General features: G+C 46.3%; 2 protein-coding genes across 7 annotated transcripts; one reads left to right on the top strand and one right to left on the bottom strand.

Moving 5' to 3' along the window:
* Positions 1 to 1,221: 1,221 nt before the first annotated feature.
* On the bottom strand, positions 1,222 to 38,375 carry LOC144484300 (uncharacterized). Of its 4 annotated transcripts, XM_078202834.1 has the most exons (7): positions 37,116 to 38,375; positions 34,665 to 34,750; positions 34,388 to 34,446; positions 15,316 to 15,542; positions 10,224 to 10,386; positions 5,010 to 5,105; positions 1,222 to 1,286 (listed from the first exon to the last, which is right to left on the bottom strand). In XM_078202834.1, the coding sequence occupies exons 1-4, from the start codon at positions 37,232 to 37,234 to the stop codon at positions 15,465 to 15,467; spliced, it is 342 nt and encodes a 113-aa protein (XP_078058960.1). In that variant the 5' UTR covers positions 37,235 to 38,375; the 3' UTR covers positions 1,222 to 1,286; positions 5,010 to 5,105; positions 10,224 to 10,386; positions 15,316 to 15,464. The 4 variants fall into 4 exon arrangements, with proteins under 4 accessions (XP_078058960.1, XP_078058961.1, XP_078058962.1 ...); XM_078202835.1 differs by lacking the exon at positions 34,665 to 34,750; XM_078202836.1 differs by lacking the exons at positions 1,222 to 1,286; positions 5,010 to 5,105; positions 10,224 to 10,386 and adding an exon at positions 14,413 to 14,538.
* Positions 38,376 to 40,115: 1,740 nt separating this feature from the next.
* Positions 40,116 to 98,996, top strand: LOC144484294 (NACHT, LRR and PYD domains-containing protein 3-like). 3 transcript variants are annotated; one of them, XM_078202821.1, is made up of 13 exons: positions 40,116 to 40,227; positions 44,234 to 44,398; positions 47,668 to 47,763; positions 50,781 to 50,947; positions 53,144 to 53,315; positions 53,402 to 53,467; positions 62,854 to 64,639; positions 70,288 to 70,374; positions 77,955 to 78,125; positions 82,382 to 82,552; positions 86,192 to 86,362; positions 91,636 to 91,803; positions 96,412 to 98,996. In XM_078202821.1, the coding sequence occupies exons 3-13, from the start codon at positions 47,700 to 47,702 to the stop codon at positions 96,497 to 96,499; spliced, it is 3,111 nt and encodes a 1,036-aa protein (XP_078058947.1). In that variant the 5' UTR covers positions 40,116 to 40,227; positions 44,234 to 44,398; positions 47,668 to 47,699; the 3' UTR covers positions 96,500 to 98,996. The 3 variants fall into 3 exon arrangements, with proteins under 3 accessions (XP_078058947.1, XP_078058948.1, XP_078058949.1); XM_078202822.1 differs by lacking the exon at positions 40,116 to 40,227 and adding an exon at positions 40,694 to 40,834; XM_078202823.1 differs by lacking the exon at positions 40,116 to 40,227 and adding an exon at positions 40,705 to 40,790.
* The last annotated feature ends 45,183 nt before the right edge of the window (positions 98,997 to 144,179 follow it).

A 144,179-nucleotide genomic window follows, 5' to 3' on the forward strand; every position in this document is an offset into this window, starting at 1 on the left:
TTAAAAATATCTGTGGAAACTCTCAACATCTGTCTTCAGATTTGTGACGAGCTTTCTACTGAACTCTAAACTTCCCCTCCTTGTTCATCTTTCAGTCATTCTTTACTATTTTTGATAATCTGCCAAATCTTCTGATCTGTCACTCAAATATGTTTTATCTTTAACTTTGATACTGTCTTTGTCTGTTCTAACTAACCACAGAGGGTGGGCCCTCCCCTGCCCCTGGGAATTTTTCATTCTTGTTGAATATATCTAGTCTGTGGATTGTGAAATATTAAACTTATTTCAGTTTCGAATATTAGACTCAGATCCTCCCTCAAAATGAATGCTAAATTCCATCACATTCTGATGGCTGTTATCTCAGGGTGCCTCCACTATCAGGTCATTAATTAATCCTTATTTGTGTACTTTCCCAGGTCTAGTATAGCCTGCTCTCTCGTAGGTGGCAAAACCTGTTGTTCTAATAGACTATCCTGAAAATAGTTATCAATTCCTCACCTAGGCTACCTTTGTCCGTCTGATTTTTGTCTTTATCTAGATTAAAATCCGGAATGATAATCGCCATCTCTTTCTGACAAACTCCTTTATACCTTGTTCCTCCTGTGTGGTTACTGTTTAGGGGCCTGTCAATCCCACAAGAGACTTCTTCCCTTTATCGTTTCTCATAAATTTCTTCCTGGACCGTTTCTCCATCCAGTTTTCCTGAGCTTAGTCCATCCCTCTCTATTGTGTTAACACCATCATTAATTAATAGAGCTAGTCCTCCTCCACCTTTTCCTCACTTCCTGTCCTTCCCAAACATCTTGTATCCTTCAATATTCTGGTACCAATCTATGTCATCCTGCAGCATAAAACGGCTCAGATTATATTCATTTATTTCCATTTTTGTATGAAAAACAATTTAAAAATGAAACAAGAAGCTAAATAACCAAGAAACTGATGCTACTTCACAGTCTCACATTCACTCACTAACTCACTCTACAAAGGTTACAGGAGTAAAACAGGAAATGTTCCCACACCACTTCTCTGATGTAATCTGATGATCGAAGTTGCAGTCCTGATGAGAGATCTCCTTTAGTGAAGGATCAGTGAAGGGGTTTTGACAGCCGGGGTAGAAGGTGTTTGTTGGGATCCTCTTGAAAGGATGAAGTTGGTTTCTGGTCGTTTCTTCAATCGATTAACAGTCAGTTCCTGTGTGGGTTGAGGTTCAGGGAGAGATTCGTCTGCTCCTTGGTTTGTCACCAGAATGGACGGATTCTTCTTGTGGTGTCCTGAGGCTTCAGAGACTGTGGTCAGAAAAGCAGTTTAATGTTTTTCCTGATGTGTTGTGTCTGGATCTCTTCCCTGGCTGTAGTCAGAATGAGTTTAATTGTTTTTACTCAAACCAATAACTAACCTCAAACCAGCAGTGGTTGTGCTCAGATTTCTCCAGAATCTGCTGCTTCGCTCGGGCTGCTGTCACCGACAGTCACAATCCCTTCTCTTTGTGAGGCAGTGACTCAGTTCCCTGACTGGGTTCTGGGATCCACACAGCAGTGTCACCTGATGGTCAGAGGCAGCTTTGTGAACGCAGTGACCTCCTTTCTAACCTAACATTTTGACAGTTTCTCTGTGCAATGTCCACACTGAATAAGATCCATATTCTAACTGATGTGTGCCATGCCTTACATGGCAGCATCCTCTGTAGCTGGCATCAGACCAGCTCTGAAACCCAACCTCCCAGAGTGACCCCCAAACTGATTGGCCGTAACCAGGGGTGATGACCTGTCTCCAGGTGACATCACAAAGCAGCCAGCAGCCAATCACACGGCGGCCTGCAATGATGTCCCCAAGCGGCTGCAGTGGCCAGTTTGAATGGACGGGGAGTTTGTGACCGCTCCCAGCTCCAGGCACTGGACCCTTCAACAATCTCAACACCATCAACAACTCAATGCAGCAAGAGGTCCCTCACCCCTGACATTACTGGGGCTGAGTGATGGTGTGTTTCAGAGGTTGCATCATCTCATTCGCTGTTCCAAAAGGAAGAAAAATAAATGAAAATGGATTGAATTAAATTGAAAATTGAGTACAGCCACACAAAAAGCAGCACTCGTCAGCTTTTGATGGCCTCCCTCACAACGGCGCGTAGAGCTCTTGATAGTTTGCTTTCAGAACAACTCAAAGGCCATAGTGAGGGAGTCCATCAAAAGCTGCTGAGTGCTGCTTTTTGTGTCGCTGTACTCAATTTTCAATATCTAATATCTGTACTATGTTATCGATATAGATAATAATATCTATATTATCCATAGGATAAAAACTGAGATCATAAACCCATAATCATCAAACTAGTAGAACAGGGCATTACTCTGGGGACAATCTCCACAGGCTCCTTTACATCATGACTCATGCCCAAGGTCGTGGAGTTGAGGCCATGGTCTTATCTTTCGATGCTGGAAAGGCCTTTGACCAGGAATCATGGGTGTTCCTATTTCAGACTTCAGACGGCCTGGGGTTTGGGCCCAACTTTGTAAGATGGGTCCAGATCCTTTATTCAATTCCACAGGCCTCTGTCAGAGCGAATGGTCAAATTTCTGAAGTCTTTGGACTCAAGAGGAGGACAAGACAGGATTGTCCTCTGTCCCCCCTTCTGTTCACTATATGCATAGAATCCTGAGCACAAATGGTGAGAGACAGTCAGGACATAAAAGGTGTTCTCGCTGGAGAAGAAGAGCACAAATTGACATATTCTGATGACATCCTGCTATATTTATCAGATCCTACAACATCCATATTCTTTCTGAAAAGAGAATATTATAAAGTTTGGCGATTACTCAGGTTACAAAGTTAATGTTGATAAAACTGAAGAAATGGAAATAACTTCCCTGAAATGAGTTCCCTGCTTTTGGAATCTGTGCCACAATTGATAACTTCCTCTGTAAATTTAGAAACCCTACAGTGCTGAAGGAGGCCATTCGGCCCATTGTGCCGGCACCGACAACAATCCCACCCAGGCCCTATTGCTGTAACCCCACATATTTACCCTGCTAATCCCCCTGACACTAAGGGGCAATTTACCATGGCGAATCAACCTAAACTGCACATCTTTGGACTGTGGGAGGAAACTGGAGCACCCGGAGGAAACCCACACAGACACGGGGATAATTCTCTCTGGACACTCAGTCCAGGTCTAAATAGTGTTTGATATAGCTCAAGCAGAACCTGCCCTGCTCTGGTAGTCTATACATCAGCCAGTAAAGGAAAGTATTCCGTCTGCCAGTCGAAACCACCTTATCGAGCTGTCCTGTTACCCTCAGGAATCACTGGACACTCACTCTGAGATCCCTCTATTCACACACACAGGGAGATCGTATTAGAGAGAGAGGGGGGGATTGTTATGGGGGATTGAAAGGCCCAATGTGTCATATGGTCTCAATCTGATGTCTCTCTGCCTCAGAATTATTAAATACCAGCTCGGAGAGTGTGCATCACCAGAATCTAGATGAGTATACGGCTTGTAGGAAGGGACTAAAGAAGGAAATTAGGAGAGCCAGAAGGGGTCACGAGAAGGCCTTGGCAGGTAGGATTAAGGAAAACCCTAAGGCGTTCTATAAATATGTGAAGAGTAAAAGGATGAGACGTGAGGGAATAGGGCCGATAAAAGGTGAAGGCGGGAAAGTCTGTACGGAACCAGTAGAAATGGCAGAGGTGCTGAATGAGTATTTTGCCTCGGTTTTCACGGAGGAGAAGGACCTGGGTGGATGTACTGCGGGCTTGCGGTGGACTGAAATGATTGAGCATGTGGACTTTAACAAAGAGGTTGTGCTGGAATCTTTGAATGGCATCAAGATAGATAAGTTGCCGGATCCGGATGGGATGTACCCCAGGTTACTGTGGGAGGCGAGGGAAGAGATTGCAGAGCCTCTGGTAATGATCTTTGCATTGTCGATGGAGACGGGAGAGGTGCCGGAGGATTTGAGTATTGCGGATGTGGTTCCTATTTTCAAGAAGGGGACGAGGGATAGCCCAGGAAATTACCGACCGGTGAGTCTAACCTCAGTGGTTGGTAAGCTGATGGAGAAGATCCTGAGGGACAAGACTTATGAGCATTTAGAGAGGTTTAGTATGCTCAAGAATACTCAGCATGGCTTTGTCAAAGGCAGATCATTCCTTCCGAGCCTGGTGGAGTTCTTCAAAAATGTGACTAAACACATTGACGAAGGGAAAGTGGTAGATGTGGTTTATATGGATTTTAGCAAGGCGTTCGATAAGGTCCCCCATGCAAGCCTTCTAGAAAAAGTGAGAGGGTATGGGATCCAAGGGGCTGCTGCCCTGTGGATCCAAAACTGGCTTGCCCAAAGGAAGAAGTCTCACAACACCAGGTTAAAGTCCAACAGGTATGTTTGGTAGCAAACACCATAAGCTTTCGGAGCGCTGCTCCTTTGTCAGACGGAGTGGAAATGTGCTCTGAAACAGTGCACAGAGTGCACTCACACCCCCTACACACCCCCACACACCCCCCTCAGTCTCTCACTCCCCCACACCCCTCCACCCAGTGCCTCACTCCCACCTTCCCCACCCCACCAATCAATGCCTCACTCCCACTCACTGGTCAGTCTATTCGCAGCGAATGTTGGGGAGATCCAGTCCCACTGCAGTTTGCCCCACCCAGAGATGCCTTTGCTTCTTTCTCACACGAGCCTTCAGCACGCTGTTCACTGCACCACCAATCGTGGTTTGTTTCTCCCAATCACAGTCAATAGTGGACAAATCAGCAGCAATGGGAGAGAGAAATTACCTCTGATTGGAAGATCAGCTCCAAGCAGAATCCTGAATTGAAACTCAGCTTCTTAACAACAATTTGGAAACTTTCTCTGGGACCACGTAGAGGAGCTTTGCGGGTCACACGCAGCCCCCTCGGGCCGAACCTTGGATAAACCTGCTCTAGATGGTCACTCTCTCCCACTTTCCACTCAGTCCCTGTTTGAGCTGCAGACAGGATAGAAATTATATTTGTATTTTTGTGATCCTACCTGTGTCCATTCTCATTTTTGATGAAGCTGTTGGATATTCTCCCCTGTTTGAACCTTCAGCCATGATATTGACAGGCCTTGCCTGATTCGGAGACTCTGTAATGAGGATAACATCAATGTCAGGATCAGGTGTAAATATTAAAATCAGAAGCAGGGCGTTGAGATCTTTACTAATACGCAAGATATATTTCAGAATATTACAGTCTCATATATGCTACCGTGATATTAGTGACAGTTGTTTCACAAAGTACCAGTTGCCATCATCACGTCCGTTGAAAAATCCTTTTCCCTTTCAATCCTCTGCCCCATTTCCAGTTTCCACTTTTCTCTCCAAAGTTATTGAACATGTTGTTACCTCCCAAATCCAGCACCATTTTTGCAGGAGCTCCATACAGTTAAGTTTGCACCCTGCCGCTGCTGTTAAAATCACAAATACTATCCTACCCGACTCTGACAAAAGTCAGTGAAGTATCTTCATTCACCCGTCTGCAACCTTTAGCATCCTTGACCATGTTATCCTTCTCCAACTCCTCCCTCGTGTCGTCCAGCTGAGTGGAAATGCATCAAAGGCCCCTGGTTCAATTCTTATCTATTACTTTCCATCCAGAGAATCAGTGACATTGCTTTCTCTTGCCACTCCCACATCATTATCTCTATCATTGGCCCTCTTCTATTCCTCATCAACATGCTGCCCCTCGGTAACCTGGCAGCAGGTTCAACATGCAAACTGCTGATATCCAGCTCCACATTCTCACTGCTCTGAAACTCTGCTTCCTGAATCCTGACTAACTCACACCACGTCCCAGTTCATTCACCTGAGTTTACCAACTCTCACTGTCTCACAGCCTGACAACACCTCAATTTTAAAATGCTCAAACTAGCTGTTCAATCTCTCCATGGCCCCTGTCTTCCTGTTCATGCAGCCTACAGCAGCCCCAGAAGCCAGCGACATCTCTACCTTGCCCAATCTGACAAGTTGTGTATCTTGAGGATAATTTGTCCACAATTCAGGCCAAGTCCTGAGCTCCGAAATTCCCTCCCGAAGCCTCTCGGCTGCTTTACTTTTCCCCCTTCTCAGATTCACCTTAAAAAGATTAACAATCTGACTAAAATTAGTCACCTGCCCAGCAACCCCTTCGAATGTTTTATGTATTTGTTTTCCCACTGAATTGTTCTCTTGTCGAGTGTCTTGGGATGTTTTGCTACGTTAAAGGTGCTATACAAATGCACGTGGCTCCATATTCTCCACTCGTGTGGATGTGTCAGTGTCTGTGTCCCTGTACCTGTATCCCTAATCAAACTCAGCTATTGTCCTCTCCTTTCTCCAATATGGAAATGGAAAAGTGATTCAGACATTTAATTTCTTCAAATTAGAAGTGGAAGTTATTCAACAGCAATAATTTACAACCAAGGTTTAAAACCAGCAATGTAAAATGCAGTTACCCGTTTCACTCTTAATCTCATGCAACAACTCAGATTTCCAGTGTGTCTGACTTTGTGAAAAAAATATCCCAAAGTACAAATTCATTCTCCCTTATGGGTCTCTTCAATTTAACACTAAATTTACAATATCATTCTAGCGAGGCTCTGTAATACACATCTGGTCATCTGAACAGATCCGGGTTTATTCCTCATCAACCCCAATGACCCGGCCTCGCCCACACCGAGCCAGCATCAGTTATTGGGTGAAGCCACAGTGACTTTCAAGAGGGCCGCAGAAATTTCTCAGTGCATGGAAATGGCTGCAATGCAAAAGATATCCAGAAGACCAATGGTGGTGAGCAGGAGGGGGCACTGCATCAAGTAACAAAAGAGGCAGCAAGAAGAAAGGTGAAAGCAATAGAATGTGTCAGGTGTTGAGGGACACACTCTGTGGATCATTGCAAATGCTTTGATGCTGTTTGTCACCACTGCAACAAAAAAGGGGCGTTTAACAAAGAGCTGCAAAGATGCTAAGAGCAAGTCGAAGGCGGAGCAAGGGAATTCAAATTTGAAAAAGCATCAGTCAGCTACACATCCCCTGGAGAGCTCAGAGCACATACAGGAGCAAAGGATTCCATATAATTCCATAAGACTTCAGGTAGTAATGGATAAGGACAAGAGTGGCCCTCGGTTCAATTGGACGCGGGACAAATACATCCAAATTAGACAGGAACAGGGGAATGCGGACTGGGAGCGGCTCTTTGAGGCCAAATCCATGTCTGGCATCTGGGAAGCTTTTAAAGGCCAACTGATTGAAATGCAGGACGGGCCTGACCCGGAAAAATGAAGGATGGAAATGCCAGAATTTGGGAACCATGGATGACAAAGAAAATTGTAAGCTCAGTCAAAAAGAAAAGATACAATAGATCCAGGCAACTAAAAAACTGACAAAGTCCCTGAGGAATGTAGAGAAAATAGGAAGGAACTTAAACGCCAAATTAGGAGGGCTAAAAGGGGCCATAAAACGTTTTTAGCAAACAGGGAGAAGGAGAATCCCAAGACTTTTATGCATGTATTTGGAGCAAGAGGGTAGCCCAAGAAAGAATAGGCCCACTCATGGGCAATAGAGGGAAGTTATGCGTGGAGTCACAGGAAGGCGGTGAGATCCTTCATGAGTACTTTGTATCCATATTCATCAAGGAGATGGGCGTGAAGTATGTTGAGGCCAAGGATAGGTGTGTGAACACTCTAGGGAATGTCAATATATCGAAGGAGGAAGTGGTAGGTATCCTAAATTACATTAAGGTAGACAAGTCCCCGGGGCCAGATGGGATCAACCCCAGTTTACTGTGGGAGGAAAGAAATAGGGGAGTAAAAATATATCTTCACATCCACTTTAACCACAGGCGAGGTTCCAGAGGACTGGAGAATAGCCATTGTTGATCCCTTGTTTCAGAAAGAAAGCAGGCATAATCCAGGAAATCAAGGGTTGGTGAGCCTAACGTCTGTGGTGGAGAAGCGTTTGGTGAGGATCTGTGCACATTTGGAAGAAATTGACTAGCTTATGTCAGGCAGCATGGTTTTGTAGGGGGAAGTCATGTCTCACCAACTTGATTGAGGTTTTTGAAGAGGTGACAAAGATAATTGATGAGGGAAGGGCTGTGGATGTCGTTTATATGGACTGTAGTAAGGTATTTGACAAGATCCCACATGGCAGACTGGTACAACAACCGAAATCACAAGGAATCGGGTGGGCTGGCTGGATGGAAACAGAACTGGCTTGGTGACAGAAGACAGACGGCAGGATGTTACGCTGCGCTCCTCCCAAAACTGTAAAATCCAACCCAAGGTCAACGGACCTTTCCATGGTCCACCCCTCGGCTTTCCGATTCCCATGGTGGGCGGAACGGGAAAATTCACCCCAGGGAACAGCAGGGAAAGGGTATTTTTTCAGAATGGTGACCTGTAGCTCGTAGTGTTCTGCAGGGATCAGTGCTGGGACCTATTTTGTTTGGAGGAAACGTGGGTGGTCTGATTAGTAAGTTTGTGGGTGACACGAAGATTGGCGGAGAGGGTAATAGTGCTGAGTTTACAACAGGATATAGAAAGATTGGAGATTTGGGCACAAATGGCAAATGAAATTTAATCTGGACGAATGCGAGGTAGTGCATTTTGGAGGATCACGTTTGTGTGTGAATTGTCCTGGAAATGGCAGAACCCTTTGGAACATTAAGACACAGAGGGATCTGGGCGTGCAGGCCCACAGTTCCCTAAAAGTGGCAACATAGGTGGCCATAGTTATTGAGAAGACATATGGCCGGGGCATTGAGTACAAGTGTTGGCAAATCATGTTGCAGCTATAAAAAACCTTGGTTAGGCGGCATTTGGAGTATTGCACACAGTTCTGGTCGCCACACTACCAGAAAGATGTGGAAGCTTTGCAGAGCACAAATAAGGTTCAGCAGGCTGTTGCCTGGTCTCAAGGGTGTTGGCTGTGGTGAGAGGTTGAATAAACGAGGATTGTTTTCATTGGACAGCCAGAGGTTCAGTGGAGACCTGATAGAGGTTTAGAAACTTATGAGATGCATCGACATGGTGCAAATTCAGCAGCGTTTTCCCAGGGTGCAAGTGTCAATAAAAGGGTTCAATGTGAGAGAGGGTAAGTTTAAGGGAGATGTGCAGGGGAAGTTTTTCACGCAGATTGGTTGGCACCTGGAACATGCTGCCAGAGGCGGTGGTTGATGCAGGTACATTAGCAACATTTAAGAGGCATCTGGATGGGTTCATGAATGGGGAGGGAATAGAGGGATACAGACCGAGTAGGGGCAGAAGTGTTTTTCAGTTCACTTCGTGCATCATAATTGGCACAGGCTTGGAGCGCCGAAGGGCGTGTTCTTGTGTTGTACTTTTCTTTGCTCGAGGAGCACTCTTACAACATGTTTAATGCGATTGAGGGACATGTGAAACCTATCTATGCAATAGCAGAGGTCGGTGGAAAGCAAACCAAGATGGTGATGGACACGGGAGCCTCTGCATCGGTGATCAGTGAAAGGACCAACAAGACAACTTGGGACTCCAAACAAGCGCCAGCCCTTACTCAGACAGGGATCAAACTGCAGATGTACACCGGAGAGCCCATACCATTGCTTCCCGTGTGAGAAATGGACATTGCACACAACAGAAAAGAAGAACACATGTCCGTGTGGTAAAAGGGAAGGAGCCTTATCTATAGGGCATGGCTGGCTCAGTGAAGTTCTGTCGAACTGGGATGAAATAAAGCACACAAAGGTGACAGAGGATGCCATTCAGAAATATTCTGATGAACTGGGCACATTGCGTGGCTCTATAGTGAAGATATTTGTTGACCCACAGGCTATCCTCCTCGCTTTTTCAAGTACAGGACAGGGCCCTACACCATGAAAGGTAAAGTGGGGGAGGAGTTTGATTCCAAGCCTTTGCAGCCACTCGATGAGTCCATTCAGTTGGGGAGCATCAAATATTCCTGTTATTAAAAATGATGATACTGTGCGTACACGTGATTACCTGGAGGCCTGGAGTTTCTGATTTCAAACGTTCTGGGAACAATAGATAATCTGTTACAAGATTTTCCTCCTGGAGCAGTTCATTTTTATGACATCTAATTACAGGGAAAACTGAGGAGGAACACCTCAGCACCCTGAATCAAGTGTTAGAGTCTTCAGAGGCAGGATTGCGGCCTAACTAATGTTTTATATAGCTGCAACATGATTTCCCACTGTCTACAGGACCGGAATAAATGCAACTTTCTCTCACCTTCCTCTCCAGAAAATATATGGAAGTTCTTTCAATCTCAAGGTCTCTCTCTGGTTGGCACTCTCACAATCCTGTGCTGGTTCACCTCTTAGTCCCGCAGTCCACACTCCTTGCTTACTTCCAGCTGTGGATTTTCTCAATCAATCCAGCATTCACCGGAGATCTGATTAAAGCAGGAATGAAAAAAAAAGTGACAAATAGTGCCAGGTGAACGAGAACGACAATTTTCTCACTCCCAGGTCAGCCCATAAACCAGAACTGAAAGAAAGATTCAATAAGACGGTTGGAAATGTTTCAATTAGAATGACAATTTCCTCAATCCTGGGACAGTCCATCTAGTGAAGCGAACAGGGAATTTCAATAGGAGTGTTGGAAATGTTTAAATTACTGTATTTTCATTGGACACATTAATGAAGGTTACAAAATGTCTCATCAGACTATCCTAATTTTCAATCTGGGGTTTCATAAAATCCCGAGGTTGAAGAAGGGGTTTATTTGACCCATCGAGTCTGCCCCGATGACAATCCCACCCAGACCGTATTCCAGTAACCCCACATATTTACTCTGCTCATCCCCTGACATTCAGGTCAATTTAGCATGGCCAATCAACCTGGCAAGGAAGGTGGAGTCCCAAAAGAAGACCCAGAAGAAGAACCAGGATTCTGTGCAAACAGAAAGAGCATTTAAGACCGATGATCCAGTTCATGTGAGGAACTTCAAGGACGGCAACCATTGGACCCCCAAGATTATAACAGAAAAGACAGGGCTCATGTTGTACAAAGTCCAAGTGCAGGTCAAGATTATCAGGAAGCACCTGAACCATCACCAGAATAGAGAACCTGTGTCAGTACAGGCGACAGTACCAGTCACAGGCATGGCCACTGCCAGCGACGAGCCATAAATGGAGATCGAACACACGCTGGCCCCTCCAAGTGATTTGATTTGTTATTGTCATATGTATTCAGATACAGTGAATAGTATTGTTTCTTGCTCGCTATACAGACAAAGCATATTGTTCATAGAGAATGAAAGGAAAGAGTGCAGAATGTACTGTTACAGACATAGCGAGGGTGTAGAGAAAGATCAACTTAATGCGAGGTCGGTCCATTCAAATGTCTGATGGCAGCAGGGAAGAAGCTGTTTTTGAATCGGTTGGTACATGTCCTCAGACTTTTATATACTTTTCCCAACGGAAGAAGGGGGAAGAGGGAATGTCTGGGGTGCGTCGTGTCCTTTATTATGCTGACTGCTTTGCCGACGCAGTGCGAAGTGTAGACAGTGTCAGTGGCTGGTTTGCGTGATGGGATTGGGCTACATTCACGACTCTTTGCAGTTTATTGCAGTCTTGGACAACGTAGGAGCCATACCAAGCTGTGATACAACCAGAAAGAATGCTTTCTATGGTGCATCGGTAAAGGTTGGTGAGAGTTGTAGCGGGTATGCCAGATTTCCTTAGTCTCCTGCTACGGACTCCGACATGGAAGTGCAGAAGTCCAGTGGCCCTGGTGAAGCGGGGCCTCAAAAGGAACCAGATCGGTGACTTTGCCACACTTTCTCCAGAAGCAAAGGTCCCCCCATCCACTTCACACCCACTGATCTGGTCCGACCTCCAGCTGACCCAAGGCCGGTCACTAAGCAGCAGAAAGGATGCTTGCTGGTGGGGGTGCAGGGAATAAATTGAATTGCGGGGGGAGAGAGGGATGTTATGATGGCCATGGGGAATCATCAATAGATCTCTGCTGGACCTCTTTTCCTCTGAGTATCAGCTCCCCTCGGGAAGGAGCAGCTGGTGGGGGAGGGGGGAGGTGAGGGAAGGGGGCGTTAAAATCAGTTGGCTCCACACAGGCAGCAGTTGTTGACTCAGGGCTTATTTACACTCTACAGCAGTCGAATGGCACTCAACTGCCGCTGTAAATAAATGGGTGTATGGTGATGGAAACTGGCCTTGGTAAGATTACTACACCTTGATATTATTTATTTTCATGGATATTAAAATAGTTTAAAACGCAATCAGCAGGCTCTGATATCTGCACTGGCTTTTTGTGAGAACAAGGTTCAATTTTTCTCACTCTGACATCTTCTTCCTACAATCATTTATCTCATTCCCTTCAAGGATGTCGGGGTCTGTTCTGAACCAGAAAAGATTCAAACCATCCCCTCCCAGTTTAACGCACTGTTTGATCTAACAATTCAATCCTGATGGTACCACAAGTAACCCGCTGTATTACTGAATGGGTATTTGTTTCCTACCCATCAATCTTTCAGAACATGAACAGTGCTTTCTTTCCTTTAACAGGATTTATTATCATTTTAATGAATGGAATTGACAGGATCTTACAGAGTAAGATAAAAAAATGGGGGCAGAATATTAAATTATACCCAATGCGAATTCATCCTCAGAAATATAACCAGTTGAACTAGTCTATCAGCAGCTCAGTCGCTGCACCTCAGGTATTAACCTAACAATTACAGCTCAGCTCCACCTGGAGCCATTGTGGGCGCTTGGAATGGAATTCAAAGCTGAACACACTGAGCTCCAACTAACCTCATTATAGCGACCTGTAAAAACTTATTCAAACTGAATCCAACATATACTGATTTCTGTATCAAGAATCAGTCTCAGCATGACCATCTGTCATTCATTTCCTACTCCATTCAAATCTGTCGCTTTTAAATCCAAAGAGTATTATCTCACATTGTGCCCCAAGAAGGTCCTCCCACAATCTCTTCACTGTCTGTGGAGACCCTGTGCTCCCTGTCCCTGGTTAATCGCATCACCTCTTATTCAAAATGAGAGGGATGGTGGGGAATAGAAACAAGTTGAGCTGTGAGGGTCCCAGTGTTGAATAAACTGTTTCTCAGTTACTGCCTGAGCTCACAGTGAGATAATAGCTACAGCCGCAAAGGATGGATTCACTGCGGGAGCTCACAGTTAGATAATAGCTACAGCCACAAAGGATGGATTCACTGCGGGGAGCTCACAGTGAGATAATAGCTACAGCCGCAAAGGATGGATTCACTGCCTGAGCTCACAGTGAGATAATAGCTACAGCCGCAAAGGGTGGATTCACTGCAGGGAGCTCACAGTTAGATAATAGCTACAGCCGCAAAGGATGGATTCACTGCCTGAGCTCACAGTGAGATAATAGCTACAGCCGCAAAGGGTGGATTCACTGCAGGGAGCTCACAGTTAGATAATAGCTACAGCCGCAAAGGATGGATTCACTGCGGGAGCTCACAGTGAGATAATAGCTACAGCCACAAAGGATGGATTCACTGCGGGAGCTCACAGTTAGATAATAGCTATAGCCGCAAAGGATGGATTCACTGCGGGAGCTCACAGTGAGATAATAGCTACAGCCGCAAAGGATGGATTCACTGCGGGAGCTCACAGTTAGATAATAGCTATAGCCGCAAAGGATGGATTCACTGCGGGAGCTCACAGTTCGATAATAGCTACAGCCGCAAAGGATGGATTCACTGCGGGAGCTCAAAGTGAGATAATAGCTACAGCCGCAAAGGATGGATTCACTGCGGGGAGCTCACAGTTAGATAATAGCTACAGCCGCAAAGGATGGATTCACTGCGGGGAGCTCACAGTTAGATAATAGCTACAGCCTCAAAGGATGGATTCACTGCGGGGAGTGGAGGAGAATAATCTCCCTGGGAGGCGACACATTTAAATGGAAGGAAGAAAGAGATACTTCACAATCAGTTCAGAAACTACATTCCCACTTGACCTCAACCACACCGGCTTTACTGTCACTGTGCAGGTTCTGCCTTTGTCAATTCAATGCAGCCTGGTTATCTCAGTAGAAATCATACTAATCATCTGAGCTGACCCTGTTTATAATACCCGTGTCTGAGTTTCACCCTCTGGTAAAAGTTATGAGATTATTTCGAGGTTTCTATTTATAGGAGAGAGTAACCAATTGAACCAGTTTGACAAGTCTGCACCCAATTCAGCTAGAAACAATGTTTGAGGCTGATTAGAGAGGTTATCATTTCCAATTCAGTCAGTGCAGTGAATTTCTATCTGTAACATTACAAAAAGTCACAGTGTACATCTGATATTTTGACTTTTAACCAAACACTTGAGAGTGCGGTCATTACCCGAGTATTGGTTGGAGCAGGGAAATGCAGACTGTGCAGCTAAACTCTGTATGTTGAGGGCATGATGTGGAGATGCCGGCGTTGGACTGGGGTAAACACTGTAAGACGTCTCACAACACCAGGTTAATGTCCAACAGGTTTATTTGGTAGCACAAGCCACTAGCTTTCGGAGTGCTGCTCTTTCGCCAGGTAAGTTGGAGTTCTGTTTGCAAACAGGGCATATCAAGACACAAACTCAATTTACAAAATAATGATTGGAATGCGAGTTTTTACAGTTAATCAAGTCTTAAAGGTACAGACAATGTGAGTGGAGACAGGGTTAAGCACATATGAAAGAGGTGTGTATTGTCTCCTGCCAGGACAGTTAGTGAGATTTTGCAAGCCCAGGCGAGTCGTGTGGGTTACAGATAGTGTGACATGAACCCAAGATCCCGGTTGAGGCCGTCCTCATGTGTGCGGAACTTGGCTATCAGTTTCTGCTCAGCCACTCTGCGTTGTCGTGTGTCGTGAAGGCTGCCTTGGAGAACGCTTACCTGAAGATCAGAGGTGAATGCCCGTGACCGCTGAAGTGTTCCCCAACAGAAAGAGAACACTCTTGCCTGATAATTGTCGAGCAGTGTTCATTCATCCGTTGTCGTAGCGTTGAGGGCGCCAGAGCTCTAAAATTAATTCCCTGTAATTACAAAAACCCATATCGAGGAAGGTCCAGGGCCCAGCCCGGTCTGAACTGGGATGTGGGAATGCTCTGATTCACCTCATTCCATCCCTCTTAAAAATGAAAATAATGGTGTGGAACAGGAGTGGTCTGATTCTGGGAGCCTCACTGTTAAACAGATCACCTTCATCACTGCTCCAGCTCAGTCACTGTATAAAACCTCATGGAAGGGGAATGGCTACAACAGCCCATGTAAAATAATCTGACTGAGAAAATGGTTTAAAATAAAGAAATACATAAAGTACAGGAGCAGACAAATCTTACCTTGACCTGCAGATTCTCTGCTTCCGTGTGGAGTCTGCTAGTTTTCTCTTTGTAAACTCTTTGCTACCAAACGTAATGTTGTTCCTGGTTTTCTTTCAGCAAATCACAGTTCAGTAATTGGATCTGATCTCTGTAATTTGAGATTTGTATTACATCTCGATGGGTTGAATGGTTCCTGCTGTGCTGAAACGACTCTGTCTCTGTCTCTGTCCTCCGACTGGAAGTTGCTGTTCAGAAAACACATCATTGAGCCAATTTAAAAACTCTTTGAACTGTGAACAAAGTTAGTTACAAACAATTTGTAATTAATTGCTGTCACACAGTGAGTTCAATCGGAGTCATGCCTCCAGAACGAATCACTGGGTTTCAACCTGAAACTGTTTAAAAACTCCATCGATTTTCTTATGTTTAGACTTTCAAACAAAGGGCCAGTGTCAGATGTTTCAATGCAGGATCTGATAACTTTAAAGGTGAACACATTAACTGTTTAACTGCTGAATGGAAGTGGGGCTGCACAGTGAGAAATTTATTTCCCCATGCTCAGTCATATAATGAAACTGGATCTTATTCACTCCAGGCTGCCTGTCGACCCTGCCCCCTGTGTTCACTGACCGACATTGGGATTCAGTCCAGAAATGCCTTGATTTTAAAGTTCTCATTCCCATCTTCAATTTTCTGAACGATTTCATCCCTTCCGATATCTTTAACATTCTCCAACGCTGGAACCATCCAAAGTTTCAGCGTTCTTTCAATTCTGCGTCCCTCATTTCTTTCATCCCTCCATTGTCAGCCGTGCCTTCATCTGCCTGGGTCCAGAGCTCCAGAATTTACTCCCATCTGTCCCTTAGAAATCTTTTACAAATCTGCCTCTTTTATCAAGCTTTTACTCTCCTGTCCAGTAAGGACAGTAAGACAATAAACTTGCCTCATTTTGCTCCAGTGAAGGACTTTGGAATATTTTATAGCATTAAAGGAGCTATAAGAATGCAAATCGCTTTTGTTGAAATCAAAGCAAAATACTGTGAATATTGGAATCTGAACCAAAGGGTGGGATGGGTGGCCCAGTGGTTAGCACCGGTGACTCTCAGTGCGAGAGACCCGGGTTCGATTCCCGGCTTGGATCACTGCGTGTGGACTTTGGACGTTCAACCCTTGTTGACCTGGGTTTCCTCCGTTGCTCCGGTTTCCTCCCACAGTCCGAAAGACGTGCTGCTTAGGTGCATTGGCCACACTAAATTCTCCCTCAGTGTAACCCGAACAGGCGCCAGAGTGTGGCGACTTGGGGATTTTCACAGTAACTTCATTGCAGTGTTAATGTAAGCCTACTTGTGACACGAATAAATAAACATAAACAGAAAACACTGGAAAATCTCAGCAGGTTTGACAGCATCTGTGGAGAGTGAATAGAGCCAACAGCCCTCAGCAGAGCTGACCATGGTCCTTGCGGGCATTCCCCTCGGTGAAATGGAGCTCGTGGCAACAGGCTCTGAACTTTTGCACAAGACAAACACTTCGCTGCTCTCTCCTCGATTTGGGTATCGAGCCCTGACCACCAAAAATAACTTCTTTAATAACTCAGCTTCCCTCTGGAAACTTGACTGACGATATTTTATGGTCTGTCCGGCTGACTGTGAGAAATGGAATCCTAGTATGAGGCCCAAAAAACATTGTTAGTGACCGATTATCCATTAATTCAGTACATTTCCTTCCACATCGGTGTTGCCCTGATTCTGAAAATGATTCCTGGAGCTTCCTTTTGTTTGTGTGCAGAGTTCATTCCTGCTCTGTTCAAGGTCTTGGTGCAAAAACTATCGGCTTCTCTTTCCCATCGGGCATTGCGTGAGAAACTGCTGCCTCCATCCCATAAGGCGATGCGTTATGTGCCAGTTGCAAAGTTAAATTTGGATTAAAGTGTGTCAGGATTTCTGACTTTACTAGTACCTCTTTAGCTTGTACGAAGGCTTTCTCACACACCTCCACCCATTTCCATTTCTGTTTCCTCTTATGACACAAAAAGTTGTGTAAATGTTTAAGAATAGTCGCTAGATTAGTGACAAACCTTTCATGAAAAATACTTTAATAAGCTCAAAGGAGAATTAAGATGATTGATGTTGAGGTGCAGGTGCGTCAGAAATGGCTTTGACTTTTGAAGGCAATTTGTGCAGTCTCTTTGCATCTATAGAAGATTGGAAATCTTCCGTATTTATCTTTCCGTAATCTTAATCCATGATCTTCTAGTCTCTGGAGTGTGGCATCTAGGTTGTGGAGATGTTCTTCCTCATTCTTTCCAGTAACTTAGATATGGCCTATGAAACACTGGACTCTTTCTAATCCGCTTAGAATTTGATCCATGGCACATTGGAACAGCACAGGTGCAGACATGATGCCAAATGGAAGTCTTGTCTATCTGAATAGCCCTTGGTGTGTCACAATCGTCAAATATTGTTGTGAATCTGGATCCACATTCATCTGGAGATAAACACGATTAAGATCAATTTGACTGAAGTGTTGCCTTTAGCCGAACCAGTGAGTAAATCCACCTTTCCATCATACAACATCTGTTAGCTCTGGGATCAGGCATTTCCCGAGAGTGATCATTAACTCTCCACAGCCGGTGTGACACAGACAGCTGCCCAGTGAAATCCAGAGAGTCCCACTGGTCTCCACAACCTGGTTACAGGTGGGATCCTGTTCACTGAGACTCCACACTGGGAAATCCCATTGGTTAAAGATTTACTCCCAGTGCAGGATGAAACCAGACTAATTCCCATGGCAGAGAATATTCTCAAGGGAAATGTGGAGTTTGGTGATCAATGGTGAATTAAATAATCCTTCACTTGGTTTCTAACAGCCTGGCAGGGTTGTACTATGTTAACATTTATATTTGATGTGTTTGATTTGATGGAGTTTTGATATTAAGCTCTGGTAATGTATGAATTATATCTCTGCACTTATACATTATAAGTGGATATGGTTCCTCTGGACAGTGACAATCTCCATGAGATGAGTGCCCTGGTTGAAGCTCTAACTTGAATACAGTGACCAAATTTCTCATTGTGTCAGCAGTTGACCAATGAACACTGTAGGAGGTGAAAGTAGTTACCACTCTTCTACTAATATTAACATCAATGTATAATATTATCATTCGTAAAGGTATCATCAAATAAGGTCATATGGATTGAACTGAAGAACAAGAAAGGGACACTGACAGTTCTGGGAGTATAACATCTACCCCAGACAGTCAAAAGGAAGTCAAAGAGCAAATATGTAGTGACATTGCTGAGAAGAATGTACTCAAGAGGGGGCTGGATAGAGCATTTGGGGCAAATGGGATCAAAGGTTCTGGGGAGAAAGCAGGATGAGGCGATTGAGTTGGACGATCAGCCATGATCGTAGTGAATGGCGGAGCAGCTCAAAGGGCTAAATGGCCTCCTCCTGCTCCTATCTTCTATGTTTCTCTGCATAGAACATAGCACAGGAAACGGCCCTTCAGCCCACGATTTTGTGCTGAACATGATGCCAAATTAAACTAATCCCTTCTGCCTGCCCCTGGTCCGTATAACTCTCTTTTTTGCATATTCATGTGCTTCTCTAAAAGCCTATTAAATTCCCCTATCATATCACCCCTGGCAACGCGTTCCAGACACCAACCACCGCCACCACTGGCACCGCGGTCCAGACACCTACCACCACCACCCCTGGCAACGCGTTTCAGACACCAACCACTGCCACCCCTGGGAACAAGTTCCAGACACCTACCACCACCACCCCTGGCAACGCGTTTCAGACAACTACCACCGCCACCCCTGGCAACGCGTTTCAGACAACTACCACCGCCACCCCTGCCAACGCGTTCCAGACACCAACCACCGCCACCCCTGGCATCGCGGTCCAGACACCTACCACCACCACCCCTGGCACCGCGGTCCAGACACCTACCACCACCACCCCTGGCAACGCGGTCCAGACACCTACCACCACCACCCCTGGCACCGCGGTCCAGACACCTACCACCACCACCCCTGCCAACGCGTTCCAGACACCTACCACTCTGAGTAAAAAATATGCCTCTCACATCTCTGTTGAACAATCCCCCTCTCACGTTAAGTGCAGGCCTCTTAGTAGTAACTCTCGGTAGAAAATCTTCTAGTAAATGTCAACCCTATGATCATTTTATAGATTCCTTTCAGGTCTCCCCTCAGCCTCTGCCACTGCAGAGAAAAGAACCCGAGTTTGTCCATCCTCTCCTTATAGCTCATATCCCCTAATCTAGGCAGCATTCTGGTCAACCTCTTCTGCACCCTCTCCAAAGCCTCCACACCCCTCCTGCAATGTGGCAACCAGAATTGAACACAATACTCGAAGTGCAGCCGAACCGAAGTTTTATGAAGCTGCAACATGACATCCGAACTCTTAAACTCAATGCCCCGACCAATAAAGACAAGCATGCCGTACACTTTCTTTACGACCATATCTACTTGTATAGCCCCTTTCAGGGAGCTATGGACTTGAACCCCAAGATCCCTCTGTCCATCAATGCTATCCAGGGTCCTGCCATTGACTGTATACTTACCCTTAACATTTGACCTTCCAAAGTGCAGCACTTCACACTTGCCCGGATTAAACTCCATCTGCTATCTCTCTGCAAATATCTGCAACTGATCTATATCCCGCTGTATCCTTTGACAACCTTCTATACTATCCACAACTCCACATACCTAGAGTTGTCTGCAAATTTACTGACTCATCCATGTTATCATCCAAGTCATTTATATATATCCCAAAGCAATAGGTCCCAGTGCGTATCCCTGTGGAACATAACTAGTCACGGACCTCCAGCCAGAAAAACACCCTTCTACCACAACTCTGACTTCTTTGGGCAAGTCAATTCGGAATCCAAGTGGCCAAGTCACCGTGGATCCCATGCTTGTAAATCTTTTGGATGAGCCTAACATAAGGGGCCTTGTCAAAAGCCTTACTAAAGTCCATGTAGACTAAATCCACTACTCTACCCTCATCGATCACCTTCATCACCCCTCAAAAAAACCAATCAAGTTAGTAAGACATAACCTGCCCCACACAGGCACATGCTGACTTTCCCGAATAGGCCTGGCCTTTCCAAGTGCAGAAACAAAATGGCAGCGATCAAAGTGGATTTCAACTGTCCCAGAATTAACTGAGATGAATTGAGGTTGGGGGGCAAAGAGCAATCAAAATGCATTTGTCCAACAATATACTCTACACATGAAGTTTACAAAAGTATATTACAAGACTACTCAAAGCTGACAGCACACAAAGTGCAAAACAAATAAGTTTCTCCCAATTCTGTATGTTATTTACTCCATTCACAATCACAGTTAACATTTAGCGTGAACATACGTCAAACGTGTAGCCTGAGGGTTTATTTTGAGTTTTCATTCTCTCGGTGAGGGGTCTTAAAAAGCAGCCTTTTCCCTTTGTGGGAGCTGCCCCAGATTTTACTGTGGCCCCAGTACGTTATCCTGAACCTGGGAATGTGTCAGTCTGCGATTACAGAGCTGGAATTAAAAAGGAACTCGCAAAAGCAAAGAGAGGGCAGGAAACAATAAGGGGGCTGTAAAAAGGAAAGACAAAATATATTTTATAAAGACAAAAAATGCAAACAGATAACTCAGACAAGAATACCAAGCATTAAAAAACAAAATGGTAACTTGTGGATGGAGAGAGACGAAATGCACAGGGTTCTTAATGATCTGTGTGTCTGTTTTCACAAAACAGGGAAGCGAAGCAGACCTCTCAGTTAAAGATGAGGGTTGTGAAATATTGAATGTGTTAAACTTAGTGAGGGATGAAGTGTTGGGATATTCACCATCTTTGAAAGATTTGGATGAAATGCATCCCAGGCTGCCAAGATGAGTAAGGGAATAAAAAGAAGAAGCTTTAACCATCACTTTCCAGTGCTCTTTGGCTGCAGAGTGATGTTGTCAGATTGGGGAACTGCTAATGTTGTACAGTTATTTAAAAAGCAGCAAGGGGTAATTACAGGTCAGTCAGTTTGATCTTGGTGGACAAATTATTCAAAGACCTTCCGACGGTTATTATAAATGCTCCTTTAGAAAGGCATCAATTCGTTAAAGAAAGGTGATGTCTGACTATCCTCACTGGATTTTTTTCAGATTAGAGAGACACTTGTTTGATGCAGTCTACATGGGTTTTAGTGAGGTTTTTCTGACAACTGGTCAGAAAAGTAAAAGCCATTGGATCCAAGGGAAAGAAAGTGGTCATTTGGATCCAAAACTGGCTCAGTGGCTAGAATCAAATTGTAATGGTGGATGGATATTTTTTGTAATTGAATGACTATCCAGTGAGGACTCCGTACTCGGCGCCTTGCTGTTTGTGGCAAATATCAATAATTAGTCCTAAATATAGCAGTGATCGGCACAAGGAAGGTCATCTGCTTATTTCTCCACTCTTCACAGTTCTGAATATTCCTCTGTAGTTACAAAAGAACATAAGAAATAGGAGCAGGAGTAGGCCATCTAGCCCCTCGAGCCTGCCCCGCCATTCAATAAGATCATGGCTGATCTGACGTGGATCAGTACCACTTACCCGCCTGATCCCCATAACCCTTAATTCCCTTACCGCTCAGGAATCCATCCATCCGCGCTTTAAACATATTCAGCGAGGAAGCCTCCACCACCTCAGTGGGCAGAGAATTCCAGAGATTCACCACCCTCTGGGAGAAGAAGTTCCTCCTCAACTCTGTCTTAAACCGACCCCCCTTTATTTTGAGGCTGTGTCCTCTAGTTTTAACTTCCTTACTAAGTGGAAAGAATCTCTCCGCCTCCACCCTATCCAGCCCCCGCATTATCTTATAAGTCTCCATAAGATCCCCCCTCATCCTTCTAAACTCCAACGAGTACAAACCCAATCTCCTCAGCCTCTCCTCATAATCCAAACCCCTCATCTCCGGTATCAACCTGGTGAACCATTTCCAAATTCAACGAGCAATAATCCGAGCGAAAGGCGTGAAGAAGTTTCCTGACTTCCTGTAAACTAAACACAAGTCCTCTTCCTGAAGAGTGCTCCACCCGTAAGCAGCCATTGTACCTCGGGTATCCAGCACTTCCAATATTGCGAACAAACATTTACTGGTCCCATCACCATTGGCCAGGCCTCATAAACCCCACATGGGAGACTTAATTGGGGCTGGAGTGAATTGCAGAAGAAAAACCTTCCTGAGGTTGCAAATGATCCTCCTCCACTGACTTAAATATAGGAGCCATGATTAAGAAGTTTGCAAGTTATATGAAAATTGGTTGAGTCGTTAACAGTGAGACAGAAAGCTTTAGAATGAAGGAAGATGTCTGTGGACTGAACAGCTGGGCAGAAAAGTGTCAAATAAAATTAATCCAGAGTAGTGTGAGGTAATGCATTTAGAAAAGGCAAATAAGCCGATGAAATACACAATAAATGGATGGATTGGGGAAAGAGAGACCAAAGAAACAGAGATATGTTGGATTCCAGGACAAGCTGCATGTACAGAATATTGGTCAAGGCATTAAATGTAAGAAGTTACATTAATCTTATCTTCTGTCTGCAAAAAATCCCTGTCTCTTCATTTCCGTGTAGTGTGTGTCAGTTCTATCCCTGATCCTCTGCATCAATGAGATAGAAATTTCTTGCAACTTGCTGAAATGAAACAAATTGGAAATGTGATTGTATCCCTTTTCAGTGAGGCTCACAGCTTTACCCTCTGTGTGAAAGCTGCTGCCCATCCTCAGCATGGAATTCAATTTAAACATTCCCCACTTACTGCAGAGAAGGGAGCGGCCCCATTCCAGGCATCAAATTCAACCAGTTTGACAACCTGCGGCTAATTCAACTGTCAACAAGTTTCATTCGAAATTTTACTTTCACTCTTCTTGTTCCAGAGATGTTCAGTAAATCAGTCAAATGATAAGAAACAAATTCCAACTGGGACTTCGGAACTTTGAGCAAACATTGATTTCCTGATATTTGTGGTTTCACCCCAGAGCCCAGGAGCCAGTTCCTGGTCAATGAGCTGAGAGAAGGGCTGTTTCTATACATGGAGATTCACCATTTAACTTCCAAACTGAATGATCTCTGAGCAACAATGGCTGCAGCTGCTGGGCAATGAGCACTAACACTCCAGTTACATTTATTATTGTAAACCAGCAACTGAGACACCAGATTCTGGCCCAATGGAGTTATTCAAGAAGATGCTCAGAATTTCACTAACTCAGGATGACAAGTGAAGTGAATCTATGGCAGGTCATCGTCAACTGTCCTTATCGAGGATGACATCTACTCAGGGTAAATGGAGTTAAGATGCAGATTAGGCAACATTTAATTAAATAGAGGAAGAGGCTCAAGGGGCAGAATAATTTCATCCTGTTACTGTATTTAAATGTTGGTTGAATAATGAAGTGTGAAACTTCTGGAGGATTTGCACCTCCCTTTTAATCAGTTGATCTTGGATTGTTTATTTCAGATGGTGCAACATTTTTATTCAGAGAATGATCAGATAATCGGTTTCAAAGGGCAAACTTTAGAAACGATAGTTTAGCAAAAACACTTTCAATGTTCCATCCTGTGCCAGTTATAGAATCAGGCCCCTAAACTTACTGATAGTTTTATTCTGGGTTCAACCAAATCTCTGAACAAAAGATTTGCTATCGAGTGATTTTAAATATACAGATTTGGAAATTACTGATTTATAACCTGATCCAACATGCTGAGGATTCTAGATCGGATCCACGAGGTTAAATATCAATTTTGATGTTAAATTGATAAGAGTAAGACAGGTGAGAGCAGTGTGCACTCTAACACTGCTTCCAACTCTCCATCTCTGTTGGGTGAGGTCCACTGGTTCTCCTGCACCCACTTGGCAGGACAAGACAACAATTCAGGTTGTTGTTTTACTGTGTGTAAATTACAGACAGTGTGGGCCTCCAAATGAAAAGAGAGAATCGAGCCAAAGTTTTGAGTCAAGATGACCCTTCATCTGAACTTGTATTTTAGCTCATTCTTTAAGTTTCCTAACCTACTAGCTGTAATTGAATCAGAATTTGACCGTATTTAATTCCTAGAAATCGGGAACACAGAGGGACTAAGTGAGTTGGTAAAGCTACAGCATAAAAAAACTGGAAATCTATGAATAGGCAGTGTGAGGCCATCCACTTCAGTTCTGAGTATTTTCTCTGTGGGAAGTTGGATGAAAAAGTGATTACCATCTCCAGGTAAAAGACATAAAAGCAAAGAGTTCAGGGAAGGAATTTCAGAGCTGCAGGTCAAAGGGAGTGGAGATACACAGGAGGCCAAACGTGGAGGAATGCTGAGATCTCAGAGGGGAAAAACCATAGACCTATGTGAACAGGAGGTTGAAAATTCTCAGTCTGGAAGAAGACACAGTGCTAAAGAGAAATGAGGCCTCAAAGGGATATGAAATGCAGGATGAGATAGATCTCTTCGGATGACAAACGGAATAATTTTGGCTTATACACTGAGTTGAGAGGAATAAGCGGTGATTGCGCTGAAACATACAAGTATCTGAAAGGGCTGGGCAATGTAGACACTAAGTAATTGTTTTCCACTCGTTCGGAAATTGAAAACAGCAGTGCAGGATCTCAGGATAAGCCGTGGATTGTTTAGAATTGGGGTGAGGAGAAATGTTTTCACTCAGAGGGTTGTGAATCTTTGGAATTCTCTACCCCAGAGAAGGTGGATGATCCAGCACTGAAAATATTCAGGACTGAGATTTCTGATCTCTTATCGAGTGAAGGGATATGAGGAGCAGCTGGGAAAGTGGAGTTGGGGCAGAAGAGCAGCCACGATTATATTCAATGCAGAGCAGGGGCAAGGGGCCATGCAGTCTACAACTGACACTATTTCTGATGTGTTTAAATTAAAAGCCAGACATTTGCCAACTGGGGACCAAGGCAGTAATATACAAATTAACACTTTCAGTTCACTGCCTGGCAGACAGTAAAAGAAGATATTAATGTCCATGGAGAAGTAGTCAGGGTCAAAGCGGCAGTCAAGTTCACACATTTAGCCAATTAGGAATGGCTGGAACAGAAAAGAGAAAGATCTTACAATGGAGCGTGGACAGTCTTAACAACCATCACCTTGTCTGAATCCGCAATCACCAGCTTCCCCTTTCCCAAAATACAAATGAAGAACGTATCCACCCGCTGCTCTCCATTTATTCAATTGCAGCTCCCAGCTTCACTTCCAACTGAAATCCTTCATGATCATTTGTGCTGCAATTTGAAAGGGAGCCCAAAAACAGAGAGACTTGGGAAAAAGGGCAGAGATTTTTAAAGACAACACTGTTTAAAAAGCTGGGAAAAATTCCAAGTGCCGAATTCGCGTAAAAACTGGAGTAATTCCCGCTGGGGTTTATTTTGGTGGGATTTTCAAATCTCCCACACTGTGCGCACTGCAGAATGCACTCGCGTGAATCTCCTTCAAAACCCAGGGCAGAGCCTATTCCAGCCGGAGAGGCCGGTGGCAGAGCACTGAGCGGGTCACTGTGCAGACGCTGCTTTGTCAGAGCAGAGACTGGGGCTGGCGCAGTAATCCACACTGCCAGCCTCCCGATTGCTGTCCAGCCCCGCGACCCCACACACATTACTGACCGTGCGACCCCCCACCCCTCCCCCACACGCCCTGATCACTGGTCTCGCAGACATGTCTGGGCCAGCCATGACCTCTCTACCCCCCACCCAACCTCCCCCACCGGCCTGGAGGGGGACTGGGGGGAGATGCTTGCGGCCCCAAAGACTTCAGTCCCAGGCCCGCTATGCAAATGGTCATCAGTATAATTTATACAGCTCCGCACCGATTTCTGGCACAAAGCTGACTGCGCCAAAAATCTGGCCAGTGACACACGGAGGCCGTGGCACCCAGCGGGAAGCCCGCTACACGGTCTTCGCTTGCGTCTCTCGGCTCACTGCACTGCTCGTGGACTGGGGGAATCACCCCCATAAACTACAAAAGGCGAGAGAAGGTTATGTTTATCATTCACCAGTTCAGCCTCAGCTTCAGCACTGCACCCAATTTGAGGTCTCTGGAAAGAATGTAAAGCAGCATTTCTGGCACAGCTCCAAGAATCAGGATCTTTACCAAATGACTGCAAAGGTTCATGAAGGTGGCTCATCACCACCTTCTTATCGACAATTAGGGATCAGCAACAAATGCCGGTGATGTCCCGATTCCATTGACAGAGAAGAAAAACTTCAGTTTTGTAGACCATGGAGAAACTGGCACTATTCTCCGAGAGCAAAGAATAAAGAGCGTCTGAACAGGGGAGTTCAAAATGAGGAGGCTTTGATAATGAGAAGTGTTTCCACTGACAAAAGGGTCAGAAGCAGATAAGGACAGATTTATGGCGTTCTGTAATTGGTAAAGGAACCAGAAGGGAGATGAGCTATCTTTTAAACAGCAAGTTCTGATCTGGAAAGAACTATCTGAAAAAGTGAGGCCGCAAATAACCTCCCCTCCTGTTCTCCCTCCAACTGCTCTAACTGAGGATTTTAGGGTTTTGAATGGAATTATCAGTTGACAGAAATTTTACTCACTGGTGTGAGAGTCGCCGGGTCCGGATGGGATGTACCCCAGGTTACTGTGGGAGGCGAGGGAAGAGATTGCAGAGCCTCTGGCGACGATCTTTGCGTCGTCGATGGAGACGGGAGAGGTGCCGGAGGATTGGAGGATTGCGGATGTGGTTCCTATTTTCAAGAAGGGGAATAGGGATAGCCCAGGAAATTACTGACCGGTGAGTCTAACCTCAGTAGTTGGTAAGCTGAGGGACAAGATTTATGAGCATTTAGAGAGGTTTAGTATGCTCAAGAATACTCAGCATGGCTTTGTCAAAGGCAGATCGTGCCTTATGAGCCTGATGGAGTTCTTCGAAAATGTGACGAAACACATTGACGAAGGGAAAGCAGTAGATGTGGTTTATATGGATTTTAGCAAGGCGTTCGATAAGGTCCCCCATGCAAGGCTTCTAGAAAAGGTGAGAGGGCATGGGATCCAAAGGGCTGCTGCCCTGTGGATCCAGAACTGGCTTGACCAAAGGAGGCAGAGTGTGTGCATGGATGGGTCTTTTTCTAAATGGAGTTCGGTCACCAGTGGTGTGCCCTAGGAACCTTGCTGTTTGTCACTTTCATAAATGACCTGGATGAGGAAGTGGAGGGATGGGTTGGTAAGTTTGCCGAAGGTTGGTGGGGTTGTGGACAGTCTGGAGGGATGTCAGAAGTTACAAAGGGACATAGATAGGATGCAAGACTGGGCGGAGAAGTGGCAGATGGACTTCAACCCAGATAAATGCGTAGTGGTCCATTTTGGCAGGTCAAATGGGATGAAGGAGTACAATATAAAGGGAAATAGTCTTAGTACTGTAGAGGATCAGAAAGACCTTGGGGTCTGGGTCCATAGGACTCTAAAATCGGCCCCGCAGGTGGAGGAGATGGTTAAGAAGGCGTATGGTGTGCTGGCCTTTATCAATCGAGGGATTGAGTTTAGGAGTCCGGGGATAATGATGCAGCTATATAAGACCCTTGTCAGACCCCACTTGGAGTACTGTGCTCAGTTCTGGTCGCCTCATTGCAGGAAGGATGTGGAAAAGATTGAAAGGGTGCAGAGGCGATTTACAAGGATGTTGCCTGGATTGAGTGGCATGCCTTATGAGGATAGGTTGAGGGAGCTCGGTCTTTTCTCCTTGGAGAGACGTAGGATGAGAGGAGACCTAATAGAGATATATAAGACGTTGAGAGGCACAGATCGTGTGGACTCTCAGAGGCTTTTTCCCAGGGTGGAAATGGCTGCTACGAGAGGACACAAGTTTAAGGTGCTGGGGTGTAGGTACAGGGGAAATGTTAGGGGGAAGTTTTTCACACAGAGGGTGGTGGGCGAGTGGAATCGGCTGCCATCAGTGGTGGTGGAGGCAAACTCTATAGGGTCTTTTAAGAGACTCCTGGATGAGTATATGGGACTTAATAGGATGGAGGGTTATAGGTAGGCCTAAAAGGTAGGGATATGTTCGGCACAACTTGTGGGGCTGAAGGGCCTGTTTTGTGTTGTAGTTTTTCTATGTTTCTATGAGAGCTCAGGACAAGGGGACAAATATCTTATTATCAGAGCCAGGATATTCAGGAGATAAATTTAGGAAACACTTGCTCACACAAAGGGTGGGGGAAGTGTGGAACTCTCTCCCACACATAGCTGCAGATATTAGCTGTTGAATATTCTCCCCGTGTCTCCATGGGTTTCCTCCGGGTGCTCTGGTTTCCTCCAACAGTCCAAAGATGTGCGGGTTAGGTGGATTGGCCGTGCTCAGTTGACCCTAGTGTCAGGGGGTTAACAGGGTAAATATGTGGGTGTTATTGGGGTGGGGCCTGGGTGGGATTGTGGTCGGTGCAGACGTGCTGAGCTGAATGTGCTCCTTCTGCACTGTGGGGATTCTGTGAACAATTTTCACTCTGAGATGGGGATATTTCTGCTGCCAGAAGGTGTGGATCTGAAGCCCAGGCGGCTGGATGGAGTTTGTCTCCCTGATCAACGGGCAGCTCAGGCTGCAGGGACTGAATGTCTGCCTCCTCCTCTTGCTGCTGCCGGAGCTCAGAGCTTGTGCAGCTCCTGGAGCTGGGGGAGGCCATTCGGCCGCTTCAATATGGGACAGCCCACCTTTCAGACAGTTTATCCCTTGTCTGATGTCGGTGAGCTTTGTGTTATTTTTATTGAAGGGTCATTAACAATGTGCAGATTCACACAGACTCTCTCCATGTTACTGGGTCACCAATGTTGCTGATCTTTCCCCTGAGCGGGGACACTCACAATAAGGAAACAGCCTCCTCACCCAGGCCCGGCCCGTTGCTAAGGGAACCTGGCTCAGTCACTGCGCAGGCCCGGCCTGTTGCTAAGGGAACGCGGCTCAGTCACTGCGCAGGCCCGGCCCGTTGCTAAGGGAACGCGGCTCAGTCACTGCGCAGGCCCGGCCTGTTGCTAAGGGAACCTGGCTCAGTCACTGCGCAGGCCCGGCCCGTTGCTAAGGGAACGCGGCTCAGTCACTGCGCAGGCCCGGCCTGTTGCTAAGGGAACCTGGCTCAGTCACTGCGCAGGCCCGGCCCGTTGCTAAGGGAATGCGGTTCAATCACTGCGCAGGCGCAGCCCGTTGCTAAGGGAATGCGGTTCAATCACTGCGGAGGCGCAGCCCATTGCTAAGGGAATGCGGCTCAATCACTGCGCAGGTGCAGCCCGTTGCTAAGGGAATGCGGTTCAATCACTGCGCAGGCCCGGCCCGTTGCTAAGGGAATGCGGCTCAATCACTGCGCAGGCCCGGCCCGTTGCTAAGGGAATGCGGCTCAATCACTGCGCAGGCCCGGCCCGTTGCTAAGGGAATGTGGCTCAGACACTGCGCAGGCTCGAGCCCGCTGAGGTCAGCTCGGCAGGTCACGTGAGGAGCTGTCAATCAATTGCCTATTCAGCATCTTTGTTCAATCATTGACTGAATAAATTCTGTTAACCTGTTGCATCAAACTCACTGTCTGGTGTCTTTTCATCTTGTCCCAGGAACTTAGTTCATCTCAGTGAGTCTCACACAAGCAGCTGGAGGCACTTTGTGCTCTCATGGTTATCCTGTCCACCCAAATAGTCTGAAGATTTCAAAGGTTGGTGTGAGATTCTTGAATTTACCAATGTATGGGAATAACAATAAACATATGGAATTTTAACCATATCTCACCATTGACTTCAATCATGCACACGTACAAACGCATGTACGCACACACGGAGATGGCCCGGAACTTGCACATGTTCACGTGTGATTTCAAGAAGAAATTAGATATAACTTTTGGGGCTAAAGGGATCGCGGGATTAGGGAGGGGAAGGGGAGATCAGGATATTGAATTTGATGATTAGCCATGAGGAAGAGTTCATAGAGTGTATCTGCGATACCTTCCTTGAACAGTATGTAATGGAACCTACAAGGGAGCAAGCTATCCTAGATCTGGACCTGTGTAATGTGACGGGAATAATTAGTGATCTTACAGTTAGGGATCCTCTTGGAAGAAGCGATCACAGTACGGTTGAATTTAAAATACAGATAGAGCGTGAGAAGGTAGAATCCAAAAGCAATGTCTTGTGCTTAAACAAAGGAGACTACAAAGGGATGAGGGAGGAGTTGGCTCAGGGAAACTGGGAGCAAAAACTTTATGGTGGGAAAATTGAGGAACAGTGGAGGACTTTCAAAGCGATCTTTCACGGTGCTCAGCAAAAGTATATATCAGTGATAAGGAAGGACTGTAGAAAAAGACATAATCAGCCATGGATATCGAAGGAAATAAAGGAGGGTATCAAATTGAAAGAAAATGCATACAAAGTGGCAAAGATTAGTGGGAACCTGGAGGATTGGGAAATCTTTAAAGGTCAGCAGAAAGCCACAAAAAAAGCTATAAAGAAAAATAAGATGGATTATGAGAGTAAACTCGCTCAGAATAAAAAAAACAGACAGCAAAAGTTTCTGCAAATATATAAAATGAAAAAGAGTGGCTAAAGTAAAGATTAGTCCTTTAGAGGATGAGACGGGGGATGTAATAACTGGATATGAGAAAATGGCTGAGGCATTGAACAGGTATTTTGCGTCAGTCTTCACAGTGGAAGACACAAATAACATGCCAAGAATTGATGAGTGGAAGGCTATGGCAGGTGAGGACCTCGAAACTATCATTATCATGAAAGAGGTAGTGTTGGGCAAGTTAATGAGGCTAAAGGTAGACAAGTCTCCTGGCCCTGATGGATTGCATCCCAGGGAACTAAAAGAGATGGTGGGGGAAATGCACTGGTGATAATTTACCAAAATTCGCTGGACTCTGGCATGGTTCCCGCAGATTGGAAAACAGCAAATGTGAAGCCACTGTTTAAAAAAGGAGGTAGACAAAAGGCAGGTGACTATAGGCCAGTTAGCTTAACTTCTGGAGTAGAGAAAATGCTTGAAGCTATCATCAAGGAAGAAATAGCGAGACATCTGGATATAAATTGTCCCATTGGTAAGATGCAGCATGGGTTCATGAAGGGAAGGTCATGTTTGACTAATTTGGTGGAATTCTTTGAGAACATTACGTGTGCAGTGGACAATGGGGAACCTGTGGATGTGGTGTATCTGGATTTTCAAAAAGCATTTGGCAAGGCGCCGCACCAAAGACTGCTACACAAGATAAAGGTGCACGGTGTTACGGGTAATGTATTGCATGGATAGAGGATTGGTTAACTAACAGAAAGCAAAGAGTGGGGGTAAATGGGTGTTTTTCTGGTTGCCGATCACTGACTAGTAGTAAGCCGCAGGGACCAGTGTTGGGACTGCAATTGTTTACGATTTACATTGATGATTTGGAGCTGGGGACCAAGTGTAGTGTGCCAAAATTCGCAGATGATACTAAGATGGGTGGCAGAGCAAAGTGCGCAGAGGACGCTGAAAGTCTGCAAAGGGATATAGATAATTTGTGAGTGGACGAGAGTCTGGCAGATGGAGTACAATGTTGGGAAATATGAGAGCATCCATTTTGGTTGGAATGACAGCAAAATGGACTATTATTTAAATAGTAAAAAAATGCAGCATGCTGCTGTGCAGAGGGACCTGGGTGTTCTTGTGCAGGAATCTCAAGGAGTTGATTTGCAGGTGCAGCAGGTATTTAAGAAGGTAAATGGAATTTTGTCCTTCATTGCTAGAGGGATGGAGTTTAAAAACAGCGAGATTATGTTGCAGCTGTATCAGGTGCTGGTGAGGCCACACCTGGAGTACTGTGTAGTTTTGGTCTCCTTACTTGAGAAAGGATATACTGGCACTGGAGGGGGTGCAGAGGAGATTCACTCAGTTGATTCCGGAGTTGAGAGGGTTGGCTTATGAGCAGAGACTGAGTAGACTGGGGCTATACTCATTGGAATTCAGAAGAATGAGGGGAGGTCTTATAGAAACATATAAGATTATGAAGGGAATAGATAAGATAGAAGCAGGGAAATTATTTCCACTGGCAGTAAAACTAAAACTAGGGGGCATAGCCTCAAAATAAGGGGGAGCAGATTTAGGACTGAGTTGAGGAGGAACTTCTTCACACAAAGGGTTGTGAATCTGTGGAATTCCCTGCCCAGTGAAGCAGTTGAGGCTACCTCATTGAATGTTTTTAAGGCAAGGATAGATACATTTTTGAACAGTAAAGGAATTAAGGGTTATGGTGAGCGGTCGGGTAAGTGGAGCTGAGTCCACGAAAAGATCAGCCTTGATCTTATTGAATGGCAGAGCAGGCTCAAGGGACCAGATGGACTACTCCAGAAGTTCTTATGACCAAAATGAATGGTGGAGCAGGCTCGAAGGGCCGAATGGCCTCCTCCTGCTTCTCGTTTCTATGTTTCACACATAACCCCCATGCAGGCAAACATTTACACACTCACACACTCAATTTCTCTCACAAACACAGACACACACACTCGCACATAGGCACACACCCCTCCCATGCACATATACACACACATACACATACTTGCAGAATACACACACACACATACACACACCCAAATACGCCTATGCAGACCACCTCACACCCTGATACACACACACACATACTGATACATACACCAATATACGCACGCAGACACACACACACACACAGACACGCACACAAACAAATACAATCTCCCATTTCATTGTTTCATCAAACAAGGACAGGACAGTTCAGAAAATGCAGTTAGATACAGATGAAAACTCCCATCATATCAGCCTCTCTTTCCCACTCTCCATCCAGCTGGAGTGGGCAAGAGAGAAACAGGGATAGAGAGAGAGTAACAGAGAGAGGGGAGGAAAGGAATGGAGTGAGAGTCACAGAGAGGGAGAGGAAGTGATTGAGATAGAGTGTGTTCGGCAGAGTTCCTGCAATGCTGAGTACAATGGCCTTTGAAGGTACCACACAGAACACAACAAATAGGAGCAGAAGTAGGCCATTCTGCCCCTTGAGGCTGCTCCTCCCATTGATAAGATCATGGCTGATCTGACTGTGGCCTGAACTCTACTTTGCTGCCTGTCTCCCCATAATGCTCAACTCACTCTCTGGGGAAAGTGGTTAGCACTGCTGCTTCACAGCGCCAAGGACCTGGATTTGATTCACAGCTTGGGTCACTGTCTGTGTGGAGTTTGCATGTTCTCCTCATGTCTGCATGGGTTTCCTCCGGGTGCTCCGGTTTCCTCCCATATTCTGGTTCGGTGCATTGATCCGAACAGGCGCCAACTAGAGGAATTTCACAGTAACTTCATTGCAGTGTTAATGTAAGACTGACTTGTGACCAATAAATGAATTTTAACTTTGAATTCTAAACACTAACCACCCCCTGAGAGAACAAATTATTCCTCCTCATCTCCATCTTTAATGGGCGCTGTATGAATTTTAAACTGTGCCCTCCCTGATACTAGATTCCCCCATGTTGGCCCTGTTCTGTGATAATACAGATGTTTAAAGATTATTCAGTAGTTCTTCAAGGGTAGCAGACACAGGGAAAAAAGAAGTGACTCTGTACACAACAGATATATTTCAAGGGGATATATATGAGTGGGCAGTAATCTTCTCTCAGAATCAGACAGATTGTGAGTTCAGCTCAGAGCCTCAAATACTAGGCCCTTAGCATCGATCAGAGACTCCGAACACAGCATGATGGGAGAGGGGACAAAGGAAACTGGTGTTGAATTTGTGAGCCTTGCTTTGTGGAAAGCTTTAGTGCTTGGGGAGAATGTCAACTTTTGAATGTACCTACCATATATTAAGCTGATCTTTCACTACACACTATCGGTAACTGCAACACTATATTCTGCACCCTTTCCTCTCATTCTCCCCTATGTACTCTATGAACGGTATGTTTTGTCTGTATAGCGCACAAGAAACAATACTTTTCACTGCATCCCAATACAAATCAATCAAATCAAATCAAATTAACACGGTGAAGTTTGGACCCCGTGGGGTGACAGTTGTCTGAATATAGATTCTATCTTATTGTAACATTCAGGTACCACGTGTACTGAGCTCACCAGCGTTCTGTCTGTATTGTGTGAATCCAGTCTTGAAATATCCACTAATATTGCTAATTCTGCCAAAACAGAAACAAAAAGAGTGTTTGAATTCTCCGTGATTAGTCCCCTTAATGATAAACAACATGGTGGATGAGAGGGATAGAGAGAGAGAGGAAGAGATACAGAGTAACAGAGAGGTAGGGAGAATGAGAGAGAGCAATGCAGAGAGTAACAGTTGTCTGAATACAGATTCTATCTTATTGTAACATTAAGCTACCACATGTACTGAGCTCACCAGCATTTGCAGAAGCCATTATATAAATACTGTTCTGTCTGTATTGTGTGAATCCAATCTTGAAATTTGCACTCATGTTGCTAATTCTGCCAAGACAGAAACAGAAAGAGTGTTTGAATTCTCTGTGATTAGACTCCTTAACGATAAACAACATAGTGGATGAGAGGGATAGAGAGGGAGAGGGATAGAGAGGGAGAGAGAGAGATGGAGCGATGCAGAGTAACAGAGAGATAGGGAGAGGGAGCAATGCAGAGAGTAACAGTTAGACAGTCAGGAATAGAGATTAATTCAGATGGATAGTGAGTGTCAGGGGAGTCCGAGACGCTCCATAAACAAGGTAAAGATTTGAAAATGGAGGAGTGTTTCTTACCCACTTTTAAAAGACAATCCACACTCACACCAGTCACATTTCACACTCTCTGCTCAGTCCTGTGTTGGGGGGTGTTGAGTGTGGGATCAGTGTTTGCTTTTCTCAAACCGCACTGATATTCCCAACAAGGGCAAGAGGTTTCAGTGTTTGAAAATGTAAACATTTAAAAGCAAAACTAGACTGGATTTGGTTAAATCTCGTGGGATCCAGGATGAGGTGGCCAAATGGATACAAAATTGGTTGATGACAGAAGACAGAAGGTGGTTGTGGAGGGTTGTTCTATTTTCAAACTGGAGGCCTGTGACCAGCGGGGTGCCTCAGGGATCGGTGCTGGGTCCCCTGCTATTTGTAATTTATATTAATAATTTAGATGAGAATTTAGGAGGCATGGTTAGTAATTTTGCAGATGACACCAGGATTTGTGGCATAGTTATCTCGGATTGCAACGGGATCTTGATCATTTGATCGAGTGGGCTGATGAATGGTGGATGGAGTTTAATTTAGATAAACGCAAGATGATGCACTTTGGTAGATCGAACCAGCGCAGGACTTAGTTAGTGGTAGGGCATTGGTGAGAGTTATAGAACAGAGATCTAGGGGTACTGATTCATAGCTCCTTGAAAGTGGAGTCACAGGTGGATAGAGTGGTGAAGAAGGCATTCCACATGCTTGGTTTCATTGGTCAGAATACTGAATGGGATTTGGGCCATCATGTTGAAGTTGTACAAGACATTGGTAAGGCCACACTTGGAATACTGTGTACTGTTCTGGTCACCCTATTATACCAAGGATATTATTAAACTAGGAAGTGTGCAGAAAAGAACTACTGGGATACTGCAGGGTCTTGATGGTTTGAGTTATAAGCAGAGGCTGCAAAGACTGGGACATTTTCTCCTGGAGCATAGGAGGCTTCGGGGTGGTCGAACAGTGGCCTCGCTGGATTCACTCTGTCCTTTCAGATTCAGTCTCACAGGCCTGGCTGTGTTCACTGTGTCCTTTGAGATTCAGTCTCACAAGCCTGGCTGGGATCACTCTATCCTTAGAGATTCAGTGTCACAGGCATTGCTGGGTTCTGTCTGTCGCTTGAGATACAGTCCCACAGGCCTGGCTGGATTCACTCTGTCCTTTAGGATTCAGTGTCACAGGCCTGGCTGGATTCACTCTGTCCTTTAGGATTCAGTGTCACAGGCCTGGCTGGATTCACTCTGTCCTTTAGGATTCAGTGTTACAGGCCTGGCTGGATTCAGTGCCAGGTTCACAGGAGTGCCCGTGTCAATTAGTAGTTCCCTCTAGCTCGATTTGAAGTCCCAACTATCTCAATTTGGAGTGCCCCCTATCTCGATTGCGAGTGACCCTCTAACGATTAGGAGTGTCCCATCTTGATTTGGAGTGTCCCGATCTGCAATAAGGGAGCCTTCTATCTCGATTAGGAATGCCCCCCTGTTTAGATTTGGACCAGTGACTATTTCAGTGAGGTGTGCCCCCCGTCATTTCTGAGTGTCCCCGGTCAATTAGGAACGCTGCCTACCTCGATTAGGTCTGTCCCTCCCTCGATTAGGAGTGTCCCGTATCTCGAACAATGGAGCCTTCTATATCAGTTCGGGGTGCCCCCGATTTAGATTTGGAGCAGCGACTAATTCAATTAGCAGTTCCCCCCCCCATCGCCGTTAGCAGTCCCCCCCCTCCCCGTTAGCAGTGCCCCCCCCGTCGCCATTGGCAGTGCCCCCCCCGTCGCCGTTGGCAGTGCCCCCCCCATCGCCGTTGGCAGTTCCCCCCCCCCCCCCCCACCGTCGCCGTTAGCAGTGCCCCCCTGTCTCGATTGGGAGCACGCCGTATCTCGAATAAGAGAGACTTCTATCCCGATTAGGTGTGCTCCCATTTAGATTTAGAGCAGTGACAGTATCAATTCTGAGTGCCCGCATATCAGCTCGCAGTGCTCCTGTCAATGAGGAGTGCCCAGGTGAATCACAAGTGCCCCCAATTTCGGTTTGGAGTGCCCCCATCTTGATTACATGCGCCCTTATCTCGATTAGAAGGCCATGGACCAAATCCTGAGTGGAATGACAGGAGTCCAGACTTACCTGGATGAGATCTTGCTCATGGATTCGACTATTTTCCCAGTACTTGCAGAATACCTTCGAGGTTGCAGGAGCACGGCCTGCAAATCAAGAGAGAAATATGAGTTCTTCAAGGACTCCATTGAATGTCTGGGTCATGAAATGGATGCACAAAGCCTCAGATGGAGGTCATCATGAAGGCCCCAAGACCAGACAATGTGTCCCAATTCAGGTTGTTTTTGGGTCTAATCAGTTACTATGACAACAAGCTCAATCCGGACCTGGCGGCAGCATTGAAACTGATGCTCCAGTTGCTGGTGAAAGGAGAGCCGTGGAAGTGAACAAAAGGAGGCCTCCCTGGCGGTAAAGCAGGCTTTGAAGAGATTGGAAATGCGAGTTCAATTTAACCCAAAGTTACCGCTGCAGCTTACATGCGAAGCCTCGCCCAATGGGATTGAGGTTGTCCTGTCTAACGTTCTGTCAAACGGAGAGGAAGATCCATAGTATTCGCTTCTAGATCATTGACGAAAGCTGAGGAAAAGTTTGCTCGGGTGGAAAAAGAAGGCGGAGGCATCGTCTTTGCATCAAGAAATTAAAATCTCTGCCATGATGATGTTGTGACTGAGCTCGAAGGGCTGAATTACTGACTCCCTTTCATAATTCCTATATTTTATCTTCCATCCTTGGACCATTCACTGGGATACCGTCCATGGCAGCAGTTTGATTGCAGAGGTGGGTGTTGGTGCTGTCAGTGAGAAACACGGCAATGCGGATGCTCTGTCAAGGCTGCCTTTGCCTGGAGATAAAGATGTTCCCGCTGGAATGTGCAGATAATGCACTTCACACAAGAAGATAAAGTTCCGGTAACCGCTAACCAGTTACGGAAAGCCACCCGGAATGATCCGGTTATGAGGCAGGGAGTGGAACTTGTCCAGAGAGGGAGGATGAGTAGAAAGCACCCGGAGTTACGGCGATAAGTGTGTGGAAGCTGGGAGTTGTCGGTGTTGCTGGATGTTTATTCTGGGCTATGAGAGCCTCATTTCCCCATCATTAAGAGGAAAGGTGCTGGAACGGGAGCACCAAGAGCACCCGGGGGTGCTGCCAATGGAAGAGACAACAAGAAGCTGTTTGTGGTGCTGCCCAAATGGAAGAGAAAGTGGGATGGTGCGAATGCTGCGCTTGGGGACGGAAGGTGCCGCCCTTGCTGCCTCTTGCTGGCTGGGATTGTCCCCAATGGCAGCGAATCCACAGCGAGTCGCTGCTTCATCACAATCTGCCCGACTCCACCCACACTGGCTGTCAATCATTCTGCTGGAGCGACTTCCTATTGGCTGTGTTCAGCTGATGGACAGCAGAATGCACCAATGGAGAATGAGGGTGCAGTGATGGATTGTGCAATGAATCAATGAGGCTTTTGACAAGGTACCACATGGTAGGTTGTTGCACAACCTCCATCATGGGACCCAGGATGAGGTAGTTAAATGGATACAAAATTGGCTTAATGACAGAAGCCAGTGAATGGTTGTCCAGGGTTGTTTTTCAAACTGGAGGCCTGTGACCAGCGGTGTCCTCTGGGATCAGTGCTGGGTCCACTGTTATTTGTCATTTATATTAATGATTTGGATGAGAATATAGGAGGCATGGTTAGTAAGTTTGCAGATGACACCAAGATTGGTCGCAAAGTGGACAGTGAGCGGCACGGTAGCACAGTGGTTCGTGGGCGGCACGGTAGCACAGTGGTTAGCACTGCTGCTTCACAGCTCCAGGGACCTGGGTTCGATTCCCGGCTTGGGTCACTGCCTGTGTGGAGTTCGCACATTCTCCTCGTGTCTGCGTGGGTTTCCTCCGGGTGCTCCGGTTTCCTCCCACAGTCCAAAGATGTGCGGGTTAGGTTGATTGGCCATGATAAAATTGCCCTTAGCGTCCTGGGATGCGTAGGTTAGAGGGATTAATGGGTAAATATATGGGGGTAGGGCCTGGGTGGGATTGTGGTCGGTGCAGACTCGATGGGCCGAATGGCCTCTTTCTGTACTGTAGGGTTTCTAAGATTCTAAGGTTATCTCGGATTGCAACGGGATCTTGATCAATTGGGCCAGTGGGCTGACGAATCGCAGATGGAGTTTAATTTGGACAAATGCGAGGTCATGCATTTTGGTAGATTGATCCAGGGCAGGACTTACTCAGTTAATGGTAGGGTGTTGGGGAGAGTTACAGAACAAAGAGATCTCGGGTACGGGTTCATGGCTCCTTGAAAGTGGAGTCACAGGTGGACAGGGTGGTGAAGAAGGCATTCGGCATGCTTGGTTTCATCGGTCAGAACATTGAATACAGGAGTTGGGACGTCTTGTTAAAGTTGTACAAGACATTGGTAAGGCCCCACTTGGAATACTGTGTACAGTTCTGGTCACCCTATTATAGAAAGGATATTATTAAACTAGAAAGGTACAGAAAAGATTTACTGGGATGCTACCGGGACTTGATGGATTGAGTTCTAAGGAGGAGTTGGATAGACTGGGACTTTTTTCTTTGGAGCGTAGGAGGCTGAGGGGTGATCTTATCGAGGTCTATAAAATAATGAGGGCACAGATCAGCTGGATAGTTCATGTCTTTTCCCAAAGGTCGGGGAGTCTAAACCTTAGAGGGCAGAGGTTGAAGGTGAGAGGGGCAATTATTTCACACAGAGGGTGGTGAGTGTCTGGAACGAGCTGCCACAGGGAGTAGTAGAGGTGGGGACAATGTTGTCTTTTAAAAAGCATTTAGTTAGATGGGTCTAGAGGGATATGGGCCAAATGTGGGCAATTGGGACGAGTTTAGGGGTTTAAAAACAGGGGCAGCCTGGACAAGTTGGGCTGAAGGGCCTGTTTCCCTGCTGTATGTAAATCTGAATGATGACGCAATGAGGTGCCGCCCACTCAGTGACGTGTCTGGAAGCGGCCGTTAAACGATTTCCGCGCGCGGCTGGAGGGGGCGTTCTGACGTCACTGCCGACACAGCACGTGACCTGGATCTGGCCAATCGGCGAGCGGGACAATCAGCCGCCCGCCGCCGTCTCGAGTGCGGAGTTCAGGCGCCGCGCCGTTTCTCACTGCGTGTGCGGGGCTTTCCCAGCGGCTTCACACCGAATCTTTCAATAACGGTAAGGAATTAAATAAGAGAAAAAGTCTCCACTTCAGCGGCGCCGACTCTCGCCGACTGGGATTGTCCCCAGTGGCAGCGAGTCGCTGCTTCATCACAAGCTGCCCGAGTGCGCCCCGCACTGGCTGCCAATCATTCTGCTGGAGCGGCTTCCTATTGGCTGTGTTCATTTGACGGACAGCGGAACGCACCAATGGGGAATGAGGGTGCGGTGAGGTCCCGCCCACTCAGTGAGAGCGGCTCGCGGTCACGTGGCGCGGCCGTTGACGGTTTCTGCGCGCGGCTGGAGAGGGGGGTCTGAAGTCACTGCCCGCTCACAGCACGTGACCGGGAGCTGACCAATCCGCGAGCCGGAAACCAGCCCTCGCCGCCCCGAGTGCGCCTGCGCCAACTTCACTGCGGGAGGGTGCGGCCCGCTTCCTATTGCGCGCAGGCGCACTGCGGTTTTTTCGCTGCGTATCCGGGTATTTCCGGGTTTGTGAATCACGGGGAGGAATTAACGGCCCAGAAAAAGTTTCAACTCCAACAACATTCAGCTTGAGGATTAAAATGGCGGTTTCCTGTGTAAATACAGCCCGTCTTTGTATCATATTAACAGAGCGGGGACGGTCAGTTACATTGTGGGCGGCGCGGTGGCTCAGTGGTTGGTGCTGCGGTCTCACAGCGCCAGGGAGCCGGCTTCAATTCCCGGCCTTGGCTCACTGTCTGTGTGGAGTCTGCACATTCTCCCCGTGTCTGCGGCCCTTTCCTCACACTCTCCAAACATCAGCAGCACAGGGGCACTGGCCAGGCTCAGTTGCTGCTCAGTGTCAGGGGGATTAGCAGGGTCAACACGGGGAGGGGGTCTGGGTGGGATTGTGGGCGGTACAGACTGGATGGACCAAATGGCCTCCTCCTGCACTGCAGCAATTGGATGATTCAATGTTTCAGAGAAAGATCTGTTATTACAATCCAGGCCGTGTCTGTGTAAACACTGCTGCAGCATCTAAATTACTGCAATCAAGCGCTTGTCTGAGTAAACACAGCACCAGATCTCTCTCCATTATTTCAGTCTGGGCCCTGTATGAGCATTTGCAGCACATGAAACTAAATTGTTTTGTGCGGCTGTAAATCAACAAATGCAAGGAAACTGACAGAGGTTGATTGAATACGAGGATACGTGCACATTCACAGTGCAACACGTGTATTGCCACAGCAGCCCCAAATCCCAAACTCTATAGAATCATAGTATCATACAATCCCTCCAGTGCAGAAGGAGGCCATTCGGCCCATCGTGTCTGCACCGACCACAATCCCACCCAGGCCCTACCCCCACATATTTACCCGCTAATCCCTCTAACCTACGCATTTTAGGATTCTAAGGGGCAATTTTTAACCTGGCCAATCAACCTAACCCACACATCTTTGGACTGTGGGAGGAAACCGGAGCACCTGGAGGAAACCCACGCAGACACGAGGAGAACGTGCAAACTCCACACAGACAGTGTGTAACCCGGGGAGGATGGAGTCAGTGAGATCAGACGGTGTGTAATCCGGGGGGGATGGAGTCAGTGAGATCAGACAGTGTGTACCCCAGGCAGGATGGACCGATTAGCGAGAGGCAACATGGTTTTGTGAAGGGGAGGTCATGTCTCACTAACTTCATCGAGTTTTTTGAGGAAGTGACGAAGATGATTGAGGGTAGGGCAGTGGATGTTGTTTATATAGACTTCAGTAAGGCGTTTGACAAGGTCCATCATGGCAGACTGGTGGAGGTGAAGTCGCATGGGATCAGGGGTGAGCTGGCAAGGTGGATACAGAACTGGCTCAGTCAAAGAAGACAGAGGGTAGCAGTGGAAGGGTGTGTTTCTGAATGGAGGCCTGTGACAAATGACGTTCCTCATGGATCAGTGCTTGAACCTTTGCTGTTCGTAACATAGATATATAAATGATTTGGAGGAAAATGTAACTAGATTGATTAGTAAGTTCGTGGACGACAGAAAAGTTGGTGGATTTGCGGATAGCGATGATGACCATCAGAGGATACAGCAGGATATAGATCAGTTGGAGACTTGGGCGGAGAGATGGCAGATAGAGTTTAATCCAGACATATGTGAGGTAATGCATTTTGAAAGGTCTAATACAGATAGAAAATATACAGTAAATGACAGAACCCTTAAGATTATTGATTGGCAGAGGGATCTGGGTGGACAGGTACACAGTTCACTGAAAGTGGCAACGCAGGTGGAGAAGGTAGTCAAGAAGGCATACGGCACGCTTGCCTTCATCGGTTGGGGCATTGAGTTTAAAAATTGGCAAGACATGTTGCAGCTTTATAGAACCTTAGTTAGGCTGCGCTGGGAACATAGTGTTCAATACTGGTCGTCACACTACCAGAAGGATCTGGAGGCTTTGGAGAGGGTACAGAAAGGATGTTCCTGGTATGGGGGGCATTAGCTATGAAGAGAGTTTGGAGAAATTTGGTTTGTTCTCACTGGAACGGCGGAGGTTGAGGGGCGACCTGACAGAAGTCTACAAGATTATGAGGGGCATGGACAGAGTGGATAGTCAGAAGCTGCTTCCCAGGGTGGAAGAGTCAATTATTAGGGAGCACAGGTTTAAGGTGCGAAGGGCAAGACTTAAAGGAGATGCACGAGGCAAGTATTTTTACACGGAGGGTGGTGGGTGTCTGGAACTCACTGCCGGGGGAGGTAGTCGAAGCAGATACGATAGTGAGATTTAAGGGGCATTTGGACAAATACGTAAATAGGATGGGAATAGAGGGATAGGGTCCCTGGAAGGGTTGGGGATTTTAGTTCAGTCAGGCAGCATGGTCAGGCTAAGAGGACCTAAGGGCCTGTTCCTGTGCTGTAATTTTCTTTGATGCAGTCAGACAGATCAGACAGTGTGTAACCCGGGGAGGATGGAGTCAGTGAGATCAGACAGTGTGTAACCCGGGGAGGATGGAGTCAGTGAGATCAGACAGTGTGTAACCCGGGGAGGATGGAGTCAGTGAGATCAGACAGTGTGTAACCCGGGGAGGATGGAGTCAGTGAGATCAGATCGTGTGTAACACGAGGGGGATGGAGTCAGTGAGATCAGACAGTGTGTAACCCGGGGAGGATGGAGTCACTGAGATCAGACAGTGTGTAACCCGGGGAGGATGGAGTCAGTGAGATCAGACAGTGTGTAACCCGGGGAGGATGGAGTCAGTGAGATCAGACAGTGTGTAACCCGGGGAGGATGGAGTCAGTGAGATCAGACAGTGTGTAACCCGGGGAGGATGGAGTCAGTGAGATCAGACAGTGTGTAACCCGGGGAGGATGGAGTCAGTGAGATCAGACAGTGTGTAACCCGGGGAGGATGGAGTCAGTGAGATCAGGCAGTGTGTAACCCGGGGAGGATGGAGTCAGTGAGATCAGGCAGTGTGTAACCCGGGGAGGATGGAGTCAGTGAGATCAGACAGTGTGTAACCCGGGGAGGATGGAGTCAGTGAGATCAGACAGTGTGTAACCCGGGGAGGATGGAGTCAGTGAGATCAGATCGTGTGTAACCCGGGGAGGATGGAGTCAGTGAGATCAGTCAGTGTGTAACCCGGGGAGGATGGAGTCAGTGAGATCAGACAGTGTGTAACCCGGGGAGGATGGAGTCAGTGAGATCAGATCGTGTGTAACCCGGGGAGGATGGAGTCAGTGAGATCAGTCAGTGTGTAACCCGGGGAGGATGGAGTCAGTGAGATCAGACAGTGTGTAACCCGGGGAGGATGGAGTCAGTGAGATCAGACAGTGTGTAACCCGGGGAGGATGGAGTCAGTGAGATCAGACAGTGTGTAACCCGGGGAGGATGGAGTCAGTGAGATCAGATAGTTTATGAACTTTGTTCATATTTCGAATGATAATATCGTAATTGAAACATTTCCAACACTCCTGCTTCCCCTTCAGCATCTTTTGATGTCGGGTATGTGGCTAAATTGTCATTTTGATTCACACTGGCTCTATTTGACTCTCTTTCTCTTTTGGCATAATCAGATCTCCGGGGGTCGCTGGATTAATTGTGAAAATCCACAGTTGCAATTCAGCAGGGATTGTGGCCTGAAGAACTATAAGAGGTGAACCAGCACAGTATTGTGAGAGCGCCAGCCAGAGAGAACCCTTCACATTCAAACAGCTTCCATATATTTTCTGGAGAGGAAGGTAAGAGGAAGTTCCATTTACTCTGGTCCTGTAGCAAGTACAAAAAGATGATAAGGTGAGGTTGGAAATGCTGAGTGAGATATGGAGTGTGTGAGCACCAAGCACCATTATCCAGTGTAAGGCTGTGTGATGTACCATGAAGTTGGAGCAGTTTGTGTCTCGTGAAACACCGTGCCTGAATTTCACAAGCCCCCGACAGTGTCACGCTTTGGTGTTTAAAACACGCAATATTGGAATTGCAGTTTCATTGTTAAACAGAACTGGTTGACTGTTCTGGGTTAATCTTCCTCTGAACTGAACTGAGGGTGTGTTGTGGGAAATTCACCACTTCGGAGTCAGACTTGGAGGTTCAACAAACAGTTTTATACCGACAAAGCTTTGGGAGAAGCGCTGGCACTCCGCAGTACAGGCACTCACCTTCTCAACTACACAATGGTAGTTGAGCATCTTTTATACATTGTTTGATAATAGACAGTGTGGACATTAGCTGATAGCACATCGTTACAAGTTGAGTAGACGGGTATGGACATCGACAGTTAACACATGGTTATACATAGAGTAGATACATATCTGCAGTTATGTCTTCCATCAATGGCTGATCTTGTTATATACATTTATACATTTATGTCCCTCATCAGTGGCTGATCTCGTCATCAAACTCATTGTTCTGGGTCTGCTTTTATCTCAAGTTTAAGGTGCCTCAAGGTCTGACCTGTTTCCTGCAGTAATTTAAACACTAAAGGTTTTAACTCTTTATGTAATGTCTGTGCCCAAAGTCAGTGCCTCTTAATGTCTTTTTCCAGAGTCCATTTTGTGTGCCGGGTAACCATTTTGTCTCCTTTACTTTGATTTCTCTCCAACAGGGTGTGTGATGGTGGTTTTGTTATTTCCGTTTTCAGTTATTTTTGCTGAGCGATTTCCTGTGTTGCCAGGGTAACGATCTGACTGATCTCAGTACCAGAGACAGAGGTGTGGACACCAACCGGTGGAGAGAAAGCAGCTGGGTGGGGGGCCAGGCGAGGGGATCAGTCCGTGTGAGGCAGATTCTGGAGATAGACAGAGGCGATGAGATATGTTAATCAGAAAGGAGAGAGAGTTGTGGCGCACCACCATTGATCTTCTGGATATCTTTTGCATTGCAGCCATTTCGAGGCACTGATAAATTTCTGGGGTCCTCTTGAAAGTCAGTGTGGCTTCACCCAATAACTGATGCTGGCTCGGTGTGGGCGAGGCCGGGTCATTGGGGTTGATGAGGAATAAATCCGGATCTGTTCAGATGACCAGATGTGTATTACAGAGCCTCGCTAGAATGATATTGTAAATTTAATGTTAAATTGAAGAGACCCATGAGGGGGAATGAATGTGTGCTTTGGGATATTGTTTTCACAAAGTCAGACACACTGGAAATCTGAGTTGTTGCATGAGATTAAGAGTGAAACGGGTAACTGCATTTTACATTGCTGGTTTTAAACCTTGGTTGTAAATTATTGCTGTTGATTAACTTCCAATTCTAATTTGAAGAAATTAAATGTCTGAATCACTTTTCCATTTCCATATTGGAGAAAGGAGGGGACATCAGCTGAGTTTGATTAGGGATGATGTGGAGATGCCGGCGTTGGACTGGGGTAAACACAGTAAGAAGTTTAACAACACCAGCTTAAAGTCCAACAGGTTTACTTGGTAGCAAAAGCCACACAAGCTTTAACCTGGTGTTGGACTTTAACCTGGTGTTGTTAAACTTCTTACTTTGATTAGGGATACAGGTATAGGGACACAGACACTGACACACCCACACGAGTGGAGAATATGGAGCCACGTGCATTTGTATAGCACCTTTAACGTGGCAAAACATCCCAAAACACTCAACAAGAGAAAAATTCAGTGGGAAAACAAATAGATAAAACATTCGAAGGGGTAGCTGGGCAGGTGACTAATTTTTGTCAGATTGTTAATCTTTTTAAGGTGAATCTGAGAAGGGGGAAAAGTAAAGCAGCCGAGAGGCTTCGGGAGGGAATTCCGGAGCTCAGGACTTGGCCTGGATTGTGGACAAATTATCCTCAAGATACACAACTTGTCAGATTGGGCAAGGTAGAGATGTTGTTGGCTTCTGGGGCTGCTGTAGGCTGCATGAATAGGAAGTGAGGGGCCATGGAGAGATTGAACAGCTAGTTTGAGCATTTTAAAATTGAGCTGTTGTCAGGCTGTGAGACAGTGAGAGTTGGTGAACTCAGGTGAATGAACTGAGACGTGGTGTGAGTTAGTCAGGATTCAGGAAGCAGAGTTTCAGAGCAGTGAGAATGTAGAGCTGGATATCAGCAGCTTGCATGTTGAACCTGCTGCCAGGTTACCGAGGGGCAGCATGTTGATGAGGAATAGAAGAGGGCCAATGATGGAGATAATGATGTGGGAGTGGCAAGAGAAAGCAATGTCACTGATTCTCTGGATGGAAAGTAATAGATAAGAATTGAACCAGGGGCCTTTGATGCATTTCCACTCAGCTGGACGACAAGAGGGAGGAGTTGGAGAAGGATAACATGGTCAAGGATGCTAAAGGCTGCAGACGGGTGAATGAAGATACTTCACTGACTTTTGTCAGAGTCGGGTAGGATAGTATTTGTGATTTTAACAGCAGCGGCAGGGTGCAAACTTAACTGTATGGAGCTCCTGCAAAAATGGTGCTGGATTTGGGAGGTAACAACATGTTCAATAACTTTGGAGAGAAAAGTGGAAACTGGAAATGGGGCAGAGGATTGAAAGGGAAAAGGATTTTTCAACGGACGTGATGATGGCAACTGGTACTTTGTGAAACAACTGTTACTAATATCACGGTAGCATATATGAGACTGTAATATTCTGAAATATATCTTGCGTAAGGAAGTTAAAACTAGAGGACACAGAATCAAAATAAAGGGGGGTCGGTTTAAGACAGAGTTGAGGAGGAACTTCTTCTCCCAGAGGGTGGTGAATCTCTGGAATTCTCTGCCCACTGAGGTGGTGGAGGCTACCTCGCTGAATATGTTTAAAGCGCAGATGGATGGATTCCTGAGCGGTAAGGGAATTAAGGGTTATGGGGATCAGGCGGGTAAGTGGTACTGATCCACGTCAGATCAGCCATGATCTTATTGAATGGCGGGGCGGGCTCGAGGGGCTAGATGGCCTACTCCTGCTCCTATTTCTTATGTTCTTATGTATTAGTAAAGATCTCAACGCCCTGCTTCTGATTTCAATATTTACACCTGTTCCTGACATTGATGTTATCCTCATTACAGAGTCTCAGAATCAGGCAAGGCCTGTCAATATCATGGCTGAAGGTTCAAACAGGGGAGAATATCCAACAGCTTCATCAAAAATGAGAATGGACACAGGTAGGATCACAAAAATACAAATATAATTTCTATCCTGTCTGCAGCTCAAACAGGGACTGAGTGGAAAGTGGGAGAGAGTGACCATCTAGAGCAGGTTTATCCAAGGTTCGGCCCGAGGGGGCTGCGTGTGACTCGCAAAGCTCCTCTACGTGGTCCTGGAGAAAGTTTCCAAATTGTTGTTAAGAAGCTGAGTTTCAATTTGGGATTCTGCTTGGAGCTGATTCTCCAATCAGAGGTAATTTCTCTCTCCCATTGCTGCTGATTTGTCCACTATTGACTGTGATTGGGAGAAACAAACCACGATTGGTGGTGCAGTGAACAGCGTGCTGAAGGCTCGTGTGAGAAAGAAGCAAAGGCATCTCTGGGTGGGGCAAACTGCAGTGGGACTGGATCTCCCCAACATTCGCTGCGAATAGACTGACCAGTGAGTGGGAGTGAGGCATTGATTGGTGGGGTGGGGAAGGTGGGAGTGAGGCACTGAGTGGAGGGGTGTGGGGGAGTGAGAGACTGAGGGGGGTGTGTCGGGGTGTGTAGGGGGTGGTGAGTGCACTCTGTGCACTGTTTCAGAGCACATTTCCACTCCGTCTGACAAAGGAGCAGCGCTCCGAAAGCTTATGGTATTTGCTACCAAACATACTTGTTGGACTTTAACCTGGTGTTGTGAGACTTCTTCCTTTGGGCAAGCCAGTTTTGGATCCACAGGGCAGCAGCCCCTTGGATCCCATACCCTCTCACTTTTTCTAGAAGGCTTGCATGGGGGACCTTATCGAACGCCTTGCTAAAATCCATATAAACCACATCTACCACTTTCCCTTCGTCAATGTGTTTAGTCACATTTTTGAAGAACTCCACCAGGCTCGGAAGGAATGATCTGCCTTTGACAAAGCCATGCTGAGTATTCTTGAGCATACTAAACCTCTCTAAATGCTCATAAGTCTTGTCCCTCAGGATCTTCTCCATCAGCTTACCAACCACTGAGGTTAGACTCACCGGTCGGTAATTTCCTGGGCTATCCCTCGTCCCCTTCTTGAAAATAGGAACCACATCCGCAATACTCAAATCCTCCGGCACCTCTCCCGTCTCCATCGACAATGCAAAGATCATTGCCAGAGGCTCTGCAATCTCTTCCCTCGCCTCCCACAGTAACCTGGGGTACATCCCATCCGGATCCGGCAACTTATCTATCTTGATGCCATTCAAAGATTCCAGCACAACCTCTTTGTTAAAGTCCGCATGCTCAATCATTTCAGTCCACCGCAAGCCCGCAGTACATCCACCCAGGTCCTTCTCCTCCGTGAAAACCGAGGCAAAATACTCATTCAGCACCTCTGCCATTTCTACTGGTTCCGTACAGACTTTCCCGCCTTCACCTTTTATCGGCCCTATTCCCTCACGTCTCATCCTTTTACTCTTCACATATTTATAGAACGCCTTAGGGTTTTCCTTAATCCTACCTGCCAAGGCCTTCTCGTGACCCCTTCTGGCTCTCCTAATTTCCTTCTTTAGTCCCTTCCTACAAGCCGTATACTCATCTAGATCTGGAGATTGTTTTTGACCAGGGTAATCAAACATCCAGATTTTCTGCACTGTCCTATTTTTGAGCCCTGTATCTCTGGGTTGTCTCCTGCCAGGATGCTCTTTGTCCTGTAATTTTGTGTTTCCAATTCTGCACATGCGCTGTGTGTATTCGCCCAGGCACAGCCTTTCTGGCTCTGACCCATCAAGAAGCAACCTGCCCCAGCAATTACAGGTTTGGTAGCCGCTCCCCTGCCCATTCCAATGCCAGAGGTATTTCCTTACCTCAGGGTTGGTCACCGTGACTTTGACTTGAAACTGAACTGGATTAGCCACATAAAGACAGGAGCAGTCAGATGTGGAGCATTCTTTGGAGAGTAAGTCATCTCCTGTCTCACCAAAGTCTACAATGTACAAGGCACAACTGGAAAATTTGCAATTTGTTTACTGTGGCTCCATGAACACTCGAAGCTCTACATCACCCAGGACAAAGTAGCTCAATTGATTGACACCACCCATCCATCACCTCATTCTCTTTGCCACCGATGCAAGTGATAGCAATATGCATCATTTACAGGGTGCATTTCATCACCTCACCAAGGCTCCTTCAACAACACTTTCCAAACCCGAGACCTCTGCCACCCTAGAAGGACAAGGGCAGCAGATACATGGGGATACCATCATCTGGAAGTTGCCCTTTAATCCACACACCATTCTTACTTGGAACAATATTGCTGCTGCTTCACTTTTCCTGTATAGAAGTCTTGATATTCCCTTCCCAGCAGTACTGTGTATATAGACAGCATGTAAATTGCAGCAGTTCAAGACGGTGTCTCACCAGCTTTCCAAAAACAATTAAGGATAGACAACAAATTCCGGCCTTGCCTGGAACCCTCACACCCAGTGAGCAATTTAAAAAATGTTGATTTTATATTTGAAATTGATGGACTCTTGTTAACCAAGGGCTTAGATAGGATGGACGTAGGGAAGTTGTTTCCATTAACAGGGGAGACTAGGACGCGGGGGCACAGCCTTAGAATAAAAGGGAGTCACTTTAGAACAGAGATGAGGAGAAATTTCTTCAGCCAGAGAGTGGTGGGTCTGTGGAATTCATTGCCACAGAGGGCTGTGGAGGCCGAGACGTTGAGCGTCTTCAAGACAGAAATTGATAAATTCTTGATTTCTCGAGGAATTAAGGGCTATGGGGAGAGAGCGGGTAAATGGAGTTGAAATCAACCATGATTGAATGGTGGAGTGGACTCGATGGGCCGAATGGCCTTACTTCCGCTCCTATGTCTTATGGTCTTATGGTATGGATTTGGGGCAAAGATGATTGTTGTCAGGTCAAATATGCTTTCACTGAATGTTTCTGTGTTCCCAGAAGGTGTTTGATAATGTGGCTCACAGGAGGCTTTAGTTGCTCTCTGTAAAGGGAAGTGTAACAACATGAATAGGAATTCATTGACAGAAATGTGTTTATTTTTCTCCATTTGTGTTTACAGATCCAAACTCCACAATTCCTCAGTTCCTGACAAAGTGTGATGATTACCAACTGTTCAAATTGACAAAACTCTACCGGGACAGACTAGAACAGGCAATGGAAGGAGGAGTGGATGGAGTCAGCTTATCGTTAACATATGAGAGGATTTTCACTGGACAAGAGCATGGGGTAAGAGGGAGGGACCCAGGATAGAACAAAGAACAGTACAGCACAGGAATAGACCCTTCGGCCCTCCAAGCCTGCGCAGACCATGATGCCTGCCTAAACTAAAACCATATGCACTTAGAGTCCGTATCCTTCCATTCCCATCCTATTCATGTTTTCATCCAGATGCCCTTTAAATGCTGCTTTCGTACCTGCTTCCATCACCGCCCCACCCCCTGGGCAGCACATACCAGACATTCACCACCCTCTGCGTTTAAAAAAAAAACTTCCCTCGCACATCTCCTCTGAACATTTCCCCACACACCTTAAAACTATGTCCCCTAGTACTTGACTTTTCGACCTGAGGAAAGAGCATCTGACTATGCACTCTGTCCATGCCACTCATAATCTTGTAAACTTCGATCAGGTCGCTTCTCAACCTCTGTCGTTCCAATGAGTGCAAACCGGGTTCAGAGCTAATACCCTCCAGGCCAGGCAACATCCTGGTAAACCTCTTCTCTACCCTCTCCAAAACATCCACATCCTTCTGGTACTGTGGTGATCAGAATTGTACACAATATTCTAAATGAGGCCTAACTGAGGTTCTGTACAGCTGCAGCATGACCTGTCAATTTCTAAACTCAGTGCCCTGACTGATGAAGACAAGCATGCCGTATGCCTTCTTGACTACGTTGCCACTTTAAGTGATCGGTGGACATGTTCGCCCAGACCTCTCTCCCTCTCAATACTCCTAAGGATTCTACCATTTACTAAATAATTCCGACATGCTGTATCTTCCAAAATGCATTACCTCACATTTGTCCGGAATAAACTCCATCTGCCATTTCTCCACCCAAGTCTCCAACCGGTCTATATTCATAGAATGATTTATAGAATCCCTGCAATACAGAAGGAGGCCATTCGGCCTATCGAGTCTGTACCGACCACAATCCCACCCAGGCCTTATTCCCGTAACCCTATATGTTTACTTTGCTATTCCCCCTGACACTCGGGTCAATTTTAGCATGGCCAATCAACCTAACCCGCACATCGTTGGACTGTGGGAAGAAACCGGAGCACCCGGAGGAAACCCACGCAGACACAGGGAGGAAGTGAAAACTCCACACAGACAGTGACCCAGGCCAGAATCGAACCTGGCTCCCTGGCGCTGTGAGGCAGCAGCAATATTCTATTTTAAATGAGTTAATGAATTTGAAACTTTCCTTTGTAAACTCCAGTCTGAAATTCTCCATTGCTCTGACTCTGCACAGCCACTTCTTCAACATGTTTATCTCTCAACTATCTAACTCATCAATCCTCCTTACTGAGCTTTTATGCCAGAAATAATTTGACAAATAACATTCTGTATCTGACACTTGAGTTAATGAGTAGAAATGATTAAATGATTAGATTTTTCACCATTATTATTGCTTCATTCTCCTGACATAAATCAAGAGTCGATGTTTGGGTTAGTCAAAAGTTAATTCATCAGCTAATTTTCATTTTAGGATTTCCATTCTTCTATTTAAATAACGTAATAATCAGAAGCATCCTATCCTCGCTACCTGAGTTCTGACTTGCCACTGTTTTATTTACATACAGAGAGCAGGAGTGGGCTGTTCCACTCCTCTGTTTAACATCATTGTGGCCGATTTCATAGTGAGTTCAAATCTGCATCTTGCCGATCCCTTATAAACTATCACCCCCTTGTTTACCAAGTGTCCATCTACCTCCGTCTTAGAATTAGTCCATGGCCTTTTCAGGAAGAGAGTTCCAAAGACTTATGACCTCCTCAGAGAAACAAACTACCTCATCACCTCAGGATTTCGGAGTAAATCACAAAGTGATGCAGCAGGAATTGAGAGAAAGAAATGGATCATATTGTCAATCAGTAACCAACCAGATGTCATGTTGGACTCTGAAGGACAGACAACTAATTACATTAAAATACTGCAGATTCTCAGTGATCCCTCACTCTCCTGGAAATATATTTTTGATTCGAGTTTAGTTGATTCTCATTTCTTAATCGTTAATGACTGGAATGAGATGTGAAGTGAATTTTCAGTCCGTGTTTATTATGGATCAGGACCCGGCCCAGTGACTGATTTCTGAGCTGAAAACAACTGGGAAATCCCATCACCGAGCAGATCCTTTCCATCTCATTCTCAGTGTTTATCTTTCACTCTGCGTCTCATTATTCTTCATTACTATTCTTCATAGAAAGTCACTGAGCTCGTGGATAAGGGAAACCGGGCGGACAGTTCCAAACTTCTCCTCAATCTGGTGATGGAAAAAGGATCTCGGGCTCGAAGGGTGATGTGGGAATCCTTTGTGAGAATGCGTCACGGAGTCCCAAAACTGGATAAAATACTGAAAGAAATACAGGAGCTTGGTACGGTAAAATCACACAGCGATTTTAATTTCCCATTTAAACACTGCCGGTGTTACTGATTTGATTTCATGAATTTATTTAAACAGGTTCTGATGCATTCGATGACATGAACATTACACAAGGTTTATCTGAATTGCCCAGTCACCTGAAAGGTAAGGGATGAAATTGAGAATGTAAACCGTTTCACTTCTGAGAATCAGAATGATTAATTACAGCCTTTGTTTAAGAGGTTGTCAAAAACCTGAGAATCAGAAAGTCAAAGGCTGGGGTAACAGGGTTGAACATGATTGGGGTTTGTCATTGATCCTCAACTATGCAGAGATTCAAATTGCAATTCATAGAATTTTTCTTGCATTCTGTTAATACGTTGCCATGGCATCTTTTCACTTAATCAGCTGCTGATTTCTATTATTTCTGATGTCTTATACACTTTACAGAATCTTGCTACACTATGAATCTTATACAAACCTTATGTGTGTGCATGAATGGTCTGGATGGCAATAAAGAGTAGAGCCTTGAGCCAGAAGTTAAGGCTTGTCTACACTGGGGCGGCACGGTGGCAAAGTGGTTAGCACTGCTGCCTCAGAGTGCCAGTGACCTGGGTTCAATCCCGGCCTCGGGTGAATGTCTGTGTGGAGTTTACACGTTCTCCCCGTGTCTATGTGGAACACCTCTGGGTGCTCCGGTTTTCTCTCTCAGTCCGAAGATGCACAGGTTAGCTGGATTGGCCATAGTAAATGTGTGGGGTTACGGGGATAGGGAGGGATACGGAGGCCTTGGTAAGATGCTGAATTGAAGAGTTGGTGCAGACTTGAATGGGCTCCGTCTGCACTGATGGGATTCTATGGATCTATGGAAATCATTCTAAACAAACACAAACTAAAATACTGAGCAGGAAAATCCCAGAAGGTCCATCAAACAAAGATAACAAGGGTTCAAGCATCATGGCGAAAGACATCTTCCACTGGTGCCTCCCAGTCCAAATCCTGCCACTAACAATGACCACACAATCTTCTTGTAGCAGAAATGCCCAGAGTTGATATGGAAAAATGCTGTGTTTAATATTCCCCTCTAATCCCTCAGCTGATTGTTTCCAATCGTGCAGATCACGTTGAACCATTGTTCCTCATATGCACTTCTCTTCCACATGATGCAGTCTCTGTGCCAGACAGGATTCGTCTGGCTCCCTCTTTCGAGTCAGCACAGCTACTCGAAACATCTTACAGAGGCTCATAGTTCTCTGGAGATAACGAAACGCTGAACATCCACTCTATTCCTGCATTTACATAGTTCAAACATGTGTTATCAGGTCTCACACAATTTGATGACTGGAATCATCGATCAGAAGTGATTCTATACTCATTCCGATATTGATTAGACCTCTTTCAATTAGAGTTTGTATCTGTACTTCAAAGTAAATAAACCATGTAGCTGAGCTTCGCAAAGTTGTTCACCATTTTTGTAGCTTTCGTCTGTGACTTTTCCACTCTATGTTGAGTGTGAGGTGATTCACTTTGGAAGGAGTAACAGGATTACAGAGTACTGGGCTAATGGTAAGATACTTGGTAGTGTGGATGAGCAGAGAGATGTGCACACTCTCCAGGTGTGATGTGAGCAGGAAAGTGTGCAGGCAAAATCATGTCATAGAAACATAGAAAGTAGGAGCAGGGGTAGACCATTCGGCCCTGCGAACCTGCTTTACCGTTCATTATGATCATGGTTGAACATTCAACTCATTAGCCTGATCCCATCTTCCCTGCAAATTGTTTGATCCCTTTCGCTCCTGGAGGTATAGATAAGTCTTTCTTGAAAACATACAATGTTTCAGCTTCAAGGTTTTTTGTAGGAGTCAATTTCATAGACTCATGACTCTGCATTTCAGTCCGAAATAGTCTACCCTGTATCCTCAGACTGTGATCCTCATTCTGGAAATCCCCGCCATCGGGTACATACTACCTACTTCTATCCTGTCTAGTCCTATTAGAATTTAGGTTGCTATGAAATCCCTCCGTTATTCTTCCGAACTCCAGTGAATATAATCCTAACTGACTCAATCTTTCCTCATACGTCCTCATACCAGGAATCAACCTGGTATACCTTCTCTGCACCCCGGCGGGGGCGGTGCCAGGTCGGTGGGGGCAGGGCCGGGTCAGCGGGGGTGGGGAACTCCCAGGAATCAGCCTGGTATCCCTTCTCTGCACCCCCTTTATAGCAAGAACAACCTTCCTCAGATAAGGAGTCCAAAACTGCATGTAATATCCAGGTGTAATCTCACCGAGTCCCTGTAGTTGCAACAAGACATCACTGCTCCTGTGCTCGAATCCTCTTGGTATGAAGCCCAACACACCACTTGCCTTTTTACTGCCTTCTGCACCAGCATGTTTACCTTCAGTGACTGGTGTGCGATGACGCCCAGGTCTCGCTGCACATCTCCCTTAATCTATAGCCATTCAGATAGTAATCTTCCTTCCAGTTTTTGCTACCAAAGTGGCTAAGTTCACATTTGTCCACATGATACCACATCTACCTTGCAATTCCCCACTTAATCAGCTTCTCCATCTGACATGGAAGCATCTCTGCATCCTTCACACAGCTCACCCACCTGCCCAGTTTTGTGTAGTCTGCACATTTGGAGATATTAGATTTAGTTCCCTCATCTAAATCATTAATATATATCATGAATAAGTGATGTTGTAGTAATTGGTATCAGCCTTTTAATTGATCACAACTTTATCTTTCAAGTAACTAGACCAAGTCACAGAGTTCTCTTAAACAGCTGTTTTAATCATCTATGTAGCGAAGACTCTGGAAAGTCACGGGTCACAGTCTGTAACTCGCCAGAATACAGAATTCCTAAATACAGAAGCAATTATAGCCTCAAATTCAATTCTAGGTAATTAGCATATACCAATCATATTTTAGGAGTTACCTCAATCCACTCAGTTATTGATTAAGCTCACATCATTCAGAGATTAAAACCAATCACAGTCCCCTTAAACTACTGGTTTTGGTGCTTATCTGTGAAAACGTTTAGAAGAACTTTTTTTTCATAGCAGCTTGTGTGACATTAATCCTTTCAGTGGTGTCCCAGCACCGATCCGTGCGGTATCCCACTAGTCAGTCTGCTATTTGGAAAAAGACCCAGTTATTGCTACTCTGTTTCCTCCCTGCCAGCTTATTTCCTGTCCATCTCAATACACTGCTCCCAAATCAATGCGTTGAATTTTACAGGCTCATCTCTTACCTGGGACCGTGTCAAAAGCCTTCTGAAAGTCCAAATAAATCACAACCATTTACTCACCTTCGTCACCTCTGCTAGTTGCTTCCTGGAAAAAATTCAAGTAGATTTGCCCGAGCAAGACTTCCACTTCATATATCCATGCTGACTGTCCAATCCTGCCACTGTTTTCAAGTGCTATTAATGAACTATAGCACTTTCCCCACTACCAATAGAATGTTCCAGAAAACTATTCCGTATACACTCCAGGAACTCCTACTCGACGTTATTGTGTCTGATTTCACTTGGCCAGTCTATATGCAGATTAAAATCACACACAATTACTGATGTTCCTTTATCACATGCATCACTAATTTCCTTTTAAATGCCATCCCCAGCCTCACCACTACAGTTTGTGGGTCTAGCTACAACCCCCATTAAAGTTTTCATAAGTTCATAAGATATAGGAGCAGAGTTAGGCCATTCTGCCCATCCAGTACGCTCTAACGTTCGATCATGCTCCTTATCCTCATTTTCATGCCTTCTTCCCATAATCCTTCACTCCCTTACCAATTAAAGATCTGTCTAACTCCTTAAATGTACTCACTGTCCCAGCATCCACCGCACTTTGGGGCAGCGAATTCCACAGATTCACAACCCTTTGGGAGAAGGAGTTTCTCCTCAACTTTGTTTTCAATTTGCTGCCCCTCATCCTAAGACTATGACCTCTCATCCGAGAATGCCCCACCAGCGGAAGCATCCACTCCATGTCTACTTTATCAATACCTTTTATCATCTTGAACAGCTCCAATTTGATCTCCCCTCAATCTTATAAATTCCAGAGAGTATAGCTGAATCTATTTTAAATCTCTCTTCATACAACAAACCCCTCATTACTGGAATCAATCTCGTGAACCTCCTCTGAACTGCCTCCAATGCCACGACATCTTTCCTCAAATACGGGGACCAAAACTGTGCACAATACTCCAGGTGCGGCCTCACCAATGCCTTGTATAATTACAACAACTTCCTTACCTTCATATTCTATTTCATTCACTTTCTTTATTATCTGCTGTACCTGTATGCTAGTTTTCTGTGACTCAGATCCCTCAGCACCGGAACACCCCGAAGTCTCTCCCCATTTAAATACTAAGTCGCCTTCCTATTTTTGAGACCAAAGTGCATGACCTCACACTTTTCCAAGTTAAACTTCTGCAACCTCTGAGCCTTTTCAGCGCGACCCATGCGGATTACACATCATCAGAGCTAATATCCTACCTCATTATTTACCTAATTTCCTCTTTAACCAGCAAACCAGCTCTATCATCTTTTCCTTTTTGACTCTCCTTCCTAGATAGTGAACACCACTGGGTGTCCCATCGCTTGTCACCCTGCAGTCATTCCCGACGACATCACACCTGTTTGCATCTATTTGCACGATTAATTCATCCACTTTATTTCAAATTTTCTGTGCGTTAAAGCACAAAGTTTTTTTGTCAATTGTCCCGTTCCCACTGTGTGTTCATTGTGGCACTGTTTGATTTTGGCCCTTGATTTATCTGCCTATCACTTTTCTTATTCCCCTTACTGTCTTTTTTTAACTGTCCATGAAAAATGTTTGACTCTAGAACGTGGGAGGCAACGTATCATCCAGGAATTTTGTCTGTGACCACAGAAGGGCCTATCTATTTCTCTTACAATTGAATCCCCGATAACGATTGCATTCCCATACTTTTTTCTCCTCCTCTATGCAGCAGGGCCAACCCTGGTGCAACAGATTTGTCTGTTGCTGCTTTCCCCTAAGAGGTCATTTCCAAAGCGGTATACCTGATTTGCAGGGGAGTGGCTACAGGAGATTCCTGCACTGCCTGCCTAGTCCTCCTGATCTGCCTGGTCATCACCCATTCCCTTCCTGCCTGTTGAGACTTACCTTGCGGTGTCACCACCTGTCCATAAGTGTAATCCTCAATACTTGTGGATGCTCCATAGTGTCCCAGCCGACCTCCAGCTCTAAAACATGGGCTTCCAGCAGCTGGAGACACTTGCTGCACACGTGTGCTTCCTACATGGAACACGAGGAGCGCACCACAGCTTTGAGATCTCCTGCCATGACCTAGCCCTTTACCTTTTGAAAGATATCAAAAATTAAATAATATCAATTACTCTACATCGCTTCTTCCCGGTTCCTTGTTCCTGCATAATGGCAGGGACAAACGAGAAACCACAAAATAAAGACTTTAAAAACCATAAGTGATAAAACCAATAAAAACTTACCCGATCATACTTACCCAATCGGCTGCTTCCCCTGGCCCCGCACCATTTTTGAATCCTGATGTCAACACAGCATCTCCAAACTCCAAGCTAGTGTTCAAATTTCTCACTGCACTCTTTGCTGTATATTTAATCTTCTCTTGATGCTGCTGACTGTCTGTCCCAGTGACCCAGTGTCTTCCTCTCGCACTCTCCTCGAGGTGCTGCTGACTGTCTGTCCCAGTGTCCTACTCTCTCCCTCTTCTTTAGGTGCTGCTGACTGTCCCAGTATTCCAGTGTTCCCCCCTCTCACTCTTCTCTCGGTGCTGTTGAATGTCTGTGCCAGTGTCGTCCTCTACCGCTCTCCTCTATGTTCTGTTGTCTGTCTCAGTATCCCAGTGTTCTCTTCTCACACTCTCTCCCCTAAGGGCTATTGAATGTCTGTCCCGGTGTCCTCTGCTCTCACTCTCCTATAGCTACTGCTTCTTTATCTAATATCGATTGGTTCTGTGAATGTAACCCAATGTCGTGTTACCTTTAGCTACAGATTCTCAACATTGATCACAGACCTCCAGTGATATGTGTACGCTGGCACTGAGATCTTTTTCTGTCTCTGTGTCTCAATATCTTTCGCGCAAAGATTCCGTCTGTTCAATATTAGCTCGACCACTATGTATGAGATACATCTGTCTTAATATGTTGTTTTGTGAATCTGTGGAATTGGCGACCCTGAAGTGCTGGGGCAGTGAGTAAGTTTAAGGAGGAGTGAGACATATTTTTAATTGGTAATGGGGAGAAGGCTGGAAAATTGAGATAAGGAGCATTTCAGCCATGATCGAATGACGAAGCAGACTAGATGGGCCGAATGGCCAATTTCTGCTCCTATATGTTATTAACTTATGAACAATGTGTGCCCACTGCTATCACAGATCTAAACTTTTCTTTATCTCACTGCCTTCTACCATGTAAACCATTGTATTGTCGGCATCTGCAAACTTACTGTAGACATCACGTTAATGCTGCAAACTCCGAGTTCATATGTTAAACCTTGCTCAGCTCTTGAATATCAGACTGTGAGGAGTAGAGAGTCCCGGGCTAACATTTTTAATAAAACTATGGATTTGGAAATCTGTAAAAACAAAAAAAAAGTGTGATAGACTTAGTTTTGGCAGAACCTGGAGAAAGAACGATAGTTAACATTTTGAGTCCAATGTGACTGAGTTCTGAGGGAGCGCCATATGGAATCAAAATGATAATTACTGTCTCCATGGACGCTGATCTTATCCAATATTTTCTGTTCAGATCATTTGTGACATGTCTTCAAGCCAAACTACATCTGGTCCACTAAGTTTTAGTTGCAATATTGAAGACGATTCCTGAAGCAGAGTTTCACATTTCCACTGATATAACAACATTCTTTGGTGAGGAAACCTATCAACGGCTTTCTAAAAGTCTAGGGTGACAATGTCCACCGTATTTCCATCATTTATGATTCTACTCACTTCCTCAAACTCCAGCAAGTTGGACCTTTTTCAGTTCTTCTGTGAATTTCTAATGGTCTCTTCCCTTTCCCAGTGATCATAAGGAAAACTTTATATTATCCCTTGCAATGTCCACTTGGTTACGGACGTCTGGCTGGTCGACTTGCAGTTCCCTAGCTCTGATTTTCCCCACGTTAGGGCGAAATGTGGAAGTTTATTGTGAATTTCTAATGTTTCATAAAGAATAGCTCTTAATATCCCTTCCAGTATCTTCCCAATAACAGTGGTCAGGCTGAGAGGCCTGTATTTCCCGGGCACAGATTTGTTCCATTTTGAACTGTAGGGAAAATGGTAAAGAAATGAGGGACATTGGGGGCGATTCTCCCAAAATTGTTCTATGTGCTGAATTGGCGGGAAACTGGTATAAATGACGATTGTTTTTTCAGTGGGAGTTCAAACTCTAATCTCCCACAGTCTGTGCAATGCAGAGGTCACAAGCGTGAATCTCATTAAAGGTTTGGGGGGTGGGGTCTATTCACACCAGAGGCTGACAGTTCCTGACCTCTGCGCATGCGCAGTGGCCCCGAGCTGTCAGCCTGCAGTTTGCTGGCCAGCCACGGGACCCTGTAGTGCTGCCCCTTGGGTCCACCGCCCCTAACGGCCCCCCCCCAACTTCCCAGGCCAGCCCCGACCCACTCCCGTCCCGGAGCACCGCGATCTTCTCCGGATCTCTCTCTCTCTTACCCACCCCCCCCACCAATGGGAGGCAGACACCCTAATCCCACCCAGCAGACGCCCCCCACCACCAAAGAAAGCAGACACCCCGCCCACGGAGGCCACCTAGGCCCTGCCCCCTTGGCACTGCCCCATGCCTGGTTCTTAGTGCCAAGGTGCCCCGTGGGCATGGGCACTTTGCCCATTAGGCAGTGCCGGGAGCACAGTCTGGCCCTGCCACAGTGCCCATACCCAGGGGGGAACAACCTGAAGCCACCCAACCCCCTGAGGGGCCCCAATTGCACCCCTCCCTTCACTCCAGCGGGGTCTCCTGTTAGTTCCCTGAAACTGGGGAGCGAATCTGAACGGCACTGGAGTGAAATTGCACTGACGGGAGTGCGAGATGTTGCGGGTCCGGAGGCTTCAGTCCCAGGCCCGCTAATAACTTTAAAATAAGGTTAAAATAGATTAAAATCTCGTACCTGCTGTTCCCACTGGTTTTCAGCGTGGTCCCCACTGTGCTGGATATCCGGCACTCGGAGATGCGTGCGCATCGGGAATGCATGCTTGAATCCCACAAATCGGCCCACAAGCGATTGTCCCGGCCCGCCGCACTAAAGATTTAGAGCGCTGGGATGGGAGAATCGCCCCCAATAATCTTTACCATATCACAGAACAGATTGAGAGGTCAGACAACCTTTGATAAAAATGATGATACTACAGGTGTTCACACAATTGAACATTAATCTGAAGAATGTCTCTGAGGAAAAGGGAGTATTTAGGCTTAATACAAAATTACTGGTTAGTTTCCTAATGGTCGTTAAAGAGAGCACATTACTCTACTGAAAGGATAATCCCTTAATTCAGGGGTTTCCTTCAAACCCAATGTAAGAACGAAGATAAATACATTTTCAATTTCCCAAAACGAGGTGATAGGAAACAAGAAACATAATTAACCATGAATTATAATTATTGTTAAACAGTTCAAATGAACTGTGAATGTTTCCTGGTTTCATATTACACTTGGTAAAGTAGCTCCTTGTTCTTTTTCTTGTTGCCATCATGGCAGAATGGTTATCAAAACACAGTTAATGTATCTACATGTACAACTGCTGAAACATAGTTATTGATTACTGAAATACACTACATCAAAGGGGTGGGTATTCTTTGAGTTCTCTGTCTGAAGGCAGGTTGGAACCACGGCTGAATGATCTCCGGCACGGATAAGGCAAGGAGTGAGGTCCGGAATTTGCCCCAGATACAACGGGGACCGGACCCCGTGCTGCTGACACAATATGGCCCACAATCTGACCAACTGAGCCAACCGGCTCCCCAGTAACATGGGTGACCAGGCAACAGCCTGATAGAATAGGAGAACTTTCAATGTTCAAAGCTGTTGGTATTCCAATGTTCACACAGTATGAAAGGGAACCTGTTGAAGGAGGGATGCAGTCACAGTGAGACTCCTGAACAATTACAATCTCTCCATCTCCCATTCATATCCAATATCCCATTTACCATTTCTGCAGCAGATTGGGAACACCGACTCGTTCACAGACTAATGGACTCAAAAATCGTCTATCATGTAACCATGATCCTTGCAGACTCCCAGTGAGGTGTCTGTATTAAGGGCAGGTTGGAAAGCATTAACCATCAGAGAGGAAACATCACCTTCATAAAATGGAAATTTATGGAAATATTAGAGTTAAGTCACGATCTGAAACTTTAATTGAAAATTGGTGCTTGTGAAGCGAGGTTTCCAATAACTTAATTTCAATTCCTGCACAAACCTTGACTGACACTGTAAAGTAAGTCTAACAATTCAGCAAAGATGGTATTTTAATGCAACTAACAGTTCTCTCTGTTCTCATTGAAGATCTCCAACAGAAACACAAGGAGACACTCCGGGTACAAACTGAAACACTGAGAGTGAACACTATCCTCATAAAGGAGAAGGTTAAGATTTTCCAGCTGGTTGATCGATACGCTGAGCTAACGGTGATTTCTACTGTTCGAGATCGGACACTTGTCGAACATGAACTGCTGGCAAGAGGCCGAGACCATGAAGAATGGAGAGAGAAAGATCTCCGGAGAGAACTGGAAAAAATCCGAACTGATCAATTGTTCCAGAGCAGCTTTTCCCAGACGGGCAGTTTGCTGCAAAGAATTAGGAGATTATTCCACCAATCCCATTCAAGATCCAAATCTGGGAGTTCAGCAGCAATGAGTGGAGTGCCGGGAATTGGAAAAACAACAATGGTACAAAAGATTGTTTATGACTGGGCCACTGGGAAAATATACCCACACTTTCAATTTGTTTTCAGTTTTAAATTCCGGGATTTGAACACTATTAACTGTAGAATAAACCTGAGGAATCTGATATTGGATCAGTATCCTTACTTTGGGAATATTCTGGGAGAGCTCTGGAAGAACCCAGAGGGATTACTGTTTATATTCGATGGTTTGGATGAATTCAAGGACAGTATTGATTTTGATGACAATCGGAGAAATACAAAACCTCAGTCCATGTGCACAGATCCTGAATTCCGGTGTGAAGTGTCTGACATTGTGTACAGTTTAATACAGCACAAGCTGCTCCCTGGATGTTCAGTGTTAGTGACCAGCCGCCCCACTGCATTACATTTATTGGAAAAGGCTGACATCAGTGTCTGGGCTGAAATCCTGGGATTTGTTGGTGATGAACGGAAGGAATATTTCAACAAGTTTTTTGAAGATCAGACGGTGGCAGCAGCTGTTTTCAAACACGTGGAGGAGAACGAGATCCTGTACACCATGTGTTACAACCCTTCCTACTGCTGGATCCTCGGTCTGTCACTGGGTCCCTTCTTTACACAAAGAGACAGGAAACAGCAGCAAGTTCCCAAAACCATCACCCAACTATATTCCTACTATATTTACAACATTCTGAAAAACCATGGCCGAGAGATTGAAAACCCCCGTGATGTGTTACTGAAGCTTGGTGAGATGGCCTTCACAGGAGTCTCCAAGAAGAAGATTGTGTTTAGAAATGGAGATTTGATTGAGTACAATCTACAACCTTCCCAGTTCCTGTCTGGGTTCCTGATGGAACTTTTGGAGAGAGATGATTCTGCCCAGAGTGTGGTTTATACATTCCCACACCTCACCATCCAAGAGTTTGTAGCTGCACTCACACAATTCCTGACTCCAGATCCTGGGGAGATCGTGAAACTCCTCCGTGAAGCCCACAGTGAGGAAGATGGGCGATTTGAGATATTTCTCCGTTTTGTTGCTGGTCTGTCCTCCCCACAGTCAGCTCGACCCCTGGTGGAGTTTCTGGGTCCATTTCTTCATCAAACAACCTGCCGAGTGATTGACTGGGTGAAGGAGAAGGTTGAAGGGCAGATTGGAGACACACAGACTGAAACTGGGAAGAGGAAGCTCCTGAACACATTCTACTACCTGTTTGAGACTCAGAATAAAGCACTGGCTCGGAACACAGTGGGATCTATGGAAAAACTTTCATTTAGCGGATTGCGACTGACCCCGATTGACTGTGCGGTCCTGTCTCATGTCATTGGACTCTGTGATACAATAAAACACCTCGATCTGGAGCGATGCTACATTCAGTGTGAAGGGCTCCAGCGGCTGGGACCCATTCTGCACAAATGTCAGGAGTTGAGGTAACTGTTTGGTCTCAGAGCGGATATTTTCATTGTTGAGAAGCCATTTCCTTTGTTCTAATAAAACAGAGGCATGTTCATTCGAGGACATCAAGAGAGAAACAATGTCCAATGGTCACAAAGTGTGGGAGAATGGCACAAAGTAATAATGCTCATTTGAGAGCAGATGCAGATATGATGGGCCGATTGGCCGCCTTCTGAACCTGTAATAAATCTAGATTCTCTGATAAAACTACATCGTTTCAAGAAGGCAGATTCTCCTGGAATAGGCGTGGGCAATAAATGTTGGCAGAACCAGCGATGCCCACGTTCCTTGAATGAATAAAAACATTATTGGGATGAATTTTAAATAATTATTGCTGTAAAGGCCTCCCTCCAAAATCTGAAAAAGGATCATTCCCTCTCCCAACAGAAACCATCTGATTCTGTACGATGCGATACAGAAATTAGTTTCTCTTGTTCGGTGCAGCTTACAGTTTGTGTTTAATTATGATCAGGATTATTTTACTGCGCTCTCCCTGTGTTATGTATTACAGTCGGTGTGTGTTATATTGGGACAATGTCCCTTTATAAGTCACGTGATCACTGGTGACATCATCAGTTCGGGTTGCTTTCTGAATGCCTGCATTGCGCTGCCTCTACTGGCAGCCTCTGTGAACTCCGTCTTGCTTCTTGGATTAACTGGTTGTAACTGAAACTCAGAGCTTCTATCATTCATTGTGGGCCTTTGAATAGAAGCAACCATTTCTTTAAACCTCTATAACTCTTACAATGTCGTAAACCTTAAATTAAAATGTAGGGACAGTTTAAATTGAAACCAAAAACCCGCAAGCGGGCAGCTTTGTTTAACATGAAGTGAAATTAAAGTTTTGGCCCTTTCTGAGCTCACAAGCACAGAAACACAAATTAAACTTAAACTCATGAATTACTGTGTCATGCCCACAAACACAAGTTATTACATAACAGTGAAGCCCAAGATGCTGTTTTCTTTATTAATTGCTACCTACACTTGCCCTGCCAATGGCAATGATCGATGCACATATGTGTTCAGTCCCTCTGATCCTGCAATCCGTGAACAATTCTACCGATTATTTTATATTGCTTCCTCATGTGCATGTTTCCTGAAAGTATCACCTCACCCGTCTCTGCATTGAACTTAATCTGCCATCTATCTGTACACTCCACCATAGTCTGTTTTTCAGTCCCAAGCTCTTCTCCTCACAGTTTACAATGCCTCAAACTGTTCTGTGATCAACAAACTTTGAAATTTTCCTCGAGACTGCAAACCATAGAAACCCTACAGTGCAGGAAGAGGCCATTCGGCCCATCGAGTCTGCACCGACCACAATCCCACCCAGGCCCTACCCCCATATCCCTACATGTTTTACCCTCTAATCCCTGTAACCTACACATCTCAGGACACTAAGGAGCAATTTTAGCATGGCCAATCAACCTAACCCCCACACCTTTAGACTGGGAGGAAACCGGAGCACCCGGAAGAAACCCACGCAGACACGAGGAGAATGTGCAAACTCCACACACTGACCCAAGCCGGGAATCGAACCCAGGTCCCTGGAGCTGTGAAGCAGCAGTGCCAACCACTGTGCTACCGTGCCGCCCAAACACCCAGATCATTCAGATATATCAGGGAAAAGCAAGGATCCCAATACCAACCGCTTGGGTTCTCCATTACCGACATCCTCCAGCCTTAAAAATATCCATTACTCTTTGTTCATCCAATTTTGTATCCACGTTGCTAGTTTCCCATTTATTTTATGAGCTTATGCCACAAGTGTGTTGTGTCACTGCATCAGATGATTTTTGAATATCCATGTACACCACATTAACAGCAGAACCATCATTGACCCTTTCTGTTGCTTCCTCCAATTCGCAGCAATATAAAGCCAGTCGAAAACGGCATTTTTTTTACCAACCAATGAATTTAGTTTCCTCTGTGTCGCTATTCGATTCACCATTTCCCTTTTGAACTCAGCGTGGGCCGGCTCAGAGTAGCTGAATGATCAACTGACCCTCCAACCCTCAGCTAAGTTTAACACTACTGCTCCAGGCTGGAGCCGCAGACTTGACTAAATTGGATTGACCCAGTCTTTTCGGTTGTGGTTACTGCCTCCTGGCCCTCTCTTCATCCACTCCAACAAACTGAGATAGCTGGGAATTAAACCCGTATCAACTGCTTGGAAAGCAACTATGATATCACCATCATTGCATTTAGGGACTCCTGTGGTGTAGGTGCACCCACTGTGCTGTGAGAAAGAGAGTCCCAGGACTTTGACCCAGTCACTGTGAAGGAACAGCGATATCTTTCCAAGTCAGGATGATGTGTATCTTGAAGGGAACTTCCAGGTGGAGATGTTTCCATTTATCTGCTTGTCCTTCTAGGGATAGAAATCACAGGATTGGAAGGTACTGTGTAACGAGCCATTGGGAGTTGTTGCACTGCATCTTGTAGATGGTACACACTGCTCGCTCTGTACCTCTGTGGTGGATGGAATGAATGTTGAAGGTGATGGGTGGAGAACCAGTCAACAAGCAGAGTTATCCTGGATGGTGGCGAGCTTCCTGAATCTTGAGCTGCGCTCATGCAGACAAGTGGATGGTATTCAATCAAATTCCTGACATGTGTCTTGTAGATGGTGGAAATGTTTTCGGAAGTGAGGAGGTGAGTTACTCTGTGCAGAAATCCTGGCCTTTAACTTCTCTTATAGCCACAGTATTGATCTGGCTCATCTGCTTCTGATCAATGGTAACACCCAAGATGTTGATAGTTGGGGATTCATGGGGATGATAATCCCATTGAATGTAAAGGGAAATGACTGTATTCTCTCTTGGTGGAAATAGTCATCGCCTGGGACTTCTCAGCCCTTCCCTTGTTCAAGCCTTGCTAAATATGGACAGGTCCTGCATTACTATCTTGCGGAGTTGAGAATGGTGCTGAACGTTGTACAGACATCAGCAAACATCTCCACTTCTGACCTGATGATGGAGGAAGTGTAATTGATGAAACAGCTGAAGATGGTTGGGCCGAGGACACTCTCCTGAGAACTTCCTGCTGTCATTTCCTGGAGTTGAGATGACACTCTGTTCACACACTCCCAACAAACAGAGATATCTGGGAATTAAACCCCTATCAACTGCTTGGAAAGCAACTATGCTCACAATTATATCACTGGAATTGCATTTCGGGACTCCTGTGGTGTAGGTGCACCCACAGAGCTGTGAGAAAGAGAGTTCCAGGATGTTTACCCAGTCACTGTGAAGGAACGATGATATGTTTCCAAGTCAGGATGGTGTGTATCTTGGAAGGGAACTTCCAGGTGGAGATGTTTCCATTCATCTGCTGCCCTTGTCCTTCCAGGGATAGAAATCACAGACTGGGCAGTGCTGTGTAACGAGCCATGGTGAGTTGTTGCACTGCATCATGCAGATGGTCCAACAACCATAACTAACTTCCTTTGTGCTGGTGTTGCTCCAACCGGCAGATAGTTTTCATAGAAAGAAATCATAGAAACCCTACAGTGCAGAAAGAGGCCATTTGGCCCATCGAGTCTGCACTGACCACAATCCCACCCAGGCCCTACTTCCATATCCCGACATATTTACCCACTAATCCCTCTAATCTACGCATCTCGGGACACTCGGGGCAATTTTTTTAGCATAGCCAATCAAACTAACCCGCACATCTTTGGACTGTGGGAGGAAACCGGAGCACCCGGAGGAAACCCACGCAGACACGAGGAGAATGTGCAAACCCCACACAGACAGTGACCCAAGCCGGGAATCGAACCCAGGTCCCTGGAGCTGTGAAGCAGCAGTGCTAACCACTGTGCTACCGTGCTGCCCATTTCTCATTTCCATTGACTTCAGTTTTTCTCTGGCTCCTTTTTGCTACATGTAGCCATATGCTGCCTTGATGTCAAGGGCAGACACTCTCCCCTCTCATCCTGAGTTCAGCTCTGTTGTCCGTGTTTGCATCAAGGCTGTAATGAGGTAGGGGGCTGAGTGACCCTGAGTAAGCACAAGCTTCAAGTCAGATAGCAGGTCATTGCTAATTAAGTGTCACTTGTTAGTCTCGTTAGCCTTCCATTACTCTGCTGATGATCGAGAGTAGACTGATGGGGGGGTAAATGGACAGATTGGATTTGTTCTCTCCTTTTTGTGTACGGTCAGATCTGGACAATTTCCCACTATTTTGGGTAAACATCAGTGTTGTAGCTCAACTGGAACAGCTTGGCGAGGAACAGAGCAGCTTCTGGAGCAGTAATCTTCAGTACAGTTACTGGAATATTGTCAAGATCTGTGGTCTTTGCAGTATCCATTATCTTTAACTATTTCTTGACATCATGTGGGGTGAATGGAATGAGCTGATATCTGTGATGCTGGGGCCCTCTGGATGGTTCAGCCACTGAAGTTAGTTCCTAATATTTGAACCATATCTTTTGCACTGATGTGCGAGTCTCCTCCGACATGAGGATGGGATATTTGTGGAGCCTCCTCCTTCTGTTGTTTCATCGTCCACTATCATTCACAGCTAAATGTGTCAGGACTGCAGAGCTTGCATCTGAGCCGTGGAAACCAGAATTTCCTGAATGAGGAAACCTGCTGCTGGAAAATCTCAGTCAAACTGTCAGTGATATGAAACAGGGTTTTCGCATCATCCTTTTCCTATGTGAGGATCTACCGGGAAGAGGGAACTCCCGGTAATTCCCGGAGATAGAACACGAGCCAGACCTGCAGAAAATGTAGAGCCTGTTTACTGTGGAATGTAGCGGGAGACACCCCTCCCCTATAAACTCATCAAACAGAAATATTTCAACTTTCTAATGGGAGAATAATCTTTCCTTGTTGTATCAAATCTAGGGGATGGATCTTAAAGCAACAGTTAGCACAGTTTCACACTTTAACTCGCCCTGAGATAGTATACAGATGTTATAATGTCAATAGTTAAGCACGGGGAATCCCGAGCGATCCACTCTCACAGCTTTATCATTTAACCCTCCGTAAAATGTACAATTCTCATAAAATGCTGGATTTATGTAACAGCAGAAATGATTTGAATTTCCGGAAACTTAGCAGGGTCAGTGAGATTCAGGAGGGTAATTCTGATGATCAGGAAATGAGACCAGAATGTGGGACATGTTTAAAAATTACTTGTTTGTTCACAGGATGTGGGCATCACCTCCTCGAGGGGCCATTAGCAGTGGGAAATAAATGCTGGTCCAGCCAGCGACACCCATATCCCATGGACAATTAAACAAAATATACATTTTGAGAGGTGTAAAACTGGTTCCCCCAGGAGGCAAACCAGTGGGAGTTAATTGTTGAATTGTTTCAATGCTGACTATTGCCTTTTCCATTCAACAGAAAGGGTTTGATATTATCTAATTTAATATTGTCACATTTATTAGTGCCAAAGCATACCGTACATAGGGAAGGAAAGGAAAGAGTCCAGAATGCAGTGCTACAGTCACCGCTGGGGTGCAGAGAAAGATCAACTTGGATGAGATATAATATCGTAACTTGAATCAGGTCACCACTCGTGTTAAGTTTCTGACACAAAAATAGATCCAGCTATTTTTCCTGCTGAACATTAATCTGAATTTAATGTGTTTCTCACTTTCTCCATTTAGTCTGCGTCTCAATAACGCGGGAGATTCGGGAGTGAAACTATTGTCTGCGGCTCTGAGGAATCCAGAATGTAAAATACAGAAACTGGAGTAAGTATCAGACTGTGTGAGATTGTGTTAATAATCAGTGAATGGTCTGACACTGTAAATTATTATCAGTGTCAGTAATCGTGTCATTAATAACCATTCCACATCATTCCTGTCAGTATTCGTGTTAAACACCACGGATTTACTCTGATTCCTGAAATCTTTCCCTCTCTGATCTCCAGTTTGGAGAGTAACAGCCTCAGATATTCTCACCTCTGCTCTCAGTACAAACCAGTCAGTGATGTGTCTGAACCTGAGTTGCAATAAACTGCGAGATTCAGGAGTGAAAGAATTAACTAATCATTTATAATTATTCTCAAATCCATTCATGAGAATAAAAAAGATGGACAAAACAATTCAATGTTTATAGAATTACCAGATATGGCTGGTCACATGTTCAATTTAGTTTAATTTGTCATTCAGATTATAGATGTTTATGTCTGTCGGCTTCTCAGTTTGATTAAATATAGAAAACTGCAGTATATCGGTGAGGCAGATTACAAACTACATTGAATTCTGATGGGTTTTATGCCGAGGGATCCACTCTCAAATTTACGTTAAACGGAGCTTAGGGAGCATCTGAAAAGAGAATGCAGAGATGGAGGTGGGGAGGGTTATGAAGAGAATTCCAGAGCTCACAGCCCAGCAGTTCAAGGCACAGCTCAGCTGGCAATGGCAATAATCACAGTGCAGAATAGTCTGAATGATGTCCCTATCAATAATGGACATTGTTTTTAAGAACACAAATAATGATACTAAATATACCATTGCTATCAGTATTCGTGTTATTAAAATCACTATCCGCTATTAGAAGACACATAATAAGCTTGGGAGCAAAGTTGGAGACCATGAAATAAAAGAGGCAAAGGTAGCCTGGATATGAAGTTATCTGAGTGACAGGAAACGGGCAGGAGAGGTGAACTGTACCTTTTCATTTATCGGAAGCTGACAGTGGCTTTCCCCAGCAGCCAGTACTGTGTTACTCCGACTAATTTTCTTTACATGTACTACCAAATGAGACTTGGGTTTATCTAAAGATGAGATGTGAAGCTCCAGCACACGGCCACCAGACCACAGAGCGGACGCAGCATATGATAGACCGAGCTCAATCACACCAAAACCAATGGATCAGATCAGAGATCTGCTGTCTTGCCATATCCAGTCATAAATAGTGTTAGACATGCCACAAAATGTTGGACAGGCCGGTTACATTAGGCAACAAGGTGGCACAGTGGTCAGCACTGCTGCCTCACAGCGCCTGGTACCAGGGTTCAATTCCGGCCTTGGGTGACTTGATGTGTAGAGTTTGCACATTCTCCCAGTGTCTGTGTGGGTTTCCTCTGGGTACTCCAATTTTCTCCCACAGTCCAAAGATGTGCAGGTTCGGTTGATTGGCTATGCTAAGTTGTCCCTTGGTATCTCAGGGTGTGTAGGTTACGGGGATTAGTGGGCCATATATGTGGAGTTACAGAGATAGGGCCTGGATATGATATTCTTTCAAAGAATTGGTGAAGACTCGATGGGCCAAAGGGCCTCCTTCTACACTGTGGGAATTCTATGATTCTATAAACATGCCACAAGAATTCCATCATTACTGATGAGGGAACCCAGAGCATCAGTGCCATCTTCAGCCAGAAGTGCTGAGTAGAATGATTAATCTCGGCCTCCTCCTGAGGTCCCCAACATTACAGATGACCATTTGATTCACTGCATGTGAGGTAAAGAAATGACTGAAGGCACTGCATACTGCAAACTCTGTCAGCCTGGCTGTACCCCAGCAATGGTACTGAAGAATTGTGCTCCATAACTAACCATTCCCCTAGCCAAGCTGTTCCAGTACAGCTACAACACTGGATCTACCGGACAATGTGGAAAAAAACAGGGCAAATCCAATCTGATGAATTGCTGCTCCATCAGTCTGCTCTTTAACGTCAGAAAAGTGTCATCCTTCCAGTGCCTCATGAACATCACTGCAGGAGTTCCTGAGGGTGATGTCCAAATCCCAACCACCTTCAATTGCTTTATCAATGTCCTGCCTTCCATTATAATGTCAGTAGTGAGGATGCTCACTAATGATTGCAAAATGCTCAGTACTGTTCACAATTCCTCAGAGACTGAAGCAGTCCATTCCCATAAACAGCAAGACCTGAACAAAACAGAAAATGGTGGAAAGGCTCAGCATGTCTGACAGCTTCTGTGGAGAGAGAACAGCTAACCCTTCGAATCTGGATGACTCTTCGCCAGAGCTAGCGTCTTAAGCTCTGAAGAACTTTCAGGCTTAACCTGATAAATGGCAAGTAATGTTTCACTGCACAAATGCCAGGCAAGGACCATCTCCAACAGACGGGAATCTAACCATATTCCCTTTACATTGAATGGCAGCACCATCGCTGAATCCTCGACCATCAACATCCTGAGTGGTGGGGGCGCACTGGGACCATTGAACAGACACTGAACTGTAAACACTATGGCTCCAAGGGTAGATCACAGTCTGGGAATTCGGAGATGAGGAACTCGCCTCCTGTCTCCCAAATTTTTCCCACCATCTCCAAGGCACAAGTCAGCAGTGTGATGGAATCCGCTCATCTTGCTGGATTGTCTGCAGCTTCAAAAACACTGAAGAAGCTCATCCATGGAAAAGGAGGCCACTGGATCAGCTGGCCATTCACCAAACTAAACATTGGCTGTCTCTACCACTGACGCACAGTGGCAGTATTTTACCACATACAAGGTGGTATGGAGCAGCTCACCAAGGTTCCTGAGCCAGCATCATCCAAACAGGCACTATCCATCACCGAGATGGCCAAGGATATGAGAAGGATGGGACACCAACCAGCTTCAGATTTCTTTCCAAACCACACACCATTCTGACTTGGAATATATTGCTTTTCCATCACTGATGCGGGATCATAATCCCGGATGTCCCTTCCTAGCGGTTTTGTACCAGATGCTCTGCAGAATTTAAGAAGATGGCTCACCACCTCCTTCTCAAAAGCAATTGGGGATGGGCTGCAAGTGTTGGCATTGCCAGTGATACCATCATCCCTTGAAAGAATTAATAAAGACAAGCGCTACCCACTGTAGAGGTGGGTAATTGTGCCTGTGTGTAACCCAAACACAGTCACGGAAGAGAGAAAAAAGAGCTGCGACAGGACAAATAGTGTGACCATTGCACAGGCCAGAGGAATTCTAAAGATAGATCTGGTGGAACTATTTAATATACTCAGCGAGGGTCTCAAATGTCCTGGTGTTGTGCTGTGTTCCATACAACCTGGATCTAGAGTGGAGAAGCTTTGAAGAAAGTGTGATGCAATACAATGTTGACCAGATGCTTCATGATGAGGAACCCCATGGACCACAGGCCAGGGACATGGGATATGTGTCAGGGAGGATGGAGATTCAGTAATGCAGACATGTTTTCCAAGAACCTGAACTCTCTCAGAGATTCAGTGTAATAAATCTTCACCATCTCCAGCACTGTTGCTGTTTCTGTGAATGTTTTATAATTTCCCTGGAGCCGTCACGACATGAAACAAAGGTATTGGAATTGTATTGACCTGATTCAGTGCTGTATTTCCCATCTCACATTCCCAGTGAACTGTTAAAGACCCAGTAATATGGTGAAGCATTTTTTTAGTGGTGCTCCATCTCTGAATTTACTCAAAATACAGACATAACAAAGTGACCAGTAATAACAAAGTATAATCCTGTGAAACCCAAGGAAGCAACCCCACCATGACAACCACCGCCATCCCCGCACTTTCCGCTGAGCTGCAGGCAGCATCTTACCTCTCTCCTCTCCTCTGGGAATTTCGATGACCGTGGCCTTTGTCCTCGGATTTCCTGAGTCCTGGAAGGATCCGGCCAACTGCGGGTCCTCTGCACAGATGCTGGAGTTGTCTCTGTCATCATAGCTTCGTGAGGTGCTTGTGTCACAGTCGGAGCAGAAGGGGACCCACTGCCCACACCAGGGGCATCCTGAGAGGAGCTCCCGAATACTGCAGGCAGCCGCTCCTCTATCCATTCAGGGCAAACTGGACCCTCCCTGCTCAGCAGGGGAGGTCCTAACAGTTACTCCAGGCACATTTTCCCACCCCTCCCACAGCCCGTGTTCCACAGAGCTCATGGAGGTGGTGAGAACATGCAGGTTCATGTGTATTTCCTGTGGGTGATAGGCTGGATGTGACTCTCCATGAAGGTCACCAATCTCTCTGTGGAGGATGCTATTTGTGCTCAGACCTGAGACATGGTAACACTGCTGGCCTGGATTGACTCCTCCATCCTTTGTGTATGGATACACACAGCCTTTGGAAACTCCACCAAATGTTAAAGTATCCTACGCTGCAGCTCCAGTATCTGCTGCATTGTTAAAGACTCCAGTCACATTTCATCTTCCTGAAGCTGACAATGACCTGTCCTCTCGAGAGTGTGAGTGAACTCAGCTGTTGCTGCCTCCATCAGCTGCTCGGGTTTGTGTGTGCTGCTCTGTGCTGCCAGATTGTAACCCCTTTGCTAATCGTGAGAGACATTATCTGCTCTGGCGGACGTTATAGAGTATAATGTGACAATCCATCCTCTAACCCCTCCCCATCTTCAGAGCTACACGCCTGTCTCCCGCTCACCGCAGCTGTTGATTTGTGAGAGAGTGAAGAATGTTAGAGGGTAATACACATTCCAACATGTCCTGCAGACTGTTCCTAACCCAGAGCTCCATGTGACCAATGGAAGACACACAAGTACCAGGTTTGGGACTCAGCAGCAGAGCCTCTCCTGTGCCCATCCATTCACTCACTCACTCTCTCTCTGGATCCACATCCCATCTCACCATCAGCGATTGCCCACCCAGCCTCCAGGTCTCCCAGCTCCAGCACTGCATCTTCCATTGGCATAAGGATGACACAATCCAGACACTGTCACTCTTGGCTCCTTCTCTGACGCTGTGTGCCCTCTTCCTCAAGAACATAAATTTCCCTTGTTACTCACCCATCAAAGACACACACAAACCTGACGCTAATTTAGACTGCCCATCATGGGACCACCAGGATGGTCACTCAGTGTCGGCAGTGCAGCAGCCATCTCTGACTGACTCTTTACTCAGAGAGCGGTTGGGGTGTGGAATGGACTGCCTGCTGTCATAGTGGAGTCGGACACTTTAGGAACTTTCAAGCGGTTATTGGATAGGCAGATGGAGCACACTAGAATGATAGGGAGTGGGATAGCTTGATCTTGGTTTTGGACAAAGCTCGGCACAACATCGTGGGCCGAAGGGTCTGTACTGTGCTGTACTGTTCTCTGTCCTATGTTCCATGTAACCCTTCACAGAGAGGCTGACATGTTCCTGAAGATTGATGCTGCTGTCTGGACATTGCCAGTGTCTGGGTGGCGATGTTCTTTCCACAATTTCTCTTTCATCCTTATTCACATATCAGCCTGTAGGCTTAACGCTCACCTTGTCAGAACATATCAAATTATTGATCCTTTTGCCTCACTGCAGCCACGTGCTGCTTGCTCAGACCCTTGGCAGTGTCTATCCAGACTTGTTTCGGTTGATGTGACAGGTCTCCTTCTCCAGTCCTGAGGGAAGAGAACCTTCCTCCAAACCGAAATAGCCTTGAGAATTTCCAGGGAAGTGTCAGCGAATTGGGTTTAATCTGCCTTCTGCCATTTCAGCTCTTTGTTCATTAACCAGGGCTCCCTCACTGCTCCCTTCAGAGCCTTTAAAAGCGCTGCTGGCTGCCTTTAAATCTGGTGCCAGCATTGCCAGAATTGTGCTGTCCCCTGCAGCCAGTGGTTAAGCTCTGCAATGCACAGGGATTTGGGGGAAGGTGGGGGAATGCCACTTAGTGAATTGCTCATTCGGAGAGTCAGTGCAGACACGATGGGCCGAGTGGCCTCCTTCTGCTCCCTAACAATACTGTGATTCTTCCTGTGCTGCCTGAGTGGATGGATTTCCCGAACCTGTCAGACATTTACTGTGCCCGTTGTGGCTCTGTGTGGAGTTGGTTCGGTGTCTCCAGCGTGATGTAGAATGACGCTGTTGTTGAGGGTTTGGTCCTCGTACTGGCTGTGGGGTTAATGGAGTCCGAACTCTTCCCATATCCCCACGTTTACTAAGTTGTATCAACAAGAAAAAAGAACAATACAGCACAGGAACAGGCCCTTCGGCCCTCCAAGCCCGCGCCGCTCCCCGGTCCAGGATTGAATCCTGAATCCAGGATCCCCGCCCAATTTTCCAGCCTATCTACATACTAATATCCTATCCCCGAGCTGTCCCTCACAGCTCTGATGCTTTGTTCATCACAACCTATTAACTCACCCCTACCCCCCCATTCCAGACCATGTGATCTCCAGGGAGAGGCGAAAACCCAGAGTGAAAAACCCCAGGGCCAATATGGGGGGAAAAAAATCTGGGAAATTCCTCTCCGACCCCCTGAGGCGATCGAAACGAGTCCAGGAGATCACACTGGCCCTGATCGGAAAATGCTTCCCAACCCTATTCATTTCCACTTCCACGAACACCATATGAATTCCCTGCCCCCGAGACAGGTTCCCAACTATCCGCAGTCTCGCTCTGTACTGGCACCAGCAAGATGATCATAGAATGAAGCCTTGAAACGAGAAACAATCCCTGAAGTGACATGTACCAAATTGTGTCTCTTTCTATTGGAGAGATTTCATTGGGGACTGTGGCTACTAACACTGTCCACACGGCAACATCACCAACTTCCAGTTGAAATATCGATAACATTTTCAACCACTGTCTCCACAGAATTCTTACGGAGCACAATGAGGCCATTTGGCCCATCGTGTCTGCACTAGCTCACCAAATTGACATTCGAAATTCGTGTCATTCTCCAGCCTTTTTGTCGTATCCATTTTCGTAGCTCATTGCCGATCTTCAAAAAATCATCTAATTCCTTTTTGACTGCTTCGATGCAGCCGACCTCCACCACACTTCCCGGCTGTGAGTTCCAGACCCGAACCACTGGCAGTGTGAGAAAGGTTTCTGTCGCATCATCTTCAACCCCACCACACACTCCATTCCTGAGCCCCAGTTAGAATACTCACTGTCTCCATCTCCTGGTGTCCCTGTCTAACTGCACTCAGTTACCCCCTCACTGTCTCCATCTCCTGGTGTCCCTGTCTAACTGCACTCAGTTACCCCCTCACTGTCTCCATCTCCTGGTGTCTCTGTCTAACTGCACTCAGTTAGAATACTCACTGTCTCCATCTCCTGGTGTCCCTGTCTAACTGCACTCAGTTACCCCCCTCACTGTCTCCATCTCCTGGTGTCTCTGTCTAACTGCACTCAGTTAGAATACTCACTGTCTCCATCTCCTGGTGTCTCTGTCTAACTGCACTCAGTTAGAATACTCACTGTCTCCATCTCCTGGTGTCTCTGTCTAACCGCACTCAGTTAGAATACTCACTGTCTCCATCTCCTGGTGTCTCTGTCTAACTGCACTCAGTTACAATACTCATTGAATGTCCCGCGCTGTACATTATTATTGTTAATGATCTTATTCTTAAAAACACTGTGGATTTACCCTGATTCCTGTTATTTTTCTCTCTCTGATCTCCAGTCTCTACAGTAACAATCTCACCGATTCTTGTGCCGAGGACCTGGCCTCTGCTCTCAGGACAAACCGCTCACTGATAGATCTGAATCTGGGTGCCAATAAACTGGGAGATTCCGGAGTGAAACTGCTGTCTGTGGCTCTGAGGAATCCGGACTGTAAAATACAGAAACTGCAGTAAGTAGCAGACTGTGTGAGATTGTGTTTATAATAACTGAATATTCAACAATATAATTTCACCACTGGTATTTGTATAAAAAACACTGCCCATTACTATTGGCGTCAGTTATGAATAAGGAAAACTGCTTTTCCTCTGACTCCTGTTGCTTCTCTCTCTGATCCCTGAGCAATGGGATGTCAGTCCCACAGATCCTTATGTTGAGGGAGTGGGGGAATAATGTTATGTTTCACCCTCTGAGGTCCAGTCATTGGCAACTGCAAACTGTATTGAATTTCTACCTTCGGGTGTGCTGACTCTCAGAATCCCCAACCTGATCCAATCACATGACTTCATATTATAAGATTCGACAGCTTTGACAAATCAACAGAAAAGGCAATGAGGGACAATTCGCCTGGGAGCAAAGGTCGCCAGTCACAAATCTGATAGGTTTGTGGTCACAGCACAGCTGAAGTAACGTATATAGTTTTGGTCACCTTATGAACGTATTTTATAAACATTTGAGAAAATGTTGGCTTGAGTCTTTCATGGCATGCCAGGCTTATCTTATGAAAAAATATAGAAATTATTCGTCCTATACTCACTGCAATTGGGACGAACCACGGGTGATCATGGTCGGCAGGGTGGTAGAGCTGTTAGCACTGCTGACTCAGAGCGCCAGAGACCCGTGTCAATTCCGGCCTTGGGTGACAGATTGTGTGGAGTTTGCATGTACTCTCCGTGTCTGCGCAGGTTTCCTTCAGTTACTCCAGTTTCCTCCCACATGCCAAAGATGTGCACGCTAGTTTGAGCGGCGATGGTAAATTGACACTTAATGTCAGGGGGATTTGCAGAGTTAATATGTAGGGTTACTGTTATAGGGCCTGGGCGGGATTGTTGTTAGTGAAGGATTGATGGTCCGAATGGCCCACAGCTTGTCTGGACTTGCAGAATCTCACTGGCTGTCCTGTCTGGAGACAATACACATCTCTTTAACCTGTGCTTAATGCTCCCTCCACTCACACTGTTTGTACCTTTAAGACTTGATGATCTGTAAAGACTGCATTCCAGTCATTATTCTGTAAATTGAGTTTGTGTCTCTGTATGCCCTGTTTGTGAGCATTTCTACACTCCACCTGACGAAGGGGCAGCGCTCCGAAAGCTAGTGGCATTTGCTACCAAATAAACCTGTTGGACTTGAACCTGGTGCTGTTAAACTTCTGACTGTTCCTAATCCAGAGCTCCATGTGACCAATGATGAACACACAAGCTCCAAGTTATGGACTCAGCAGCAGAGCCTCTCCTGTGCCCATCCACTCACTCACTCACTCTCTCTGGATCCACAACCCATCTCACCATCAGCGATTGCCCACCCAGCCTCCAGGTCTCCCAGATCCAGCACTGCATCTTCCATTGGCATAAGGATGACACAATCCAGACACTGTCACTCTTGGCTCCTTCTCTGACGCTCTGTGCCCTCTTCTACAAGCACATAAATTTCCATTGTTACTGACCCATCAAAGACACACACAAGCCTATGGTGCTGCCAGACTGCCCATCATGGGACCACCAGGATGGTCACTCAGTGTCGGCAGTGCAGCAGTCATCTCTGACTGACCGGAACCCTTCACAGAGAGGCTGACATGTTCCTGAAGATTGATGCTGCTGTCTGGACATTGCCTGTGTCTGGGTGGAGATGTTCTTTCCACCATTCCTCTTTCATCCTTATTCACATATCAGCCTGTAAGTTTAACGCTCACCTTGTCAGAACATATCAGGTTATTGATCCTTTTGCCTCACTGCAGCCACGTGCTGCCTGCTCTGGCCCTCGGCAGTTTCTATCCAGACTTGCTTGGGTTGATGTGACAGGTCTCCTCCTCCACTCCTGAGGGAACAGAACCTCCCTCCAAACCGATATATCCTTGAGAATTTCCAGGGAAGTGTCAGCGAATTGGGTTTAATCTGCCTTCTGCCATTTCAGCCCTTTGTTCATTAACCAGGGCTCCCTCACTGCTCCCTTCAGAGCCTTTGAAAGTGCTGCTGGCTGCCTTTAAATCTGGTGCCAGCTCTGCCAGAATGGGGTCTTCCCCTGCAGACAGCGGTTAAGCTCTGGAATGCACAGGGATTTGGGGGAAGGTGGGGGGATGACACTTAGTGAGTTGCTCATTCGGAGAGTCAGTGCAGACACAATGGGCCGAATGGCCTCCTCCTGCTCTGTAACAATTCTGTGATTCTGCCTGTGCTGCCTGAGTGCACGGATTTCCCGAACCTGTCAGATATTAATGTGCCTGTTTGGTTATATGTGGAGTTGGTTCGTTCATTGGTTTGGTGTTTAGAGTGTGATGTAGAATGATGCTCAATCTGAGGGTTTGGTCCTCTTACCGGCTGTGGGGTTCATGGAATCCCATCTCCTCCCATTGCCGCACGTTTATTAAATTGTATCCCTGAAGCTACATGTAACAAACTGTCTCTCTCTCTATTGGAGAGAAACACAAAGAACAAAGAAAATTACAGCACAGGAACAGGCCCTTCGGCCCTCCAAGACTGCACCCACCATGCTGCCTGACTTAACTAATACCCCCTACCCTTCCGGGGACTATATCCCTCTATTCCCATCCTATTCATGTACTTGTCAAGACGCCCCTTAAACGTCACCACCATATCTGCTTCTACTACCTCCCCCAGCAACGAGTTCCAGGCGCCCACTACTCTGTGTAAAAAATCTGCCTCGTACATCTCCTTTAAACCTTGCCCCTCGCACCTTAAACCTGTGCCCCCCTAGCAATTGACTCTTCTACCCTGTGAAAAAGCTTCCGACTATCCACTCTGTCCATGCCTCTCATAATCTTGTCGACCTATATCAGGTCTCCCCTCAACCTCCGTCGCTCCAGTGAGAACAAACCAAGTTTCTCCAACCTCTCCTCATAGCTGATGCCCTCCAGACCAGTCAACATCCTGGTCAATCTTTTCTGTACCCTCTCCAAAGCCTCCACATCCTTCTGGTAGAGTGGCGACCAGAATTGAACACTATATTCCAAGTGCGGCCGAACGAAGGTTCGATAAAGCTGCAACATGACTTGCCAATTTTTAAACTCAATGCCCCGGCCGATGAAGGCAAGCATGCCGTATGCCTTCTTGACTACCTTCTCCACCTGCATTGCCACTTTCAGTGATCTGTGGACCTGTACACCCAGATCCCTCTGCCTATCAGTATTAACATTTTATTGGGGACTATGGCGACTAACACTGTCCACACGGCAACATCACCAACTTCCAGTTGAAATATCGATACATTTCCAACCACTGTCTTCACAGAATTCTTACGGTGCACAATGAGGCCATTTGGCCCATCGTGTCTGCACTATCTCACCAAATTAGCATTAGGAATTTGAGTCATTCTCCAGCGTTTTTCTCGTATCCTCACTCATTCTTTATATTCAAATAATCATCTAATTCCTTTTTGACTGCTTCGATGCAGCCGACCTCCACCACACTTCCCGGCTGTGAATTCCAGACCCGAACCACTGGCAGTGTGAGAAAGGTTTCTGTCGCATCATCTTCAACCCCACCACACACTCCATTCCTGAGCCCCAGTTAGAATACTCACTGTCTCCATCTCCTGGTGTCCCTGTCTAACTGCACTCAGTTACCCCCTCACTGTCTCCATCTCCTGGTGTCCCTGTCTAACTGCACTCAGTTACCCCCCCTCACTGTCTCCATCTCCTGGTGTCCCTGTCTAACTGCACTCAGTTACCCCCCTCACTGTCTCCATCTCCTGGTGTCTCTGTCTAACTGCACTCAGTTAGAATACTCACTGTCTCCATCTCCTGGTGTCTCTGTTTAACTGCACTCAGTTAGAATACTCACTGTCTCCATCTCCTGGTGTCCCTGTCTAACTGCACTCAGTTACCCCCCTCACTGTCTCCATCTCCTGGTGTCTCTGTCTAACTGCACTCAGTTACCCCCCTCACTGTCTCCATCTCCTGGTGTCTCTGTCTAACTGCACTCAGTTACCCCCCTCACTGTCTCCATCTCCTGGTGTCCCTGTCTAACTGCACTCAGTTAGAATACTCACTGTCTCCATCTCCTGGTGTCTCTGTTTAACTGCACTCAGTTAGAATACTCACTGTCTCCATCTCCTGGTGTCCCTGTCTAACTGCACTCAGAAGACTCATTGAATGTCCCGCGCTGTACATTATTATTGTTAATGATCTTATTCTTAAAAGCACTGTGGATTTACCCTGATTCCTGTTATTTTTCTCTCTCTGATCTCCAGTCTCTGTATTAACGATCTCACCGATTCTTGTGCCGAGGACCTGGCCTCTGCTCTCAGTACAAACCGCTCACTGATAGATCTGAATCTGGGTGTCAATAAACTGGGAGATTCCGGAGTGAAACTGCTGTCTGTGGCTCTGAGGAATCCGGACTGTAAAATACAGGAACTGCAGTAAGTAGCAGACTGTGTGAGATTGTGTTTATAATAACTGAATATTCAACAATATAATTTCACCACTGGTATTTGTATAAAAAACACTGCCCATTACTATTGGCGTCAGTTATGAATCAGGAAAACTGCTTTTCCTCTGACTCCTGTTGCTTCTCTCTCTGATCCCTGAGCAATGGGATGTCAGTCCCACAGATCCTTATGTTGAGGGAGTGGGGGAATAATGTTATGGTTCACCCTCTGAGGTCCAGTCATTGGCAACTGCAAACTGTATTGAATTTCTACCTTCGGGTGTGCTGACTCTCAGAATCCCCAACCTGATCCAATCACATGACTTCATATTATAAGAGCCGACAGCTTTGACAAATCAACAGAAAAGGCAATGAGGGACAATTCGCCTGGGAGCAAAGGTCGCCAGTCACAAATCTGATAGGTTTGTGGTCACAGCACAGCTGAAGTAACGTATATAGTTTTGGTCACCTTATGAACGTATTTTATAAACAATTGAGAAAATGTTGGCTTGAGTCTTTCATAGCATGCCAGGCTTATCTTATGAAAAAATATAGAAATTATTCGTCCTATACTCACTGCAATTGGGACGAACCACAGCTGATCATGGTCGGCAGGGTGGTAGAGCTGTTAGCACTGCTGACTCAGAGCGCCAGAGACCCGTGTCAATTCCGGCCTTGGGTGACAGATTGTGTGGAGTTTGCATGTACTCTCCGTGTCTGCGCAGGTTTCCTTCAGTTACTCCAGTTTCCTCCCACATGCCAAAGATGTGCACGCTAGTTTGAGCGGCGATGGTAAATTGACACTTCATGTCAGGGGGATTTGCAGAGTTAATATGTAGGGTTACTGTTATAGGGCCTGGGCGGGATTGTTGTTAGTGAAGGATTGATGGGCCGAATGGCCCACAGCTTGTCTGGACTTGCAGAATCTCACTGGCTGTCCTGTCTGGAGACAATACACATCTCTTTAACCTGTGCTTAATGCTCCCTCCACTCACACTGTTTGTACCTTTAAGACTTGATTATCTGTAAAGACTGCACTCCAGTTATTATTCTGTAAATTGAGTTTGTGTCTCTGTATGCCCTGTTTGTGAGCATTTCTACACTCCACCTGACGAAGGGGCAGCACTCCGAAAGCGAGTGGCATTTGCTACCAAATAAACCTGTTGGACTTTAACCTGGTGCTGTTAAACATCTGACTGTTCCTAACCCAGAGCTCCATGTGACCAATGATGAACACACAAGCTCCAAGTTATGGACTCAGCAGCAGAGTCTCTCCTGTGCCCATCTATTCACTCACTCACTCTCTCTGGATCCACAGCCCATCTCACCATCAGCGATTGCCCACCCAGCCTCCAGGTCTCCCAGATCCAGCACTGCATCTTCCATTGGCATAAGGATGACACAATCCAGACACTGTCACTCTTGGCTCCTTCTCTGACGCTGAGTGCCCTCTTCTACAAGCACATAAATTTCCATTGTTACTCACCCATCAAAGACACACACAAGCCTATGGTGCTGCCAGACTACCCATCATGGGACCACCAGGATGGTCACTCAGTGTCGGCAGTGCAGCAGTCATCTCTGACTGACCGGAATCCTTCACAGAGAGGCTGACATGTTCCTGAAGATTGATGCTGCTGCCTGGACATTGCCAGTGTCTGGGTGGAGATGTTCTTTCCACCATTCCTCTTTCATCCTTATTCACATATCAGCCTGTAAGTTTAACGCTCACCTTGTCAGAACATATCAGGTTATTGATCCTTTTGCCTCACTGCAGCCACGTGCTGCCTGCTCTGGCCCTCGGCAGTTTCTATCCAGACTTGCTTGGGTTGATGTGACAGGTCTCGTCCTCCACTCCTGAGGGAACAGAGCCTCCCTCCAAACCGATATATCCTTGAGAATTTCCAGGGAAGTGTCAGCGAATTGGGTTTAATCTGCCTTCTGCCATTTCAGCTCTTTGTTCATTAACCAGGGCTCCCTCACTGCTCCCTTCAGAGCCTTTAAAAGTGCCGCTGGCTGCCTTTTAATCTGGGGCCAGCATTGCCTGAATGGGGCCTTCCCCTGCAGCCAGTGGTTAAGCTCTGGAATGCACAGGGTTTTGGGGGGAAGGTGGGGGGAATGACACTTAGTGAGTTGCTCATTCGGAGAGTCAGTGCAGACACAATGGGCCGAATGGCCTCGTCCTGCTCAGTCACAATTCTGTGATTCTGCCTGTGCTGCCTGAGTGCACGGATTTCCCGAACCTGTCAGATATTAATGTGCCTGTTTGGTTATATGTGGAGTTGGTTAGTTCATTTGGTTTGGTGTTTAGAGTGTGATGTAGAATGATGCTAAATCTGAGGGTTTGGTCCTCTTACCGGCTGTGGGGTTCATGGAATCCCATCTCCTCCCATTGCCGCACGTTTATTAAATTGTATCCCTGAAGCTACATGTAACAAATTGTCTCTCTCTCTATTGGAGAGAAACACAAGAACAAAGAAAATTACAGCACAGGAACAGGCCCTTCGGCCCTCCAAGACTGCACCCACCATGCTGCCTGACTTAACTAATACCCCCTACCCTTCCGGGGACCATATCCCTCTATTCCCATCCTATTCATGTACTTGTCAAGACGCCCCTTAAACGTCACCACCATATCTGCTTCTACTACCTCCCCCAGCAACGAGTTCCAGGCGCCCACTACTCTGTGTAAACAATCTGCCTCGTACATCTCCTTTAAACCTTGCCCCTCGCACCTTAAACCTGTGCCCCCCGAGCAATTGACTCTTCTGCCCTGTGAAAAAGCTTCCGACTATCCACTCTGTCCATGCCTCTCATAATCTTGTCGACCTATATCAGGTCTCCCCTCAACCTCCGTCGCTCCAGTGAGAACAAACCAAGTTTCTCCAACCTCTCCTCATAGCTAATGCCCTCCAGACCAGGCAACATCCTGGTCAATCTTTTCTGTACCCTCTCCAAAGCCTCCACATCCTTCTGGTAGAGTGGCGACCAGAATTGAACACTATATTCTAAGTGCGGCCGAACGAAGGTTCTATAAAGCTGCAACATGACTTGCCAATTTTTAAACTCAATGCCCCGGCCGATGAAGGGAAGCACACTCCACCACACTTCCCGGCTGTAATTCCAGACCCGAACCACTGGCAGTGTGAAAAAGGTTTCTGTCGCATCATCTTCAACCCCACCTCACACTCCATTCCTGAGCCACTGACCATCCCATGTCCCTCCCTGTGACTCAGGGTAAGGACATGGGAATCCTGTGCTCTTCCCTTTCACCATCATCCTTTTTGTCGTTTAATCAGTCTGGCACTTCCATTTTGTTCTTTCCTTGTCACCCGCCCATCCCCAGCTCCCTGTCACTTAAAACAATTTAATTCATTGCTAAGTTTCGCGAATTGAACTGAAACTAAATCTGTTTCTATCTTCACAGAGGTTGCCTGTCCTGCTGAGAGTTTCCAACATGTTTTATTCATATTTCAGATTTACAGCATCAATCGAATTTTGCCTTCTGTATCAACTGAAGTTGTGTTTCTTGAATGTCCCGCGCTGTACCTTATTATTGTTAATCATCATATTCTTAAAAACACTGTGGATTTACCCTGATTCCTGTTATTTTTCTCTCTCTGATCTCCAGTCTCCGTGGTAACGATCTCACCGATTCTTGTGCCGAGGACCTGGCCTCTGCTCTCAGTACAAACCGCTCACTGATAGATCTGGATCTGAGTGAGAATTACCTGGGAGATTCCGGAGTGAAACTGCTGTCTGTGGCTCTGAGGAATCCGGACTGTAAAATACAGAAACTGCAGTAAGTAGCAGACTGTGTGAGATTGTGTTTATAATAACTGAATATTCAACAACATAATTTCACCACTGGTATTTGTATAAAAAAACACTGCCCGTTACTATTGGCGTCAGTTATGAATAAGGAAAACTGCTTTTCCTCTGACTCCTGTTGCTTCTCTCTCTGATCCCTGAGCAATGGGATGTCAGTCCCACAAATCCTTATGTTGAGGGAGTGGGGGAATAATGTTACGGTTCACCCTCTGAGGTCCTCTCCTCCTCCTCAGATGTGCACAGCTCTCCCCGGACACAACATCCATTGATTAGTGAAAAGGGGGAGAGTGAGTGGATGACAGTAAATGGAGGACAGGACATGGCGGTGGAGTCTCGCTGTTAGTAACAGATGTCAGTACAGTCGCGAGAGGTGAACTTAGTTCCAATGATCCAGATGCGGAATCAGATTGGATAGAGATAAGTATGAGCAAAGTTAAAAGTTCTCTTGTGGGAATCATTTATAGGCTCCTAACAACAGTCACAATCTCCGACACAATGCACAGGAAAAATAATGGGGCCTTGTAAAAACATTGCAATAATCCCGGGTGATTTTAATCTTCATATACAAAGAAGAACAAAGAACCGCATAGCACAGTAACAGGCCCTTCAGCCCACAAAGCCTGTGGCGCCTCCTAACCCTTATTCAGACCCAGAACTTACTGCCAATTTGCGGTTTCTATTCCTGTTTGTCTCTTGTTCATGTATCTACCAAGATGCACCTTGGACATTGGAAACGTGCCTGCTTCTGCCACCTCCATTGGCAGTGCCTTCCAGGCACCCACCACCCTCTGGGTGAAAACTTACCCCACACACCTCCCTCCAAACTTTGCTCCTCTAACCTTCATCCTGTGCCCTCTTGTAGTTGACCATTCCACCCTGGAGAAAAGTCTCCGACTATCCACCATATTGATGCTTCTCATAATTGTGGATACCTCCATCAGGTCACCCCTCAGCCTCCCTTTTTTGTAGTGAAACAATCTGTGTTTATACAATGTCCCCTCATAACCTAACCGTCCTTGACCAGGCAACATTCTGGTAAACCTTCCTTGCACCCTCTCCAAAGCATCCACATCATTCTGGGAGTGTCACGAACGGAACTGCAAGCAATATTCCAATGTGGCCAACTGAAGTTTCATGCAGCTGTAACATAACTTGACAACTTTTACACTCGATGCCCCGGTCGATGAAGACAAGCATGTTGTCTGCCTTATTGACCACCTCATCCACCTGTGTTGCCACTTTCAGGGATCTGTAGACTTGTACACACAGATCCCTCTGTAGGTCAATGCTCCTGTGGCTGCTTCCATTTACTGTATAAATCGCTCAGATTGTCAAAAGTTGAAAAGAAGATTCGTTCACAGAATCTATTCAAGCAATTTCTTGGAGAAGCACGTTCCAGTGCCAATCACACAACAAGCTGTTTAAGACATGGTGATGTGCAAATGTGTGGCGTTTCCAACAAAAATAGATTCCTTTCATTTGGAGAAGAGCAGCAGAAGTGTTCCAGCCGTTGCTAATTCAAGGAGTGTATTAGATTAAGTGAAGATGTGGCACCGGGGTTGGCACTGCTGCCTCACAGCGTCAGGGACCCGGATTCATTCCAGCCTTGGACGACTGTCTGTGGAGTTTTCACGTTCTCCCCGTGTCTGTGTGGGTTTCCTCCGGCTGCTCCTGTTTCCTCCCATAGTCCAAATAAACTGTGTAGGTTAGGTGGATTGGCCGTGCTAAATTGCCCGTTAGTGTCCAAGATGTGTAGGTTAGGGGGATTAGCGGCGTAAATATGTGGGGTTACGGGAAACCGGGCAACTGCAGATCTATTAGTCTGACATTGATGGTATGGAAATCCTATAGTAATCTATAATAAAGGAAGAGAGAACAGAACACTTTGAAATTAATGGCAGGATTAGACAGGGCCAACATGGATTTATGAAAGGCTGGCACGGTGACACAGTGGTTAACATTGTTGCATCACAGCCAGGGGCCCGGGTTCAATTCCAGCCTTGGGTGACTGTGTGGAGTTTCCACATTCTCCCTGTGTCTGCGTGTGTTTCCTCTGGGTGCTCCGGTTTCCTCCCACACTCCAAAGATATGTATGGTAGATGGATTGGCCATGGTAAAATTGCCCTTCGTGTCCCAAGATATGTAGGTTAGGTGGATTAGCCCCAGTAAATTTGTGAGTTTATGGGGAGCGGACCGTGGTAAGTTACTCTGTCGGTGTGTCTCGATGGGCCGAATGACAATTCCTACACTGGGGATTCTATAGTTGCATGATTCACACACAAGAGGTTATTAAATAAAATTGGAGCACGTGGGATTGGGAGGAATATACCAGCATGGATTGAGAACTGATCAATGGACAGAAACAAGGAGTTGGAATAAATGGGTTTCTTTTGGGTTGACAGCCTCTAACTAGTGGAGTACGGCAGGGATCAGTGTTTGGGTCTCAGCTATTCAGAATCTATATCAATGATATGGATGTGGGGATCAAATATAATATTTCCAAATTTGCGAATAATGGAAAACGAGGTGAAAATCTGGAATTGTGAGGAGGATGCAAAGATGTTTCAAGGGGATGTGGAGAGGCTCAGGGAGGCTCCACAACTGGAGTAATGTGTACAGTGTTGAGCTCTTTACTTACAAAAGGATAGAATTGTATTGGAACCAGTTCAGAGTAAGTTCACTCGGCTGATTCCTGGGATGGAGAGGTTTATTGTACGAGGACAATTTGAGCAGATTGGAGCAATATCTATGAAAGTTCAGAAGATTAAAAGGTGATCGCATTGAGGGGATGAGACAGGGTGGTTGCTGAGAGGCTGTTTCTTCTTGTCAGAGAGACCAGAACAAGGGGAAAGATTTTAAAATGTAATTGTCAGTCCCTTAAGACTGAGTTGAGGAGAAATTTATTTTCTTAGATGGTGGCTGGTCAGTGGAATTCTCTTCCCTGGAGACTCGTGGCGGCAGAGTCATTGAATATATTCAAGGCTGAGTTAAGAATGATTTTGGATTGAGAAGCGAATCAAGGGTTACGGGGAAAAGAGTTGAGACTACAATTAGATCAGCCGTGATGGAGTGTGCTCGAGGGGCTGAATGACCTTCTCCTGTTCCTAGGTATTTTGTTCTTATCCCAATACGTCCTTCAGACTGCTCTCTGTGACCAGTGATGGATAAACAAGCTCTATGTTTTGTCCTCACCAGACGCTCTCCTGTGCCCATTCATTAGGCCACCCACTCAACCCATCCCACCAGCAGTAATTACCCACTCTGCCCCCAGGCCTTCCTGATCCAGCACTTCATCTTCCATTGGTGTAAGGATGGCAAGACCTGGACGTCTCCACTCTTCTTCACTCATTCCCTGATGATGTTTGCTCTCTTTCCAAACACATAAATTGTTACTCACCCATCAAACACATGCAGTAGCCCAGGGTTGTCCAACGTGTGGACCAAGGGGTGAATGTGTCCCTCGAAGCCCCTCAATGCGGCCCCCGGAGCGAGTTTCCAGAATCTCAGTCACACAGTTCAGTTTGAATGGAAGAATCTGCATGGAGCTGCTCCTCCAATCACATCCCATTTCTTTCCCATGTTTGCTGCTGATAGGATTTTGAGCCAATCTGCAGCAAATGTGGGAGAGAAACAATTTGTGATTGATGAGGATTAAACTCTAATAATCATCTTTATTTATTACTCATTATTGTGCTCAGCAAGTTGTTTCTTTTCATATCTCAGTTTAGTTTTTAATTGAAATTTCTGCTGTGCCAAACTTTATCATTCTGAAATTTACTCATCGGCCGCTTGAGTGAGAAAAACATTGACGTGTGTTTGCCCAGTGAATATGTTGGTTAGCCCTGCTCGAGCCTATGCTGGTGGCAGCCTAACGGACATGTCTCTGACAGTCAATGCTGCTGCCTTTGCATTGTAAGAGTTTTAACAACACCAGGTTAAAGTCCAACAGGTTTATTTGGTAGCAAAAGCATTAGCTTTCGGAGCGCTGCTCCTTCGTCAGATGGAGTGGAAATCTGCTCTCAAACAGGGCACAGAGACACAAAATCAAGTTCCAGAATACTGATTAGAATGCGAATCCCGACAGCCAACCAGGTCTTAAAGAGACAGATAATGTGAGAGAAGGCAGCATTAAGCACAGGTTACAGAGATGTGTATTGTCTCCAGACAGGACAGCCAGTGACATTCTGCAAGTCCTTTGCATTGCCAGTGTCTGGGTGGAGATGTTCTTTCCACAATTTCCCCCTCATCCTTATTCACATATCAGGCTGTGCTGCACTCACCGTGGCAGAACACATCAGGACATTGATCCTTTTCCACTCTGTAACCACGTGTCTGAAACCTGCTCACCTCCCAGCAATCTCCATCCAGACTGGCTTATACCGATGGGATAATCTCCTCCCATCCTGAGGGAACAGGACCTCCCTCTGAGCCTGAGCAGCTGGGAGGAGCCCCTCCAGGGAGGGGGGGGGGGGGGCAAGCCTTGCTCTGCTTTCTGACATTTCAGTCCTTCATTCAATAAGCAGAGCTCCCTCGCTGCTCCCTCCAGAGCTGCTGTGTTTGAAAGTCCTGCTGCCTTTGGAGATGGTGCCAGCATTGCCTGAACCGGGACTGCCCCGTGCCCGGGCTGCCTCAGTGGGCAGCTCCCCCTGCCTGCCAGCCGTTAATTGTCCCCCTCTGACAATATCACCTTCATAACTCTGCCTATCCTGCCCACACGGACACACCACCCATTCCCAATCCCCATGCTGGGACTTCAGAGCTTCTGGTAAAATCACAGCCATTATCTTCAACCTCACCACAAACTGCATTCCCAAACCACTGACCATCCCATGTCCCTCCCGAGCCACTCCGAGTAAGGACATGGTGATCCTGTGATTATGGTCCTGTCCCATCATCACTTTTATCATTTAATCACTCCTGTAATTCCAGTTTGTCCTTTCTTTGTTTCTTCCCCAGCCACCCACCGCTGTCACTTCAAACCTGTCAATTCACTGCCCGTTCCCAGTTCCAATGGAAGCTCAAACTTTACCCCTGTTTCTCTCTTCACACGTATTTAGCGAACCTGCTGAGCATTTCCAGTTTATTTATATTTCATTTTCAGCATTGAGTATTTCCTCATTCTACAGAAATGCAGGTTGTGTTTTTGGAATGTCTGATACAATACATTATTATTGTTATTAACAGTATTGTTTAAAACACTGGGGATTGAGCCTGATTCCTGTTATTCCTCTCTCTGGTCTCCAGTCTCGATAATAACGCTCTCTCAGATTCTTGTGCTGAGGATCTCGCCTCCGCTCTCTGTACAAAACAGCCACTGAGGTTTCTGTCCCTGGGAACAAACTCCTTCACAGATCAATCTGTCCCTGCTCTCCGCCGCCTCATACTGACCTGCAGCAGTCTGGAGGAGATCTGGTGAGTGTTTGTGTTAATTTTCAGAGTAACAATTAAAATATAAATGGATTTAAAATATAAATGTGCCTGAATCTTCCAAGCAGCAGCAATGGTAAGCAGATTGTCGGTATGTTTAAAAATTCTCCCAACCTGAAACTGCTGCATATTTCTCCCAGGATCTTCAGCACTGCGACCCTGGGAGCTCCATCAGAGCAGACAAGAGTCGGGGAAGAGACAGCACACACCCTATTTACAGCACAGTGACCCCGGGGAGCTCCATCAGAGCAGACAAGAGTCGGGGAAGAGACAGCACACACCCTATTTACAGCACAGTGACCCCGGGGAGCTCCGTCAGAGCAGACAAGAGTTGGGGAAGAGAGAGCACACACCCTATTTACAGCACAGTGACCCCGGGGAGCTCCATCACAGCAGAGTAGAGTCGGGGAAGAGAGAGCGCACACCCTATTTACAGCACAGTGACCCCGGGGAGCTCCATCACAGCAGAGTAGAGTCGGGGAAGAGAGAGCACACACCCTATTTACAGCACAGTGACCCCGGGGAGCTCCATCAGAGCAGAGTGGATTTGAGGTAGAGCGAGCACACCTTATTTACAGCACAGTGACCCCGGGGAGCTCCAGAAGTGTTAGTTGATTGTGGGAGTGAATGGGTTGGTGTGTCGTTGGATGAATGGTTAGTCAGGGAGCTGAGGAGAGGTTCAAGGATTAGTTCTGGGTGTCGGAAGAGTGGTCGAGTTGTATTGTGTTGGGTTGGAGGGTTAATCAGCAGTTTGGATGGTGGCTGGGAGTTGGTAATGTTGGGTGTCTAGTTAGATTTGGTTGCGTGGTCGGGGGTTGGGATTGGTTAATAGCTTTGGAGAGTAGTGGGTTGGGGTTGGTTCTTGAGTAATCAGTTTAAGTCAGAGATATAGTCAAGAATGTATTCAAGAGGCGGCTGGATATAGCACTTGGGGTGAACAGGATCAAAGGTTATGAGGAGAAAGCAGGATTAGGCTTTTGAGTTGGACGATCAGCCATGATTGTGATGGATGGTGGAGTCGGCTTAAAGGACCAAATGGCCGCCTCCTGCTCCTATCTTCCATGTTTCTATGTCAGGTCAGGAGAGGGTGGGACGGATGAGGCCAAGTTGGGAGGTTTAGTCAGATTTGTTCAAGGGCTAGTGGGAGGTAGTCGGGCGGGAGGGGAGGGAGAGATGATTTACGGGAGTGATAGCCTGTCAGGGGGAGATACCAGCAGTAGCCAGGCCTGTGACACCACAGCTGGTTCTGCTGTGGGACAGGGTCGGGCAAAGAGCAAGCGAGCAGTAGTAATAGGGGACTCGCTAGTTAGAGGCACAGACAGGCGATTCTGTGGCTGCAATCGAGACTCCAGGATGGTGTGTTACCTCCCTGGTGCCAGGGTCAAGGACGTCTCTGAGCGATTGCAGGACATTCTTAAGGGGGAGGGTGAGCAGCCAGAGGTCGTTGTACATATTGGTACCAACGACATAGGTAGGAAAAGGGATGAGGTCCTGAAATGTGAATATAGAGAGTTAGGCAGAAGGCTAACGTGTAGGGCCTCGAAGGTAGTAATTTCAGGACTACTATCGGTACCACGTGCTAGTGAGAGTAGGAATAGGAGGATTAGGCAGATGAATGACTGGCTTGAGAGCTGGTGCAGGGGGCAGGGATTTAGATTTTTGGATCATTGGGATCTTTTCTGGGGAAGGGCTGATCTGTTCAAGAAGGATGGGTTACATTTGAACTGGAGGGGGACTAACATCCTGGCGGGGAGATTTGCTCGAACAGCTCGGGAGCGTTTAAACGAGGTTGGCAGGGGGGTGGGATCCAAAGCAGTAGGGAGACAAAAGAGAAGTTTGAGGACAGCACGGAAGTTAAAGAGAGCACATTAATTAGTAAAGGCAGTGTCGGTAATCCTAGTACCAGACAGATCAGACAGAAGCAAGACAGAGAGCAAGGGAAGTCCAGATTAAACTGCATTTATTTCAATGCAAGAGGCCTGACGGGCAAGGCAGATGAACTCAGGGCATTGATGGGTACGTGGGACTGGGATATTATAGCAATTACTGAAACATGGCTAAGGGAGGGACAGGACTGGCAGCTCAATGTTCCAGGGTACAGATGCTATCGGAAAGATAGAACAGGAGGTAAGAGAGGAGGGGGAGTTGCACTTTTGATTAGGGAAAGCATCACGGCCGTACTGAGAGGGGATATATCCGCGGGTTCGGCCACTGAGTCTATATGGGTAGAACTGAGGAAGAAGAAGGGGGAAATCACTTTGATAGGGTTGTACTGTAGGCCCCCAAATAGTCAGCAGGAAATTGAGGAGCAAATATGTAAGGAGATGACAGGTCGCTCCAAGAAAAATAGGGCAGTAATAGTCGGAGATTTTAATTTTCCCAACATCGACTGGGACAGCCATAGTATTAGAGGGTTGGATGGAGAGAAATTTGTTGAGTGGATTCAGGAGGAATTTCTCATTCAGTCTGTGGATGGCCCGACTAGAGAGGGGGCAAAACGTGACCTCCTCTTGGGAAATAAGGAAGGGCAGGTGACAGAAGTGTTTGTGAGGGATCACTTTGGGACCAGTGACCATAATTCTATTAGTTTTAAGATACCTATGGAGAATGATAGGTCTGTCCCAAAAGTTAATATTCTAAATTGGGACAAGGGCAATTTTGATGGTATCAGGCAGGAACTTTCAAACGTTAATTGGGGGAGTCTGTGGGAAGGAAGAGGGATGTCTGGGAAGTGGGAGGCTTTCAAAAGTGTGTTAACCAGGGTTCAGGGTAAACACATTCCTCTCAGAGTGAAGGGCAAGGCTGGCAGAAGTCGGGAACCCTGGATGACTCGGGATATTGAGGCCCTGGTCAAGAAGAAGAAAGAGGTACATGACGTGCATAGGCAGCTGGGATCAAGTGAATCTCTTGAAGAGTACAGGGGGTGTAGGAGTAGAGTTAAGAGAGAAATCAGGAGGGCAAAAAGGGGACATGAGATTGTTTTGGCAGATAAGGCAAAGGAGAATCCAAACAGCTTCTACAAATACATAAAGGGCAAAAGAGTAACAAGGGAGAGAGTAGGGCCTCTTTAGGATCAACAAGGCAATCTATGTGTGGATCCACAAGAGATCGGTGAGATCCTAAATGAATATTTCTCATCAGTATTTACTGTTGAGAAAAGCATGGATGTTACGGGAACTTGGGGAAATAAATATTGATGTCTTGAGGAGTGAACATATTACAGAGAAGGAGGTGCTGGAAGTTTCAAAGCGCACCAAAGTCGATAAATCTGTGGGACCTGATGAGATATATCCCAGGACGTTGTGGGAGGCTCGGGAGGAAATTGCGGGTCCCCTCGCCGAGATATTTAAATCATCGATAGTCACGGGTGAGGTGCCTGAAGATTGGAGGGTGGCAAATGTTGTGCCTTTGTTTAAAAAGGGCTGCAGAGAAAAGCCTGGGAACTACAGGCCAGTGAGCCTCACATCTGTGGTGGGTAAATTGTTGGAAGGCATTTTGAGGGACAGGATCTACAGGCATTTCGAGATGCAAGGACTGATTCGGGACAGTCAGCATGGCTTTGTGAGTGGAAAATCATGTTCACAAATTTGATTGAGTTTTTTGAAGGGGTAACCAAGAAGGTCGATGAGGGCAGTGCAGTTGATGTGTCCATGGACACTGATTAGATGCTCTGACTGTGACTGTTAATGTATGAAATGAGAGGGGAGAGATACAAAATGGTGCACTTGGAATACTGTGTACACAGTTCTGGTCACCCTATTATGGAAAGGATATTATTAAACTAGAAAGAGTGCAGAAAAGATTTACTAGAATGCTATTGGGACTTGATGGGTTGAGTTACAAGGAGAGGCTAATAGACTGGGACTTTTTTCCTTGGAGTGTAGGAGGCTGAGGGGTGACCTTAGGGGAGTCTAAAACTAGAGGGCAAAGGTTTAAGTTGAGAGGGGAGAGATACAAAAGTGTCCAGAGGGACAATTCTTTCACACAGAGGGTGGTGAGTGTCTGGAACAAGCTGACAGAGGCAGTAGTAGAGGCGGGTACAATTTTATCTTTCAAAAAGCATTTAGCTAGTTACATGGGTACGATGGGTATAGAGGGATATGGGCCAAATGCGGGTAATTGGGATTAGTTTTTTAAAAAAGGGTGGCATGGACAAGTTGGGCCAAAGGGCCCGTTTCCATGCTGTAAACCTCTGAGACTCTGAGTGGGTCTAGTCGGATTGTGGGAGGTGGAGTATGGGGATCAGTGGGAAGTGATTGGGGGACTCGGGTGTGCTATTCAGGTATTAGCCCAGGTGGTGAGCTGTCTAACATTACCTGAGTAACTATCCAGGTAAACTTTGTGGATCTGTCCCAAGTATCTGACTCTAACTGCAGCAGGGGAGTTCCCCAATAGTAGTTAATACCTCTGGGACAATTCCCAGGTAGATCAGTGCGTCAGGACATCCACAGGGTCCCGATGCTCATCTTCGGATGTGTGTCTGGCCTCTGGCGATCCAGAGACCAGAAGATTTGTCCCATTAACTCCAGTCTCCTGTTATTTACTCTGTTGTTCAATCTGTTTATTTCCTGTTTCATCTTTACTCTGTTTCAGGCTGTGTCATAATCAGTTCAGTCAAAATGGAGAGAGACAGCTGGAGTCGCTGCGGGGATCCAGACGGGGACTGACAGTGATAGTGTGAACATTTCAATCTATAAACATTGCTGCTCCACCGGTTACAGTGAAATCCTGAATTGTGAAGATCTTCGACAGCTCCTTCCAAACCCTTCATTCCTGCCCCTCTCCCTCCCTATTCCACCAGCCCCTCCAGCCTGGCACTGATTTCCCTGCTTACCTGGTTTCCCAGCTGGAAAACTGTTGTAGTTTTAGTCTCCACATTGAAGGAAAGATTGCTGCAAACCATTGTTTAAGCAGCAATGTGTTGTCAGTGTTCTCAGCAACAGAGTCTTCAACCTCCTTTCAAAATGGAGCAGCAGAGATCATTCTCCAGAGAGAGAACAGTGTGTGTGTGATTCTGACAGTACCCAGCAGAGGGCAGATTGGTCAATCTTGTCAGAGTTTCCTCTCTGTCTCTGTGAATGAATTAAAGGCTCCACCAGCCTCTCCTCAAAACCTCTTTCACTGTCTGGTGATTAAAGTGACACAATGCCACCATCTGCTGGTGGCTCACAGCTACTGCAGGCGCTGCTCTCTGTGAGCCTCAGACAAGTTCAGTAAGTCCCATGTCTGCATCTGGGAACCGGTTACTGCAGCGTGAATATTGAACAATATTGACAGGGATTGGAGTTTGCAGCAGGAACCCCGGCTGGTGAATTAACCCTTTTATCACCAGACACTGTACATGAACTCTGTTCCCTCATTCCCTCTGGGAGATATTGTCTGGAGATTGTAGTTGGGGATGATCTCAGACTGTAATGTATACATTTGGTGCAGTTATCAGACACGAATCCCATTCAGAATGGGAGTGGGTAAACTCTGCTGCACTCTGTAATTCCTGTGTCAGACATTGTCAGTGTTTAATCTTACACAGGGGATCTTGCTCACGGTTCTTTTAACGTTTCCAAGATAATTCTCTCAATCTCACAGACTGATTCTTTGAAAATTGGGAATACGAACGTTTTAAGACACAATTACCACCTTCAATCACATTTTGTCCGTGTTCAAACAGAAAATAATTTCCAAACTATTCCCCTTTTGCAGCTCTTGCTTTCCAATTCCACAGGTTTCGGTGAGACAGAGAGCAGCTCAGTTGGAATCCAAATTCTCTCATTCCACTCTCGCCCCCCGTTTACCCTGCCAATTATCAACCTCAACAAAAGTTCCCACATATTTATCTGGGAAAGTTTCAGTGTTGACTCTGGTGAAGCAGGGTTTCCATTCCTTAACCCACAACACACACGGTAAATGATACTGCAATTATTTCTGGAACTGTTACAATCCCGAATGCACAGGTTGATTAAAGTGATTCCAATCCAAAGGTGGAATGTGTTTCTGATTTATAATCTCAATCACACAGAGTCACTGACATCCCCATACAAAAACACACAATCACAATCTCTCACACACGCTCACAGAGAGACACACAGAGCAACACACAGAGAGGCACAATCATGCAAACCGACACACAGACACATAATCATACACATACACGCATCTGTGCATCCTACACACATCCCTCCAGACACACAGACACAAACTGGCACCCACACACATTCACACACTGACAAACTCTCACACATGCTCACGGGCACAGAGATCCATACTCTCACAAACACACACATACAAACCCAGACACTTGCACACTCTTACCCACGTACTGAGACACAGAGAGACTTACAGAGAGAAACACAGAATCTCTCTGAAATACACATAACACGCAGCCATACACCCACAGAAACACACATCACAAACCCATGCATTACAGCGGTGAATGAATTCTCAGCACCCCACAACCAAATGATTTAATTGGACAACAGTGATAGCATTTCCTCTGAAACCGACATCCCTCGAACGAAAGCAACACAGGAACACTGGCGCAGCATTGCACAGGATCGGAGCCTCGGAAATGCAGTTTCCTCTTTCCTTGTTCCTTATATCTCACTGAGCAGATACAGAGCGAGAGCATAGAAAGGTAGAATTCACAATTTCACTCTGTTCCTGCACACTCACCTCAGCTTTATTTAATTTCTGAATGTATGATTTATTTTGGATTATCCCAAAGATCTCAGGACAGATGCATGATGTCAGATATTACCATTATTTATCAAACTGTTTATTTTACCATGACAGATATTACCTGGTGTTTGTCGGATTGTTGCTTTTCATCCATCTACAGTTGCAGATGCCGGCGCTGAAAAGTGGGTAGATATTCTACACCATTAAAAGCTTCACATTGAATCGGGGAAATTCTTCAAAGACTATGAATTAAGCACTTTCAAATTAATATCATTTCTTCAGAACAAACTATTCATATCATCTGTTATTGCAATTTAAACTAACTTTGTGTTGTCTGGTCTGTGCTAGTTTTAACTGAAAACTGCTCAGTATGTGACATGATCTGTGTTATCGAGTCTTGGAAGAGAAAGGGTTAATGTTGCTGCTCTGTAATTGTAATGGATATTCCTAATTTTATCATCTGTATAACTGTAGTTATTTACAATTAAATGCTTATTGGTTAATTAGTTAAATGCTAATTGTGAATCATTGGAATGCTGAAACTAATACGTACACAAGCTAATAAAGAGCGGGGGACTGGTGTAAATACTGTAGCTAACAGTGAGCGTGAAACTGAAAAGACCATAAGATACAGGAGCAGAATTCAGCTATTCTGCTCGTCGAGTCTCCTCCACCATTTAATCACGGCTGATAAGTTTCCAAACCCATTCTCCCGTCTTTCCCCCATAACATTTGATCCCCTGACCAATCAAGAACATGTCTATCTCTGTCTTACATACACTCAATGAGAGAGAGTGAGCAGAAAGAGTGAGGGGGAGTGAGGTTGAGGGCAGATGGTGTGAGGGGAGAGCGCGATGGGAGATCGAATGAGGAGGAGAATAGGTGAAAAGTGAGGCAGGGAATGGGGGAGGGAGATTGTGAGGAGGGGAGGGAGAGTGACGGGAAGATAGCGCATGAGAGATAAGAGAATGAGAGGGGAGTGCGAGGGACGCAGGGGGAGGGGAGAGATAGAGGGGAGGGAGAGTGGGGGATGAAAGTGAGGAGGAGAGAGAAGAGAATGAGAGGTAGAGTGAAGGAGAAAGTGAGCGTAGATGGAGTGAAGGGACGGTGAGAGGGGGAGAAAGGTGAAGAATGAGGGAGAGAGTCAGAGGAGGGAGAGAACGGGAAGAGGAACTGACTGGGAGAGAGTCAGAGGAGAGAGTGAGGGGAAGAGTAAGTGAAGAGCAACTGAGGGGAGAGAGCATAAGCGGGAGAGAGGTTGATGGGACGGATAGTGAAGGGGAGTGTCTGAGGCAGGATAGTGTGACGGAAAAGACTGAAGGGGAAGAGAGTGGAAGGTCTGAGGTGGGATAGTGTGACGGAAAAGACTGAGGGGGAAAGACACTGAAGGGGAAGGGAGAGAGTGAAGACAGAGTGAGGAGGAGAGAGAGGGGAGGGCGAGTGGGGAAGTGTGAAGGGAGAGAGACTAAGGGATGGAAAGTCAAGGGGAGAGTGTGAGGGCAGAGACTGAGGGGGAAGAGAGTGAAAGGGAAGGAATTGAGGGAGGGAGTGAGGGGGGGGAGAAATTAAGTGAGGAGGAAAGTGACTGGGAGGGCATGAGGGGGAGGGAGTGAGGAAAAGAGAGGGTGAGAACAAAGAACAGTACAGCACAGGAAACAGGCCCTTCGGCCCTCCAAGCCTGTGCCGCTCCTTGGTCCAACTAGACCAATCGTTTGTATCCCTCCATTCCCAGGCTGCTCATGTGACTATCCAGGTAAGTCTTAAACGATGTCAGCGTGCCTGCCTCCACCACCCTACTTGGCAGCGCATTCCAGGCCCCCACCACCCTCTGTGTAAAAAACATCCCTCTGATATCTGAGTTATACCTCGCCCCTCTCACCTTGAGCCCGTGACCCCTCGTGAACGTCACTTCAGATCTGGGAAAAAGCTTCCCACCGTTCACCCTATCTTTCCCCTTCATAATCTTGTACACCTCTATTAGATCTCCCCTCATTCTCTGTCTTTCCAGGGAGAACAACCCCAGTTTACCCAATCTCTCCTCATAGCTAAGACCCTCCATACCAAGCAACATCCTGGTAAACCTCCTCTGCACTCTCTCTAATGCCTCCACGTCCTTCTGGTAGTGCGGCGACCAGAACTGGATGCAGTACTCCAAATGTGGCCTAACCAGCGTTCTATACAGCTGCATCATCAGACTCCAGCCTTTATACTCTATACCCCATCCTATAAAGGCAAGCATGCCATATGCCTTCTTCACCACCTTCTCCACCTGTGTTGCCACCTTCAAGGATTTGTGGACTTGCACACCTAGGTCCCTCTGTGTTTCTATACTCCTGATGACTCTGCCATTTATTGTATAACTCCTCCCTACATTATTTCTTCCAAAATGCATCACTTCGCATTTATCCGGATTAAATTCCATCTGGCACCTCTCCGCCCAATTTTCCAGCCTATCTATATCCTGCTGTATTGTCCGACAATGCTCTTCACTATCCGCAAGTCCAGCCATCTTCGTGTCATCCGCAAACTTGCTGATTACACCAGTTACACCTTCTTCCAAATCATTTATATGTATCACAAATAGCAGAGGTCCCAGTACAGAGCCCTGCGGAACACCACTGGTCACAGACCTCCAGCCGGAAAAAGACCCTTCGACCACTACCCTCTGTGAGGGTAGTGAAGGGAAGAAAATCAGTGGGAGAGAGAGTGGAAAAGAGGGGAAAGTGTGAGGGAGGCAGAGTTTGCAAGGAGGAGGGAGAGAGAGGGCAAGAGTAGGGGGAGAGAATGAGGGAGGGGGAGGGAGAGGGCGAGGACGTTTTTTCACTCACTTTCCTGCAATTCTTCCCGGTTGCTCCACCTATTTGCTTCTGTGTTGCATCTTGCTGGGGAGGATTGTCCACATTCACTGTGGGAGGGGGGAGAAAACTGTCCTCTGTCCCCGAGGTTTAATGCAGCCTCTGGGACTAGGCCTCAATTCAAGGCCTAATCTCAGAGGGCCCTCAGAATGTCCTTTTGTATTTGCTTCATTCCCGAACAGTGTCAGTGCTGAAGTGGGAGAACTCGATGGTTAAAAACAAAATAATGCATTTAATTCAGGATGTGATTGTGGGTTTTCCTGCTCTCTCTCTCTCTCTCTGTCTCCCATCGTTCTCCTCTGATTGTGAGTTATCAGAGAGAGAAATGGGAAATGGAGGGTAACAGTGAGGGGCGGGGGGACGGGAGGGTAACAGAGCAGTTTGCTTGTGGGATCTTGCTGTGTGTATTTTCCCTGCAGCCTATCCTGCTGGGAGACCGTGGTTCTGCTCCCCAAGTTCAGTGCACTGACAACTGACTGTGATTGCTTCCATCTCCCACCACTGCCCCCAGCCTCATTTCTCAATGTGAATCAGTGATCAACACAAACAGTGGTCACAGGGTGACATGATTTAAAATGGTCAGACAGAAACCTTTCAGAGAGCATTTCAATCCAGATTCATCATCAGAGAGAGAGAGAGAGATTATCCAGAGCAGGCGAGAGAGAGAGAGAGAGAGGAGGGCACAGAGATAGGGGGAGATAAACAGGCAGAGAGAGAGAGAACAGAGATAGAGCATCAAGTGCAGGAGAGAGAGAGAGAGAGGAAGGGGATGGGTACATACAGAGATAGGGGGAGATAAACAGGCAGGAGAGAGAGAGAGAGAACAGAGATAGATCATCAAGAGCAGGAGAGAGAGAAGAGGGGGGTGGATAGGGGCAGAGATGGTGGAGGTAAAAGAGAGAGGGAATCAGAGAGAGAAACAGAGAGGAGTGACTGTGCTAGAAGTGGAAGGTTCCCTGTTCATGTCAAATGTACAAACAGCACCAAATTTGGAGTGATGTCCCCTTATTTCAACTGGGGAGGGGTGGAATGAAGAGGGGCGGAGAGAGGGAGAGGTGTGGTCCCTCATTGTCCACTCACTTTACCCCAATCTCACTTAAATATCACATTGTATCTGGCCATGTTCAGACTGTGTGTGTGTGGGATCTTGCTGTGTACTCATGTTCTGTGCCTCCTCCCTGCCCCATATTCCTCACACTGTATCAGTGTCCACATTTTAAACATAAAAGATTGAGTGAAAGGAGGGTGGGATTATGGAGAGGAACAAGGTAAGGCAGAGCTGCAGAGAGGGCGTTTCGATCGAGTTCTCACAGGGGCTTGGAATGAAAAAGGCTGCGATTGGGACCCGGTTTAATTGGCCAATTGGACAGTGCCTGTGTTTTACTCTCAGTAATGTCACGGTGCTGTGTGAGAGCCCAGGGCAGCGCTTCAATCTACTTTTACTGAGTTTCTCTTTGTAACATTCTTAGTCTCCCTCTCTCACTGTGAAGCACTCGGGAGGGAGAGGGAGCTGAAATTCACATTCCTGAGCCTGGGGAAAGGCTTGTTCTCCATCCCAGAGTCCTCGTGTTTTTAGACAGGGCGCTGGGATTTGTGCATGGAAAGGATTGTTCTGTTTCACTGGGCCTCAATTCAAGGCCTGTGTGACTGGGCCTCAATTCAAGGCCTGTGTGACTAGGCCTCAATTCACGGCCTAATCTCAGGGGCACTTTTGTATTTGCTTAATTCCCGAACAGGGTTTAAGTGGCTGAATTCAATGGTTCAATAAGAGTGAAGGAAGAGAGGAGGGGTAAAGACGTTGAAGAATGCGTGAGGGGAGAGAGTCAGAGGAGGGAGAGAGTAAGGGGAGAGGGATTGACGGGGAGAGAGTGAGAGGTGATAGAGTGAGGGGCAGAGTAAGTGAAGAGCGAGTGAGGGGGAGAGAGTGAGTGAGGGTAGAGGGCAAAGGGAGATGGAGTGAGGGGAGAGAGAGCGATGGGCAGAGCGAGTGGGGAGAGCAGAGACCAAGTGAGGGGAGACTGAGGAGGAGTGGGTGATGGGAAGCGAGAGAGAGCGAGGGGAAGCGAGAGAAGGTGAGGAGAAATGAGAGAGAGTGAGGAGAGAGAGACTGAGGGGGAGAAAGTGAGAGGAAGCGAGAGAAAGGGTAACCGAGTGATGGGGGAGATAGAGTGAGGGGAAAGAATAAGGGGAGAGAGGCTGAGGGGACGGACAGTAAAGGGGAGTGTCTGAGGTGGGTTAGTGTGAGGGGAGAGACTGGGGGAAGACAGTGAGGGGGAAGAGAATGAGGGGGGAGAGAGACTAAGGGAGGGAAAGTAAAGAGGAGAGTGTGAGGCGGGAGAGTGAGAGAGCAGAGAATGAGGGGGAGAGAGTGAAGGGGAAGGAATTGAGGAGGAGAAAGTGATGGGAGAGAATGAGGGGAATGTGTGAGGGGAGAGAGTGTGAGGGGAGAGAGGCTAAGGGAGGAAAAGTAAAGGGGAGAGTGTGAGGGCAGAGACTGAGGGGGAGAGAGTGAAGGGGAAGGAATTGAGGGGGAGAGAATGAGGGGGAGGGAGTGAGGGGTAGAGAGGGTGAGGGAGAATTAAGTGGGGAGGAGACAGTGAGGGGGGAGTGTGCGAGGGCATGAGGGAGCGGTAATGAGCAGAGAGGGTGAGTGGAAGAGTGAGGGGGAGGGAGTTTTGGGAGGAAGAGTGAGAGGAAGAGAGGCTGAGGGGAGCGAGAGTGAAGGGGGAATAGTGGGGGGGGGGAATAGAGTGAGTGGAATAGTGAAGGGGAGAGACTGAGGCGGTGAGGGGAGGTGGAACGAGGGGGTGAGATTGAACAGGTGATAGTGTGAGGGGAGAGAGTGAGGTTAGGGAGGGTGAAGGGTGAGAGTGAGGGGGAGAGGGTGGGAGGGTGAGAGTGGATGAAGAAAGAATGAGGGAGAGAGAGTGACGGGGAGAGAATGAGAGGAGAGTGTGTGATGGGGGAGAGTGAGAGGGATGAGAGTGAACGAGGAAAGTGTGAGGGGAGAGAGCAAGAGATGGGAGAGTGTGACAGGGAGAGAGCATGGGGGGAGAGGGAGTGAGGAGGGAGTCGGAGAAGACGAGTGAGGGAGAGTGGGGAGTGAGGGGAGATAGTGACGGTGATCGAGGAGAGAGCACGGGGGAGGGAGAGTGTCGGGGAAAGAGTGAGGGGAGCGGAGTGAGGGGAAGTAGGTGAAGAGTGAGTGAGGGGGGAGCGAGTGACGGGGAGAGAGTGGAATAGTGTGAGGGCTGAGAGAGTGTGAGGAGAGTGTGTGTGAGGGAGGGGGGAGGATGTGGGAGAGGGGGAGGGAGAGTGAGGGGAGTGAGAGAGTGAGGGGAGTGAGAGTGAGGGGAGAGTGAGAAGGGCACAGTGAGAGGGTAGAGAGAGTGAGGGTGGGAGAGTAAGGGGAGAGAGGGGGAGAGTGATTGAGTGGGAGAGAGTATGAGGGGTACAGAATGTGACGGGGAGCGAGTGAAGGGAGAGAGATTGAAGGGTATAGAGAGAGGGGAGAGAATGAGGAGGAGGGAGGAGCTTCCGTCAGGCTTGCTCACTGGCCGTGTTGGGGAGTTAGTGGTGCTTGTGGTTTCTCTCAGAATCCCGCTTTCCACTAACCCTTTAACGATCTCCACTACAGCTTTCTCTGCCTCTGGTTTGATTGGGTATTGTCGGTGTGGCTTATGCTCTGGTCCCGGTCCCTTTATTGCGTCCGTTTTAGTCAAAGCGGTATCTAACTTTGTTTTAGCCCATACTCCGGGGACGGAGGCACAGATGGCTCCGAACCCTCCTGTCTCTAATTCCCAATTTCTGGTGGTGACTGTGGCCACCCTAATAGTTTCGAGGTGACTTGTGAGTTTCCCTATTCTAGTTTTCCGACCGTCCTGTCTTGGCCAGATTAATTCTCCCTTTCCACAGTCTATCAGAATCTCATACTCTTTCATCAGATCATTTCCCATTATTGTACCCTCGTTATTTTTGCGCACACAAAACCTCATTGGTAAATACAGATTAATTATTTCTACTAACGTGGTCTCGCTCAGGTAGGTGGGTGTTTTGTTCCCTCCTATCCCGGTCAGGTAAATCATTTTATTTGTAGTGGGTAAGGGTAGGTCGGTGACAGATACGGACGCTCCTGTGTCCACTAGCATCTCACATTGTCTGCCCCCTACCAGTGCTGACACGTAAATCCTTCCCTCCTTCTTACCCTTGTGGATGGGGCTGCAGACCGTCAATCTTGCTGACCCCAGAGGTCCTGTGGTTCCTCCGGTTCTGCTGTGGTCATGGATCGGGTCGGGGGTCTCCCATGCTTATTCCAACACACTGCTTCTGTGTGTCCATATTTATTTCAGTGGCTGAAATGCTTCCCACTGTTCCCAAATCTGTTCCCTTTCCGTGGAGTCCCGCAATCCCTCGCAAAGTGTCCTTGCCGACCACAATTGTGGCAAGTCAGTTTAGACTTTGTTCCATTCCCGTTACTCTAAGCTGCTACTCTTTCTAGCCTTGTTCTTGTCTGGGATTTCTCTTCTCCCGGTACGCCGCTAGCCCACTCTACCAACTCATCGTAATCTTGGGGCATAATCACTCCCATTTTTAGGAGGACCTGGTGAGCGCTGGAGAGTCCACCCTTAAAAGCCTGGATGAACGCTCGATCCCCTCGACCTGGGTTCCCTTGTCCTGAGCACTCTTGATATACCTGGAACAATCATTCCCCGTATTCAGAAGCTCCTTCCCCTTTTAACTGTTTGGTTGTGGTAATTCTGCTCCAGTTAGTGGGAGCATTCCCTAATACCCTCTGAATCTCTGCTTTAAACTGGGTGAAGGGTGCCTGTTGGGCATCTATCTCCGATGTTCGGGCGACTGCATGTGTCCACCGTCCCCCACTATAATCCTGTGCTGGAGGAGCGGCGCGTCCACCTGCTTCCTGCCTCCACTTACCCGCTGGACAGGCTGCCCTGACCAGCTGGTGTACGTCTCTCAGGTGTAATTGGTGTCCTACCCAGATTGTGTCTAATTCTTCCCAGAATTTAATGTTTGCGCTTCTAGGTTGTAATTTACCCAGGGAAGCCATTATCTGCTGTCTCTCACCTGGGGTGAAACTCTGCTACACTCTGTAATTCCTGTTTCCAAGATAACACACCTGCACCTATTTCCAGACACACAGGCACAAACTGACACCCACACACTCACAAACACACACATACTCACAGGCACAGAGAAACACACTCTCACAAACACACACACCCAGACACTTGCACATTCTTACCCATGTACTGACACACAGAGAGACTTACAGAGAGAGAAACACAGAATCTCTCTTAAATACACACAACACGCAGCCATAAACCCACAGAAACACACATCACAAACTACAAGCAACAAACTCATGCACGACAGCGGTTAATGACTTCTCAGCACCCCATAACCAAATTAAATTTAAGTTGGACAAAAGTGATAGCATTTCCTCTGAAACCGACATCCCGAGAACGAAAGCAACACAGGAACACTGGCGCAGCATTGCACAGGATCAGAGCCTCGGAAATGCAGTTTCCTCTTTCCTTGTTCCTTATATCTCACTGAGCAGATGCAGAGCGAGAGCATAGAAAGGTAGAATTCACAATTTCACTCTGTTCCTGCACTCTCACCTCAGCTTTATTTAATTTCTGAATGTATGATTTATTTTGGATTATCCCAAAGATCTCAGGACAGATGCATGATGTCAGATATTACCATTATTTATCAAACTGTTTATTTTACCGTGACAGATATTACCTGGTGTTTGTCGGATTGTTGCTTTTCATCCATCTACAGTTGCAGATGCCGGCGCTGAAAAGTGGGTAGATATTCTACACCATTAAAAGCATCACATTGAACCGGGGAAATTCTTCAAAGACTATGAATTAATCACTTTCTAATTAATATCATTTCTTCAGAACAAACTATTCATATCATCTATTATGTCAATTTAAACTAACTTTATTGTGTTGTCTGGTCTGTGCTAGTTTTAACTGAATACTGCTCAGTTGGAATGCTGAAACTAAAGCATACACTGAAGCTAATAAAGAGTGGGGGACTAGTGTAAATACTGTAGCTAACAGTGAGCGTGAAACTAATAAGACCATATGATATAGGAGCCGAATTTAAGGTATTCTGCTCATTGAGTCTACTCCGCCATTTAATCATGGCCGATAAGTTTCTCAACCCCATTCTCCCGTCTTTTCCCCATAATGTTTGATCCCCTTACCAATCAAGAAAATGTCTATCTCTGTCTTAAATACACTCAATGAACTGGCCATGCACAGCCTTCTATGGCAATGAATTGCACAGATTCACGACCCTCTGGCTGAAGAAAGTCTTCCTCATTTCGGTGCAAAAGGGTCGTCCTTTTATTCTGAGGCTGTGCGCTCGGATCATAGTCTCTCCTACAGATGGAAGCATCTTCCTCATGTCCACTCTATCCAGGCCTTTCAGTATTCTGTAAGTTTCAATGAGGACCCGCTCATCTTTCTAAACTCCGAGAACAGACTCAGAGTCCTCAAACGCTCCTCCAACGTCCAGCTTTTCATTCCCGGGATCATTCTTGTGAACCTCTTCTGGACTTTCTCCAGGGCAGCACGTTCTTTAATACAGGTCCAAATTTGCTCACAATACTCCAAAGGTAGTCTGACCAGAGCCTTATAAAGCTTCAGCAGTACATCCCTGGTTTTGGTGGCACAAATTATTTTAATTTCTAAATGTGGCAAAGACCTTGAAGTTAACAAATAAAACTCAGCTGATAAAGTCATTTATTACACGTCAATGTCCCAGATTGGTCTGTCATGGTTGACCGAACAACAGGAGATTCAGATGCAGCTTCCAGTCGCTTTCTCATCTGCTGGGATTTTAATTGATGATTAATCTTTTGATTTGATCTTTTACCGTCACATGTATTAACATAGAGTGTAAAGTATTGTTTCTTGCACGCAAGACAGGCCGAGCATAACATTCATAGAGAAGGAAAGGAGAGAGTGCAAAATGTAGTGTTACAGTGATAGCTCGGGTGTAGCAATGCACGAGGGTGTACTAATGTAAGATAGGTCCATTCAAAAGTCTGACGGCAGCTGGGAAGAAGCTGTTCTTGAGTCGGTTGGAACGTGACCTCAGACGTAGAGCAGGAGCCATAAAAAAATGAGACAACCAGAAAGAATGCTTTCTGTGGTGCATTTGTAAACGTTGCTGAGAGTCGGAGTGGGCATGCCAAATTTCCTTTGTCTGTGATTGCCTTGGACAAATATTAAATTGGAGAGATGATAATGTTTGAATTGTAATATCTAATGGTGTAAAGTATCTGGGAGCTGAGTGGATTTGATAAAGGCTAGAATACAGACTGGGGGAATGAGCGGGAAGAAGTTGTGCTGAATGAATGGTTCTTGTTGTAGGAGAGGGATGGATGGAGAGAGGGATAGAGGGAGGGTGAGATGGATAGAAGGAGGGTGAAATGGATAGAGGGAGGGTGAGATGGATAGAGGGAGGGTGAGATGGATGCAGGGAGGGTGAGGTGGATAGAGGGAGGGTGAGATGGATAGAGGGAGGGTGAGATGGATAGAGGGAGGGTGAGGTGGATGCAGGGAGGGTGAGGTGGATGCAGGGAGGGTGAGGTGGATAGAGGGAGGGTGAGATGGATAGAGGGAGGGTGAGATGGATAGAGGGAGGGTGAGATTGATAGAGGGAGGGTGAGGTGGATAGAGGGAGGGTGAGGTGGATAGAGGGAGAGTGAGGTGGATAGAGGGAGGGTGAGATGGATAGAGGGAGGGTGAGATGGATGCAGGGTGGGTGAGATGGATGCAGGGCGGGTGAGATGGATAGAGGGAGGGTGAGATGGATGCAGGGAGGGTGAGGTGGATGCAGGGAGGGTGAGGTGGATAGAGGGAGGGTGAGATGGATGCAGGGTGGGTGAGATGGATGCAGGGTGGGTGAGATGGATGCAGGGAGGGTGAGATGGATAGAGGGAGGGTGAGATGGATAGAGGGAGGGTGAGGTGGATAGAGGGAGGGTGAGGTGGATAGAGGGAGGGTGAGGTGGATAGAGGGAGGGTGAGGTGGATAGAGGGAGGGTGAGGTGGATAGAGGGAGGGTGAGGCGGATGGATGGAGAATTTGAGAAGCTGCAGTTCACATTTGAAGAGGTTCCCAGTGCCTCTGAGCAGCTGAACTGGGGAAGCCTTTGGGGCAGAGACTGTGCTGTTGCTGTTTCCCTCCCTGGCCGCCAGGGGTCGCTGTAACACTCCCGGCTGCTGCTGCTGCTCCTCCCAGTGTCACCTCCTGCCGTAACCGGCCGAGCCGCTGCTCGTTGGCGGAATATCCGGGGCCTGTGGAGGGGCGGGACCACCGCCATGTTGACCCGACGTCACGGCGAGCCCCTCCCCCGCCGCCATGTTGACCCGACGTCACGGCGAGCCCCTCCCCCGCCGCCGTTTGTTTTTAAATAAAAAGGAAGAAGTGAGTGTTGAGCAATGGGGAAAGTGAGAAATTCCCAGCCCAAAACCCCCGCCAGGAACCCAATCAAAATTACATCAAATCCATATTTATATCCAGAGGCCGGGGCGGGACCGCGCCTGCGCGGCGTGTTCTCCCAGACTGCACCGCGCGGGTCAGAATTCTTTTAAAAAACGCAATTAAAAAAAAGAAGCGACGATCCCGAATCGAGCAGGAACCGAAATTCTGCCGGGAGCGGATTAGGAATAAAAAACATCAACATTTAGAAAAGGATTAACATGTAGCTGCCAGTGCGCATGTGCGGGAGGGGGATTCTCCCAGAGGGCCGCGCGCGGACCACCGCCGCATTGAAGATGGCGGCCAGCCGTCTCCCCTGGCAACGCAAGATGGCCGCCTTCCGTCTCCCCTGGCAACGCAAGATGGCCGCCTTCCGTCTCCCCTGGCAACCGCAAGATGGCCGCCGGCGGTGAGTGCTGGTGGCGCAGCCGCAAACCGGGAATGGAAGGCGGGCCCCCGGCGCAGAAAGAGGCCATTCAGCCCATCAGAGCGGCAGCAGCTCGGGGAATGGAAACTAGCCGCCCATTGTAACCGCAGCTTCCAGTCAGGCAGCCCCCAGCCCCCTGTTTCCAGCCGGCAGCATTTCAGCTCCAGGTGCGGCTGCTGATGGAGTGAAGCCCAGGGCTTTGTGTCTGAAGCTCCAGTTCAGGCAGCGAATTGCAGACAGGCAGCAGCCTCTGAGTGAAAAGCTTCTTCCTAATGTCCCCTCTAATGCTGCCAGCAATCCCCTTCAATCTGTGGCAGCCCCCCCACTGCCCCCACCCCGGGTAAGTCACCTCTCTCTGCTCGGGGGAAACTGCCCTTTCCTCTCCACCCTGTCTCCCACCCTCACCATTCTGGACACCTCAGTTCACTCACCCCTCAGCCTCCTGTGTTCCCAGCAACACAACCCTGGCCAATCCAATCTTTCCCCATCGCCGCCATTCCCCAGCCCCGGGGCAACACTTTTATAAATCCAAATGGTTCTCCAATCCCATTAAACTGTCCATTTAACATTGCCCCATCGCCAACTGTGAGCAACCAACACAGACACAAACCAGAGGCACAGACGCTGCAAATGTCGCAATCTTTATTTACAAAACAATGGAACATTTATTGACATGTTCAGGTCAATCTCAGTGATGGGCGGTGACCAGGTCCACATTAAAACAATGGCTCAGTCCAAGGTTAAACATCATTGGAACAAAGTTGAAGTTTATTCTGAAATTAGACATTGCCGGTGACTCCCAATATGATGGAGAGATCCAAACTCACACCACACCCTGATGTGGCAAAGGGGACACCAGGCTGAGCTACAGAGTTGGATGTAAAGAACAGCGGCGTGTGTTTGATTCTGGTGATGCACCCACTCCGAGCCGGTGTTGAATAATTCTGAGGCAGAGAGACAGCAGATTGAGGCCATATGACACATTGGGCCTTTACATCTCCCATAACAATCCCCCCCTCTCTCTCTAATATGATCTCCCTGTGTGTGAGAATAGAGGGATCTTAGAGTGAGTGTCCACTGATTCCTGAGGGTAGCAGGACAGCTCGATAAGGTGGTTTCGACGGCAGACGGAATACTTTCCTTTACTGGCTGATGAATAGAATGATGTGGAGCTGCTGGTGTTGGACTGGGGTGAACACAGTAAGAGTTTTAACAACACAAAGTTAAAGTCCAACAGGTTTATTTGGTCGCAAATACCATTAGCTTTCGGAGCACTGCTCCTTCGTCAGATGGAGTGGAAATGTGCTCCATCTGACGAAGGAGCAGCGCTCCGAAAGCTAATGGTATTTGCTACCAAATAAACCTGTTGGACTTTAACCTGGTGTTGTTAAAACTCTTACTGTGATGAATACAATACCAGAGCACGGCAGGTTCTGCTTGAGCTATAGAGAACACTATTTAGACTACAGTTAGGATCGAGTGTACAGCTGTGCTCACCACTGGTGAGGGTCCAGAGAGAATTACCCCCGTGTCTGTGTGGGTTTCCTCCGGGTGCTCCGGTTTCCTCCCACAGTCCAAAGATGTGCAGTTTAGGTTGACTCGCCATGGTAAATTGCCCCTTAGTGTCAGGGGGATTAGCAGGGTAAATATGTGGGGTTACAGCAATAGGGCCTGGGTGGGATTGTTGTCGGTGCAGGCACAATGGGCCGAATGGCCTCCTTCAGCACTGTCGGGTTTCTAAATTTACAGAGGAAGTTATCAATTGTGGCACAGATTCCAAAAGCAGGGAACTCATTTCAGGGAAGTTATTTCCATTTCTTCAGTTTTATCAACATTAACTTTGTAACCTGAGTAATCGCCAAACTTCATAATATTCTCTTTTCAGAAAGAATATGGATGTTGTAGGATCTGATAAATATAGCAGGATGTCATCAGAATATGTCAATTTGTGCTCTTCTTCTCCAGCTAGAACACCTTTTATGTCCTGACTGTCTCTCACCATTTGTGCTCAGGATTCTATGCAGAGAGTGAACAGAAGGGGGGACAGAGGACAATCCTGTCTTGTCCTCCTCTTGAGTCCAAAGACTTCAGAAATTTGACCATTCGCTCTGACAGAGGCCTGTGGAATTGAATAAAGGATCTGGACCCATCTTACGAAGTTGGGCCCAAACCCCAGGCCGTCTGAAGTCTGAAATAGGAACACCCATGATTCCTGGTCAAAGGCCTTTCCAGCATCGAAAGATAAGACCATGGCCTCAACTCCACGACCTTGGGCATGAGTCATGATGTAAAGGAGCCTGTGGAGATTGTTCTCAGAGTAATGCCCTGTTCTACTAGTTTGGTCTGGGTTTATGATCTCAGTTTTTATCCTATGGATAATATAGATATTATTATCTATATCGATAACATAGTACAGATATTAGATATTGAAAATTGAGTACAGCGTCACAAAAAGCAGCACTCAGCAGCTTTTGATGGACTCCCTCACAATGGCCTTTGAGTTGTTCTGAAAGCAAACTATCAAGAGCTCTCCGCGCCGTTGTGAGGGAGGCCATCAAAAGCTGACGAGTGCTGCTTTTTGTGTGGCTGTACTCAATTTTCAATTTAATTCAATCCAGTTTAATTTATTTTTCTTCCTTTTGGAACAGCGAATGAGATGATGCAACCTCTGAAACACACCCTCACTCAGCCCCAGTAACGTCAGGGGTGAGGGGTCTCTTGCTGCATTGAGTTGTTGATGGTGTTGAGATTGTTGAAGGGTCCAGTGCCTGGAGCTGGGAGCGGTCACAAACTCCCCGTCCATTCAAACTGGCCACTGCAGCCGCTTGGGGACATCATTGCAGGCCGCCGTGTGATTGGCTGCTGGCTGCTTTGTGATGTCACCTGGAGACAGGTTATCACCCCTGGTTACGGCCAATCAGTTTGGGGGTCACTCTGGGAGGTTGGGTTTCAGAGCTGGTCTGATGCCAGCTACAGAGGATGCTGCCATGTAAGGCATGGCACACATCAGTTAGAATATGGATCTTATTCAGTGTGGACATTGCACAGAGAAACTGTCAAAATGTTAGGTTAGAAAGGAGGTCACTGCGTTCACAAAGCTGCCTCTGACCATCAGGTGACACTGCTGTGTGGATCCCAGAACCCAGTCAGGGAACTGAGTCACTGCCTCACAAAGAGAAGGGATTGTGACTGTCGGTGACAGCAGCCCGAGCGAAGCAGCAGATTCTGGAGAAATCTGAGCACAACCACTGCTGGTTTGAGGTTAGTTATTGGTTTGAGTAAAAACAATTAAACTCATTCTGACTACAGCCAGGGAAGAGATCCAGACACGACACATCAGGAAAAACATTAAACTGCTTTTCTGGCCACAGTCTCTGAAGCCTCAGGACACCACAAGAAGAATCCGTCCATTCTGGTGACAAACCAAGGAGCAGACGAATCTTTCCCTGAACCTCAACCCACACAGGAACTGACTGTTCATCGATTGAAGAAACGACCAGAAACCAACTTCATCCTTTCAAGAGGATCCCAACAAACACCTTCTACCCCGGCTGTCAAAACCCCTTCACTGATCCTTCACTAAAGGAGATCTCTCATCAGGACTGCAACTTCGATCATCAGATTACATCAGAGAAGTGGTGTGGGAACATTTCCTTTTTTACTCCTGTAACCTTTGTAGAGTGAGTTAGTGAGTGAATGTGAGACTGTGAAGTAGCATCAGTTTCTTGGTTATTTAGCTTCTTGTTTTATTTTTAAATTGTTTTTCATACAAAAATGGAAATAAATGAATATAATCTGAGCCGTTTTTTGCTGCAGGATGACATAGATTGGTACCGGAATATTGAAGGATACAAGATGTTTGGGAAGGACAGGAAGTGAGGAAAAGGTGGAGGAGGACTAGCTCTATTAATTAATGATGGTGTTAACACAATAGAGAGGGATGGACTAAGCTCAGGAAAACTGGATGGAGAAACGGTTCAGGAAGAAATTTATGAGAAACGATAAAGGGAAGAAGTCTCTTGTGGGATTGACAGGCCCCTAAACAGTAACCACACAGGAGGAACAAGGTATAAAGGAGTTTGTCAGAAAGAGATGGCGATTATCATTCCGGATTTTAATCTAGATAAAGACAAAAATCAGACGGACAAAGGTAGCCTCGGTGAGGAATTGATAACTATTTTCAGGATAGTTTATTAGAACAACATGTTTTGCCACCTACGAGAGAGCAGGCTATACTAGACCTGGGAAAGTACACAAATAAGGATTAATTAATGACCTGATAGTGGAGGCACCCTGAGATAACAGCCATCAGAATGTGATGGAATGTAGCATTCATTTTGAGGGAGGATCTGAGTCTAATATTCTCAACTGAAATAAGTTTAATATTTCACAATCCACAGACTAGATATATTCAAACAAGAATGATAAATTCCCGGGGAGGGGGAACTAACCCTCTGTGGTTAGTTAGAACAGATAAAGACAGTATCAAAGTTAAAGATAAAACATATTTGAGTGGCAGATCAGAAATTTGGCAGATTATCAAAAATAGTAAAGAATTACTGAAAGATGAAAAAGGAGGGGAAGTTTAGAGTTCAGTAGAAAGCTCGTCACAAATCTGAAGACAGATGGTGAGAGTTTCCACAGATATTTTTAAACAGAAATGACTGAAAGTGAGTGTTTGTCCACAGAAAGTGAGCCTGTAGAATTAATAATGGGAAATAAGGATATGACGTGCGAATTGAACAGATCCTTTGAATTGGTCTTTACAATCGAAGAAACAAGTAACACACACCCACCCTGCCCTATGATGCTGAGAGACCTTGTTTCAGTTATGTCAAAGTCCTCCAATGATTGGATATGATGCTTAAGGTGGAGGGTGGTTGTTTTCCATGTGTTTCCATGTTTTCCATGCAGTTCTTACCATGTTTATATGTTTGCTCCAATGCCTGCATAATGTTTAAAATTGTGTACATATGTTGTTATTGAGAGTTTTTGAAATTAAAGAGGAGGAGTGTTATATATGTAGTTTGGGGTGTTCTGCCCCTTTAAGAGACTTGGATAGGTGACCCAGGGAACAAGCTGGGGAAGCAGTATTAGAATGGCTATGCAACGATTAAGACGTTAAGTAAACTGTTCCTTGTTTTAATTATACTGACCTAAATGGTTGTCTTTTTATTGTTTATAATTAGATGGAAACATAATAGTTGGGCCTGGGACACTACCCTGAGGAACTCCTGCAGTGATGTCTTGGAGCTGAGATGACTGAGCCCCATAACCACAACCATCTTCCCATGTGTCAGGTATGACTCCAACCAGTACAGAGTCCCTTTAAGAAGCACTGTCTGTGATCTTTCCCCATCATTCTGTCACTCTCATCAGAAATTAGTTTACAACAAGATTCTGAACTTTTACTTCAATCCGAAACCCCAAATCTATCCAATACAGCACGGTGATAGTGCCACACAGCACTCACTGTGAAGGTGGGACTTTATCTACACAAGGAGTGTGCAATGGTCACTCCGACCACTGCTGTCATGGAGAGATGTATTTGTGGCAGGCAGGTTGGTGAGGAAGGGGTCTTGAATGTTTTCCCTCTTGTTGTTTCCTTCACTTGCCACAGACACTCTGCGTCCTTTAGCGCTCGGCCAGCTCAATCTGTGCATGTGTGAGAGAGAAAGAGGAGGCTGTGTGTGTGTGAGAGAGAGAGGAGGCTGTGTGTGTGTGTGTGAGAGAGAGAGGAGGCTGTGTGTGTGTGTGTGTGTGTGAGAGAGAAAGAGGAGGCTGTGTGTGTGTGAGAGAGAGAAAGAGGAGGCTGTGTGTGTGTGTGTGAGAGAGAGAGGAGGCTGTGTGTGTGAGAGAAAGAGGAGGCTGTGTGTGTGTGTGAGAGAAAGAGGAGGCTGTGTGTGTGTGAGAGAGAAAGAGGAGGCTGTGTGCGTGTGAGAGAGAGAAAGAGGAGGCTGTGTGTGTGTGTGTGAGAGAGAGATAGAGGAGGCTGCGTGTGTGAGAGAGAAAGAGGAGGCTGTGTGTGTGTGTGAGAGGGAAAGAGGAGGCTGTGTGTGTGTGTGAGAGAGAAGGAGGAGGCTGTGTGTGTGTGAGAGAAAGAGGAGGCTGTGTGTGTGTGAGAGAGAGAAAGAGGAGGCTGTGTGTGTGTGAGAGAGAGAAAGAGGAGGCTGTGTGTGTGTGTGTGTGAGAGAAAGAGGAGGCTGTGTGTGTGTGTGAGAGAAAGAGGAGGCTGTGTGTGTGTGTGAGAGAGAGAGAAAGAGGAGGCTGTGTGTGTGTGAGAGAGAGAAAGAGGAGGCTGTGTGTGTGAGAGAAAGAGGAGGCTGTGTGTGTGTGAGAGAGAGAAAGAGGAGGCTGTGTGTGTGTGAGAGAGAGAAAGAGGAGGCTGTGTGTGTGTGTGAGAGAGGGAGGTGAGGGACTGGAGTCTGTGTGTGTGAAATAGAGAAATTGTCAGAGTGTGTGTGTCTGTGAGATAGAGTGGAGTCAGTGTGAATGTCTGTGTGAGAGAGAGAGACAAGAGTTGCAATGTGTGTGTGAGTGAGAGTGTGAATGTGTGTGAGATAGAGGAGAGCTGGTATCTTTATGTGTGTGTGTGTGTGTGTGAGAGAGGAGAGAGATTGGGATCAGTTTGTGAGCAGACATGTGTGAGAGAAACACTGTGTGTGTGTGTGATAGAGAGGTGAGCGCATGTATGTGTCAGAATGAGGGATGTGAGTGAGAGGGATTCAGTGTGTATGGCTGTGTGTGTGTGTGTGTGTGGAATAAAGAAAGGTGTGTCTGTGTGAGAGAGAGATGACAGAGTGAGTGTGGGGGGGCCAGTCCGTGCTGCGCGCCGGGTTGGGTAGGGACACTGGGGATCAGCTTGTTAGTGTGTGTCTGTTTGTGTGTGAGCAAGGAGGAGAGTCTTTCTTTATATCACACACACACCCCTATACACAGAATCTCTCCCCCTCTCTCACTCACACCCATCATTCTGACTCACACATGGAAGCACTCAACTCTCTATCACACACACACACACACAGTGTTTCTCTCACACATGTACACTCACACACTGATTCCAATCTCTCTCTCCTCTCTCACACACAGAGATATCAGCTCTACTCTGTCTCTCACACACACACTCTCCTTTCACACTCTCCCTCACACACATTGCAACTCTTGTCTCTCTCACACACACATTCACAGTTTGTGTGTGTAAGAGGAGAGTGTGGTGTGTGAGAGACAGTATGGAGCGGTGTGTTTGTGTGTGTGAGAGAGGAGTCTGTGTGTGAGCCTGTATGTGTGAGCGAAACAAGATGTGTGTGTGTGTGTGAAAGAATGAAAGAGGAGTGTGTGTGTGTGAGAGAGAGAGAGATAGTGTGGAGTGTGTGTATGTGAGAGAGAGAGTACTGTGTCAATTTTTGGCATGTGTGTGTAAATGTAAGATAGGGAGGGAAGTGTGTGTGTCTGTGTCTGCGCATGCGTGCATATTTGTGTGAGAGAGAAAGAGGAGGGTGTGTGTGTGTGAGAGAGAGCTGGTATGTTTGCGTCTGAGAGAAATTTGAAGGACTGGAGTCAGTGTGAGAGAGAGTGTACGTGTGAAAGAGAGTGTGTGTCTGAGAGAGAGTGTGTGTCTGAGAGAGAGTATGAGAGTGAGAGTTTGTCTGAGAGAGTGTGTGGGAGAGAGACAGAGTGTGTGTGTGTGTGCCTGAGAGACTGTGTGCATGAGTGTGTGCGTGAGAGAGCGTGTGTGAGAGAGAGCATGTGTGAGAGAGAGAGCATGCGTGCATGAGAGAGAGCGCGTGTGTGTGAGAGAGAGCGTGTGTGAGAGAGATGTGAGTGCATGTGAAAGAGAGTGTGTGTGCATGTCTGACAGTGTGCCCATGTGTGAGATAGAGTGTGTGAGAGAGAGAGTGTGTGTGTGCGTGTGAGAGAGAGTGTGCGCGTAAGAGAGAGAGTGTGTGAGTGTGAGTTTGTCTGAAAGAATGTGTGGGAGAGAGTGTGTGTGCGTGTGACAGTGTAGGCGTGAGAGAATGTCTGTCTGAGAGTGTGTGTGAGAGAGAGTGTGTGTGTAAGAGTGAGAGTGTGTGAGTGTGAGTTTGTCTGAAAAATGTGTGGGAGTGTGTGTGACAGTGTGGGCATGAGAGAGTGTGTGCGTGAGAGAGTGTGTGCGTGAGAGAGTGTGTGCGAGCGAGAGTGTGTGCGAGGGAGAGTGTGTGCGAGCGAGAGTGTGCGAGAGAGTGTGTGCGAGAGAGAGAGTGTGCGAAAGAGAGAGTGTGCGAGAGAGAGTGTGCGAGAGAGAGTGTGTGCGAGAGAGAGTGTGTGCGAGAGAGAGTGTGTGCATGTGAGAGAGTTTGTGTGTGAGAGAGTTTGTGTGTGAGATAGTATGTGTGAGTGTGAGGGAGAGAATGTGTGTGTGCGTGTGACGGAGTGGGCATCAGAGAGTATGTGCCTGAGAGAGTGTGTGCTTCATTGCGTGTGTGAGTGTGTGTGTGTGTGTGTGTGTGTGAGGGCGAGCGCGTGTGAGGGTGAGCATATGTGAGCAAGAGCCTGTGTGTGTGAGAGAGATTGTGTGTGTGTGTGAGAGAGATTGTGTGTGTGTGTGAGAGAGAGAGCGTGTGTGAGAGGTGTGTGTGCATGTGACAGAGTGTGTGCATGTCTGACAGTGTCGGTGTGTGACTGTGTGTGTGCGAGAGAGTGTGCGAGAGAGCGTGTGTGTGTCAGAGAGCATGTGTGTGAGAGAGAGTGTGTGAGAGAGAATGTGTGTGAGTGCGTGGGAGTGTGCGTGCGTGTGTGTTTGTGTGTGAGGGAGAGTGTGTGTGTGAGGGAGAGCGTGTGTGCGAGGGAGAGCGTGTGTGTGAGGGAGAGCGTGTGTGTGCAAGAAAGAGGAGTGTGTGTGTGTGTAAGAGAGAGAAGTATGTTTGCGTGTGTATCTCTTTGTATGTGGAAATGTAAGAGTGTGTTTGTGTGTGTTTACATGTGAGGAAGTTGGAGGTGTTTGTGAGTGAGTGATAATGTTTTGGATAACACTCACTCTGAGGGTTCACATCCACCCTCATTGCCACACACCAACACACACTCACACCCGCTGATATTGGGAGTGAGACGGACAGACACACACTCTCCCCCGAATGGTCATCATTATTTATTACTCATGTTTTAACATTATCAATTTATTGCTTCAAAATTGTTTGTTCATTGCTCAGCAAGATGTTTCTTTTTATATCTGAGCTTTATTTTGGAACTCATGTTTAATGTTGTGCCAATCTTTTTCTTTCCAATATCTGTTCATCGGCCCGTTGAGTGAGAAAATAACTGAACCTGGCTCTACACAAGAAGGTTGGAGCAGCCGGTAACCACTGGACCAGAGGAGGAGATTGCAGGTTTCTCACCTTCCTTTCTCAGACGGGCTGGAACAGAGATAATGAAGACACAGAAACATACGCTGACCATCCTCCAGAGGAGCTTCTAGATCTTGGCTGGCTCTTTGCTGACAGAGTTTATGAGAAGGAAGTTGTTGCAGAAACAAGTGATCCGCTGGAAGAGGAGCTCCTGGTTCTTTGTCTCCACTGTCAACGCAGACACAATCTCTCTGGTCTTGAGGAGTTTGCTCCAATTGCTGAAGGAGTCATGGGAAAGATCAGCGGCCAGATGGCAGCAGTGGCCAGAAGCTGCTGTCCCGCTCCACCAAGGTGTTTGTGCCCCAGGAAAAGGACAAGTGAAGGCAAATGTCCACAACTGGCGGCAAGAGAGCAAGAGCACTGTTGGAGATTGAAGACTCGGGGGGCAGTGACCCCCGGGGGGTGGTGGAGGGGGTGGAGGGGAGAGGAGCTGGACACAAACTACAAAATACAGGAGGGAGGGGAGTTACATTCGTATTATCTGTGATTTTCATTTACAATTAGCTTGATTCTGTTGTCTGGTCTGCGCTAGTTTTAAGTTAAATCTGTTCCACATGTGACGTGTTTTATATGCGATTGAGTCTTGTAAATAAAAGGTTAATCCTGCTGCTCAGTAATTGGTGCGAATATTCCTCATTTTACAACCTGTATAACTGTATTTATTCACAATTAAGTGCTGTTAAAGCCAGTTAATAATCGGATTCATGTGTGTTTTCTCGTGAAGTTTTATTAAATCAGTCTATATTTCAACAATTGCCGACCTAAATTCTCAATGGAATTTCACAATTCAATCCCTTTCATTTGAGTTGTTAGATTCACTCAACCTGTGATGTGAGACATGCAACTCCGCCTGGGAGTTCACTCCCTCCCGCTGCAGCTTGACAGACATGTTCATCGATATGGTGGGGAATGCGGAATAGTCTGTATTTTGTCGAGTGTTAGCCGAGGTTCATGACACCAGACGACAATTTCATGGTCACCTTACACAACGTAGGTTCCGGAATAATGACCATGAAATCGCCGTCTCGTGTCAAAAGCAAACTATTTGGTCCATTGTTGTAATAATGACCACTTCCATCGAGGAGGACAAGGGCAGCACAGACATGGGAACCCCAGCACCTGCAAGTCTCCCTCCAAGCCACTCATCGCCCTGACTTGGAAATAAATGGCCCTTCCTTCGCAGTTGCTGGGTGAAAATCAGTGATCCAGGAAGGCAGCACAACACCTCCCTGGCAAGTGCAACATACATGGGAAATAAATACTGGGCAATTCTGGAATTCCTTCCCTAACGACATTAATCCCACAACACAGACTGCAGCGGTTCAAGAATGCGGCTCACTGCCACCTTTTAAAGTGCAACTAGGGATGGGCAATAAATCCTGGCCGGACAGCGACGCCCATGTCCCACCAATGATTCAAAAAGAAACATTCTGAACATTTTATGAGTTGAATTTAAATTTCACTATTTGCGGAGGTTTAATTTGAACCTCCATCCCGGCAGATGCTGGTGCAAAAGGTTAAATCTCACGGGATAAAAGGTGAGCTAGCTGGATGGGTGGAGACCTGGCTTAGCCACAGAATGAAGTCTCACAACACCAGGTTAACACCAGCATCTCCACATCATGATTAGCCACAGAAGACAGAGGGTAACAGTGGAGGGGTCTTTTTCCGGTTGGAGGTCTGTGACTAGTGGTGTTCCACAGGTCTCTGTACTGGGACCTCTGCTGTTTGTGATGTATATATATAAAAATGATTTGGAGGAAGATGTAGCTGGTGTGATCAGCAGGTTTGCGGACGACACAAAGATTGCTGGAGTTGCGGATAGTGATGAACATTGTCAGAGAATACAGCAGGATATAGATAGGCTGGAACATTGGGCGGAGAAATGGCAGATGGAATTTAATCCAGATAAATGCGAAGTGATGCATTTCGGTAGCTCTAATCTAATGCGAGCTATACAATAACTGGCAGAACCATCAGGAGTATAGACACACAGAGGGACCTGGGTGGACAAGTCCACAGATCCTTAAAGGTGGCAGCACAGGTAGAGAGGGTGGTCAAGAAGGCATATGGCATGCTTGCCTTTATTGGACGGGGCATAGAATATAAAAGTTGGCATATGATGTTGCAGCTGTATAGAACGTTGGTTAGGCCACATTTGGAATACTGAGTCCAGTTCTGGTCGCCACACTACCAGAAGGACATGGAGGCTTTCGAAAGAGTACAGAAAAGGTTTACCAGGATGTTGAGTGGTATGGAGGGTCTTAGCTATGAGGAGAGATTGGGTAAACTGGGGTTGTTCTCCCTGGAAAGATGGAGGATGAGGGGCGACCTAATAGAGGTGTATAAAATTATGAAGGGCTTAGATAGGGTGAACAGTGGGAAGCTTTTTCCCAGGTCGGAGGTGACGAACACAAGGGGTCATGGGTTCAAGGTGAGGGGGGCAAGGTTCAACACTGATGTCAGGGGGACGTATTTTACACAGAGGGTGGTGGGGGCCTGGAATGCACTGCCAAGCAAGGTGATTGAGGCGGACACGCTGGGATCGTTTAAGACTTATCTCGATAACCACATGAACAGACTGGGAATAGAGGGATACAAATGAATGGTCTAGTGGGCCTGGTATCAGTAAGCTCTGCCCTAAACCTTTCTCAATTATTACAATCTGGGCTTTGTATCAGTAAGCTCTGCCCGAAACCTCTCTCAGTTATTACAATCTGGGCCTGGTATCTGTAATCTCTTCCCTAAACCTTTCTCAATTATTACAATCTGGGCTTTGTATCAGTAAATTCTTCCCTTCAGCTGATTGGAGAATATCATTGTGAATATTACTGAGTTTGGGATGTAATATTTTCCTGCTGCTGCCAATATGGCTATTTTTAACATAGTTTCTGGGATCCTCCAGTCTCCCCTCAGCAGCTTTCTGGGCAGTGAGAGGTGACACACCGTTCACTCGCAGAGGGAGTTTTTGGTCCTGTCGCTGTCAATGGGATTTCCCATTGAAGTCACCTCACGCTAGCAGGAAACCAGAGGCAGGGGAACGAGAGCAGAGAATTCCCCACGAGTGAACAGCTGGAGAATCCCGGACATTAGCTCCTTTCCCAGTTATCACTGCACTCAACCCAGTCGCTGTTTATACGCTCAGTTGTCTCAGTGAATACTACATTACACCATGCTGCTGTGGACACTACAATCAACCCTTTCTGAGTTCTCACTGTATTAATACCATGTATGGATTGATATTTCATTGGACAATGTGCTGGGTTCGATGAATATTTATTGATTCTTGTGATGTGGGTGTCACTGGCTAGGTCAGCATTTATTGCCCATTCCTAGCTGCCCTGGAGAAGGTGGTGGTGAGCTGCCGTCTTGAACCCGCTGCTGTCTATGTGGTGTAGGTACACCCACAGTGCTGTTAGGGAGGGAACCTGCTTAAATTATCACTGCATTTAACCATGTCACTCTTTATAAAAAATAAACTAGACCATGTCTGGGTAATGAATGTGGAGCATGTCTCCATTTCTCTTTACCTCAGCACTGTATCTGTGTATATAACACTTCATACAGTTTCAATGTTATTTATTAGTGTCACAAGTAGGCTTACATTAACACTGCAATGAAGTTGCTGTGCAAATCCCCTAGTTGCCACACTCCGGCGCTGTTCGGCTTCACTGAGGGAGAATTTAGCATGGCCAATCCACCGAACAGCATGTCTTTCAGACTGTGGGAGGAAACCGGAGCACTCGGAGGAAACCCAGACACGGGGAGAACATGCAGACTCCACACAGACAGTGACGCAAGTCGGGAATCGAACCCGGGTCCCTGGCGCTGAGAGGCTGCAGTGCTAACCACTGTGCCACCCCTATAAACTAGATACAGTTTCTCTTCTTAATGCATGGGGCCATCCCTCTGTATATACTACAATTGGTCTTTACTTAGTTATTGCTTCACTCAACTATGTCACTGTTTCCAATGCACTCAGTGAAGTCACAGTTATTAACGCACGCAGCCATGCCTCTATCTACACCACACCCGACAATTTCTAAGCTGTTGCTGCACTTCCCCAGGAATAGATTTGATCTGTTTCTCTTACATTCAGCATCATCGGAGATACTGCTGTGTTCGGCCTTGTTTCATTCATTACTCAACTCACCTGTGTCTCAGTTTTATTTTACACAATTTCCTGTCTTTCTTATTCCTACATTCTACCCTGTTTCAGTTGTTACTGCACTGAAAAATCTCTCTGTTAGGTAGACAGAGAAAGAGAGTCAGCTGGATGGATAGACGAATATTCCTTTAAAGTTATATATTTGTGTGGGTCAGCTGGTGCCACCACTCTTGTTTGGAACAGTTTTTGTTTGGTCTTGTTACCAGCTATTGGGTGTTGTGTGAAATGTCCAATTGCTCCAGTATTGTGTGTGTAATATTGGTGTTGAAAGATTGGGTGAATTTCGCTCGAGTCTCTTGGAGATGAGCAGAAATTGAGGAAGGGAAATAAAGTTGAACATCGGGAAAGGAAAAGTGACCACAGTCCCAGATGACGATCTGCCGCTCTCCCCTTTGAGGGGGAGAACTCACTGGCGGTGATTTACCACACCTCAGGCCAGGGGAAAGGTTGAAAGGGTTGGGCTTTCATGACGTGTTGGAGACTTTGTGCATCTCAAACCAGCTGTCCAGCCAACTGAGTGAACCAACTTCCATATTGCCACATTTCAATGCATGTTGCACAACCTGGTCACAAACTATTGCATTGGAGATTACTCACTGATATTGGGATTGATCTGTGACAATTCTCACAGTCGCGTATGTGTGTGTGTGTGTGTGTGTGTGTGTGTGGGTGTGTGTGTTTGTGTGTGTGTATGTATGTTTCTGTCTGTGTGCATGTTAGTGGATATGTTTTTACAGATTCCCAGAGAGCGAGAGAGTGAGAGATGCAGAAACCAACAGATGACAGGGTCAAGGAGAGTGAGAGAAAGAGAGAGCCAGATTGAGAGAGGCACTGAGAGACAATGTCTGTCCAAATCCTCTTGAAGCCACTTTGCATTTTCCTCACAACTCACATTCCCACCGAGCTTTGTGTCATCCGCAAACTTGGAAATATTACATTAGGTCCCCACATCCAAATCATTGATAAACATTGTGAACATCTGGGAACAAAGTCCAGATCCTTGTGGCACAGCCGGCCGACACAAGACGGAGAAATCATCTGGCCGGGAACACAACAGCCACATTTTTCAGGGAAGCTCGGAGCCAGCTGTGTCTCAGTGGATCATAATCTGACCTCAGAATCATTCGATTGTGGCTTCAGTTACAGCATCAAATTCTCGGCCAGGCTGGAAAACAAATCACTCCTCAAATCCCCAAATAAAACGTTCTGGGATCTGAACTTAAAATGCTGTCACTGATCATGGAGGAAAGAGTGGGGTCTAATAGACACTGAGAAGATAACTTGCATCTGAATCATAGAACGGTGACAGCACAGGAGGCCATTCAGCCCCATCAAGCCAGTGCGACACTCTGCAAGAGCAATGTCACTATTCCCACTCCTCCACCCTTTCCCCGTCACCCTGTAAATATTTCCCCTTCAGCTTCCCATTCAACTTCCCCTGGAAGTCCTTGATGGAATCCGCTTCCACCTCACCCTCAGACAGTACATTCCAGATACTGGACACTCACTACGTTAGAAACATTTCCTCATGTTGCCGCTTTCGCCATTTACCTGAATTCAGCATCCTCTGGTTTTCAACCTTTCCCCCAATGTGCCGATTATCTCAAAGCCAATCCTCTCAGTCCCGGGACGTCCCTGCAGGAGTTCCTCAGGGTGAGTGTCCGAGGCCCCAACCATCTTCAGCTGCTCCAACACTGACCTTCCCTCCATCACAAGGTCTGAAGTGGGGATGTTCGCTGATGATTGCACAATGTTCAGCACCATACGCAACTCCTCAGATACTGAAACAGAAAATAAGAACATACCAAACAGGTCAGGCAGCATCTGTGGAGAGAGAAACAGATTCTGGGACCAGGGGGTCTGAGAGACAGGCAGATTGAGAAAAATATGCACACACACTCACACTCAGACAGCCTAAAACTAAACAGATATATAATGGAGGAGGAATCCCTTCTCCCTCTGTAAATAGAGATTAACTCGATTTCTCTTCCAAAAAGACAGCACATCTGGATGGGCAGAATAGTCTCCAATTCTACCCATGGTCCTTTTCTGATCTCCATTCTTCACATCTGCACACGTTGGCTTCAGCTCCAGTTTGTGAATGAAAGCAAACCCCTGTTCATTACAAATCCACTCAGCCTTTTCCCTCTGCTCTCTCCACACACAATCTACAAGACACAAACAGGAAAGATGGATTCCAGGAGAGAAAGGTCACACCTGATCCTCCTCTCAATGGATTCTCTGTCGCCAGAGAGAACATTCCAGCTCTTACAGAAAGTCACAACTGATTAATGTCAGGGACAGAATTGGAATGAATTAGACACAAGAGAGATGAAAGGTTTCTGCTCATCATAAAAAAGCTAAAGAGTCACTCAATGTCATTAAGGGAGAGACCTCACTGGTCTGTCTTTGACCCAAGTCACACACTGACTCTGAATGTCCTCACAGCAACTTGGGGATGGACATTTCTAAAGTACTGCTCATGGCTTTAGGGTTTCCAAAAGTGTTTCACCGACAATGGAGCGGTTTTGAAATGTTGTCAGTGTTATTTAGGAAATAAGCAAACTTTTGACGCCACACGCATTGAGTTTAAAAATTGGCAAGCCATGTTGCAGCTTTATAGAACCATTGTTAGGCCGCACTTAGAATACAGTGTTCAATTCTGGTCGCCACACTACTAGAAGGATGTGGAGGCTTTGGAGAGGGTACAGAAAAGATTCACCAGGATGTTGCCGGGTATGGAGGGCATTAGCTATGAGGAGAGTTTGGAGAAACTTGGTTTGTTCTCACTGGAATGATGGAGGCAAGGGGGGGTGACCTGATAGAAGCCTACAAGATTATGAGAGGCATGGACAGAGTGGATAGTCAGGAGCTTTTTCCCAGGGTTGAAGAGTCAATTACTAGGGGGGCACAGGTTTAAGGTGCTCGGGACAAGGTTTAAAGGAGATGTACGAGGCGAGTTTTTTACATAGAGGGTGGTGGGTGCCTGGAACTCGCTGCTGGGAGAGGTAGTGGAAGCAGATACAATAATGAATTTTAAGGAGCGTCTGGAGAAATACAAGAATAGGATGGGAATAGAGGGATATGGTCCCTGGAAGGGGAGGTGTTTTTAGTTCACACATGGTTGGTGCAGGCTTGGAGGGCCGAAGGGCCTGTTCTTGTGCTGTAATTTTCTTTATTCTAATTTCAGAGAGAGATATATACAGAAACAGAGCCATAGAAAGACAGAAACAGGATGGGATTGTGCTGTACATGTTTCCGAGCTGACATTGAGACACACACGAGATGTACACCAATGATTTGGATGAGGGAACCAAAAATAATATTTCCAAGTTTGCTGATGCCATGAAACTTGTTGGGAATGTGAGGAGTGAGAAGGATGTTAAAATGTTTCACAGTGACTTCAGAAAATTGAGTGAATGGGTAAATGCGTGGCAGATGCTGTATAACGTGGACAAACGTGAATTTAACTACTTCGGACAGAGAAGCAGAATGGCAGAGGGTTATTTAAATGGTGATAGATTGGGAAATGTTGATATACAAAGGGACCTGGGTGTCCTAGTACACCAGAGACTGAAAGCAAGCATGCAGCTACAGCAAACAGTTAGGAAGGCAAATGATATGTTGGCCTTCATTGCAAGAGAACTTGAGGAAAGGAGCAAGGATGTCTTACTGCAGCTGTACAGGCCCTCGGTGAGACCACACCTGGAATATTGTGTACAGGTTTTGTCTCTGTAACTATGAAATGCTGCACTTACCATAGAGGGAGAGCAGCGGAGGCACACCAGACTGATTCCTGGGATGGCAGGATTGTCGTATGAGGAGAGATTGAGTCGACTGGGCCTGTATTCACTGGAGTTCCGAAGAATGAGAGGGGATCGAATTGAAATGTATAAATTCTGACTGGGCTGGAGTGACTGAATACAGGGATGTTGTTTCCTCCAGCTGAGGGGCTGAGGGGGTGGGGAGAGGGGGGGGGGGGGGGAGAGGCTGGAACAAGGGGTCACAGACGGTGAAACTTTGCAATATGTTTAATCTGTAGAAACCTATCCATCTCAGTCTGTGAACGATGACTGAGCCTCCACAGCCCTCTGGGATAGGGAATTCCAAAGATTTACCATCCTGGAAGCACACGGAATTCAGGAAAACTTGGCGAAATGGATCGGAAACTGGTTTAGTAATTGGAAACAAAGGGTGGGTGTTGGAAGGCTGTTTGAGTGGCTGGAGGCCGGTGTCCAGTGGTGCACCACAAGGCTCCGTGCTGGGGGGCTTATTATTGTTATACATAAATGAGACAGATGATAATGTGGGGCAATGATAAGCAAGGTTCCAGATGACACCAAGATTGGTAGGATGGTTAATAGTGAAGAAGGTTGTAGGTTACAGGAAGATATCGCTGGGTTGGTCAGATAGGCAGAGCAGTGGCAGATGGTATTTGACCCTGATAGGTGCGAGGTGATGCACTTTGGAAGCAGTAACAAGGCAAGGGAGTATTTAATGAGTTGCAGGACACTGGGAAGCTCAGAGGAACATATGGATCTTGGGCAATTATTCACAGATCCCGGAAGGCAGCAGAGCAGGTGAATCAAGTGGTAAAGAAGGCAGATGAGACACTTGCTTTTATCAGTCATGGCGCAGAGTAGAAGAGCAAAGAGTTAATGTTGGAATTGTACAGAGTGTTGGTTAGGCCACAGCTGGAGTACCGTGTGCAGATCTGGTCACCACACCAGAGGAAGGATATGATAGCACTAGAGGGGGTACAGAGGAGGCTCAGCAGCAAGTTGCCTGGGATGGAGTATTTGAGCTATAAGGAGAGACTGGAAAGGTTTGGATTGTTTTCTTTAGAGCAGAGAAGGCTGATTGAGGTGTGTAAGATTATGAGGGGTATGGACAGGGTGAATAGGAAACAGCTGTTCCCCTTGGTTGAGGGGTCAATCATGAGGGGACATAGTTTTAGGGCAAAGGGCAGGAGATTCAGAGGAGAGTTGAGAAAAACATTCACTCAGAGGGTGATGGGAATCAGGAATGTACTGCCTGGGAAGGCAGTGGAGGTCGGAAACCTTACAACCTTTCAAAAGCATTTGGATGAGCACTTGAAACATCACAACATTCAAAGATATGGTACAAGAGATGGAAAATTGGATTAGCACAACTTTAGAGGAACCCAGGTCCCTGGAGCTGTGAAGCAGCAGTGCTAACTCCTGTGCTACCGTGCCGCCCTTTGGCAGGGGTTAACTGACATGTTTGTTCAGCGACTGCAATTAAGGTAAATCTCCTTGGATCTTAGTTGTGTCTCTGGAGCATTTACTTTGTGCGTTTATAAACGACTCATTTCAAGGTGTCGCCCTATATTTTGGCTCGGGCCATCAACTCTGACACTACGACTGCTCAGCTGCTCCAGAGTGAAGAAGAGGAGGGATCAGAATCTGCAAACAATAGGTTGAAGTTTTGGAACAATGGATCCGCATCTGAGAACAATCGATTGGAATGCTACAATGATCAGTCAGAACCTGAACAATAGCCAATTGGATGGCTCAGCCATGGATCAACATCCAAAAACAATTGACAGATATCTCAGAAGAGTGGAGAAGGATTTATTCTATTGGCTGGACCGTCTTTCTGCGGAGCATCCACGGATAAGTTTCACAACCAGAATTTATTACTCACTCTCGGTGATTCAACACTTCTATTATCCCATCCTAGCTATTGTTGGTCTCCCGCGTAAGTCAATACATTCAGACATTAACTTGAGAAAATATTTCAAACTCTGTTGCTGTTCTTAGTCTGCTCTGTTTACTGCTGCTGTTCTATAAATCCAGAAATTGATTCCAGACCATCGATGTATTAATCCGCTTCGCAGTTAATGAATATGAAAATGAAAGCACCTTGTCTTCATTCATTGTCGCAAATTTTGCTCCCCATCCACTGATGTAATTTGACCAATCTATGAGAACAAAGAGTAATATTATGAACTTTCACAGTCTGTGGCTGTGTTTGCTCTTGGTCTGATTTGGGAACGGGCGTCACGGTGGCACAATGGGTAACACGGCTGCCTCACATGGCCAGGGGCCTGTGCTCGATTCCTGCCTTGGGTCACTGTCTGTGTGCAGTTTGCACATTCTCCCCATGTTTGCGCGGGTTTCTTCCCGGTGCTCCGGTTTCATTCCAAGGATGTGCAGATTGGGTGAGAGGTTGGGCCACGTCAAATTGTCCCTCGGTGCGCCCCAACAAGCGCCGGAGTGTGTCGAATAGGGGAGGTTCACAGTACCTTTATTGCAGTGTTAATGTCAGACTACTTGTGACTGATAAATAAACGAAACCATATTGATTCCATCAGCAACGGCTGCCTGTTCTCACACACGATCCTATTCGCATTCTCCTGAACTTTTCCGGTGTTTTTTTTCAAGATTTGTTATCAATATCTAGTTATCCTTATTGTCAATATCTAGCGATCATTGTTATCAATATCTCGTTCCATTTGAAAGCGATTTCCCAGGCGTTATTCGCATATATGTATATGCTATTTCTACGTCTTCTGAGATTGTAACAGATCCCTGTGGCCATTTCCCTCCCTGACATTCGTTTATTGGATCACAGATTGCTGTAGCACCGAAAAGTGCGATTCAGCGGATTGTGTGGGTCCTGATATTTTGTAAGGCTTTTCGTAAATAGTTTTATTAATTCCTCTGCACTCCTGAATCGCCAGACTCAAGCATTTCTCCCCATCAAGTGCACATACAATTCCTGTTGAAACAAATGTTGACTTTACCATGTTGTCAGCACGTCAATTTTCGGTCGGGGAAGCACGATGCTTAACATAATTTCCTTCCTTCCATCTTATTTTCAATTCCGGAAATTGCATTCACTGCTGTTAATTTATTTATTCCTGCTCCTCTGCTAAAATCTATTACATTTCCCTTCTAGTTGTCGAGAAGGTGGTGAACTGTGTTGTATGCACACCTACAGAGGTTGGAGCAGGAGTTCAATTATTTTTATCAGGAGAGAGAGAATGATGGTGATAGATTCCACATCAGTTTGGTAAGCGGGTTGAAGCGGAATGTTTCGATTGCTTCTGATACCTTTCTCCGAGTTTGTAATTGTGGTGGTTTTGAGGCTTTGGGAGACTTGATCAATTATTCTAGTATCTCTGCGAAAAGATATACAATGCTGTCACTGAGCGTGATTAGTGCAGTGAGTGGATGCTGGAGGAACTAATTGCAGTGCTAATCATGTGGACTGCAGTGTCCTGTATTGTGTCGACCTCTTTCACGACTGTTGAAGCTTCAAACATTATGCCAAATTGAGAATATGCAACTCAACCGCTGGTAGATGTTCGATGCCTTGCGAGTGGCGTACAGCTGAATTACTTGAAGCAGGATTCCTAGCCACTTACCTGCTCCTGTGGGCACCCTTCTACATCACGAAACAAGTTTAGTTTTTGGTCATTGATAACCACCGGAATGTTTGCGGTTCAGCACTCCTAATCCCATTGAATGTCAGGAAGTTATCGTTCGCCTTTATCTTGGTGGAGAAGTCAATAGCTTTGATCTTTTGAGGCCCGATTCTGGATTTGATAATGTGAAGTGAGGCAGAATTGATAAGGGCGATGAAGGTGAAGGAATACTTAGGAGGCAGTGACCATAATATTATAGAATTCACCCTGCAGTTTGAGTGGGAGAAAATGGAATGAAATGTCACGGTTTTGCAGTTGAGTAAAGGAAACTACAGAGATGTGAGGGAGGAGATAGCCAGAGTTGACTGGGAGTGAACATAGCAGATAAGATGGTGGGACAGCAATGGCAGGAGTTTCGGGCTGTCATTCGCGAGACACAGCAAAAATGTTGTCGGAATGAAGAAGAAGCATACTAAGGGGAGAACGATGCAACCATGATGAAGGAAGTCAGGGACAACATGAAAGCAAAAGAAAATGCATATAATGTGCCAAAGATTCGTGGGAAATGAGGGGATTTGGAAAACGTCAATCACCTACAGAGGGCAACTGAAAAATAAATAAGCGGGGGAGGGGGGATGGGAGCGGGGGGGGGGGCTCGGGAGTGAAGGGAGGGGGGAGAAAACGAAATATGAGGGTAAGCAGGCCAGCAATATTAAAAAAGACTACAAGAAATGTTTTATATTTATATATATAAAGGGTACGAGAGAGAGAGAGGACAGATATACAGGGTATGAGAGAGGCAAGAGTGGACTTTGGACCGCTTTGAAATGATGCTGGAGGAGAAGTAAGGGGGAACGAAGAAATAGTGGAGGAACTGAAAAGGGATTTTGTGTCAGTCTTCACGGTGGAAGACACCGGTGACACACCAACATTTCAAGACAGCCAGGGGACAATGTGAGTATTGTGGCCATTACTCAGGAGAAGGGAAACTGAAATGTTTAAAGGTGGATAAAGCCCCAGATCGGATGGACGACACCCAAGAGTTCTGAAGGAGATAGCAGAAGAGATACTGGAGGCATTGATGGTGATCTTTCAGGAATCAGTGGAGTCAGGGAGGTTCCCAGAGACTGGACTGGCAAATTGCTGATGTAATATTACCTGCTGAGAAGGGGGATGTTGGTGGCCGGGGGGGGCGGGGAGGGGGAGGGGGGCGGGGGGGAGAGGAAGGGGGGGGGCAGGGGGTGTTGAGAAAACGCGGACAATTACAGGCTAGTTAGCCTGACCTGGGTCGTTGGTCAGATTTTAGTGCCATTTTTAAGGATGACATTTCAGAATACTAAGAAGTCAGCATGATCTCATCAAGGGAACGTCATGTCTGACGCACCTGTTCGAATTCTTTGAGGAGTTAACGAGCAGGTTAGACAAAGGTGAGATACTGGATATTGCATACTTGGATTTCCAGAAGGCATCTATCAAGTTGGCACACAGAAGGCTGTTGAATAAGATTAAAGCCGGTTGTGTTCCACACAATGTACTAGGATGGATAGAAGATTGTCTGACTGGCAGAACGAGAGAGTAGGCTAAAAGTGTCATTTTCGGGATAGTAGCTACTGACTAGTGGAGTTCTGCAGGGTTCAGTTTTGGGACCACAACTTTTCACTTTACACATCAATGATCTAGATGAAGGAACTGAGGACATTGTGGCTACGTCTGCGCATGATACAAAGATACGTGGAGGGACAAGTAGTATTGTGGAGATGCAAAGGCTGCAGAAGAACTTGGAAAGGTCAGGAGAGTGAGCAAAGTAGTGGCATATGGAATACAATGTAATAAACTGTGTGATTATGCTCTTTGGTAGGAAAAAGGAAGCATAAACTATTTTCTAAATGGGGAGAGAATCCAGGAATCGGAAATGCAAAATGAACTTAGGTGTCCTAATTAAGGATTCTTCAAAAGTTGGAGGTTGAGTTGATAGTTAGGAAGGCAAATGCAATGTTAGCATTCATTTCGAGAGGCAAAGAATGCAAAAGCAAGGATTTACTGCGGAGGCTTTATAAGGTTCTGTTCAGACCACGTTTGAAGCATTGTGTGCAATTTTACACCCAGTATCTAAGGAAGGACGTGCCGGCCCTGGAGAGAGTCCGGAGGATGCTCACAAGAATTATCCCTGGATTGAAAAGCTTTGGGTATGAGAGCTGTGTGAGGACTCTGGGTCTGCACTCGATGGAGTTTAGAAGGATGGGGGAGGGTCTTATTGAATCTTACAGAATACTGAATGGCCTGGATAGAGTGGGCATGGGAAAAATGTTTCCATTCGTCGGAGATAGTAGTATCCGAGGGCGCAGCCTCAGAAAAAAGGGACGATCCTTTAGAACTGTGATGAGGAGGATTGTTTTTTTTCAGCCAGAAGTTGTTCAATCTGTGGAATTAATTACCACCGAGGTCCCTGGAGGTCAGCTGATTGAGTGTATTATAGGTAGAGATACAGAGGTTCTTTATTTGTAAGGGGACCAAAGGTAACAGGAAAAGGCTTGAGAATGGGTTTGACAAAAGTATCATCCACGATTGAATGGCGGAGTAGTGCCGATGTCTGAATGGCCAATTTGTGCTCCTATATGTTATGGTCTTATGATCTTATGAGATTGTAACTGAACAATTGTCATCCCAAGGCCGTCAGTTGTTCAGACGTTTCCGTCTTTGGCTATTGATGGTGAATTGTGAAAGGTGCTGAAAAATACACAATCATTATTAGACACCATTACCTCTGGCTGTATGTTGGCAGAAAAATTATTGATGAATCATCTGAGGATGGTTGGGTCTTTGACTGGAGCATGAAATACTCTTGCGATGATATACTGGAACTAGCCACTAATGACAAGAGCCCAATGTAATTGTTATCGGTAATACTAACCAGCAGAATTCTGTCCCCTACCGAATCAACTACAGTTTTTCTCGTGTTCGTTGATACCAGAATCGGTGAAAATCTGCCTTGGCGTTAAGCACAGCGACTCTGATCTCGTATCTGGTGCTGAGCTCTTTGTCCTTGTTTGCACGAAGATTATTAGAACAGAATATTACAATTCCCGTGGGACCCCAAAATGATTGTCACTGAGTTTTCCTTTGCCAGGCAAGCGGTTTCATAGTCATGTTATTGACCCGTTCGCCCTATTTTGTGATAAAACAGAGTGAACTGGTGGAGTAGTGTTTCGGCGATTTGGATTAGGACTAGTGTTAGTTAAAAGACATGCAAGGGCACTGGTTAGGTGAAAGTATTATTTAGCTTTCCTGGGACAGGTTGGTTAGGGGGATTGCGAGTTCTGGGGCACAAAATTGCAGTGTTATTGTTGGTCTACTGGCAAGGCGGAAATACTTTGCATCATCCAAATTCGCTTGGTGTGATCTGGAAAGAGTTGGCTGAATATCTGTGATGCTGCAGAGTCATTGTGGCGAAGGCTGAGACGGATCACCAAACAAATATAATCTTTGAAGATTATTGCAAATGTTTCAACTTTAACTTTATTTAAAAGCTGTTCTGCCGTGTTTCCCGGACACTGACCATGTGAAAATATTGTATCACCCTCCCCCAGCACGTTGTTTGATTCTCCAAAATAATTCACAGCTCCATATAGCATTCGACACCCTTTCGGTGTGGAATAGTTTAGCTCTGCTTTTCACTTACTGCAAATACTGCACGTGGCACACTATTAATCCTGTGCAGTATTTTCATCATCTGCACACATCATTTTAAGGTATGCCTAATGTCTGCTTCAGCACTGCTTTCTAAAACTCTCGGGACCTGAATTCGATTCCAACCTCTGGACACTATTTGTGTGAAGTTTGTGCACTCTCCTCTTATCTGCGTGTATTTATGACAGGAGCTCCGATTCTCTCCCTCTTTCCAAGGATATGCAGGTTAGGCGGATTGGCCCTCACCATTTGCCCTTTAGAGTTCCCGTAACTGTAGGTTAAATGGATTAGCCATTGGTAAATGTGTGGGGTACCGGGAGACTGCGGAGGGGAGGACCTGTGCAAGACATTCTGTCAGAGACTCGCTGCAGAATCGTGGGAAGAATGGTCTCTTCATGCACTGTAGCGATTCTATAATTCTTTGTGTATTCTTAGCAACATGCAATCCCAACAGTGCAGAACGAGTATATTCGGCCCGTTTATTTCGTGCCGAATCTCCAAAAGAGCATTTTACCAAGGACCACTCCACATACTTTTGCTTTTACCTCTTCAATTAACCTAGTTAATCCACCTAATTTGCTAATCCTTGGGCTGTGGGATGAAGCCAGAGAATTGGGAGGAGACCGACACAGACACGGGGAAACGCTGGAAATTGAAGTCAGCCAAGAATGGCATCAAATCCGCTCCCCTGGCGCTGTGAGGACGCAATTCCACTGTGTTGCCGTTTGACCTCATTCGTGGGTAATGGTAGAGCGGAAATATGCCGAGTTATGATGTTGCAAATTTTGTTTTTGCACACGGCTGTCTGGCGCTGCTCATTGTTTCCCAGTTTCAGTTTCAAGACCCGTTGAATATCCAGCCTGTTGAGCATGGTGGTTGTGCCAAACAGCCCACATCAGGGCACCCGCAGTGTGGAGACGTGGACTTCATCTCCATAAGAATTCTCATTCACTCACGGCTCGATAGCTCAGCAGCATGCAGCTGGGTGAGGCTGCTATCAGGTAGGTGCTTCTTATTCTTGTTCGCTACTTCACCAGAAGAACACTCTGCAGCATCTGTTACCCGCCACTCCATCTGCTGTGGTGCTACCGAGGTAGTCGCAGTGATGGACATTGACATCCCCATCCAGCGTGCTTTGCGCGGCATTGTCCTGATCAGTGCATCCTACAAGAATCTGAGTATCGAAACGGAGGAGTAGCTGTTTCCTTGGCTGAGCGCTGAAGGAAGCCATACGTGAGGGGGCGGGGATGAGTGTGGAAAGGTGGGGAGAGTGGTGCCCTTGTGCGCAAGATGTACAAGATAATAAGCAGTCGGATTCCGTGACCAATTCGTCTTCTTGAGATCCAGTGTCAATGTTTAGGGCTGCCGGGACAATTCCCTGTGTAACAACCTGCCAACTGGATACAACTATGGCGCCATGGACTCCAGGTCTCCTTGCCGTTCTGATGCTTATGGAGATGCAGAGAAAATTACAATTGGTGTGATTATGTCAGACATTTGCTTGACTCGTATGTGTGGCAACCATCCCATTTGATACACTGTTAATAAGGAGAATATTGCATGGTGGTAGGATTGAGTTTACCGCTATTGTGTTCAGTGCCGAGGTCGATATGCTTCTTGATTTTGAACATTTTTTTTTTATTTGATGCATTTTTATACTTTTCTGACTCAACCATATTATTGCGGGTCCAGTGTCTAATGCCACAGGAGATATGAACGTTTCTCTTGCTAATGCACATTCGTGAAACAGAATGGCATCGACACCATTTGACTTCTCGTGCCATTTTTCATTGAAATAAAATGTCAGTACTTGCTCTCGTGGGAAGTAAATGCTTGTTCATGTATCATTGGATCACTGACCGTTTCATAATGCCACATGTGACCGCCTGCCAGACATCAGCCACTTATGCTTGAATTAGTTGTCAGAAAACCATTATGGATTTGAGCTTCCTGATTAAATCTGCCATTATCCTTCCCCTTTGGAATCACTCAATCTCCAGATCACTGCAAAAATCGAATACTTCACCTCAGCAACTTTGCGAATTTAGTACAATTCTGATCAATGAGTGATGATTCGAACTGGACACAATCCTCCAGCTTCGAACTTATAATCTGTAAATAATTATAATTTCTTCCTCATATTAGCTTTATTTGCCTCTCTTTGATCGCAAAACTTTATGTTGTTTTCAGCAGCGTTCTCTACTTTTTGGTCACATTCAACGACCTGGTTTGAGAGATGACGGCTTATTTTAGTGTCCTCCCCACAACAGAACTGGACTCTGATTGCAATTGAGTATGATTTTTAAGCTCTTCTCTCAGAGGGTTTTGAGGCCTTGAGCAAGGCGTGGGGAAAGGTGGGTGGGGAAGGGTATTTAATGGCAATATGCACACGGTCCATAACCTAGCCGCTTTCCACTGACCACTCACCGTCACCCAGTTCGGAACAACATTACCAGAGCAGCAAATATTTCGGAAAGGCCTCCAAAAACACTCTGTCGGCTGACTGCAAGCGCACTCTGACTGGTGGGGAGGTGTGGGAGGGGAGCAGTCAATTGAGGCCACGCCCATCCTCAAGTTGCTCGGGACAGGGCGTCACTGTTGCCTCAATTTCGGCAGCAGTCAGCTAATCATTGACAATACTCTCTTTGACCATCGTGAGACCATCTCCAGTACAGAGAGGCTCTGCAGCATTCGGAGCCAGGTGGAGGAGTCCATAGTTGAGAGGAGAATCAATGCTGGCTCCCTGCAAGAATAAAAGGCGTTGCTGTTTAAAATATTACCCGCGTTACATTTTCTGCAAAAGGAGATTCAATGACGGAGGGACAAACAAATGTAAAGGCAGACACAGGCTGCGATTTTACAAAACGGTCCAGGCTGAACTCTGTGCCCTTCTCCTCAAAGATCTATATCAGTGAAGCTGAAGCGCACCTTGGTTCTTATCGTCTTCAAATCCCTGCAGCGACTCGTGTGGCAACTCGCAGTGAGCTCTGCGCGTTTGTGACGTAAGCCATTTTTCAATACGATGGCCCATTTAAGCTCTTGAGGAGCTGTGGACGTATTTCACGGAGAGAAGTTGTTTGAATTTCCCAATACAGCTATATTTCGACAAGTGGGCGGCGTGATCGATTGCTCACTCTTTGTGGGAAAGGCTCCAACTCAGAATGGACACTTCTGCGTGAACCAAAAGGATTGCCACTGTGTGAATGTGCGGTTGCTCGTTTATAATCACAATGAATTAGTTATTACCTGTGCCTGTCAGCTTGGCAGTGATACCAACTCGTTTATTCCTCAAGAGTGGTTGAAATGTTCACAGTACAAGGAAGCTGCATGAGTGGCAGCTTCACGGTAAGATCTGCAGTTGAGCAGGCAGCTGCTCACACATAAACTTCATGTGTCAGCTACTTTTAAAAGTAATTCAGCAATTTGCAACATTCGCCTAATAATTGTCAGCTTAGTTCAAAAACATGACGGAGAATTACTTCAGTGGACAGCTTTGAAAGTGCAGCATGTTCAACAAAAGGCAGTAAAAGTATAACATTACAGTGCAGCACGCTTTTATTGTGCATCCAACCTTAACAAGCAAATATAATACGCATTTAAGACAAACTGAACAAAATAAGCGATTTACCTTGGTTAACACTCAGAGGGTTATCCTTACTCACAGACCTGGAACATTTCGCGATTTTATTATTTTAACATTATGACCGTATTGCCTCCACTTGCATTTAAGGCAGGGCGTTTTCCTCGACTATACATACAAATTTAACTTTGTGCAACTGTGTACATTTACTTTCAAAAAGAACAACTTGGTTCATTACATTCATAACTGTTGATTACAAAACATGCCAAATGCAACATTACAGATGGAGGAAAGTTCAACATCTGTACGTACCTCATGGTCCATTCTGCGTTGGCTCCATAAATTTATCATAGTCCCGATATTTACAATATACCTTGATTGCCAGATGCACAGGAGTTTCTGCACAGAATCTAATCCTGCCAGTAGACTTGGATTGGAAAGTCGGAGATAGTTTATTTTCTCCAATGCGCCTCTCTGGTGCCTGCCCGACAATCACGGTTCCTCAGTCCACAGTCATGAACGATATAATGTTTCAGCCTACAGCGCTTCTTCATGGAAAAGTTTCAGCAGTATAATACCAGCAAGCTTCAGGCCCATCAAAGGGCATGTTTCATCTGTTGCTGAGTCTTTCCAAGGAGCAATGGTGGCACAGTGGCGAGCATTGCTACCTCACGCACCATGGACCTTGGTTTGACTATGGCCTGGAGTCACTGTCCGTGTAGAGTTTGCACATTCTCCCCAGTTCTGCCTGTGTTTCTTCCGGTTGTCTTTGGATGACATATACATGTAGATTATGTAAATTAGCCGTTGTAAATGTGCACAGTTACGGGGTTAAGTCGGATGCCAGGAACTGGGTCGGATATTCTTTTGGAGAGTTAATGCCGATGCGATCGGATGAATGGCCTCTTTCGGCACTTTTGGGATTCTGAGTACTCTGTGGTATCATGGTGTGTCCCACTGCAATAGATTGCAGAGCACAGTGTCCCGCGTCACAGACGTGGCCCGGATGGACCTGGACATTGCGCTACAGTAATCTCCAGAGCATTTTGCAAAGGCACATTCTATCAGAAGGCTGATAAAGTTCTCTGCCACAGCACAACCAAATCCAGGATAACGAATATTTTTTCAGCATTTAGGAATAATCTGACAGGGATGGAATCTGTCGCCACAAGGCAAATAATTATTGGTGATGGCTTAAAAGTTCTTGTGATGAGGAATCCGTCCAAGTGACTTTCACTGTCTTTTTGTTGGATTATGTGGAGAGGCCATGGGATCCAAGGGGCTGTTGCCTTGTGGACCCAGAACTGGCTTGCCTGCAGAAGGCAGAGAGTGGTTGTAGATGGGTCTTTTTCTGAATGGAGGTCGGTCACCAGTGGGGTGTCCCAGGGATCTGTTCTGGGACCCTTGCTGTTTGTCATTTTCATAAATGACGTGGATGAGGAAGTGGAGGGATGGGTTGGTAAGTTTGCCGACGACACGAAGGTTGTTGGTGTTGTGGATAGATTGGAGGGATGTCAGAAGCTGCAGCGTGACATAGATAGGACGCAAGACTGGGCGGAGAAGTGGCAGATGGACTTCAAACCGGATAAGTGTGTAGTGGTACATTTTGGCAGGTCAAATGGGATGAAGGAGTATAGTATCAAGGGTAAGACTCTTAGCTGTGTAGAGGATCAGAAGGACCTTGGGGTCCGGGTCCATAGGACTCTTAAATCGGCCTCGCAGGTAGAGGAGGTGGTTAAGAAGGAATATGGTGTGCTGGCCTTCATCAATCGAGGGATTGAGTTTAGGAGTCGGAAGATAATGATGCAGCTTTATAAGACCCTCGTCAGACCCCACTTAGAGCACTGTGCTCAGTTCTGGTCGCCTCATTTCAGGAAGGATGTAGAAATTATTGAAAGGGTGCAGAGGAGATTTACAAGGATGTTGCCTGGATTAGGTGGCATGCCTTATGAGGATAGGTTGAGGGAGCTTGGTCTTTTCTCCTTGGAGAGACGAAGGATGAGAGGTGACTTGATAGAGGTGTACAAGATGTTGAGAGGTATACATCGGGTGGATTCTCAGAGGCTTTTTCCCAGGACTCAAATGGCTGCTACGAGAGGACACAGGTTTAAGGTGCTGGGGAGTAGGTACAGAGATGTCAGGGGTAGGTTTTTCATTCAGAGGGTGGTGGGTGAGTGGAATCGGCTGCCGTCAGTGGTGGTGGAGGCAAACTCGATAGGGTCTTTTAAGAGACTTCTGGATGAGTAGATGGGACTTAATAGGATTGAGGATAATAGGTAAGCCTATATATAGGTAGGTAGGTAGGGAGATGACCGGCGCAACTTGTGGGCAGAAGGGCCTGTTTGTGCTGTAGTTTTTCTATGTTCTCTCTGTTCGAAGAACCAAGAGCAAAGAACAAAGAACAGTACAGCACAGGAAACAGGCCCTTCGGCCCTCCAAGCCTGTGCCGCTCCTTGGTCCAACTAGACCAATCGTTTGTATCCCTCCATTCCCAGGCTGCTCATGTGACTATCCAGGTAAGTCTTAAACGATGTCAGCGTGCCTGCCTCCACCACCCTACTTGGCAGCGCATCCCAGGCCCCCACCACCCTCTGTGTAAAAAACGTCCCTCTGATGTCTGAGTTATACTTCGCCCCTCTCACCTTGAGCCCGTGACCCCTCGTGAAAGTCACTTCTGATCTGGGAAAAAGCTTTCCACCGTTCACCCTATCTATCCCCTTCATAATCATGTACACCTCTATTAGATCTCCCCTCATTCTCTGTCTTTCCAGGGAGAACAACCCGAGTTTACCCAATCTCTCCTCATAGGTAAGACCCTCCATACCAGGCAACATCGTGGTAAACCTTCCCTGCACTCTCTCTAACGCCTCCACGTCCTTCTGGTAGTGCGGCGACCAGAACTGGACGCAGTACTCCAAATGTGGCCTAACCAGCGTTCTATACAGCTGCATCATCAGACTCCAGCTTTTATACTCTATACCCGTCCTATAAAGGCAAGCATACCATATGCCTTCTTCACCACCTTCTCCACCTGTGTTGCCACCTTCAAGGATTTATGGACTTGCACACCTAGGTCCCTCTGTGTTTCTATACTCCTGATGACTCTGCCATTTATTGTATAACTCCTCCCTACATTATTTCTTCCAAAATGCATCACTTCGCATTTATCCGGATTAAACTCCATCTGCCACCTCTCCGCCCAATTTTCCAGCCTATCTATATCCTGCTGTATTGCCCGACAATGCTCTTCGCTATCCGCAAGTCCAGCCATCTTCGTGTCATCCGCAAACTTGCTGATTACACCAGTTACACCTTCTTCCAAATCATTTATATATATCACAAATAGCAGAGGCCCCAGTACAGAGCCCTGCGGAACACCACTGGTCACAGACCTCCAGCCGGAAAAAGACCCTTCGACCACTACCCTCTGTCTCCTATGGCCAAGCCAGTTCTCCACCCATCTAGCCACTTCTCCTTGTATCCCATGAGCCTTAACCTTCTTAACCAACCTGCCATGTGGGACTTTGTCAAATGCCTTACTGAAATCCATATAGACGACATCCACGGCCCTTCCTTCATCAACCGTTTTTGTCACTTCCTCAAAAAACTCCACCAAATGTGTAAGGCACGACCTCCCTCTTACAAAACCATGCTGTCTGTCACTATAACATAACATCAAGCACGAACCTTGTCGATCACTGTGTAATGAGGATGTGGCCAAATAGTTGTTTTTTTTTAAAGAAACTATTCTCCAAGCGATAGGTGGTGTGGCACTGTCCACTTGCTTGTAGAGTTCCTCAGCAATGATCTGGAGCATTTTTATATAGCGGTTTTATCCTGTGGAACCATTTCGTGTTTTTTTTGTGGTCCAACGTCCTCCCAGATGCTGTGGGCTATTTATCGGTGCTGCAACAAGACGGGGAGAGTGTTGTGATAATTCACTGCACCAAGGGAGCTACACATTGTCATTGCCACCTGAGCTGCCATTCCAAATTCTCAGCCCACCACTCTCCCAAACAGGCCATGTAACCAGTCGCAGAAAAAGAAAATCAGCATAACTGCCAAATAATCCGAGCAGCAATAGATTCATTGAGGTTTACAGCACGGAAACATGCCCTTCGGCTCAACCTGTCCATGCCGCTCTTTATTAACCACTAAGATAGAAACATAGAAAAACTACAGCACAAACAGGCCTTTCGGCCCACAAGTTGTGCCGAACACGTCCCTACCTTCTCGACCTACCTATAACCCTCCATCCTATTAAGTCCCATGTACTCATCCAGGAGTCTCTTAAAAGACCCTATTGAGTTGCTTCCATCAACACTGACGGCAGCCGATTCCACTCGCCCACCACCCTCTGTGTGAAAAACCTACCCCTAACATCTCCCCTGTACCTACCCCCCAGCACCTTAAACCTGTGTCCTCTCATAGCAGACATTTCCACCCTGGGGAAAAAGCCTCTGAGAATCCACCCGATCTATGCCTCTCAACATCTTATATACCTCTATTAGGTCTCCTCTCATCCTTCGTCTCTCCAAGGAGAAAAGATCGAGCTCCCTCAGCCTATCCTCAAAAGGCATGCCACTCAATCCAGGCAACATCCTTGTAAATCTCCTCTGCACCCTTTCAATCTTTCCCACATCCTTCCTATAGTGAGGCGACCAGAACTGAGCACAGTACTCCAAGTGGGATCTGACGAACGTCTTATATTGATTATATAGTCCCAATTACTCGCGTTGGGCCCATATCCCTCTATACCCATCTTACCCATGTAACTGTCTAAATGCTTTTTAAAATACGAAATTGTACCCGCCTCTACTACTGCCTCTGGCAGCTTGTTCTAGGCACTCACCACCCTGAGTGAAAAAATTGCCCCTCTGGACCCTTTAGTATCACTCCCCTCTTAACTTAAACGTATGCCCTCTAGTCATAGACTCCCCTACCTTTTAAAAAATACGTTGACTTTCTCGCTGATCTGTGCCCCTCATTATTTTATAGACCTCTATAAGATCACCCCTCAGCACCATCAGCTCAACGGAAAAAAGTCCAAGTCTATCCAGCTTCGCCTTTCAAGTCAATCTGGCATATCCTGGTAGCATTCTAGTAAATCTTTTCTGCACTCTTTCTAGTTAACAATATCGTTTATATCATGTGGTTATCAGAACTGTGCAAAATATTCTAAGTGTTGCATTACCAATGGCTTGTACAACTTCTTTGTACAACTTGTACAACTTCTTTGAGAGGGGAGAGATACTAAAGGGTCCAGAGGGGCAATTTTTTCACTCAGTGTGGTGAGTGCCTAGAACAAGCTGCCAGAGGCAGTAGTAGAGGCGGGTACAATTTCATATTTTAAAAAGCATTTAGACAGTTACATGGGTAAGATGGCTAATCAGTATTCTGTAATTTGATTTCTGTGTCTGTGCCCTGTTTGAGAACAGAGACCACTCCATCTGACGAAGGAGCATTGCTCCGAAAGCTTATGGTATTTGCTACCAAATAAACCTGTTGGACTTTAACCTGGTGTTGTGAGACTTCTGACTGTTGTACAACTTCAACAGACGTCCGAACTCCTGTATTCAATGAGTTGTGAGTTGCTGTCACCCACGCGTTCCTTGGATGAGGAAATTTATATTTTGCTTTACTCCAGCAACAACATTTCATGGAGC

Source organism: Mustelus asterias, unplaced genomic scaffold (assembly GCF_964213995.1).
Source record: "Mustelus asterias unplaced genomic scaffold, sMusAst1.hap1.1 HAP1_SCAFFOLD_98, whole genome shotgun sequence".
Lineage (NCBI taxonomy): Eukaryota > Metazoa > Chordata > Chondrichthyes > Carcharhiniformes > Triakidae > Mustelus > Mustelus asterias.

Coding starts and splice junctions, on each gene's coding strand:
- LOC144484300 (XM_078202835.1), bottom strand. CDS start 37,234: ATGGAGTCCTTGAAGAACTCATATTTCTCTCTTGATTTGCAGGCCGTG. Junction 34,447..37,115: donor ATGAGCAAGATCTCATCCAG/GTAAGTCTGGAC, acceptor CTGTTTTGGCAG/AATTAGCAATATTAGTGGAT. Junction 15,543..34,387: donor ACAATACAGACAGAACGCTG/GTGAGCTCAGTA, acceptor TTTTCTGAACAG/CAACTTCCAGTCGGAGGACA.
- LOC144484294 (XM_078202821.1), top strand. CDS start 47,700: ATGGCTGAAGGTTCAAACAGGGGAGAATATCCAACAGCTTCATCAAAA. Junction 53,468..62,853: donor ATTGCCCAGTCACCTGAAAG/GTAAGGGATGAA, acceptor TTCTCATTGAAG/ATCTCCAACAGAAACACAAG. Junction 70,375..77,954: donor TGTAAAATACAGAAACTGGA/GTAAGTATCAGA, acceptor TCTGATCTCCAG/TCTCTACAGTAACAATCTCA.